Source organism: Budorcas taxicolor, chromosome 10, assembly GCF_023091745.1.
Source record: "Budorcas taxicolor isolate Tak-1 chromosome 10, Takin1.1, whole genome shotgun sequence".
NCBI classification, from domain to species: domain Eukaryota; kingdom Metazoa; phylum Chordata; class Mammalia; order Artiodactyla; family Bovidae; genus Budorcas; species Budorcas taxicolor.
In genome coordinates, this window is record NC_068919.1 from 52,774,510 (window position 1) to 52,896,405 (window position 121,896).

At 37.8% G+C, this 121,896-nt stretch overlaps 1 protein-coding gene across 1 annotated transcript; it reads left to right on the forward strand.

The window, feature by feature from the left end:
* Positions 1 to 31,546: 31,546 nt before the first annotated feature.
* On the forward strand, positions 31,547 to 120,694 carry NEDD4 (NEDD4 E3 ubiquitin protein ligase). Its single transcript, XM_052646346.1, has 25 exons — positions 31,547 to 33,097; positions 70,474 to 70,524; positions 72,118 to 72,179; positions 74,935 to 75,037; positions 79,758 to 79,924; positions 82,151 to 82,268; positions 82,355 to 82,522; positions 87,121 to 87,186; positions 90,234 to 90,353; positions 91,570 to 91,773; positions 93,219 to 93,299; positions 93,526 to 93,580; positions 93,682 to 93,740; positions 94,783 to 94,848; positions 100,267 to 100,496; positions 101,206 to 101,327; positions 109,984 to 110,054; positions 111,553 to 111,648; positions 112,001 to 112,074; positions 112,353 to 112,413; positions 115,998 to 116,057; positions 116,143 to 116,250; positions 116,961 to 117,057; positions 119,830 to 119,902; positions 120,461 to 120,694. The coding sequence occupies exons 1-25, from the start codon at positions 31,547 to 31,549 to the stop codon at positions 120,561 to 120,563; spliced, it is 3,966 nt and encodes a 1,321-aa protein (XP_052502306.1). The 3' UTR covers positions 120,564 to 120,694.
* Positions 120,695 to 121,896: the final 1,202 nt, after the last annotated feature.

The following is a 121,896-nucleotide window of genomic DNA, read 5'->3' on the forward strand; positions in this document are numbered from 1 at the left end:
ATTGCTAACTAAGGGAAATTGAAGATCTAAATCAATGGATAAACATTATTGTGTTCATGGATTGAAGATATATTATTGTTAGAGTTGTATTTCTCTCCAAATTGAATAGATTTGGCTCAATCCTAATAAAAATCCCGGGATTTTTTTTGAGAAACAGATGAACTGATTCCATTGTTATGAAAAGTCAAAGGACCCAGAATAGCCAAAACAATTTTGAAAAAGAACATAGGCCACATAGGTGGAGAATTTGTGCAACATAATTTCAAGATTTTCTATACAGACAATCAAGACAAAGCAGCACTGGCATAAGAGTAGCTATATTGTTCAGTGGACTAGAATAAAGAGTGTAGAAGTACACACACTACCCCCCCCCACACGCATACATATGTGTGTGGTCAGTTGCTTTAAGTGTTAAGGTAATTCAAGAGAAAGGATAATCTTTTAAATGCATGATACTAGAACAACTGGTTATAGGTGTGGAACAAAATGAAGCTCTGTCCATATCACATATAATATAGAAAAATGATAAGAGCTGAAATTAATAAACTTCTAGAATCCCAGGGACGGGGGAGCCTGGTGGGCTGCCGTCTAAGGGGTCTCACAGAGTTGGACATGACTGAAGCGACTTAACAGCGACAGCAGAAGACATAAGAGAAAATATTTGGTCTACTGAGTTACGCAAAGATTTCTTGAATAAGGCTAAAGAAATATGCACCATAAAATTTTGAAAGAAAAATATTGAAACAAGAATTAAAAAGAATTAAACAAGAATTAAAAACTTCTGTTTGAAAGACACAGTTGGAAGTGAAAGTGATAGTCGCTTGGTTCTGTCCAACTGTTTGCGGCCCTATGGACTGTAGCCTGCCAGGTTCCTCTCTCCATGGGATTCTCCCGGCAAGAATACTGGAGAGGGTAGCCATTTCCCTCTCCCGGGGATCTTCCCAACCCAGGATCAAACCTGGGTCTCCTGCATTGCAGGCAGATTCTTTACTGTCTGAACCACTGTGTTTGAAAGACACAATTAAGAAAAGGAAAAGGCAAGCCACCGATTGGAGAAAATGTTTTCAAAGCATATATCTGACAAGCACCTTTAATTCATAGTTTATAAAAACTTCTTATAACTTAGTAATAACATGATAAAATGGCCAATTAAAAATGGGCAAAATTCTTGAACAGATATTATCTGTGAACTATCCAGGTGGAAGTGTCTATCTGGGTTGTGAGATCAGGAATATATATTTATGTTTGCATTTGTGTTTTATATTTATATTTGTGAGTATACAGTTAATTGTGAAAATCATGGGTGAGATTTTGAAGGAAATATGTAGAGAAAACAAAAGGGAGAACCAGAAGGGTCTTGTGTCATGAAAGCTAAATGAGATGAGTTTCAAGGAGAAAATGGTCAGTAATATCAAACATATAGAGAGCCAGCAAAATAAGTGAGTACAAAGTGTCAATTGTTTTAGCAAGATTGGTGACTTTTCATGGAATGGGTCTGAAAGAAAAAGGTGGAAGCCAGATTATAGGGCTTTGAAGACCACTGGCTGTTGGGGAAATGAAGGAAGGGAGGTTGTAGGCTGTCATGGTTATGAACAGGGTCTCTGGAGCCAGGTGCTTGAGTTTCAGTCCTCACTGTTGCGCTTCCTAGCTGTGTCATCTGGGATGAGTTGACTTTTTAAAGTCAACTTAAAGTTGACTCTGTTTAAAACAGATAATAATCATACTGCCTCATAGGTTGTTATAAGGATTCCAAAAGTTAATATATATATAAACCATTTGTAACGGTGCCTGACACAGAGTAATTGCTGCATATGTATTAGTTGTTATTTGTGTCATTATTATCACAGATTTTTCGCTTGGGAACTTTGACTGAGACAGGAAGAAAGTCTAGTTTGCTTTGCTGGAAGCATGAAGGAGAGTCAGGGAGTGGAGGACCGGAGAAGGCAATGGCACCCCACTCCAGTACTCTTGCCTGGAAAATCCCGTGGACAGAGGAGCCTGGTAGGCTGCAGACCATGGGGTCGCTAAGAGTCAGAAATGACTGAGCCACTTCACTTTCACTTTTCACTTTCATGCATTGGAAAAGGAAATGGCAACCCACTCCAGTGTTCTTGCCTGGAGAATCCCAGGGACGGGGGAGCCTGGTGGGCTGCCGTCTATGGGGTCGTGCAGAGTTGGACACGACTGAAGTGGCTTAGCAACTTAGCAACAGCAATGACTGGAAAAACCTAAGTCAAAATAGATGATGCAAGGTTCCAGAGAAGGTGGGAGGTCACTGGACAAGGGTGATTGGGTGAAATACCTGAATCGTTGAAGTTAGGGGTAGGATGGACTCTGATGAACACCAGGATGTTGGGAGTATTGTGATGCCTTTGATTTTTGTCAATTAAAGTAAGAGATAAGGCTGTATGGGGCCTTCCTAGGTGGCGCTAGTAGTAAAGAAGCCACCTGCCAATACGGGAGGCATGAGAGACATGGGTTAAATCCCTGGGTCAGGAAGATCCCCTGAAGGAGGGCATGATGATCCACTCCAGGATTCTTGCCTGGAAAATCCCTTGGACAGAGGAGCCTGGCGGGCTACCGTCCACAGAGTTGCACAGAGTCGGACAGGACTGAAGCAACCTAGCAGCAGCAGTAGCACCAAAGTTGTATGTGGAAATGGGAGGAGGGAGATGGTGGTGGAAAATAGTGGGCACTTGGGATCCCCAAGGGACATGAGAGAAATATGACCATGAAAAAGTAAAATGTCAAGTCTTTTGCTTTGCAAACCTGAATATCACAAGGTTTTCCTTCTCCATGTCTCTTTGTACAAGGGTTACCTAGCACACAATTATTTTGAGCTCAAACACTTTGTCTTTATTTTGTAAGAAGAGTTTATACCTGTGAGATAACTTGAAACTACCTTGAGGTCTTACAAAGCTATCCTTGAAAATCATTGAATTAACCTTCTTAACCCAGAAGAAGAAGGCATGTAATAAAAAAATTAAACAAAGTTTCCAAAAATATTAAGAGGTTGGAAACCATTGAATTGTGATTAAAAGGTTTTCTTTCTAATTCTTTGTCTGTTTCTCTATCATGGCATTTCAGCTTTTTAGCTAGATACTACAATTACTAAAATTACTTACCCCTGCCTAAGGAACCCTTACTTTTAAGTGTAGAAAATAATTGTAGAAATTGTTAACAAGGAAAATTCTGTGGTTTTTATAGTTTGAGAAACCTGAGTTTGGGAATAAATAACAATTAAATTTTTAAAAATTTTAACAGTGATCCTTACGTGCGAGTGACGTTATATGACCCAATGAATGGAATTTTTACAAGTGTGCAAACAAAAACCATCAAAAAGGTTCGTATTCAAAAATTTTTAAGTGTATGTTGTTTTATTTTTGTGTAATGAAATATTGAAAAGTTAGTTATGCTGTGTTTATTGTCTTTTAGACTTTGAATCCAAAATGGAATGAAGAAATATTATTCAGAGTAAGTATGCATTTTATTTCATTATAACAGCAAAGATTTTTTCTCAATAGGTTAGAACGATAAGTTCTCACAATATTCTAAAATGTATCTTACAAGAGTTTATAAAAATTTAAGAGTTAAATTTAGGTGTCCTCATGATGAGATGGCCTTGGAACCATTTATTTTATTATGAAAAACATGCGTAAGGTAATGAGATAAAGGATGATGTAAGCCTGAATTATCTTATTCTAATTTAATTCGGATGGAGAGACAGTCTTATTCCAATTTTGCAGATTTTTATGTTTTCCCTTAAAGATGATACAATATTTGTGTTTCTCTTAGTCATTTATTAAATACACTGATCCAGACAAGAGATGATGAGAGCCTACCAGCAAGTGGATACATTATACATCCTTCATTCACATTCGTGCCTTCTTAATTCCTCACCCCACTTCACTGTCCTATAAGAACAAACTCCAGGCTCCCAAGAGGGCCCTCAAACTGACAGTGACACATGACATAGATGGGAACAGCAATTCAGATAACTGTAGATTGCTCATCAGAAACTGTATTGAAACAGCATAGTTAAGGTTGTAAAGAAAAAAGAATGATCAGCTCAGAATTCTGTATCTAATAAAAATATCCTTCAAGAATGACAGTGTATTAAGGTATTTGAAGCTGAGGAAAAATAAGAGAATTATACTTGGAAAACTACTCTTTTTCTAAAACTAAAGCTAAATACTACTTCTTCTCTGGTAGAATAAGTAGTCAAAAAAATTCAGTAAAGATATAGATGTCTTGAACAACATTATCAAATCAGTTTTACTAAATTGACATTTATCAGTTCAGTTCAGTTCAGTCGCTCAGTCGTGTCTGACTCCTTGCCGACCCCATGAATTGCAGCATGCCAGGCCTCCCTGTCTATCACCAACTCCCGAAGTTCACTCAAACTCATGTCCATCGAGTCGGTGATGCCATCCAGCCATCTCATCCTCTGTCGTCCCCTTCTCCTCCTGCCCCCAATCCCTCCCAGCATCAGAGTCTTTTCCAATGAGTCAACTCTTCGCATGAGGTGGCCAAAGTACTGGAGTTTCAGCTTTAGCATCGTTCCTTTCAAAGAACACCCAGGACTGATCTCCTTTAGAAGCTGAGGAAAAATAAGAGAATTATACTTGGAAAACTAAATATTCTTTTTCTAACACTAAAGCTAAATACTACTTCTGCTCTGATAGAATAAGTAGACAAAAAAATTCAGCAAAGATACAGAAGTCCTGAACAACATGATCAAATCAGTTTTACTTAATTGACATTTATAGACCTACCCAACAACAGCAGAACACATGGTCTTTAAAATTGCACATGGAGTATATACTGAGTAAGCTGGGCCAAACCCCAAACCTCAACAATGTTAAACTAATTAAAATCGTGCCAAGTATGGTCTTTGACTGTAATGGAATTAAAGTAGAAATTAGTAACACAAAAATATCTGAAAAATCCCCAAATATTCGGAAGTTAACACACTTCTAAATAATACAGGAGTCAAATAAGAATTCTCAAAGAGAATTAGAAAACATTTTAGTAGAATGTAATAAAAATACAGCATCAGTACTTCCCTGGCGGTCCAGTGGTTAAGACTCTGCGCTTCCCCTGCAGGGGGTGTAGGTTTGATTCCTGGTGGGGAAACTAAGATCTCACATGCCACATAATGTGGCAAAAAAAAAAACCCAAAACACCAGCATCAAATGGATAAAGGAGATGTGGTATATATATACAAGGAATACTCATGAATACAGTGAATACTCAGCCATAAAAAAGAATGAAATAATGCTGCTTGTAGCAACATAGATGGATGGACCTAGAGATTATCAAGTTGTCATACTAAGTGAAGTAGTCAGAGAGAAAAGACAAACACCATATGATATCACTTCTATATGGCATCTAAAATATGATACAAATGAACTTATTTATGAAACAGAAGCAGACTCAAAGACATAGAAAACAAACTTATGGTTACCCATGGGGAAAGGGGGTGGGGAAGGGATAAATTAGGAGTTTGAGATTATCAGATACAAACAATATATATATAAAACAGATAAATAACAAGGTCCCACTGTGTAGCATGGAGAACTATATTTAGGAGATCCAGCCAGTCCATTCTAAAGGAGATCAGCCCTGGGTGTTCATTGGGAGGACTGATGCTGAAGCTGAAACTCCAGTACTTTGGCCACCTCATGCAAAGAGTTGACTCATTGGAAAAGACTCTGATGTTGGGAGGGGTTGAGGGCAGGAGGAGAAGGGGACGACAGAGGATGAGATGGCTAGATGGTATCACTGACTCGATGGATGTGCGTTTGAGTGAACTTCAGGAGTTGGTGATGGACAGGGAGGCCTGGCATGCTGCAATTCATGGGGTCGGCAAGGAGTCAGACGTGACTGAGTGACTGAACTGAAATGAACTGAATAAATTTTACTGGAAGAGAATATGAAAAAGGATATATATATATATGTTTATATGTGTATGTATAACTGAATCACTTTGTTATACACCAGAAGCTAACACAATACTGTAAATCAACTATTCTTTAGTAAAACAAAAGCAAACAAAACCCCAACAACATCAAAGTTTGTAGGATGTAGCTACAACACTGCTTAGAGAGAAATATATAGCATTAAATTATATTGAAAAAGAAGAAAGGTCTTGAACAGTTAATTTAAGCTTCCACCTGAAGAAACTATAAAGTAGCATCATTATAGAACCAACAGAATTTAAATGGCTAAGTAAGGGATGTTATGAACACTTCTGTGCTTGTAAGCTGATTAACTTAGATGAAATGCACCAATTCATTTAAAGACATACTCTACTAAAATTTTAATAAATAAATTACCTGACAAGTTTTGTTAACTCTTAAAGAAATTACACTTGAAATTAAAAACCATCCAATAAAGAGTAGTTCCACTAGTTGAATTGTACCATAATTCTAAGGAATAAATAATTCCAATTCTATGCAGTGTCTTACTGAAACTAAAAGAGAGACTTTTCCCAATTCATTCCTGAGGCCAGCATTATTCTGATACCAAAACCAGACCAAAGACTTTATAAGAAAATTAAAACTGCAGACCATTCATCCTCATGATCATAACCATTCTATGGTAAGTTTGTTAAATTGGGTCCCTTCCATTCTGAAAGGGCAGTGATTTGTTCTCAAATTACTTACAAAAGTGGGTTTGCCTTTCCTTTCTGCAGAACTTCAGCCATCACAATTATGTGAGTGCTTACGGAATATGTATTTATAGGGATGGAATCTATGCAACATTTCATCCTTTCAAGGGGCCCATTTCACAGAGAAGGAGGTGCAAGAATGAGCCCATGACCATGGGATCCATTAATCACATCATCTACCACACCATCTAGAAGCAGGCACTGGAATGGCCTACTGAAAGCGCAACCCAAGCACCAATATGAAGGCAATACTCTGTAAAGATGGCATGCCAGTTTAATATTTAAGCCAAAAACCTCAATATGAGCTGTATTCACAACAGGAAGTATACACAGTCCAGGAACAAAGGAGTAGAAGTAGGAGTAGCCCCACTTGCCATCATTTCCAAAGACCCACTGGAGGATCCCTGGAACTCTGGGCTTTGCCAGGGTAGAGATCCAGGTCCCCAGAGGGAGCGCACACCTTCTAGGGGACACACCTTCAAGGATCCCATTCAACCATGACCTACGCCTGCTGCCAGGGCACTGTGGACTCCTTGTATCCAGGAACCAGCAGGTGACTGAGGCTATTATGTGGTTTCTTAGGGACCAACGGGAGAATTAAATGAGCTCACTATAGGAATCACCCTATATCCTTTTAAGTATTTAATGGTGGTACAAATCTATGATATTCCCACTAGGTTGCCATATCTTTATTTGTTTTTTTAAACAGCTTTATTAAGATACAATTAACAATCGTATGCAATTCAGTGGTTTTTAGTATGTTCATGGAGTTGTTCAATCATCACCAAAATCTTAAAATATTTTCATCACCTGCAAAATAAACCCCATACCCATTGTTACTCCTCATTTACCCTCAGGATCTGCCCCCTTTCCCAGGCAACTTCCAGTCTACTTTCAGTCTCTTAAAGAGATTTGTCTATTTTGGACATTTTGTTTAAATGGTATTATACAATATGTGGTCCTTTGTATCTGGCTGCTTTCACTAAGTATAATGTTTTCAAGGTTCAACCATGTTATAGCATGTATCAGTACTTAATTTCTTTTTATTGCCAAATAATGTCCCATTATATGGATAACCACACTTTATCCATGCATTGGGTGGGCATCTGAGTTGCTTTCACATTTTAACTGTTACGAATAATGGTGGTATGAACATCTGTATACAGGTTTTTGTGGGGACATCTATTTTCATTTGGGACATATATACCTAGGAGTGGGATTGCTGGGTCAGATAAAGAACTGCCAAAATATTTTCCAAGTGGCTTTACCATTTTTACATTCCTACCAATAGAGTATGAGAGTTCTCGCTTCACATCCTTGACAACACTTACTATCATCTGACTTTTTATCACAGCCTTCCTAGTGGGTGCAAAATGATATTTTATTACAGTTCCCTGATGGTTCATGATATTGTGAATCTTCTCGTGAGCTTATTGGCCAGTTGTATATTTTCTTTGGAGAAGTGTCTAGTCAGGTCTTTGCCTGTTTTATAATTAGTTTATTTATTGTTTTGTTATTGAGTTGTCCTAGTTCTTTTTATTTCTAGATACAAGTCTCTTGTCAGATACATGATGTGCAAAAATTTTCTCCCATTCTGGGAGTTGTCTTTTGAATTTATTGATAGTGTTCTTTGAAGCGCAGAAGGTTTTAATTTTGATGATGTTTGGTTCCTTGTGCTTTTCTTGTCGTATTCAATAAATATTGCTTTAATTTACTGTCTTCACTGGAGAGAGGACAGTTTCAGAGGCTTCCACTTGGCCTTCTCACTATGATAGTTCTTATCCCACAAGCCATAGATGAAATGGGGTAGTGGTAGTGAGTAGACCCAACTTCCAGCACACTTGAAAAACAGGAAAGCAACTTTTGGGGGACCCACAGAACCAGTGAAATCAGTATAAATTGAACATTAGTCAGGACCCCGTTTGTAATCAGGTCCCTTTAAGTCCTGCATTTTTGTTTTTAAATTTTGTTTCTAGCTGTGCTGGGTCTTTATTGTGGCACCTGGGCTCTTCGTTGCAGTGTGCAGGCTTCAGTTTATCTCAAAACATCCATAGAAATTTGGAAGTTAAACAGCATATTTTAAATAAGCCATGATCAAAAAGGAAATTATAAGGAAAATTAGAAATCATTTTAACTGAATGGCAATTAAAACATACCAGGATATGGATGAGATAATTCAGTGCTTCTTCAAATACAAAAGAAAAAGGATATCAAATTGATGATCTAAGTTTCTACCTTAAGCAAAAAATAAAAAGTAGAGGGAAGAAAATAAGAATGGAAATCAATAAAATAGAACATGGACAAAAAGTAGAGAAAACAAATGAAACTAAAGGTAGTTCCTTGAAAAGATGAAGAAAATTGCTACATCACAGTAAGCCCAAACAAGAAAGAAAACTCAAATGACCAGTATCAAGGAGAAAAGGAATCTCAAAATGTGGGTAGAAATAGATAGTATGGATATCTGTTAGAGGAATTAAAATTATACAAATTTTAAATTTAAAACTGTAATTAAACATTTTCCTATTATTTTTTATCATCTTGATTTCCTATTAAAAAGGATATTTGAAAGTCGGTGCTAAACTCTTGAGTTAGAGATATTACCACAAAAATAAGAAAGACGACCATTTGAAAATGCTCACCAGGCTTAGGACTCTATTGCCTTGTACTTGTTTCGTTTACCATAATTTCACTGTTACCAAATGTTCTAGCCAGTATTACTTTATTCTGGGATCAAGCATAGGTCATGCATTTATTTTAATCATAAATTTGCAAATTTATTGTGAGGATAACTAGATAAATTTGTGTGGATCAATGCTAATTCATCACAGCTAGATACAGAACTGAAAACACATGGTGATTTAGCACTTGCTGTACAAAGGACATAATTATGTGTGGTTTTCTATTTTCTTCTTTATCATTTCATTATTTATACATAGCACAAACTGTTTTCTATTGAATGTATTCACAGAGAAATGACTATTGAGATAACATAGTATAGTAAAATCTTGGTTATCTGGCATTCAGCCAAATGGAAATTGTGGCCAGAAGTTGAAGGGAGATTTTATATCTTTTAGAAAACATGAAGTTCAAATAAAGTTTTTTTTGTGGAGAACTCTTGTTGTTTAGTCACTGAGTTGTGTTCCGACTCTTTGTGACCCCATGGACTGACTGTAGCCCGCCGGGGTCCTCTGTCCATGGGATTTCCCAGGCAAGAATACTGGAGTGGGCTGCCATTTCCTTCTCCAGGGAATCTTCCTGACCCAGGGATTGAACCTACATCTCCTACATGGGCAGACTGATTCTTTACTATTGAACCAGAAATGTTACTGGTAAATTAATAGACAGGACAACTCCAAATTGAAGTTAATCTTCAATCACAAAGTATAGTAAAATCTGCACTTACAGTTGCTCACGTGAGACCAGGAGAGGCGAGTTATCGGGAGGGAAAATAGTCTGACACATTAGGGAGCCATATACTCATTATAGGGGCTTCCCAGGTGGCTCAGAGGTTAAAGCATCTACCCACAATGCGGGAGACCTGAGTTCGATCCCTGGGTCGGGAAGATCCCCTGGAGAAGGAAATGGCAACCCACTCCAGGATTCTTGCCTGGAGAATCCCATGGACAGAGGAGCCTGGTGGGCTACAGTCCATGGGGTCGCAAAGAGTCGGACACGACTGAGCAACTTCACTTTCATTCTCACTTTCATACTCATTATATACTCTGTGCATCAGCATAGCATAGGAGCCTCTGAAAAAGGACCACTCCGCTCCCTGTACACCCATGGTGACCAGTTTGTATCTTTGGTATTCACACACATAATGTGTATATGTTCATGCATATATTAGTGTTAGGTTACAGAAGCAACATGTATACCTTAGATATTTTTATAAAAATAAATAAAAATCAGCTGTAATTTAATTTCCATAAAGCCACCACTAATTGTGTGATAGTCTGGTATTTTTTCCTATGTATTTTTATCCATATATTTATCCTGGCAACCAACTCCAGTATTCTTGCCTGGAGAATCCCATGGACAGAGGAGCCTGGCAGGCTATAGTCCATGGGGTTGGCAAGAGTCAGACACAACTGAGCAACTTAATACTCACTCACTCACAGTCCCTACCCTCAACAAGGCTTACCATCTGCTGTGGAGCCCTATGAACTAGTTCCTCAAAAGTATTACTAATGTGCTGAACCTTGTGAAGAGAAAACATGGGTGCTAGTGAGTGAATATCAGGGGATATTAGAGAATTTAGGGGAGTCCCTAAATGTAAAGTATTTAAAGTAGGCCCTTCTGTAGTGTATCATTTAGGATGCTTTCAGCTTCTAGTAACAGACTCACTGTAACAGCTAAAATTGGCTTAAATGATAATTGCATTTATTATTTCTCCTCACAAGAAGCAGGCATAGAAGAGAGGTAGTGACTGCAGCAGCTGAACGGAGTCGTGTGAAGCCCAGCTTCTCTGGGATTCTCTCGGCTTTCTGTCCTTGGTCACAAGAAGCCTGCAGCAGTTCCAAACGACATAGCCTCTGATGATGATGTCCAGAGGTAGACGCTATCAGTCTCCTTTAAAAAGTGAAGAACCCTTTTTCAAAAATTTCCCTGGGAGACTTTCATATCTCTTGGGCCAGAATTATGTTGTGTGTATATTTCTAACTCAGTCATGGATAAAGAGAGTGGAATTTCTGGAAAGCTTAGAGGAATCAGAAGTAAGCTCATAGGAGGTGAGGGGGGGTGGGGAGTAGCTGCTGGTATCCCTGACACACATTGTCATCCAATATTTCAATAAAATCAGAATTCTGTTAGCTAGGAAAAAGGATGGGGTGACCCATTAATAAAGCACTAAGTATAGTATGGGGCTTCCCTGGTGGCTCAGATGATAAAGAATCCACCTGCAGTACAGGAGACCTGGGTTCAATCCCTGGGTTGGGAAGATCCCCTGCATAAGGGAACAGCTACCCACTCCAGTATTCTGGCCTGGAGAATTCCATGGAGTGTATAGTCCATGGGGTCACAAAGAGTCAGACCCGACTGAGCGACTTTCACTTTCATAGTATGGTATAGCCATATAATGAAATCCTCATTGGCTGTTTAAAAAGAGACAGATGTTTATGTATTGATAGAGTGTTAGTTTCAAAATATAGTAAATGAAGGAACAAAGGTGCAGAACATTGTATGTATGATTCACCTGTTTGTGTTAGAACAACTCTCTCATATGCAGGTATTTGAAAAAATACTTCTGGCAGGACCTAAGAAATTGTTCACAGTATTTTCTCTGAGGGTGGGACAAAGATGAAAGATTTATAATTTGCTATACTATGTATCTTTTTTTACTGCTTGAATTCCCCCCTCCATGGCTATGTATCTATAATATGTTTTTATATTTGTTGATAAGAAATAACTGTATAGAGAAACAAAGAAGACACAAAACATGTACATAAAAATGTGAAGATACTTTCTATTTATAAAATGCTAAGCATTTTATATGCCTATAAAAATACTTACCTAGTTGATGTAACTTTTTACAGTTTTTATTTTAAAATCTACTTACCACAGATGTTCACACAAAAACTTGTAGATGAATGCTCATAGCATCAGTATTCATTATAGTAAAAAAGTAGAAACAGCTGGTAGGCCCATCAACAAATGAACGGACAAACAAAATGGACAAATGAATGGGATATATACATACAATGAAATATTATTCAATGATAAAAAGGAACGAGGTAGTGGCAACATAGGTGAACCTCCAGAATATTTAAAGACCACATATTGTAGGAGTCTCCTTATGTTGAATGTCTATAGTAGGCAAATCTGTAGAGACAGAAAATGCATTAGAGGTTGTCTGAGATTGAGGAAGTTGAGGGGAAATTAGGAGTGACTGCCTGGGCTTCCCGGGTGGCTCAGCTGGTAAAGAATCTGCCTGCAGTGTGGGAGACCCTGGGTTTGATCTCTGGGTTGGGAAGATCCCCTGGAGAAGGGAATGGCTACCCATTCCAGTATTCTTGCCAGAAGAATTCCTTGGAGTGTATACTCCATGAGGTTGCAAAGTCGGACATGATTGAGCAATTTTTATTCACTTCACTACGAGTGACTGCTGACAGGCATGGAGTTTCTATTTGAGGTGATGAAAATGTTCCAAAATTGTGAGGGTACTTAGTTGCATACTCTATACTAAAACCCATTGAATTGTACATTTTCAATGGGTCACTTAATGGTATGTGTATTATATCTCAATAAAGCTTTTTTTTAATATACCTGCTTTGTTTTTTTTCCTGCAACCACCAGCATAATTTCCAGGAACATTACTTTAGGTTGTTTATGAATAGCAGAGAATAAATTGACATTTATCAGTACCTTTATCCTTCTTTGAAAATTTGGTTACTACTCTGATGTTTTTTCTTTTTTTTTTTCTTTGCTCTTTTGTCCATTTATAGACTTACATACTTTTCCACAAACATCACAATAGTCTTTATTTTTGTTTTTCCTTATACCTTTCATTTAACTATGACCCTGTAAACTGTTTTTTGTGACCATAGCTTTACTCCTATTTTTAATAGAAATTTAAAAAATAGTCTCATCAAAAAATTCACACATAGCTTAAAAAGAAATAGTATAAAGAAAGGGGCTTATAGTGAAGAGCGAAAAACTCTGGTGCCTCATCCTCAGCCCTCCTATATCTCTCTAAACTGCTCTTAACTGTTTCTGTTTGTCATTCTGGTCGTTATTCCCATTCTGATGAATAGTTCACACATCCCTGTCCCAAACTGACCTCCAGCTGTGACAGATGAGTAGATCGCCAGTTTATGTTTGCTTTCTGTCCATGGTCGCAAGAAGCTTGCCACGATCCCAAACAACATAGCCTCCCATGATGATGTCCAGAGGTAGAAAAGGGAGAATTTCCCCCATCGTGTCTCTTTTAAAAGGTGAAGAACCCTTTTTTGAAACTTTCCCCAGAAGACTTGGCCCCTATGAGAGTCTAGGTTGGAAATGGTTTTTCTTCAGGAAGTTAAAGCCATTGTTTTATCAACATTGAACATGGTATTGCTGTTGAAAGGGCTGATTCTTGTTCCTTTGAGGGTGATTCTTCTCTCTGTGAAAAAAACTGATGATTTATCTTTATCCTGGTGTTTTACAGTTTCACAGTATCATGCCTTGTGTGTGCAGTGTCATCATATTGGGCCTTTGATAAGCATTTCAGTTTAAACACCACTGTTTCCCTTCAGTTCTGAAGCTTTTATGTGAAAAATTTCTCTAATTTTTCCTTCCCTCTGTTTATATGACTGTTTGGAGATTCCAGCTAGTTGGATGCAGGTTCACCTAGATTAATTCTTACCTTTCTCAGTCAAAATTCCTCGTGTAAACTGCAGAACACAGAAAATGATTCGAGTGGCATTTTTCTCACATATTTCGAAGACGACCTTATCCAGTACCTTCCTAGATACATAGGAGAGAAATCAGTAGGTAACATACAGTAAATGTCTTAGGACAGGAGTCAGCAAACTTTTCCATAAAGAGCCATATAGTAAATATTTTAGGTGTCACACAGATAGAAGGCAAAAAGTAAGGCTGCTGTGTAGCCATTTAAAAGGTAACCATTTAGAAATGTTAAAAAAAAAGAAAAGAAAAACTGTTTTATGGGCTGTTAAAAAAAAAAAAAAAGAAGCAGGTGCCTGGCAGGATTTGGTCCATAAGCTGTAGCTTATTCAATCTCTGTTTAGGGCATTAGAACTTAATTTTTTACTGAATCTGTTCAGAGAATCCTCTTTTTATTTTCTCTCATGTTTTCCTTCAGCTTAGCTATCTGTTCTACATTTTGAAAGATTTCTGCAAGTTTACCTTAGATTCAGTTCAGTTCAGTTCAGTCGCTCAGTCGTGTCCGACTCTTTGCGACCCCATAAATCGCAGCACGCCAGGCCTCCCTGTCTATCACCAACTCCTGGAGTTCACTCAGACTCGCGTCCATCGAGTCCATGATGCCATCCAGCCATCTCATCCTCTGTCGTCCCCTTCTTCTCCTGCCTGCAATCCCTCCCAGCATCAAAGTCTTTTCCAATGAGTCAACTCTTCACACGAGGTGGCTAAAGTACTGGAGTTTCAGCTTTAGCATCATTCCTTCCAAAGAAATCCCAGGACTGATCTCCTTCAGAATGGACTGGTTGGATCTCCTTGCAGTCCAAGGGACTCTCAAGAGTCTTCTCCAACACCACAGGTCAAAAGCATCAATTCTTTTAATTCAGCAGTCATTTTTAGTTGCAACACCACTCCATTCCTCTTAATATAGTTTCCTTTTTTGTCTTATAGGTTCAAGACTTCTGTAGATATTTCTAAGGAAACACTTTACAATTTTTAAAGGTGTTTACTTTTGTTTCCTAAGTATTTTTTTTCCCTTGGGGACAGTTTTTATGGTTATACATCTGTGATCTCTGCTAATATAGTTATACTTAACAGTGACACAATGGAAAAATCATCTATTGCTTCTACATATGAAAAGCATGAACATGTAACAATTATATTTTTAGTTATCATTTATACATTACATATTAAAACTGATGGTTGCATTATTGTTGAAGCTCTATCTGAAATCAAAGAGGAACTCTTTCATAATGTGTGTGTGTCTGTGTGTGTTTACCAGAGGTTTAGGTACCATATGAATATTCTCTTATTAGGGCCATTGACCCCTTTGCTTCACCTTTCTGTTCTTCTGTTTTCAGTTTCTTCAGAAGCCCTGCTTCGTTGCTTTCCTCCCCACTTCATCTCTTCCAGGAAAGTGTTGATATTGCTCACCTGCTGGGCCCTTGCATGTGCATATGATCTTTGCTGTTTTGTTTTTATGCTGATAGCTTATGGTGAACAATGTTGGATTCGTGATCTCCGAAGAAGATTTAACAAGACCAGGGACCAAGCTTGATCCCTCAAGCACTTTGGTGTAGCAGAGTTTTATTAAAGTATAAAAAGGGACAGAGAAAGCAAAGATATTACCAGTCCCACTCTCACTATGTATACAGTTTAAGAAAACAGGATTAGTCAGAAGGTTTTCAGGAAGGAGAAATATGTCCTCAAGCAGGATATGTTATTGTTATATAATCCTTACTAAGGAATGTAGATCTTTTTTTTTTTTGGTACAGTTCTTCTGTGTATTCTTGCCACCTCTTCTTAATATCTTCTGCTTCTGTTAGGTCCATACCATTTCTGTCCTTTATCGAGCCCATCTTTGCAGGAAATGTTCCCTTGGTATCTCTAATTTTCTTGAAGAGATCTCTAGTCTTTCTCATTCTGTTGTTTTCCTCTATTTCTTTGCATTGATCCCTAAGGAAGGCTTTCTTATCTCTTCTTGCTATTCTTTGGAACTCTGCATTCAGATGCTTCTATCTTTCCTTTTCTCCTTTGCTTTTCCCTTCTCTTCTTTTCACAGCTATTTGTAAGGCCTCCCCAGACAGCCATTTTGCTTGTTTGCATTTCTTTTCCATGGGGATGGTCTTGATCCCTGTCTCCTGTACAGTGTCACAAACCTCATTCCATAGTTCATCAGGCACTCTATCTATCAGATCTAGGCTCTTAAATCTATTTCTCACTTCCACTGTATAATCATAAGGGATTTGATTTAGGTCATACCTGAATGGTCTAGTGGTTTTCCCTACTTTCTTCAATTTCAGTCTGAATTGGCAATAAGGAGTTCATGAACTGAGCCACAGTCAGCTCCCGCTCTTGTTTTTGCTGACTATATACAGCTTCTCCATCTTTGGCTGCAAAGACTATAATCAATCTGATTTTGGTGTTGACCATCTGGTGATGTCCATGTGTAGAGTCTTCTGTTGTGTTGTTGGAAGAGGGTATTTGCTATGACCAGTGCATTTTCATGGCAAAACTCTGTTACTTTGCCCTGTTTCATTCCGTATTCCAAGGCCAAATTTGCCTGTTACTCCAGGTGTTTCTTGACTTCCTACTTTTGCATTCCAGTCCCCTATAATGAAAAGGACATCTTTTTTGGGTGTTAGTTCTAAAAGGTCTTGTAGGTCTTCATAGAACCGTTCAACTTCAGTTTCTTCAGCGTTACTGGTTGGGGCATAGACTTGGATAACTGTGATATTGAATGGTTTGCCTTGGAAACGAACAGAGATCATTCTGTCGTTTTTGAGAGTGCATCCAAGTACTGCATTTCGGACTCTTCTGTTGACCATGATGGCTACTCCATTTCTTCTAAGGGATTCCATGGAACAACAGACTGGTTCCAAATAGGAAAAGGAGTACGTCAAGGCTGTATATTGTCACCCTGCTTATTTAACTTATATGCAGAGTACATCATGAGAAACACTGGGCTGGAAAAAGCACACGCTGGAATCAAGATTGCTGGGAGAAATATCAATAACCGCAGATATGCAGATGACACCACCCTTATGGCAGAAAGTGAAGAGGAACTCAAAAGCCTCTTGATGAAAGTGAAAGAGGAGAGTGAAAAAGTTGGCTTAAAGCACAACATTCAGAAAACTAAGATCATGGCATCTGGTCCCATCACTTCATGGCAAATAGATGGGGAAACAGTGTCAGACTTTATTTTCTGGGGCTCCAAAATCACTGCAGATGGTGATTGCAGCCATGAAATTAAAAGATGCTTACTCCTTGGATGAAAAATTATGACCAACCTAGATAGCATATTGAAAAGCAGAGGCATTACTTTGCCAACAAAGGTCCATCTAGTCAAGGCTATGGTTTTTCCAGTGGTCATGTATGGATGTGAGAGTTGGACTGTGAAGAAAGCTGAGCGCTGAAGAATTGATGCTTTTGAACTCTGGTGTTGGAGAAGACTCTTGAGAGTCCCTTGGACTGCAAGGAGATCCAACCAGTCCATTCTGAAGGAGATCAGCCGTAGGATTTCTTTGGAGGGAATGATGCTGAAGCTGACACTCCAGTACTTTGGCCACCTCATGTGAAGAGTTGACTCATTGGAAAAGACTCTGATGCTGGGAGGGGTTGGGGGCAGGAGGCGAAGGGGACGACAGAGGATGAGATGGCTGGATGGCATCACTGACTCGATGTATGTGAGTCTGAGTGAACTCTGGGAGTTGGTGATAGACAGGGAGGCCTGGCGTGCTACAATTCATGGGGTCACAAAGAGTTGGACACAATTGAGTGACTGAACTGAACTGAACTGACTGAAGGAATGTAGAAAAAAACGTTTGTCCTTTCTTCCTCCTTGAGAATTCCAGACCCCTGTCTCTGCCTTGAGAGCCCCAGACCCCTTTCTCCTCCTCAGAGACCCTCGACTTCTTAACAGTTTGCTTAGGAATTGACTCTCTCAGTGCCTTTTACAAATTCCTTTGCTATTATGAAAATAGGATCTCAAGAGGGAGAGAATTAATATTTGTGTTTAAGCTGTCCTTCTTGATTTAGAATTCTCACCACACGTTTTAAATTGTATTCTTGCATTTACTGTGTGCTTTTGATATACCCCCCCCCCCCCAAGTAAACAAGTGTTTTATGGTGTTTTTATAATTCAGTAGGCACCTATTCCTAGAGGAAGAAATGGCAACCCATTCCAATATTCTTGGCTGGGAAATCCCATGGACACAGTGTGCTACAGTCCATGAGGTCACCAAGAGTCAGACATGACTTAACTGAACTACAAGAACAGAGAGCTATTACATACTGTTAACTTCAGAAATGGAAGGATGTAGTCAGTTTTCTAATAACTGAAAATGAAGGGGAGTGACTGGGGAGGTAACACTTCAGAGTGGAGTTGACATTTGAGCTGAGGCTTGAACAAGGGGTAAAGTTTGGACCTGTTGACTGGAGAAGATATTGCACATGGAGTGACCTTAGCATGCACAGAAGTACAGATCAGAAAGCTCAGTAAGCAGTAATTAGACTGTTGTGGGATTAGAGCATAGGGTGTTGGTGTATTTGTATGGGCAGGGGACAATTACAGGACACAAGGCTCGAAAGGCAAGCTGGGCTCAGATCATGAAGATCATTCTGTGCCCAGGCATTCGATTGATTTTCTTTAGGCCACTGGCAGTAGCTTTTGAGTACAGCAGTAAAGAAAGCCTAAATTGTCTTTCAGATAAGTCACTCCAGTTACAGTAGGAAAGATAGATTTCAAAGATAAGAGAGTTGAGATAGAGCCTCCTGCTAGGAAGCTATTAATTATAGTCTGAACCAGGACAGCAGAGGCCTGTTCAGGTCACATCTGATATCAGTTGTCTTAGCAGTACTCATTAAACATCTTCATTGTCTACCAGGTATTTTGTTAGGCACTGAGACTTTTTGTTTTTTTCTCTTAAAATGTTTTTCATGGCCTTCTTCCCTGTTCTCACTGGGACCATCAAAGGCAAAGCTCTCAACACTTCATGCCTGAGTTACTACAGCCACAGTCCCCGTGGACTCCAGGGTCTCTCTCTAGTCTTGTTTATTTTGTGTATCACTCACAAAATAATATTTACATGTGATCTTCATCATTTTACTTTTTTCCTTTGAAAACTTAATTTTCTCCCATACCAATCAAGTTTTAGTTCATTTTCTGGATATCAGTGCCTTCAGCTTGGCTCTTCCCTAAATAACCAAATTTTTCTTAAGACTTTCTACCATAAAAATGTTATTAGTTGATTTTTCTAGAGCACACTCATTCTGCCCCCATGCCTTTCTCCCCTGTGATCTCCTTGCTGTGAGTATTCTCTGTATTTTCTTACTCAAATTCTTCCCATCTTTCAAGTTTTAGCTCGTGTCATCTCCCCCAAATATCCTCTACATCTTCCTAGAAAGGATTATTCTCTTACACTGCTTTTCTATCCCCAAAGCATATCTAGCCCTTAATTGTGGCTTCCACCCTCATTGTTCCTGCATGGTCACAGTATGACTGCAGGGGTGCCAGCTGTCCTAACCAAGTTCCACATAGGAAACAGGAGTACAAAGGGCAAAAGCAGCAGCTCTTCTAGCTGAGTCAGCCCCATTTAAAGAGCTTTCCCAGAAGTCCCACCAGTGACTGTTGCTAGACTGGCCTCTTTGGTCACCACTAGGTGCAAGAGAACTTTTTTAGAGAGTCTTACTGACAGTTTCCCCGTCCATCACTAACTCCCAGAGGTCACTCAAACTCACATCCATCAAGTCAGTGATGCCATCCAGCCATCTCATCCTCTGTCGTCCCCTTCTCTTCCTGCCCCCAATCCCTCCCAGCTGCAGAGTCTTTTCCAATGAGTCAACTCTTCACATGAGGTGGCCGAAGTACTGGAGTTTCAGCTTCAGCATCATTCCCTCCAGAGAACACCCAGAGCTGGTCTCCTTTAGAATGGACTGGTTGGATATCCTTGCAGTCCAAGGGACTCTCAAGGGTCTTCTCCAACACCACAGGTCAAAAGCATCAATTCTTCAGCGCTCAGCTTTCTTCACAGTCCAACTCTCACATCCATACGTGACCACTGGAAAAACCATAGCCTTGACTAGATGGACCTCTGTTGGCAAAGTAATGTCTCTGCTTTTGAATATACTATCTAGGTTGATCATAACTTTCCTTCCAAGGAGTAAGTGTCTTTTAATTTCATGGCTGCAATCACCATCTGCAGTGATTTTGGAGCCCCCCAAAATAAAGTCTGACACTGTTTCCCCATCTATTTGCCATGAAGTGATGGGACCAGATGCCATGATCTTTGTTTTCTGAATGTTGAGCTTTAAGCCAACTTTTTCACTCTTCTCTTTCACTTTCATCAAGAGGCTTTTGAGTTCCTCTTCACTTTCTGCCATAAGGGTGGTGTCATCTGCATATCTGAGGTTATTGATATTTCTCTCAACAATCTTGATTCCAGCTTGTGCTTCTTCCAGCCCAGTGTTTCTCATGATGTACTCTGCATATAAGTTAAATAAGCAGGGTGACAATATATAGCCTTGACGTACTCCTTTTCCTATTTGGAACCAGTCTGTTCCATGTCCAGTTCTAACTGTTGCTTCCTGACCTGCATATAGGTTTCTCAAGAGGCAGGTCAGGTGGTCTGGTATTCCCATCTCTTTCAGAATTTTCCAGTTTGTTGTGAACCACATAGTCAAAGGCTTTGGCATAGTCAATAAAGCAGAAGTAGATGTTTTTCTGGAACTCTCTTGCTTTTTTTGATGATCCAGCAGATGTTGGTAATTTGATCTCTGGTTCCTCTGTCTTTTCTAAAACCAGCTTGAACATCTGGAATGGTTCACGTATTGCTGAAGCCTGGCTTGGAGAATTTGAGCATTACTTTACTAGTGTGTGAGATGAGTGCAATAAAATTAATAATAAGTTAAAATCCCATCTGTATTTTTACGTGCTTGCAAATATTTAAATTTTTGAAATTTTATCTTTTATTGTATTTCAGAAAAAAATGGGAAAATAAGAAACCAAATCCACTTTGTTGTTATGGTAAAACTTAGAAAATGGTTGACATGTGATGAGTCTTGGCTTTTGTATTAAGTTTCACGTGTTATTTAAAATACATTGGAAGTAACAAGAATTAGGAAATGGCAATGTTTATAAGCATTTATTTCTTCATGTCTGTGGCTTGATGTTCACTTCTTTAAAAATTAAAAGTAGAGTTGATTTACAGTGTGCTAGTTTCTGGTGTATAGCAAAATGATTCAGTTATACACACAAACACACAGGTATGTGTGTATATATATATTCTTTTTCATTGTAGGTTATTATAAGATACTGAATAGAGTCCCAGTGTTCACTTGTTTTTAAGAAAAGGTTGTTTTTTCCTTACTTAGGTTCATCCTCAGCAACACCGGCTTCTATTTGAAGTGTTTGATGAAAATCGATTGGTAAGTCCTACCATACAAACATAAACTGTGAAGCGAGGGTATACTTGAGTAACAAGCAAAAGTAGGCCAGGAATCTGTGAAGTGAGAGATGCTTTTGAGGTGGTTATGGAAAGACTGGGCAAAGTGGTGAATAGAATTATTTTCCCCCGCCTTTCCTGGTGCTCCTCTCTACTCTTCTTTTCTCCCTGGCACCTCTCCTGATTATCAGTTCTCAACAGATTTCATGCTCTTCCTCAAGGTCTCTCACGGCAGGAGATACAGAAAAGTCAGCCTCTTGGCCTGACCTTTCTGCACACTTTCTGTATGCTGGTACCCTGGTTGATAGTCCCAGGCTCAGGAGCCTTCCCCTCCACACTCCAGTGGAGATCTTTAGGTTGCCTGTATCCAGTTAGGACATCCCATCATCTCCCTTATCTCCACTCTTCTATTGAATACAAAGGAAACCTCTCTAACTCATGAAATTAAGTTCTCTAAAGAATTGCCCGTGTTCAGATACACAAAAAGCAAATATAACCTGTTTTTATTTTTATAAAAGGATAGTTGTGATTCCTAATTTCCTAAAGACTGTCTTGAAGTCCTACCCTCTTCCTAATTTGTCTTGAAACTGTATTTCAAACCTTTTTAGCATTTTACATTTACATTTTAAACCTGTAAGATTTGAATATGGAGGCATAACAACAGTGTTATATAGTCAAAGCTTATCAATTACTAAACAGAAGCACAGCAAGAATTAAAACAGTTTTATTCATTTTGTAGCTAACATAGAAACTAGATTTATTAAAAACTCTAAATTTAGTGTTGGACTATATAACAGTTGGTTTTATAGATGTGATAACTGTACTAGTAACAGAAGATATTGGAGAAGGGAATGGCAACCCTCTCCAGTATTCTTGCCTGGAGAATTCCACGGACAGAGGAACCTGGCAGGGTACACAGTCCATGGGGTCGCAAAGAGTCAGACACAACTGAGCTACTAAGCTCAGCACAGCACAACTGAAGACATTTCAGATGAAATCATTAATTAGTATCATTATAGGCAAAGGTACTTTTTTTGCAGCCAAGGGAGACTTCATCACTAACTTGGCAATCTAATTTTGTAAGGCTCAGTGACAGATGATGATTTGCTTATCATTTGGTTAGTCACAGGGCTTTTTATTTTCTGTTTGTATTTTTGCCTTTTTAAAAATAAAATGGAGAATGTTTTCATTTTTTCCTTCTGTTGCTACAGATCTGTTTTCCTTCTAGATGGGACCAGGTAAAATTTAGTATTGGTGTTTTGTAATCATGAAATAAACATACAAAAATATGTATACTATAATATTTATCTTAAATAATAAGACAAATATCTGTATGTTTATTATTCAACTTAAGAACTTGAACATTACCAAAATCTTCAAAGCATCCTTTAACCCTTCCAATAGCATCTCCTTTTTCTCTCCCACAAGTAGTAACCACTGTCCTGAAAGTTGTGTTTATCATTTCTTTGCTATTTAAAAAATTTTATCATGTATACATGTATCCCTAAAAAACATAGTGGTTTCCGTTTTCATATTTTTGGATTTACTAAAATAGTAGCACTATGAATACTTTCCTCTGTGACATGCTTTTGGCTTAAAATGATATATTTGTGAGGTCAGTCTATAAGAACGTATTTCACAAATGCATAGTTTTCCCTTCATCTGCAAATGCTGTAATACCACAATCTATGTATTTATCCTCCTTAATAGAGAGTGTTGTTTTCAGGTTTGTGGTATTACCAATTGATAAACACTCTTGCTGTGTTTCCTGATACACATGTATGATTGTATCTCTAAGATTCATATTTTGGGCTTGAATTGCTGGTCATGGTATTACTGTGTTATTTTTCCTGTTGTTCGTGATACCAGTGGACTTTCTCCTTGATTCTTGGGCACATCATTGGTGAACTGTTTTATTTAAATTATTTGCATATTGTACACGAGGAGGGATAGCTCATGCTGATGCTTTCCACCCTGCTTATAGCTATCTAGTCTTTTTACCAGTAATCTTAGTATGGTGTGACTCTTTATTGCTGAAACTAGTATTTGTCGTGCTCTGATTAGCATTAACACTCCTTGAGCATTTACTGTGTATAGGGTATATACAGGGTGTCATGATATGTCAAAAGAAAAAAAAGCATTGCTTACGATATTAACAATGGATTATTTCTAAAAGTAAAAAGAAAATAATGCATTTATCAGCATATTATAGATCCCTATACCAAAGAGTCAGAATTCCTTGTAGTCCAACTTGTGTTTTGGTATATTAGCTTATAACTCTAGACAAATTATTTAATCCTTCCGAAGATATTTTCTCATGTTTAAAAAATAGGGATAACAGTATTTGCCCTACCTATCTGATAAATACATTATGAAAATAAAATGAGATAGTAGCTATTAAAGCACTTGAAAAATTTTCATCATTAATATAATGTGTGATTTAGAGTTCATGGACTTGTGCATTTATGGTTGTCTGATACGTGAACTGTGAACTTCCTGATGTTCAAGCTGGTTTTAGAAAAGGCAGAGGAACCAGAGATCAAATTGCCAACATCCGCTGGATCATGGGAAAAGCAAGAGAGTTCCAGAAAAACATCTACTTCTGCTTTATTGACTATGCCAAAGCCTTTGACTGTGTGGATCACAATAACTGTGGAAAATTCTGAGAGAGATAGGAATACCAGACCACCTGACCTGCCTCTTGAGAAATCTATATGCAGGTCAGGAAGCAACAGTTAGAACTGGACATGGAACAACAGACTGGTTCCAAATAGGAAAAGGAGTACGTCAAGGCTGTATATTGTCACCCTGCTTATTTAACTTATATGCAGAGTACATCATGAGAAACGCTGGACTGAAAGAAACACAAGCTGGAATCAAGATCGCCGGGAGAAATATCAATAACTTCAGATAAGCAGATGACACCACCTTTATGGCAGAAAGTGAAGAGGAACTAAAAAGCCTCTTGATGAAAGTGAAAGAGGAGAGTGAAAACGTTGGCTTAAAGCTCAACATTCAGAAAACGAAGATCATGGCATCTGGTCTCATCACTTCATGGGAAATAGATGGGGAAACAGTAGAAACAGTGTCAGACTTAATTTTTTAGGGCTCCAAAATCACTGCAGATGGTGATTGCAGCCATGAAATTAAAAGACACTTACTCCTTGGAAGAAAAGTTATGACCAACCTAGATAGTATATTCAAAAGCAGAGACGTTACTTTGCCGACTAAGGTCCGTCTAGTCAAGGCTATGGTTTTTCCAGTGGTCATGTATGGATGTGAGAGTTGGACTGTGAAGAAGGCTGAGCGCCGAAGAATTGATGCTTTTGACCTGTGGTGTTGGAGAAGACCCTTGAGAGTCCCTTGGACTGCAAGGAGATCCAACCAGTCCATTCTAAAGGAGATCAGCCCTGGGATTTCTTTGGAAGGAATGACGCTAAATCTGAAACTCCAGTACGTTGGCCACCTCATGCAAAGAGTTGACTCATTGGAAAAGACTCTGCAGCTGGGAGGGATTGGGGGCAGGAGGAGAAGGGGACAACAGGGGATGAGATGGCTGGATGGAATCACTGACTCAGTGGACGTGAGTTTGAGTGTACTCTGGGAGTTGGTGATGGACAGGGAGGCCTGGCGTGCTGCGATTCATGGAGTTGTAAAGAGTCGGACGCGACTGAGTGACTGAACTGAACTGAACTGATACCACATTTTGTGTGTTAATTATAGTATGCCATTTTGGGCATAATGGTGTTCAGTACTCTGTTATGCATTAGAAATATTGTTTTTCTTAAGAAGCTCACTTTACTAGCAAAAGGGAACAAGAAGTAATTGAGAGTGGTGCACATCATTGTAATGCTCTGATTTGTTGCTGGTCCTGATGTGTACAGATTACCTGAGATGTATTAGAAGCTATAGCCATTGATGGAATAACAAGCTTGATTGTGTAGCAGTAAATTGACCTGTGCACTGTAAATGTCATTTTACCTTCTCCTGTAGCATTCACAACTAAGTTAGAGACACATCCTTTTCCTAGAAAGATTCTCTTTCGAAATGTATGGCAAAGAGCAAATATACTTTAAGGAGAAAGAATTTCTAGTATTCTGGAAAATGTTTGCAATATAAGTGATATGTTTTCAGCCAATTTTAAGAACCTGGGGATTATAAACTATCATAGTTTGGTAATGGTGTTATTGAGGGTGATGGAATGTTTGAAAATGATGTGCCTTTAAATGAATTCTACATATACCAATACAAAAGTTAGTGCTTCTGTGTCACTCAGATCAGTTCAGTCGCTCAATTGTGTCCGACTCTTTGTGACCCCATGGACTGCAGTACACCATACTTCCCTGTCTATCACCAACTCCCAGAACTTTCTCAAACTCATATCCATCGAGTTGGTGATGCCATCCAACCATCTCATCCTCTGTTGTCCCTTTCTTCTCCTGCCTTCAATCTTTCCAAGCATCAGGGTCTTTTCCAATGAGTCAGTTCTTCGCATCAGGTGGCCAGAGTATTGGAGTTTCAGCTTCAGCATCAGTCCTTCCAGTGAATATTCATGACTGATCTACTTTAGGATGGACTGGTTGGATCTCCTTGCAGTCCAAGGGACTCTCAAGAGTCTTCTCCAACACCACAGTTCAAAAGCATCAATGCTTAAGCACTCAACTTTCTTTACGGTCCAACTCTCACATCCATACATGACTACTGGAAAAACCATAGCTTTGACTTCGTGGACCTTTGTTGGCAAAGTAATCTCTCTGCTTTTTAATATGCTGTCTAGGTTGGTCATAACTTTTCTTCTTCAAGGAGCAAGCTTCTTTTAATTTCATGGCTGCAATCACCATCTGCAGTGATTTTGGAGCCCAGAAAAATAAAGTCTCTCACTCTTTGCATTGTTTCCCCATCTATTTGCCATGATTTTAGATTTTTGAATATTGAATTTCACTCTCCTCTTTCAGTTTTATCAAGAGGCTCTTCAGTTCCTCTTCACTTTGTGCCATAAGAGTGGTGTTATCTGTATATCTGATGTTATTGATATTTCTCCTTGCATCTTGATTCCAGCTTGTACTTCATCCAGCCCAGCATTTCTCATGATGTACTTTGCATATAAGTTAAATAAGCAGGGTGGCAGTATATAGCCTTGATGTACTCCTTTCCCAATTTGGAACCAGTCAGTTGTCCCTTGTCCAGTTCTAACTTGCTGCTTGACCTGCATACAGGTTTCTCAGGAGGCAGGTAAGGTGGTCTTATGTTCCAGTCTCTTTAAGAATTTTCCACAGTTTGTTGTGATCCACACAGTAAAAGGCTTTAGTGTAGTCAATGAAGCAGAAGTAGATGTTTTTCTGGAATTCTCTTGCTTTTTCTGTGATCCGATTTCTGGTTTCTCTGCCTTTTCCAAATTCAGCTTGAACATCTGGAAGTTCTCGGTCACATACTATTGAAGCCTAGCATGGAGAATTTTGAGCATTTCTTTGCTAGTGTGTGAGATGAGTGCAATTGTGTGGTAGTTTGAGCCTTCTTCAGCATTGCCTTTCTTTGGGATTGGAGTGACAGCTGACCTTTTCCAGTCCTGTGGCCACTGCTGAGTTTTCCAAGTTTGCTGGCATATTGAGTGCAGCACATTAACTGCATCATATTTTAGAATTTGAAATAGCTTGACTGGAGTTCCATCACCTCCACTAGCTTTGTTTTTAGTGATGCTTCCTAAAGCCCACTTGACTTCACACTCCAGGATGTCTGGCTCTAGGGGAGTGATCACACCATCATGGTTATCTGGGTCATGAAGATCTTTTTGTATAGTTCTTCCATGTATTCTTGCCACCTTTTCTGCTTGCCATCTTCTGCTTCTGTTAGATCCATACCTTTTCTGTCCTTCATTGTGCCCATTTTTGTATGAAAAGTTCCCTTGGTATCTCTAATTTTCTTGAAGAGATCTCTAGTCCTTTCCATTCTATTATTTTCCTCTATCTCTTTGCATTGATCACTGATGAAGGTTTTCTTATCTCTCCTTGCTATTCTTTGGACCTCTGTGTTCAGATAGGTACATCTTCCTTTTCTCCTTTGCCTTTCACCTCTCTTCTTTTCTCAGCTATTTGACTTCTCCTCAGACAACCATTTTGCCTTTTTTGCATTGGTTTTTCTATTGGATGGTCTTGATCCCTGCCTCCTGTACAGTGTCATGAACCTCTGTCCATAGTTCTTCAGGCACTCTGTCTATCAGATCTAATCCCTTGAATCTGTTTGCCACTTCTACTGTATAATCGTAAGGAATTTGATCTAGGTCATACCTGAATGCTCTAGTGGTTTTCCCTACTGTCTTCAGTTTAAGTCTGAATTTTGCAATAAGGAGTTCACGATCTGAGCCACAGTCAGCTCCCAGTCTTGTTTTTGTCACTGTATAGAGTTTCTCCATCTTCGGCTACTACCCAAAGTGACACGTCTGTGTCACTACCCAAGAGCTGTGTCTGCACACATCCACCCTCTGAAGCCTTAGGAGACTCCTATATTTCGTATTCTAGGTGGACATGCTGTGCATCTCAAATTTAGTGGTTGTGTTAGTCACGATTATCCAGAGAATAAAAACCCATAGGATACACATACATGCACACAGAGAATGAGAGAGGGAGAGATAATGAGGTGGGGGGGATTGATTTATTTTAAGGCATTGGCAAGTCTGAAATCCGTGAGGTGGTACTGGCAGGTTGCAGATTCAAGTAGGAGTAAGGCATCTGAAATCTGTAGGGCAGGGCAGCAAACTGGAAACTCAGGCAGGGTTTCTTGTTACAGTCTTCAGGCAGAATTGCTGCTTCCAGAAATCTGTCTTTTTTCTTAAGTCCTTTAACTGATTGAGGGCCACTACCACCCACTCCAATATTCTTGCCTGGAGAATCCCATGGACAGTGGAGCCTGGGAGACTACAGTCCATGAGGTTGCAAAGAGTTGGATACGACTGAAGTGACTTAGCATGTACACACAACTTATGGAGGGCATTTTGCTGTATTTAATATCTACTGATTTAAATGTCAGTCACATCAAAAAAGTAGCTCCATAGCAACACTTGGATAGGTGTTTGACTCAAAACTTAGCCAAGTCAACATGCGCAATTAAGCGTCACAGGGGTCAGTGACCTTCAGAGTTCTAGTCAATGATTAGTGTAATCCTGAGCCTGTCCATAGGGGTATATAATCACATTTATTTTCTGTGTAGATAATCAAAAACTAAATATCTCAGAATGTGGGGTCCTGAGCTTCTGTCTAATCCTAAAATATGATCTGTTTCATTCTAGAATATAAAATGCTATATGATTTGCATAGATTCCTCCCAAGTGCGGTCTGCTATCACTCTCCAACTCTTCTCCCCTTGAGGTTAGGGTTGATACTCCTCTCTTGGCATCTCTTTGGCCAGGAGGCTACATCTTATCCCAGGTTCTCCAGGTTGCACACTGCTCTATTAGTGGTACAGATCCTGTGCAATCCCAGACCAGAGTTAGTAATGCAAACTGTTTAACCTTTCTAGAATTGAAACGCAGCCTAGAGTACAAGGAAGTGCATTTGATTTTCATACTTTTCCTTGGCTGAAGCCCTCTTTGCAAATGTTTCAAGTATTCTGCCTTCTTGTCCAGCTGCAGTATTTTGATATTTCTTTAGAAGTGGTAACTAGATCTATCCACCATCCATCCAGCCTCATCTCTGGTGTTACTTGGTGCTTACATTGTTCCAGCGTGATCTCAGGGGAATCAGAAGATATGCTTAGTTGCGATCCTGAAAGCTTGAAATGTAGTTAGGGGACATGAAGCTGATATTTATAGTGAAGCTACTGTAGCTTTACTATAAGAGAAAGAGAAAATGCTTATTCAATTAATTATTTTAACACCCAAAAGAGATTTGCTGATAAACTGGAATTTTTAGACTACAGGCATGAGTGGTTGATCTCATTGATTAGCTTATTACAAATAATCCATTTATTGAGTCATCCCTAACTTAATTCTAGAAGGAAAGCTGAAGTTTTTTTGAAGGCATAGTAAAAAGATTAGGACTCTTCCTTCTATAAAGAAAAAAAGATTATAAAGGAATATGTACTGAAGTCTATAAAATCATAATGTAGATTATACCAAACCAAAAGAGCATAACAATTTTAATACTAAGTTTACAACTGTACACATTCTAAAACATAGTAGTATCTCATTCTAGTCAGAAATAGAATCTAGTAAATTCCATATTTCTGCTTTGTCCTGTCTTAATTGATTAAAAATGTTGTTTAGAAAATTATGATTGAGAACAGATATATCCTAAGTTTTCTTTTTTAAACAAAGTGCAAGTATATGTTTTACATATTTGCTTTTACTTAGGAAAAAAAGCTTACTTAGGAAAGTACAACTTGGGTGTAGTACCATGTGGTGTAAACAACTGAACTATTTTACTTTTTACTTTCCTATGAATGAGCCAGTATATATTTATTACTGGAGTTCCAGCTGTAAAATTCAGGTAAGAAGTTTAAATATACCCTAGAGTATTATTTAAAAATAAATGTGTTTCTTTCAAATAGAATACCAACCTTGGTCTATGACATTTAGGGGAGAAATTAAAATATTAAACTTTTATTACCTAGTAAACTGAAAATAAAGTAAAGGTTAAATAAATACAAAGCAGAAAAAAATGTATATATATACAAAATCACAATGTCTAAAAGGACAAACAGTTTACTGTTCTCTCCTGCGGGAGCTTTATCAGCAGTAGTAAGTAATTCCATCTTTAGGTCAGTGCTAGTACTCAAAAATGTAAACAAGTATGTACTTTGTCTATATAAAGAAATATGCCATACGGTTTATACTTCTTTATAGATATCAAACAACTAAATGAATTGTTTCAATGCACCAGTAGGGGCCAGCAAAGAGCTCTTAGAGTTTTTCAGAATAGAGTTGGCATTGAGATATGTTTATTTGATGTGTTAAATCCTTTTTAGACTTCTTTACTTACCACAACACTCTCTTAAGTGAATGAATTGCATAGACAGTGGAATAAAATATCTTGTGTGCTCAAACTATATTGGGGTATAGTTTTTCTGTCTAATCTGCATATATTTTTAATGGAATGTTTGCTTAGGCTATTTCTTGGCAGAGTTTTAATAGTCAAAATATAAATGGAATCATTTAAAGACTGTACTGCTTGGCTGGAAAGGCCTTAAAATTACAGGAGAAAATGCTTGGTGACAGCTTCTCACAAACGTTTTTTTCTCAGACGTATGCTCAATTTTTGCAATGGTATTCCTAGGCAAATTTTGTATTTCGATCCTTCAGCTTTCACTTTTTATAAGTACGTAGTGTTTTGGAAACTAAAATATTTATGTTTGGTTTAATGCTAAACTTTTAATTCACCCCCACAGTTTTGGTGTTTCCAAATATATACAAACATTTGAACTTTCTCCTTTTAAAAATATTAACAGTCTATATTCCTTTCTACATTTACTAAGTTGACTGGATTCCTAGTATGGCCACTATTTGGAAATGCAATCCTTGATTTGATACTCAATTACATGGAGTTTCGTTCCTACCAACTTCCTGTAATTCTATCCCTATGGGTAAAAATATTAGTGGTCAAACTCTGCTGGAGAAAGTATAGGCACCGTGATTCACAGAGTTAAATGTTCATTTAGTAGAGCTGGAGTGAAAAAAATACTGTTTCAACTTGAAATGCTAGAAGATTGTTGTTCTTGTGTTACTCATTCATGCAAATTGGAGAAGGTATAATTGAAACAAGGTTGGCAGTGTTTGAGGCAGTGTGCTGCAGCTGAGCTCAGCTTAAAGGTCGCTGGAAATCAAGTGCTTTGTAAGTGAAGGCATTTTGACTACAAGCGATTCAAGACATTTTGGAAACGTCAGTCTCAGGAATGGGCCGTCTTTTTCTTTCATATGCTATCTGGTCTTTAAGGTTTTACTTAGGATAAAGACTACTACTTCTGAGCTCTTTCAGGCACACAAATGATTTTTTCTTTTGCTGCAGTGCAGCTGCTTCTAGCCTGTCTACCGACAGAGATCTTTGTTATGACTCTCAGCCCTTAACATGTTTGGAAATGAGAACAAATGGCACAAAGCTTACGATTGCACTTTGCAGCCAGAAGAAGCAATACTTATCCTTTGTCAGAAACCTCCGGAGATGATTTGGATAGCAGCATTCACATGTGCTTCACGAGACCAACACGGATTTCAACGGGGAACGTGGTTCAAATGAAGCTGACTCCCAAACAGACTGCATTAGCTCCGTTAATAAAGGAAAACCTTAAGTCTCGGGAAAGATCATCTTTTCCTTCACCTGAAAATGTTCATAAAAAGAGCAGCTGTCTGCAGATATCATTACAACCAACAAGGTACAGTGGATGTCTTCAGTCTGGCAATGTCTTAGCTGATGATGATGATGCTTCATTTACTTGTGTCTTAAAGGATGGCAGTGCTGTGGTTGATAACGAACTGAATGCCACGGATGATGGTAACCTCTTAAGCAGTCCTGCCATTTGCAGTGGTAGTCTTAGTAACTTTTCAGCCAGTGAAAATGGGTCTTACAGCAGCAATGGTAGTGATTATGGGTCCTGCACAAGTATCACCAGTGGAGGTTCATACACCAACAGTATTATCAGTGACAGCAGTGGTTATTCTTTTCCACCAACTGATGATACCTTTTTTGGTGGAAATTTATCTTCTGACAGCGCCTCCAATAGAAGTGTGCCAAACAGGAATACTGCTCCATGTGAAATTTTCTCAAGAAGTACAAGTACAGTTCCCTTTGTCCAGGATGACTTGGATCATGGACTAGAGATTATGAAATTGCCAGTGAGCAGGAACTCGAAAATTCCACTAAAACGTTGTTCATCCTTAGTCATTTTTCCTAGGAGTCCTTCAAATACACCACCAACTTCTCCAACAAGTACAGGTACTCTTCCAAGCAAAGGATCCTATCAGACCTCACACCAGTTTATTATTTCTCCTAGTGAAATTGCCCACAGTGAAGATGGCACTAGTGCTAAGGGATTTCTTTCAACAGCTGTCAATGGACTTCGGTTATCCAAGACAGTCTGTACTCCCGGAGAAGTAAGAGACATACGACCTCTTCACAGGAAGGGCTCATTACAAAAGAAAATCATTATTGCAAATAATAGTCCAAATCAGACTGTCTGTGAACAGCCATCTGAAGAATATTCTTGTGTTTCACTGCATTTTACCCAACAGAAAGCAACTGCATTAGATTGTGAAGCAGCAAATGGTCATTGTAAACCAGAGATGTCAGAAACTGAGCTTAATTCTGATCCAGAGTTTATTAAGCTTATGCATAGGACATCTGCATGTTTACCATCCTCCCAAAATGTAGATTATCAAATAAATATCAGTGGACAGTTGGAAAGACCAAATTTACAGATAAACAAAAACCATGCTCTTTTACAGAGAAGTATTTCATTGGGGGGAACTTATCCAAATGTTTCCTGTTTATCTAGCCTTAAGCACAATTGTTCTAAGGGGGGACCATCTCAATTACTCATAAAGTTTGCATCTGGAAATGAAGGTAAAGTTGATAATTTAACCAGAGACAGCAACAGAGATTTCACAAATGAACTACCTAATTCTTTAAAGCATTCTTATAAGGTAAGTTTCCTTTGGTTTTGGAAAATGTTAGTTTATACTAGAATAGCTCTGTGAAATATTTGGTAAAATTTATTATAACTTGGCTGCTTTATATATTTTCTTGGTCCTTAGCTAGCAAGTACTTTGTAGTCATGAACTTGATATTTGTGAATCTGAAAAGTGCCTAATAGTTTTTTACTCTATTTATTATTTTATCAGCATACAAAATATGCGTTAAAAAAAAAAACCTTTCCACAGTGATTTAAGCCATAAAACATTCTGTAGCATAAGAACAGGCTTTAAATAATAATCTTTTAAATAATATTTTGCCTTAGTATATTTTCCCCTTGAGTGGCATGGTGTTTTAAAGTCTAACTCCGTATTTCATTCTTATTTTCAAAAATGCTCATTTAGTATTTATTTTAAAGCATTATAAATGCTTTAAGCATTAAGCATTTTGAAAAAAAGCCCTTTTAAGCCCTCTTTAAGCGTTATGAAAAAAAGTAAAATATAGAAAGCCACTTAAAGTATTAAACAGTAAAAAGTCTACTTAAATGTGAAACTTTTCTTATAAGTGAACATAGAGAAAATATTTCTTTGAAATACATATATTTATTTGATCATTGATAAAAACTATTATACTGAATGTTCAAAGCAGAGGAAAAATAAATGGTATTTGCATTTGTATATACCCTTAACCACAGGAATTTTGTTCCACCCTGTTTTTCTTTAGCTACCAGTTAAGGGTATCTTCTAAAATGTAACTCATTCTTTCAATAATATTGAACTCTAAATTTTATATTTTTATGGTTTCAATTGCTAGGCGTTTTCTAGTTATCTTATTAATTTGTTAATTTTGCTTTATTATAGTAGTAATTTAACTCCAGTGAATCTTAACCAAAACAGTTTTTTAGTGTAATTTGGCCATTCCAGAGTATTTTAAGTGTTTTGAACTTGAATAGATTTTTTAAATTTCTGTGTTTGGAAGATCTTGCCAGATTTTAGGAAATTTTAAAAAAAGTATTTCTGACTAAACCAATTCTAGATGACAGTACATGATAGTTTGAGGCAAAGAAACTTATCTGCTTATCTGTGTTTATATAACACTATCAAAATTAAAGTGTTTTTTTTAATTTCTGGGCAAATAAAATATTAAATATTTGCTAATTTGTTTTCTCTCTTTTGAAATCTGATGAATATAATAATTCTTATTATCAATGCCCAGATGTTAATATAAGCAACTACTTTACTGAGGATGAAAAAAGTCACATTTCATATTCTGATGTATGTTTTAGAATTATTAATTTTGTTTGCAAAACTTTTAAAACACTAACTGTTAGGAGATTATAATCCATTCAATTGTTTTGTCTCCTAATAAAAGCAATTAAGTGATACTGTGAAAAAACACATTAGTAGTTTGCTAATTGAATTCACATGTACCTTATAAATGTATTTAACATTTAATGAAATAATTAACCCGATACAAATAATTGACCTAGAAATATTTATAAAAATATTCTTTAAAGAATTGATTTTGTGGTAATATTATAGTTTGTTGTTGTTGATACTTTTGAAAAAAATGGTCTTTTTAATGTTTTAAAATTAAATTTGACTGCCTTTTGTGTGGCTAAAATATATACTTTCACTGGTTTTTCTTTAAAATTGAGTAAGCTAACTTAAACATATTTTGTGACAGCTGAATGCCTAGCTTTCTGCAGATTCTATTTTTTGTTATTCAATTATAAAATAGTTGAAGTGTGTAATTTGCTGGAAAGCTCTAAGTTGTTCTTCCTCTTAATGTTTATTAAACAACTTTTTATATAAGAATTGTAAACAACATAGGACCATTAAACAACACATACTAGATCTAAATTGATCTAATTGATTAGTGGTAAATTAAGGGCTTGTTTTAAGAGGAAAATAGTAATGTTGTTTTTTCTAAACATAGCAGTGACAACAATAATGGGGTTTTAGAAATAATCCTGTGTTTATCAATAATTATATATTAATCTAATTATAGTGTTATATTGTAACTCACTTATAAATAAACAGCTCCCAAAATATTTCCCATGACTCCAGTTAGTCTGGGTTAGTATTATGATATGCTGAGTCTGGATTCACATTTAACAAGTTGATATTAGAGTAGCATTTAGTAATGTCAGCTATCTGTACCCAGCAGCCGTGAAATTAAATCACTGCTTTGGTCAGGGACCCTGGTTTCTAAAACATGAAGAGGTCTACGGATTCTTTTCTTCAGTGTTTAGCGTCCAGTCTCTAGCAGAATAGTATCCAGTCTCTAACTCTATAATCAACAGCTCATTAATAGCTAATTAGTTCAATCTAGTGAGAGCTTTTATATGTATCTGCAACTTGGTTCTGTGTGTTGTTTACAATTTAGAATGAAGAAGAGACTTTGTAACCTGCATGATCATGTTTATTTCACTTATTTGCCTTCAAAGGATGCACCAATAACTGGCATATATTTATTGTATGTACTTTTTGAGAGACGATATTACTTTTGTAAAGGCTTTATAATCTGGAAGTAGGCATTTGACATTTTAACATTGTGTGTCTTATCAGCTTGATCAAGAGAGAGATTAAGTAGGTGAAATGGTTTTTATTCAGTTACAAAAATTACCATTAGATTTCTAAAATCTGTGTAATTGTTAGTTTACTCTGTTATTGTTTCACTTTCCCCTATCTATGTTTTAAAAATTTCCTGTGCTGTTAGGATGCTCAGAAATTTCATTGCCCTGTTATTTTAAATACTTTAACATTTGCCCCAGCTTGTTAATGTCTTCCATTCTTCATGTATATGCATATTTTTATCAGAAAGTTTGGCTTTACATTTTTCTTTTTATTGTAAAGGTTTTTGTTTATTTTCTGTTATTTAATCTCGGATAGGTAAATTGCTTAAGCCTGGTATGGTAGAACTTAAAAAAAACTGTCTCAATTATTTCAAAGCCTTTAAAACTAATCTCAAGATTGTCCATTTCAATAATATATTTAGTTGTTCTTCCCAAAATAACTGTTTTAAATATACACTATTTTCAGTGTTCCATTATTTTCTGTCCTCATTTTATTAACTTTAGCAGAATATTTAGAGACATTTGGTTATGTTTATTTTGAACACTTAATCTTTCCTATAAAAATCAATATAGTTTATAAATATTGACTCTAAAACTGTGATGCAACAATGTTAATGACCAGTTTTAGAAACTTGGCAAGAAGTATGTGCTTGTACATGTGCATTTCTTAGAACTGAAGAACTAAAATACTAATTTCAGGGTGGTTCAGGGAGCTAAATTGTTTTCTTCAGAAATATTTTGCATTTCTCTGGAGGTGTTTCTTTAATTCATTCATCTAGCACATGTGTGAGTGCCTTCTGTTTGCCAGGCACGGACTCAAGCTCTGGGAATAAAAAATAATAAAGCACAATGTCTTCCTGGGGGAAATCCCATTCTCCTTAGAGACATATTGGTAGACAAGAAAAACCTCAGACTAAAATGTGATGTGCTGAAATAGAGCTGTATATGGGAAATTGAGAAAGATGCAACAATATTTGTCTGAAGGAGAGGACTGGGTTGGTAGTCAAAGGCTTCACAGGGGAGGTGACATTTGAGCTGAATCCTAATGGGTGAGTTGGAGTTCCCCAGGCAGAGAATCAAGGAGGATATTTAGGGCAGGGATTCTCAATCTCAGCACTTTTTTGTTGTGGAGGGCTGTCCTGTGTCTTGTAGGATGTAAGCAGCATCCCTGGTGTCCATTTACTCAATGCCAGTGGCATCATCTCCCTCAGTTGTCACAATCAAAAAATGTCTCTGGACATGGCCAAATGCCCCCCAGGGGCAAACCTGACTGCTATTGGGACGCATTGCTGTAGGCAGAAGCAAGCACACGTACAAGGCTGGAGGTGTGAAAGAGCCGCACTGTAAGCAGTTCAGTATGACTGGAGTACACAAGAGTCCAGGTTGTGGTCGATGATAACACTGGAAGTGGTGGGAGTTCCATTGCGTGGAGCACCTCATGCTGAAGGAAAGCAGCGTGTCTCCTGCCGATAGACGATAGTTAGGCGATGGAAGTTGTTCTTGAGAGTGTAGTGTGCCTACTTTTGTGTTTTTAGATGATGATTTTTTTATGACACCATGGATTATAAGTGATTTAAACTTTTCTTCACTTGGCCAACCAGGTGAATAGTGATGGCATGAACTAAGGGAATTCAGGAGAAGGGGCCAGATTGGGAGGGCAAAGAAGAAACCATGAATCATTAAGTTTTTGTCCTGAGAAGTTGCCCTGGTAGTACTGCTGTCAAGTAGGGTAGTTGGAGATATGGGCTCTGGCTCAGGAGAGGAGTGAGAGCTGGAAATGTAGCTTGGGAGTTAAGCATCTAGTCAGACTTCGGTAAGGATGGACTGGAAAAAGCATGACAGTGAGATGGGAGGAGTGATAAATCAGAGTTCTGGGGGCTACTAACTTGGGAGAAACAGTGGAGGAGGAGATAAAAAGGAGAGTAAGAGTCACTAGAGGGGCAGAGAGGCCAAAAGAGCTTAGAGGCCTGAAAGAAAAGAGAGTGGAAAATTCAGGGCGGGCAGCACACAGTGCCATGGAATTTATGTATCCACTGAATGTAGGAGGTCTTCATGGCTTTACTAGGAGTAGGCTCAGGAGAATAGTGTGAAAGCCTGGATGAGAAAAGAATGAAAGAGGTAAGGAAGCAAAACAGGCATCGCTTGTTTGCTCAGTGTCACAAAAATAGTCATGAGTTAGTGTAGACAAGGTTTATTTTTAATGGCTACAATGTAGAGGACATGCATGGTGTTAGGCGGATATAATTGCATAAGACAAATTGTCTGTTACAAGAATATTTCAGCCTGTTCTCTAGGAGAAAAAAAGTTCTGTAGCTCCCTGTTATTTCACCTTAGAACAATAGAATAAGTGAGCACAGGCAGAGAAAACTGAAGTGGAGAGTCAGCAATATGAAATGAAGGGAAAAAATTAGGAGTGAAAATGTGAGATGGCCTATGAGTAGGCATAACTCTTGGTGAACAGCATTATTCAAATTTTCTCCTGCCCCTCCCTTCCACCAAGAATAAGACAAAACAAAAATAGAGCTTCTAGGTAGAAAACAAGTCAGGGTTTAAGGCTGCTTCCTAGACACTACTTGGAGAAGAGGCCCTCTGTCTTGCTGTCACCTGCTTCTTCCAGGATATGGAGCCCACTGCAGCTACCTGTTGTGAGGCCAGTCCCTTCTAGATCTTCTCTCCCCTTACAGGGAACAGGATAGATGAGAAGAAGCTAGGATCAGAGCCTTTGTGGGCAGAAGGGTCTTGGCAGAGTCCCTGGGTGTGGCCTGCCAATGTGTTGAGGTCAGGAAGATGGTTAGCAGAACAAATGAGTTCTGAGAAAAGGATCCAATGATCTTGTCAGCATATCCACAAAATACCTGAAATCTTGCTCAAGTGTGTGGCTGGGTATTCTTTGTTGGCCAAATGTGAGACTGGAAGGCTATGCTCAGGTAAAGACCCAACATTGAGAGATACAAGAGCTTTTCAAAATAAGAGGTGAACACATCTGTGCTTGTTCAGTGAGATATTGGGAGGAGGCTCTCAACATAGCAGCAGCTGTTGGAAAGTAATTTTACTTTCACTGAAACTTAAAAAACCTGTATAATATAAGTAGAGCAGCTCTGAGAACTTGGAAGGGCAAGAAACTAGCATGTTTATGTACCTTGTAACCCAATTCATGGGTGGGTCATAATAAAGAACACCTTGACCAAAAGATCCCCTGATGTTTCTAGTGAGGTTCTGGAATATCTAGGGGTGGGGGGAGGATCATGCTTTCTCTTGATTTAGATATATTACATCTAAGATAGAACTGTAACACTTAAAAAATTTTGTTATTACCAAGCAAAAAGAAGTTTATATCAAAAATATTGGTGGTACAAGGGACAGTGTCTTTAAATGCAGTTGTTCATTAAATACAGAAACATTCTTAACTGAATTTTTATCTTTTGTCCTTCTTACCAAAGCTGAGTATAGCATTTTATGATATAGCTAAAATAATATATCTAGGACTGCTTCCTTTTTTCTCTCTTTTCTCTCAAATGTTTGTTGGTAAGCTGCCTTCTAATGCTTTAAGGATTGCAATTAGAGAATAGTTCATGAGGTCATCGTTTGGACTCCCGATTTTCAAATTTTCATGTGTGTGTACATCTCCTAGTAATCTTATTAAAAGGCAGATTATGGTATAGTAGGTCTGAGTGGGGCTTGAGGGTTCTGTATATATAACATGCTTCCCAGGTCATACCAATGCTGTTAAAATTCCTTAAACACACTTTGAGAAGCAAGACTTAAGACCATTAAAAAAAAATGAGAACAATAATACAGTTCATAGTTGAAATATCCAGCGAGTCTGTCTTCCACTTTTGCATAAAGAACAACTGTATGTATACCATGGTCAGGGCTAAGCTGATTTGCAGGACATTTTAAATCCACTTGGACATTTACACTAGTTATTGGTTGAGACCACATAATACAGAAGAGATTGTTTGGACCAAAAGCCATTCAAGAGCTCAGTTTAGGGTACTACTGAGAATGTTTGAATCTTACATTGGTTTATGTAATGAAATGAAATGCCATCTATAATCAGTGCTTACTATGAGCTATCCTTTTCATAGATCTATAAGGAGAAAGTGAAAAAAATCCTTTATGTGTAATTTTGTGATGCTACTTAAATGTATATATTCCTTCTTAAGCATAAATTGATATATGAAAATCTGAGGAACTGATCTTCCATTGGAGCAAGTGAAGAAATCTTATTGGTAGCTGAGTTTTTATGGTCTTCATGGCCTAAATTCAGGAAGCCTATGTGTGTGTCAGTTCAGTTCAGTCGCTCAGTCGTGTCCGCCTCTTTGTGACCCCATGAATCGCAGCACGCCAGGCCTCCCTGTCCATCACCAACTCCCGGAGTTCACTCAGACTCTCGTCCATCGAGTCAGTGATGCCATCCAGCCATCTCATCCTCTGTCGTCCCCTTCTCCTCCTGCCCCCAATCCCTCCCAGCATCACAGTCTTTTCCAGTGAGTCAACTCTTTGCATGAGGTGCCCAAAGTAGTGGAGCTTCAGCTTTAGCATCATTCCTTCCAAAGAAATCCCAGGGCTGATCTCCTTCAGAATGGACTGGTTGGATCTCTTTGCAGTCCAAGGGACTCTCAAGAGTCTTCTCCAACACCACAGTTCAAAAGCATCAATTCTTCGGCGCTCAGCCTTCTTCACAGTCCAACTCTCACATCCATACATGACTACTGGAAAAACCATAGCCTTGACTAGATAGACCTTAGTCGGCAAAGTAATGTCTCTGCTTTTGAATATGCTGTCTAGGTTGGTCATAACTTTTCTTCCAAGGAGTAAGTGTCTTTTAATTTCATGGCTGCAGTCACCATCTGCAGTGATTTTGGAGGCCCCCAAAATAAAGTCTGACACTGTTTCCACTGTTTCCCCATCTACTTCCCATGAAGTGATGGGACCGGATGCCATGATCTTCGTTTTCTGAATGTTGAGCTTTCAGCCAACTTTTTACTCTCCTCTTTCACTTTCATCAAGAGGCTTTTTAGTTCCTCTTCACTTTCTGCCATAAGGGTGGTGTCATCTGCATATCTGAGGTTATTGATATTTCTCCTGGCAATCTTGATTCCAGCTTGTGCTTCTTCCAGACCAGCGTTTCTCATGATGTGCTCTGCATATAAGTTGAATAAGCAGGGTGACAATATACAGCCTTGACGTACTCCTTTTCCTATTTGGAACCAGTCTGTTTTTCCATGTGTGTGTGTTTAGTCACTAAGTCATGTCTGACTGTTTGTGTATCCATGGACTGTAGCCTGCCAGGCTCCTCTGTCCATGGGATTTCACAAGCAAGAATACTGGAGTGGGTTGCCATTTCCTTCTCCATCAGGGAGTATAAAAGACGTTAAACATTTCACGTTAAGCAATGAGAAAAAGGGAGCATAGCAAGAAAAAAGTTGAAGGTAGGGAGATAGGCAGGCAAAGAGGCAGGCAAATATAAATTTTCTAGAATTGGTTGAATCTAGAGAAGGGGTTAGCAAATGAATAATCTTTTCTGGGCTCTCATTTACTAGAATATTGTTCCCTAAATCAGAGACTGCTAGATCCTTAGTACCTAGAACAGTGCATAGCTCAAAATAGACACTCATTAAGTATTCATTAAATTAATGATCGAAGCCAAGGGACCCTTTGTAATGGGGTAGAGATGGCTGTAGAATCTGGTAGATGACTAGAATCTGAGGGTGACCAGGCAACCTCGCACAGATAACCAAACTGGGATATCTGAGGGATGACTGTAATGATGAGTGGGAGCTTCTTGATGCTTCATCCTCTGCTTGAAAGAGTGGCACTCTTAAATGAATACCTTGTCCCTGGGGTGGATGCCAATGGAATGTTATGACCGTGACTCAAGGATTCGTTTCCACAGTGGAGTCTGATTCATAGCCTACATATTCCACTAACTGGTGCCGTAGAACTGTGTGTCTGGGTAGAGGCTCAGATCAAGTTTTCTAAAAAAGAAGATGGAATGGATCAGAAGTTTTAAGAATATTTAAACACAGGCCATTTGACTAGCTTTTAAGTTCATCATTGTTTAATAAAATGACTTCATTTCAGACTTGATGTAACAGCTGATTTCTCACCATTTTTCTTGGGGTTTTAAGTAACTGTTTTAGCTAAGAATGACCTTTACCTTTTGTACCAAGACTAAGACTCCCTCTTAAGGAGTCTCAGAGCTTAATGGAAACTCAAGTTGTCTTCTAAGCAAATGAGTTTAACAAGTATTTATCAGAAATAGAATATGTGCCTGCTGTGAGTGGCAAATATTATTCCTGGCTTTGAAGAGTTTGTGCTTTAAACAAGAAGACAGCATTATCTGTTTAAATAAAGAACCAGAAAACAACATAATATATAATAATGTTCATATGCCTACTTCAGGCAGGTAAACACCTAAACTCTGAGTTATGGGTTTGTCTATATAATTTTTAATTAATTCAAATTTTTATCAAGATGACACAGATGCTTGTTTTAAAACTCAGGTGTTTTCTTACTGAAGATTTCCTTTCTGCCTTTTTCTCTGTATTCCCTCTCCCCAGAATTCCTATTAGCCCAAGTTTGTACATCTTGGATTGATCTTATAATTTGCTTTTCTCTTCTGTTTTCTGTTTCTTTGCCTCCTTATTCTGCTTTCTGGAAGATTTCCCCCAAATGTTCCCTTCTCTTTAATTTTAAAATTTTGGTTGCTTTAGTTCCTAAAGTTCTATCTTGTTTTCTGATGATTCCTTATTTTTATTCTTGCTTTAGAAGTGCAGTCTCTTATTTCTCTGAGAATATTTTACTTAAGGCTTTTTCTTTTGAGTTTTGTTATGGGTCCGACATTGTGTCTGGTTCCTGTGGGTCACTTTGCTGCTGTTGTTTGTTTCTCTTTGTTATTAGATGAAAAATTTCCTCCAGGTGTCTGGTGAACCTTGGCTGTCTGTTCATATTTGAGAGTGAGTCACTATGAAGCTATCTGGATGCTCTGTAATTGGGTGAGGCTTTTCAGATGGTAAGCTTCATTGTCAGGAGTCTTCTAACTGTCAGTAACTGGAGGTCTTGTCTCAGAGGTCACTTTCTCCAGAGAAGAAACTTGAAATGATTGCCCAGTGATGTTTCATAGCTGTGGTGAGTGATAAACTAGGAATGGAGGTGATTTATTTCACAAGTTCTGAAACTAAGTTAATTCAAGGTAAATCATGCCTTTAAAGTGATATTTACTTATCAAATTCTTAAGATACTAATTATAATTTAATTAATACACAGTCCGTAAGGTGCCTGATTTGCATAACTTGTCTGAAATACATTGTGTATATATATTCTAGAAGTGAAGATGCTCCCAGAAAGACCAGATTTAAACATCCTTTATAATAGAATATGTGGTTTCCTTAACACATCTCCCAACCTCTTAAATTCTTGGCAGTATATTTAAATGTAAATGGGGGTGCCTGTCCTCAGAGGAAGAGGATAGAGCTGTTAAAACTGTATTTTGGTACAGACAGAAGGGAGAGGAGAGCAGAGTGCCCCCCTGGTGGAGTAGAACACTGGATGCTCACTGGCTCACTGGCATGACATCACCTCAACTATGATTGTTTTAACTTGGACAAAATTCTGATATATTCCTTTTTTTTTTCCCTTTAAAAAATAGACTTTATTTTAAAAAATTTTTATTTGGGTATAGTTGCATCACCAACTCAAAAGACATGAATTTCAGCAAAGTCCAGGAGATAGTGGGATGGATGAGCCTGGCATGCTACAGCCCATGGGGTTACTAAGTCAGACATGACTTAGCAACTAAACAACAGATAGTTGCTTTATAATATTGTGTTAGCTTCTGCTGTATGGCAAAATGAATCAGCTATATGTATGCTTATGATATGTTCTTTTTTAAACTTTGACCCAATATCTGTGAAAGGTTGAATCAGTCAACATACCGTGTTATGTACCACATTTCAAAAAACTCTTTGTGTTAGTGATTATCTCCATATTACAAATAAGAGAAAAAGAACAGAAAAGTTAAAAATTATTTAGTCAGGATCATAAGTCAAATAAATGTCATATTTGGACCAAAACTCAGCTCCAGTGTTGTATTCTAAAGCCCTTTTCTGCATTTCTAACCAGGAAGACTTCATTCCACACTGCATTAGGGGAAATCTACAAGATAAATAAAACTGCTTGGGGAAGGTTATTCTAGTAAAAATAAAAGGACAAAAAGAGAGTTGTCTAAAGGAAAATTTCCACTTAGGCTGACTACTACCTGATAAATAACTTTTACTCTCTGAAGAACAGATCAAATCCTGTTCAAGTCCAAATCAAGTCCTTTTTTCTTGCCATTGTTGAGTGAAAGTGAGGTTCAGGGATTATTTAAGCATATTTCTAGAGAACCAGTTTATCTTTCAGACTTTTCTTTTTCTTTTCTTCTGAGTTGTGATCCAACACTTATAATTACTTTCTTCTTTCTGATTAATTTTATGATCAAATAATGCATTCTGTGTGTTTCTACCTCCTACAACACTCTGAGTTTTATTTCTCTTCAATAACTATTATATCATAAACTACCTAAATCATAGTAAACCATAGGTCTTTTTTTTTCTCAAATATTTTTAAAGTTTGTATTGTGGAAAATTTCAAACACGCACAAAAGTAGAAAAATAATGCAGTGATCCCCCATGTATGCCCGCAGTGAACTCTTGAGTTTCAGTAGTTACTAACATCTTGTCAATCAGGTAATCCATCTTTCCCCCTCCTTTTAAAATTAATTTTTACTGGAGTATAGTTGATTTACAGTGTTGTGTTAGTTTCTGCTAAGTGAGTCAGTTATACATACATATATATGTACACTCTGTACTATACAGTAGTTTCTTACTAGTTGGGGTCACACAGAGTTGGACACGACTGAAGCGACTTAGCAGCAGCAGCAGTGTGTATATGTCAGTCTCAATCTCGTAATTTATCCCTCTCCCCCCACCCTATAGCCAGGAGATTGTCTTCTACATCTGTGACTCAACTTCTGTGCTGTAAATAGGTTCATTTGTACCATTTCTTTAGATTCCACATATAAGCGATATCATATGGTGTTTGACTTTGTCTGACTCACTTCACTCACTATGACAGTCTCTGGGTCCATCCATGTCACTGCCAATGGCATTATTTTGTTCCTTTTTATGGCTGAGTAATATTCCATTGGTACCATGTCTTCTTTATCCATTTCTCTGTCAATGGACATTTAGGTTGGTTCCATGTCCTCCCCTCCTTTTTTTTTTTTCTTTTTAGTAAATCCCATATACCTTATAATTTTACCCATAAATACTTGGAGTGGATCTGTAATGGAGAAGGACTGTTTAAATATACAAAGTACCATGCAGTCATCATTTTTAACAAAATTAACAGTAGTTCTGGACTGTTTTGACTGGATCTCTTTCTAAATCATCTAGGTCATCTTAGTATTGACATAGCTCTCTCCTTTAACATGTGTCTGTCTAATTCTTCATCTGTGTTATGACATTCATTCACTTTGGGGCTGAGTGAGCCAATTATTAGGCATAGGATTTTCTGTTTCTTTAATCAGATAATTTTTGATAATATGTTTGTTACCAACATGATTGAGGCTGTCTTCAGAACCTAAAAGAAAAGTTAGAATTAGGACTTAGAGCTGATCACCTAACTACACCTTACCTCCACCTTAATTACCACAGAGCTGCCTTGAGAGTTCAAATATCTGGGATATCTACCTTCCTAATTCCCTGGTAGTGTGAAAATGTACTCAATAATGAATTAGCTGTATTAATTCCTCTTAAAGCTTCTCTGCATCTTAATTTCATGTTTAGGGAATGAGAAGGATATGAAACTTGTTTTGAAGATTGGAAATTTTTTATCTGTTTGGCAAATAGTTGGTGCTCAGTAAAAAGTGACTATTATTGTTTGCCTTATATTGTTGTGAGAGTATATGAAGATGTACTTTAAACTATAAGGTAATACAGTGCATAACATAATAGTTATTTTTTATATGTACAATCTGAATCATATATAAATCTAAGAATCCAGGTTAACAGTTAAGTAATAGGAAATTAAAAGATGCTTGCTGCTTGGAAGAAAAGCTATGATCAACCTAGACAGCATATTAAAAAGCAGAGACATTACTTTGCTGACAAAGGTTCATCTAGTCAAAGCTATGGTTTTCCAGTAGTCATGTATGGATGTGAGGGTTAGACTATAAAGAAACCTGAGCACCCAAGAATTGATGCTTTTGAACTGTGGTGGAGAAGACTCTTGAGAGTCCCTTGGAACTGCAAGGAGATCCAACCAGTCCATCCTAAAGGAATTAGTCCTGAATATTTGTTGGAAGGACTGATGCTGAAGCTGAAACTCCAGTACTTTGGCCATCTAATGTGAAGAACTGACTCATCTGAAAAGACCCTGATGCTGGGAAAGATTGAAGACAGGAGGAGAAGGGGACGACAGAGGATGAGATGGTTGGATGGCATCACCAACTTGATGGACATGAGTCTGAGCAAGCTCCGGAAGTTGATGATGTACAGGGAAGCCACGTGTGCTGCAGTCCATGGGGTCACAGAGAGTCGGAAACAACTGCGTGACTGGACTGATTGAACAGAAACACATGAAAAGGACACATTAAAAAGTAGTGTGAAAATACAGACTAGAAATCTGGGGAAGCATTTCTTTCCAAGACTCTAAACCAAATATCAATATATATTTTTCAAATGAACACAGTTTTTCCAAAGCCCTATTAAAAATTAAAGCTCAGATCTTTTCACTTATACTCAGTTTTGACTATGCATATTCTTGGAGACAAAACTATGTCAAGACTTGATATTCAAAAGGAAGAAATAACTCAGCAAATTAATAGAAGAAGAGAATTAAAATCTAGAAAGCCCTCCAAGTGGACCACAAACCACTTTTTATGCAGTAACTGGTAGTGCTAAAGAAAGTGGTCCTATTATTTTTTCCCCCCTCATTGAAAATGCTGATTCATAAGAGACAGCCTTACTTATCTCATGTCATTGACAGAGTCAGCTTCTAGCCCTAAGGTGATAGAGTCCTTCTGTTCAATTTGTAGACTAAACAATTCCAGACTTCTCAAAAGGTGTATTTTAAATAGACTTTATTTTTTTAGAGCTAAGTTTTAGATTCATAGCATTAGTGAGCAGAGGTACAGAGATTTCCTATATTCCCTACCCCGGCCTATGCAGCCTCCTCCATTATCAGTATTCCCCACCAAAGTGGTACATTCATTACAGTCAGTCAATTTTGACATATCACTATCATCCAGAGTCCATAGTTTAATTTAGGGTCCATTCTTGGTGGTGTATATTCTGTAGATTTAGACAATTTTAAAATGTCATGTACCCACGATTATAGTGTCATACAGAGTAGTTTCACTGCCCTAAAAATCCTGTGTTTTGCATCTTTATCCCTCCATCCCCTGTCCCTGGCAACCCATAATCTTTCTGCTGTCCCTATAGTTTTGCTTTTTCCAGAATGTCACATAATTAAAGTCATACAGTATGTAGCCTTTTCAGTTGGGCTTCTTTAACTTAGTGTTAATAATACTCATTTAAGTTTCCTTCATCCTTTTACATAGTTTGATAACTGCATTTTTTTTTTTTTAGTGCTAAATAATATTCTATTGTCTGTATATAACCTGGGTCTCCCTGGTAGTTCAGCTTGTAAAAAATCCCCCTGCAATGCAGGAGACCTCAGTTCAGTTCCTGGGTTGGGAAGATCCGCTGGAGAAGGGATAGGCTCCTCCCTCCAGTATTCTTGGGCTTCCCTGGTGGTTCAGCTGGTATTCCACTGTCTGTATATATCTTAGTTTATTCACCTACTGAGGAACATCTTGGTTGTTGCCAAGTTTTGGCAGTTGTGGATGAACCTGCTATAAATATCTGTGTGCAGGTTTTTGTGCAGACGTAATTTTTCAGCTTCTCTGGAAATATCCCAAGGAGTGTGATTGCTGGATCATATGGCAAGAGTAAGTTTAATTTTTTTAAGAAACTACCCAGATGTCTTCTGAAATGGCTATATTAGTTTTTTTAATATACATTTATTAATTTTAATTGGAAGTTAATTACTTTACAATATTGTATTGGTTTTGCCATACATCAACATGAATTCGCCACAGGTATCCCACCATCAATGAGTAAGAGTTCGTATTGTTCCATATCCTTACCAGCATTTGGTGTTGTCCGTATTCTGGATTTTGGTCATTCTTATATGTATGTAGTGTTTCACTATTGTTTTAATATGCATTTCCCTGATGACATATGATATTATGCTTATATGCCATCTGTATATCTTCTGTAGTGAGGTGTCTGCTAATGTCTTTGGACCATTTCTTAGTCATGTTATTTTCCTGTGGCTGAATTTTCAGCATTCTTTTTATATTTGGATAATAATCCTCTACAAATGTATTCTTTGCAAGCATTTTCTCCCAGTCTGTGGCTTTTCTTTCGTTCTTTCGACAGTGTCTTTCAGAGAGTAGAAGTTTCTAATTTTAAGTCCAGTTTATCTGTTACTATATTTCTTTCATGAATCATGCCTACATTTAAAAGGTCATCACCAAACCCAAGGCCATCTAAATTTTCTCTTATGTTATCTTATAGGATTTGTATAACTTTACATTTAGGTCTGTGAACCATTTTGAGTTAATTTTTATGAGGGGTGTAAGTTCTGTGTCTAGATTCATGTTTTTTGCATGTGAATGTCCCATTGTTTCAGCACCATTTGTTGAAGAGACTATCCTGCTCTTTGCCAAAAACCTACATATTTATGTGGGTCTATTTCTGGGGTTTCTATACTATTCCACTGATCTGTTTGTCTTTCACCAGTGGCACACTAGAATATTATAGTTTTACAGTGAGATACTATCAGTCCTCCAACTTTGTTCTTGTCCCTTAATATTTTGTTGGCTGTTCTGGGTTTTTTGTGTCTCTATATAGTAAGCTTTAGAATCAGTTTTCAATAGCCACAAAGTAACTTGCTGACATTTTGATTGGGATTGCCTTGAATTTATATGATATCTTGACAATATTAAGTCTTCCTATCCATGAACATAGAGTATCTCTCCATCTATTTAGTTCTTCTTTGAATTCATTCAACAGAGTTTTGTAGTTTTCCTCATATAGATCTTGTGTGTATTTTGTTAAGTCATTTCTGAAGTATTTCATTTTGGGGAGTGCTATTGTAAATAGTACTGTGTGTGTGTGTGTTTTTTTTTAATTTCAAATTCTACTTGTTCATTGCTGATATATAGGAAAACAATTGACTTTTCTTTATTAACCTTTTAGTCTGTGACCTTGCTATAATTGCTAATTAGTTCAGAAGTTTTTTGGTCATTTTTTTTAGACTTATTTTCTACAAAGATGCTCATGTCATCCACAAATAAAGACAGTTTTGTTTCTTCTTTTCCAATCTGTATATGTTTTATTTCCTTTTGTTGTCTTATTACATAAACTAGGACTTCAGTACAGTGCTGAAAAGGAGTGGTGAAGGGGCACATCATTTATTTGTTCGTGATCTTAGTGGGAAAGTATCTAGTTTCTCACCAGTTAGTGTGATGTGAGGTGTAGGTTTTTTTGTAGATGTTTCTAATCAAGTTGAGAAAGTTTCCCTCTGTTCCTAGTTTATATCATGAATTTGTGTTGGTTTTTGTTAAATGATTTTCCTGCACCTATTGTTATGATCATGTGATTTTTCTTCTTTAACCTGTTGATATGTTGGATCACATTAACTAATTTTTGAGTATTGAAATCACTTTACAAACTTGAGCTAATACCACTTGGTTGTGGTGTATAATTCTTTTTACACATCGTTGGCTTTAATTTGCTAATATTTTTTTGAGAATTTTTACTGCTATGTTCAGAGATATTGGTCTGTGCTTTTTTTTGTATATAATGTATTCATTGAATTTTGATATCAAGGTAATGCTGGTTTCACAGAATTAGTGATTGATTCACTTGATTTTGTCTTCTGAAAGAGTTTGGTGTAATTATCTTCTGAAAGAACTGTCTGAAAGAACTGAAAGAATTTCTTTTTTAAATGTTTGGTAGAATTCATCAGTGAATTCCTCTGGGCTTGGTGCTTTCTGTTTTGTTAGGTTATTAATTACTGATTTATTTTATAGATAAAGGCCTATTCAGGTCATCTATTAATAGTTGCTTTAAGATATCACAATTTTTTACTAATAGCATTGTTTTCATTTAAATGAGCTTATAATATTTGAAGACATTAAAATAAATATCTTATTTAGTGAAAGTTACATTGTAATTTGGTTTTTATTTTATTTTTTATCTTTAGGAATCAAATAACAACAGTTATCTCTAGTTTTTAAATGTTTTCAACAAAAGGTTACTTTTACAAAAAGGGAACATATCCTTGAAGCCCATTTATCTTGATATTAAAATATTTGGTTGGCAGTTTTCAATAAGGTAAAAGCAAAGTAACTCACCATTGTAATTTCACATTTATCTGGTTACTCTCTTTAGGAAATTCATAAAAACTGAATTTTATACAATTCACATAAGCCATTCAGTTTTGTCCATCTAGTGTCCATCTTATGGCTATTCTTCCCTTTAACTTAAAAAAACTATATATTAATATTTGGCTCTTAGGATTTTTGTTAACTTTCTAAAATTAGTTTGATATTATCTGAATTATCATTTGTAACTTTTATCAACAGGTGATAAAACTGCTCTAATGTATTGGTGGAAACCAATCAGCTCTTTTTGTTCAAAATGTATAATCTGAGTTTTCCCAACCTTCATCAGGCACAGGGTACCAGTGCAGGCAAAATAGCAGTTGCAACCCAAGTTTAAATGACTTACCAGTTTTCTTCTGCCCATGAAAGATGCAAGGCAGCTATGAAGTACTCTTCAGTATGGCTAGAGTTCCCAAGAGATGGTTTCCATGCGTTCCTGAATACTAGTGCTGTCATCATTGCTGCTGTCTTTTCAGGCGTTGTTGCTTTGGGGTACTGCTACATTCTACTGGGATGCAGTTTCTCCTTCTTTTCTTAGGGTGACTTCTTAGGAGCATTCTTAAAAAGCTTAACTCAGCCTTTCCTCAGGTATGATGAGCTAACCTGATAATAATAAAAAGAAAGGAGTCCTGATTCCAAATACAGTATAGTGGAGAAATCAGTCAATTCAGGGAATACTTATGAGTCCCTGATAAAGAACTAAAATCAGTCTTGAAACCAGAAAGTACTGCTTTACTGAAAATTTTTCTAGAATGTCACTGTTCAGTAACTCCATATGGCTAGTGAGATTTAAATTAGTTTAAATTAAATAAAATTTAAAATTCTTAACCTGATTTGCACTAGATACACCAATGCCTACATGTGATTAGTGGCTACTGCATTAGATAGCATAGGTACAGAATATTTCCCTTATTGCAGAAAGTTCTAATGGACAAAGTTCCTCTAGAATATTACATTTCAAGCTACAAGCCATTGACACCTCTGTAACTTTGACAGTGCTCCAGTGTACTGAGGAAGGTGCCTAAAGCTACAGTGCTTGGTAGTTGATATGGGTGAAGGAGTGAAACCACATTCCAATGGCCTTATTTTTCTCTACTAGTACCTGCCTTGCGTTCAAGAAGAAAAATTTGGTTTTAAAGAAATCCACTGAGTTCTTATTTTCTAAAACAATAGTAACTAACCCACATCTTCTTCCCACCACCCCACTTTCACTGATACATTATTTTCTTCAGTAAACATTATATGAGCTTTGAGCTCTTGGAGAAACTTAAAAATCTATTTATAGATCCACTAAAGTACACTTGATCAGATAAATAGGTAATCAAATTGTAAGAATAATCAGTTTCTACTTCTGAATTATGAAAACTTAGAAAGAGTTATTTCAAAAAGTGAATATTATTAGAGAAAATATTTCATCTTATCACTGTATAGATACTGTTGTACCAAGGTTTACTTAAAGAAGAAGAGGAAAAATCTTTGGGGGAATCATTTGATAATTAATTATTTTCTTGTTCTTGAGAGCTGTTTTTGGCCAGTCCCTTCAGGTTTTGTCCAAATGTGTTCATTTTGCTGACAATCAACCTTTGAAAATATTTGCCAGCCACTGTGCATTTTTTGTGCTTAATATTATTTTAATACTATTTGCTGATGATTAGGGAAAATGCGGTTGAAACAGCAGATCACAATCTAAAAGCAGATTTTGCTTTTAAAATGGCTTTTGTTGTGAAACACAAAAGAATAGAAGACATCCTCCCAACTTTCGATAAGCCTATCTTAGCACGGCAGTCAAATGACATATAAATATATGTATATAATGATTTGAATTGTAGAAGAGTTGAAATGATTGTAGCTTCAAGGCTGTTTGCTCATGAATCAAGGGAGTTTGTGGGAGGATCACTTCATTCAAGTAGTCTGCTGCTGCTGCTGCTGCTGCTGCTAAGTCGGTTCAGTCGTGTCTGACTCTATGCGACCCCATAGACGGCAGCCCACCAGGCTCGCCCGTCCCTGGGATTCTCCAGGCAAGAACACTGGAGTGGGTTTCCATTTCCTTCTCCAGTGGATGAAAGTAAAAAGTGAAAGTGCAGTTGCTCAGACCCCATGGACTGCAGCCCACCGGGCTCCTCCATCCATGGGATTTTCCAGGTAAGAGTACTGGAGTGGGTTGCCATTGCCTTCTACAAACTGAAAACTTTGATATATTCTGAATTGTCAGCCGTGTTCTCCAGACTCACTAAGTACTAGCTGTTGTTTAATACACTGAAGAAAAGTATTTAATATGAAGTTAAGGGACTTGTAAATTTCAGATTCAGTTACCTTTAAAGATGATTAAATCAGAATCTGGAGCAGTTAACTTAACAATGAACTAAATAACTTCTTAGCTATGTGTGTGGCATTGTAGGCCCAGTACTATATGGCAAAATTTAGGAATTATTTTTAGCCTTCTTTTTAAACATTATTTAAACATTCTTAGATTATATATAAACTATTAAGTGGGATAGTTTTATCTGAATCTAAGTTTATGTAAGTTGTGAGTTTCACCTTTCATGGATATATTTCAATTTGAGGGTACTGGATTTCGATTCTACTTTTGTGGGACTTGAGTAGTAGAGACGCAAGCCTAATACACTGTCTGACAAACTTTACCAACTATGCAGATTCCAAGAGATATATTCTATAGGCCAAGGATGAGAGTGTAGCTTCCAGCCGGTAGAGGGGGAAAAAGGTCAGAACAGTTTGGGAAGGCTGAGACCAAGTGTAGGGAAAAGTTTGCACCATGTCTTCGTGAGGAAGACAACCTCTCACAAGCAGAAGAAAATATAGTTCAATCCCTGGGGCAGAAAATGATCCAAGAAAATGATCCAAGCCATAGTCAAAGCAATGAGAAACGCGGGCAGGGAATCAATAAACCCTAGAGGCCAAGGATTACCAAGTTATCCCACTGATAGTTAAATTGAAGTCCAGGTTGAAGACGATAGTCAGATTATTGAAAGTGGAATAGGTCATTTAACCTTTTTGATTACTGCTCCAACACTGTTCAGTGTACTGACCCTCTCGAAATGGGCAAGCAGGAATTGAGTCTATTTCCCAGACAGGAGAAAGGAAATCTGATACTTATTTTGATATCATTGTATTTCCTGTCACATTGCTGATTAAGATTCATAATGCTGGAACTATTACTCTTTTCTTCCTGGTAAGTTCTCTCCACATCATAGAGTACTTCTTTGGATCTAAAGAGTTAGTTTTTAACAAAGGAAGAATTAATTGACATAAAAATGATAGAATTTTCTAGTAAGTCTGGCCCATTTCAATTTTTAATGCTAATAATTTATAATTTATCTCTAAGTATTATATACCTATAAAAGCAAGGTACATTGGGATATAACAAAGAATAAAAGTTTTCATTAATCCGTCTCTCATATATATCCATGGAATTCTGTACTTTTCCTTTACAGTTTTCTTTAATTATGTGTGTCAACATGTAGGACTGTACCTCCATGAAATCAAGAACATTTTCCACACTTAGTATGGAGCCTGACCACAGAAGTCAGTCACTAACATTTGCTGACCTCATAAAATTTATGCTCTAGTTAGAGTAGAAGAGAGCTCTAATACAGATGTTAAAAGATAGAAAGTAGAGTAGAATTGGGCTTCCCTGCTGGCTTAGTGGTAAATAATCTGTGTGCCTGTGCAAGAGACGCAGGTTCAATCCCTGGGTTGGGAAGATCCCTTGGAGAAGGAAATGGCAACGTACTCCAGTATTCTTTCCTGGAAAATCCCATGGACAGAGGAGGCAAAGAGTCGTTCACGACTTAGAGAGTAGAATTACAGAGAAGGAAATGAGCAATTTAATCTCTTAAAGAAAAATTTGGGGATTCATATGTACACACTATCATAATTAAAATAGATAATAAACAAGGACCTACTGTGTAGCATAGGGAACTCTGCTCAAAATCTGTAATAACCTAAAATGGGAAAAGAATTTGAAAAAGAATATATATATATATATAAATAACTGAATCACTCTGCTATATGCCTGAAACTAGCACAACACTGTTAATCAACTATAAAAGAAAAAAAAAATTTTAATGGTGTTGAACAGGGCCTCATAAGGAAATAGGGGGTTTTTTATTGGAGTATAAATGCTTCACAGTGTTGTGTTAGTTTCTTCTGTACAACGAAGTGAATCAGCTATACATATACATACATCCCCTCCCTCTTGTACTTCCCTCCCCACTCGGTCCCACTAGATCGTCACAGAACACCAAGCTGAGCTCCCCATACTGTATAGCAGGTTCCATCTCTTTTACACGTGGTAGTTCACATATGCCAACCCCAGTCTCCCATCATCCCACCTTTCCCTCCCCTCTGTGTCCACGTGTCCCTTCTCTATATCTGCGTCTCTATTCCTGCCCTGCAAATAGGCTCATCTGTAACGTATTTTTAATGATAGTTCTTTCTTTCTTTTTTTTTTTTTTTTTACTGTTTTAAATTGTTTAAAGTTTGTTTTTAACTGGAAGATAATTGCTTTACAGTGTTGTGTTGGTTTCTGCCATACATCAGCATGAGTCAGCCATAGGTATGCATATATCCCCTCCCTCTTGAACCTCCTTCCCATCTCCCGCCACATCCCGCCCCTCTAGGTGGTCATAGAGCACCAGTTTGTTCTCCCTGTGTCATTCAGCAAATTCCTACTGGCTATCTATTTTCCATATGGTAATTTATGTTTCGATGCTGCTCTCTGTATTTATCCCACCCTCTTCTTTCCCTGTTGTGTCCACAAGTCTGTTCTCTGTGTCTGCTACTCTGTGTGTAAGAGCTTCCCTGCCAGTAGGCTCATCAGTACCATTTTTCTAGATTCCACATATGTGTGTTAATATATTATATTTGTTTTTCTCTTTCTGACTTACTTCAGTTTGTAAAACAGGCTCTTGATTCATCCACCTCATTAGACTCCAGTTAGACTCAGATTTGTTCATTTTTATGAGTAAGTAATAGTCCTTTCTATGTATATACCACATCTTCTTTCTCCATTCATCTGTTGATGGACATTTAGGATGCTTCCATGACCTATTGTAAACAGTGCTGCAGTGAACATTAGGGTACATGTGTCTTTTTGAATTATGGTTGGTTTTCTCAGGCAATATAACCTGTAGTGAGATTCCTGGGTCATATGATAGTTCTATTTTTAGTGTTTGAAGGAAGCTCCATACTGTTCTCCATAGTGACTATATCAGTTTACATTCCTAGCAACAGTACAAGAGGGTTCCCTTTTCACCACACTCTTTCCAGCATCTATTGTTTGTAGATTTTCTTGATGGCAGCCATTCTGACTGGTGTGAGGTGATACTTCATTATAGTTTTGATTTGCATTTCAGGAGATTGGGTTTATATACTCAGGGGGAAAAAGAAATTGTCCAGGAAGTTGAAGGGAGTTTGAGGGCAAAATACTGGATTTGTTCAGCACAAGCATGAAAACTCAATTGGGAGTCTTATATTAATAGATAAGACTGTAAGGTATATTAGAAAAACAAAAATAGAAGACCTAAGTCTGTCTGGAATCCCTATCCAGATGAGTGCTTGTGGCCAACCTCAGCACAGGGATGGCGCTGAATGTTTTGTTTTTTTATATTTAAATATTTTATTTTTAACATTTACTTTTGATTTTTAAATATTTTAACATTTTTAAATGTTCCTCACCAGTTTGTAAGATACCTTTGTAAAACCCATCCCATTGACTAATACATTTGTATAATGCCACATGCTATTCCACATTCTTGGAATGTCACAATGTATACTAGTAAAGTTCCTAAAGTCCTACAGGAAATTAACTTTAGAATTTTGTTTAGCCAAATGTTCCCCAATCATGTGACCACCTCTGAAGTCTTTTAGTATCCAGCAGATATTTATTCCTCAGAACACCCTTGAAAATGATGCTTCTATGATACAAAGCCTTCCAAGATTTTGAAAAGAGCATTGCCATCATTAGAAAATATGTTTTTATTTGTACATTTTAAGCCGAAAAGAAATGCAGCTATATAGATCCCTGACTCCTTGTGCTTCTTTTAGAGGATTTCTGTTCTGTGTTATCTCTAAGTGCTGTTTACATTGTGTGTTACCTTAAAATTACCAAGTCCATTTGGATGTAGGCAGGATAAAAACAGATAAATTTAAATGCCCAGCTCATTCATTTTCAGCTATTATCAATCACTGTTCACTTGTCCTGGTTTTCAGGACAAAATCCAGAAATTGAATTGAATAGAGATGTGGTTCTCTAGGTGTAACTAAAAGGTCTTGTAGGGCTTCATAGAACTGTTCAGCTTCAGCTTCTTCAGTGTTACTGGTTGGGGCATAGGCTTGGATCACCGTGATATCGAATGGTTTGCCTTGGAAATGAACAGAGATCACTCTGTCGTTTTTGAGATTGGATCCAAGTACTCTATTTCAGACTCTTTTGTTGACCGTGATTCCTGCCCACAGTAGTAGATATAATGGTCATCTGAGTTAAAATCAGCCTTTCCAGTCCATTTTAGTTCACTGATTCTTAGAATGTCAGTGTTCACTCTTGTCATCTCCTGTTTGACTACTTCCAATTTGCCTTGATTCGTGGACCTAATATTCCAGGTTCCTATGCAGTATTGCTCTTTACAGCATCAGACCTTGTTTCTATCACCAGTACATCCACAGCTGCGTATTGTTTTTACTTTGGCTCCATCCCTTCATTTTTCTGGAGTTATTTCTCCACTGATCTCTTGTAGCATATTGGGCACCACTGACCTGGGGAGTTCCTCTTTCAGTATCCTATCATTTTGCCTTTTCATACTGTTCATGGGGTTGCCAAGGCAAGAATACTGAAGTGGTTTGCCATTCCCTTGTCCAGTGGACCACAATCTGTCAGACCTTTTAAAACTAAAACCCGAAAAAGATGTCCTTTTCATTATAGGGGATTGGAATGCAAAAGTAGGAAGTCAAGAAACACCTGGAGTAACAGGCAAATTTGGCCTTGGAATGCAGAATGAAGCAGGGCAAAGACTAATAGAGTTTTGCCAAGAGAATACACTGGTCATAGCAAACATCCTCTTCCAATAACTCAAGAGAAGACTCTATACATGGACATCACCAGATGGTCAACAATGAAGTCAAATTGATTATACTCTTTGAAGCCAAAGAGAGAAGCTCTATACAATCAGTAAAAACAAGACAGGGAGCTGACTGTGGCTCAGATCATGAACTCCTTATTGCCAAATTCAGACTCAAATTGAAGAAAGTAGGGAAAACCACTAGACCATTCAGATATGACCTAAATCAAATCCCTTATGATTATACAGTGGAAGTGAGAAATAGATTTAAGAGACTAGATCTAATAGACAGAGTGCCTGATGAACTATGGATGGTGGTTTGTGACATTGTACAGGAGACAGGGATCAAGACCATCCCCATGGAAAAGAAATGCAAACAAGCAAAATGGCTGTCTGGGGAGGCCTTACAAATAGCTGTGAAAAAAAGAGAAGCAAAAAGCAAAGGAGAAAAGAAAAGATATAAGTATCTGAATGCAGAGTCCCAAGGAATAGTAAGGAGAGATAAGAGGGCCTTCTTCAGCGATCAATGCAAAGAAATACAGGAAAGCAACAGAATGGGAAAGACTAGAGATCTCTTCAGGAAATTAGAGATACCAAGGGAACATTTCATGCAAAGATTGGCTCGATAAAGAACAGAAATGGTATGGACCTAACAGAAGCAGAAGATATTATGAAGAGGTGGCAAGAATACACAGAAAAACTGTACAAAAAGATCTTCAAGACCAAGATAATCATGATGGTGTGATCACTTACTGAGAGCCAGACATCCTGGAATGTGAAGTCAAGTGGGCCTTAGAAAGCATCACTACGAACAAAGCTAGTGGAGGTGATGGAATTCCAGCTGAGCTATTTCAAATCCTGAAAGATGATGCTGTGAAAGTGCTGCACTCAATATGCCAGCAAATTTGGAAAACTCAGCAGTGGCCACAGGACTGGAAAAGGTCAGTTTTCATTCCAATCCCAAAGAAAGGCAATGCCAAAGAATGCTCAAACTACCGCACAATTGCACTCATCTCACACGATAGCAAAGTAATGCTCAAATTTTTCCAAGCCAGGCTTCAGCAATATGTGAACCGTGAACTTCCAGATGTTCAAGCTGGTTTTAGAAAAGGCAGAGAAACCAGAGATCAAATTGCCAACATCCGTTGGATCATCAAAAAGCAAGAGCGTTCCAGAAAAACATCTAGTTCTGCTTTATTGACTATGCCAAAGCCTTTGACTGTGTGGATCACAATAAACTGTGGAAAATTCTGAAAGAGATGGGAATACCAGACCACCTGACCAGCCTCTTGAGAAACCTGTATGCAGGTCAGGAAGCAACAGTTAGAACTGGACATGGAACAACAGACTGGTTCCAAATAGGAAAAGGAGTACGTCAAGTCTGTATATTGTCACCCTGCTTATTTAACTTATATACAGAGTACATCATGAGAAACGCTGGGCTGGAAGAAGCACAAGCTGGAATCAAGATTGCCGGGAGAAATATCAATAACTGCAGATATGCAGATGACACCAGCCTTATGGCAGAAAGTGAAGAGGAACTCAAAAGCCTCTTGATGAAAGTGAAAGAGGAGAGTGAAAGAGTTGGCTTAAAGCTCAACATTCAGAAAATGAAGATCATGGCATTCTGGTCCCACCACTTCATGGGAAATAGATGGGGAAACAGTGGAAACAGTGTCAGACTTTATTTTGGGGGGGGCTCCAAAATCACTGCAGATGGTGATTGCAGCCATGAAATTAAAAGACACTTACTCCTTGGAAGAAAAGTTATGACCAACCTAGACAGCATATTCAAAAGCAGAGACATTACTTTGCCAACAGAAGTCCATCTAGTCAAGGCTATGGTTTGTCCAGTAGTCATGTGTGGATTTGAGAGTTGGACTGTGAAGAAATCTGAGTGCCAAAGAATTGATGCTTTCTGACTGTGGTGTTGGAGAAGACTCTTGAGAGTCCCTTGGACTGCAAGGAGATCCAACCAGTCCATCCTAGAGAAGACCAGTCCCGGGTGTTTTTTGGAAGGACTGATGCTGAGGCTGAAACTCCAGTACTTTGGCCACCTCATGCGAAGAGTTGACTCATTGGAAAAGAGTTTGATGCTGGAAGGAATTGGGGGCAGGAGGAGAAGGGGATGACAGAGGATGAGATGGCTGGATGGCATCACCAACTTGACGGACATGAGTTTGAGTGAACTCCGTGATTTGGTAATGGACAGGGAGGCCTGGCGTGCTGCAGTTCATGGGGTCGCAAAGAGTCAGACATGACTCAGTGACTGAACTGAACTGAGGTATGACTACTGGATTGGCTGTCTTAGTATAACTTAAGAGGGAGGGGGCAATGATCTGTCTTTAAGAAGCCCACCAGAGAGGGAGAGGGTGGGATGAATTGGGAGAATGAAATTGAAACATGTATAATATCATATAAGAAACGAATCGCCAGTCCAGGTTCGATGCAGGATACAGGATGCTTGGGGCTGATGCACTGGGATGACCCAGAGGGATGGTACGGGGAGGGAGGTGGGAGGGGGGGGTTCAGGATGGGGAACACGTGTACACCTGTGGTGGATTCATGTTGATGTATGGCAAAACCAATACCGTATTGTAATTAGCCTCCAATTAAAATAAATAAATTTAAATTAAAAAGAAAAAAAAAAGCCCTCCAGGTGATTCTGACACTCTGAGCTTTGAAAACGTCTTGAATGGACTAAATCAACCCGAAGCTTTGGAAAGTGTTAGGTTGAAAGCAGAAGCATCTTGGCTGCTTTCTCAACTGTCACAGCTTCATTGATCCATTTTAAAAGGATGATGTTAGTTCATCTTCTAGAACTTAGTTTTAAATTAAATATCTTAGATTTTACGCAACTCTTTGGTTTCTTAGATTTATAGTCAATATATCTTTCTCAACATTGACAGCAGTTTGCTAGTTTCTCATTTAAACTACAGGTACAGTTCTCTAGGATATTAGCTTCTATCGTCTCAAATGTTTGCCTTTTTTCTTTCCCTGGTGGCTTGGCAGACATTCCTAGAAAGAAAAGAAGTAGTATCATAATTTATTGAAGCTCAAAAGAATGAATCTCTGTGTCTATTTTTAATCAAGAATGAATATTTTTCTCTCTGAAAGGAAGATCCTTATCCTTTTTATGAGTTGTCTAGCTGTGGGTATTCCCTCATTGACTTATAACTTCATATATTTTGCCCTCTTATTTTCCTTTGTTTAGAAATGCAGTTTGGAAACAATGGGAAAAATCGATGAGCCCTTCATCTTTTTTGAAGGAGGGGAAGTTGTAATAAATGCAAAACCTTCTTCACTCCTTTAGTAGTTTCCTGGTTTAGGGACATACTACAATGTAAATTGCTATAAAAGTAGGTTAGATATACTAAAATTTAATTTTGAAAATTATTATAAAATCCTGTTTATGCTTGATATGTAGTACAACCTGATAACAGTTTACTCTTGCTTTAGATTCCTTCTCTTCTATACCATGTGTTGTTTATTTAATTTTTATTTTATAATTAATTTTTTTAGTTGCTCTTCAACATTGTATTCATTTCTGCTGCATAGAAAAGTGAATCAGCTACACATATGCACGTATCCTCCTTTTTTTAATTTTAATTTTCTTCCCATTTAGGTCACCACAGAGCACCAAGTAGAGTTCTGTGAGCTATACAATACTGTATTTTTTTAATGGTTTTTGTTTGAAAAGCCTCACAGTAAATTACAAACTACATTTCAAAGGATGTAAAGATAGAGGAACAGGTCAAGTTAAATCTTCAGCTTTCACAAGTCTGTGATGATTCTAGAGTCCTCCAAAGAAACTGAAATTCAGAGCAGGAAAATTCAAAGTGAAACTGATATAGACAGTGGCTTTCCCGGACTCCCTTCCTACCCCCATCTATTAGGTTAAAATCCCTTTTAAAATGTGAGAGTTGCTAAAGGCTGTAGGATGCAAGTACTGAAATTGTCAAGCAGTATGAAGCTATTATCAAAGAACAAGTACAGTTTGTGTCTTACAGTTAAATCTGCCAGACAGGCTGGCTAGCCAGAGAAAGTCACGAGTTTGGTGTGGTGAGTGTTTGCTTTAAGCAAAGACATCCAGTCTCCACAGCACTGTGATTTTATAGCATAGATCAGATTATACTGTTTGTTTAGCTAACACCATTTTCCCCTCAACATACTAAAAACGATTAAATCAGTAAATCTTGAACTTCCAGAAAGATGTGTAAAATAAGCAGATCATAATATAAAGTGAGTCAGTATGTAAGAGGGAAGGTAGAAAAACTGTAAGAAGTGAAGGAAACAGCAGTTTTACTTACTAAGATTTGTATGTATTAGAAAATAGTTAAGTTGAATTTAGCATGATTTTCATAATCCTTGTTTAATTATAATATTTAGGATGTGGTATACATTCATGTTGTATGAATTTTGAGAGTAAGGATATTCATTAAAAATAATAGTTTTATAAAATTTTAAAAGTAGGAAATATATGGTTTCTTGTTTTTTTTTTTTAAATACTGTAAATGAGTCCATTCATAAAAGTTCTGCTTATTTTTCTCAGAGATTCACATGTGCTAATATCCTCTAAGTCAAAATATTGACTTTTCATGTGTTCAAATCAAGAAAACATTTATCCTCTTAAGATAAACAGTAGAATGAGAGTTTAAATTTTATCTTATACAAAGAGGTTTTTAGATAATTTCACTTTTAGTATCTCAGGTTCAGAGTTTTAAATTCTACTCTTTTCTTTTGTGATCTCTGAAATAATTCTTGATCTGTTGACTTAATTTAAATAATATAATCAATCATGGCTTGAGCATTTTATAGATAGGAATTTGTTTCTTTTTCACTGCCTGCCCCAGTAAATTTTTTTTTAGGCTATTAGTGATCTCTGCAGAAGAATCATGACATTTTCACATAGAGAATTTGAAAGCTGTTGTGTGAAGACAGTAGTTATTGAGCAAGATATTCATTTAAATGCAAACTATCTTAAATCTTTCATCTTGATCTTATCTTTGAAAACTTACACGTGCTTTTCAGCTTACTCAGGACACTGCTTCCTTCTGTAACATCCAGTCAGTCACTGAGATCTGCTTCCATTTCAGATTAGTTCCGGTTAGTTTAGCGTAGTATTTATTATTACACAAAATAAAAATTATCTTGGGCATATCTGAAAAATTATAAATACAACCTTATTTGTTGAAACATTGCTTGTGTGTGTATGCTCAGTTGTGTCCAACTCTTTGGGACTCCACCAGGCTCCACTGTTCATGGAATTTTCCAGCCAAGAATCTGGGAGTGGGTTGCCATTTCCTATTCTAGGGGATCTTCCTGATCAGGGGATCTTCCTGCCCCAGGGATTGAACCCACATCTCTTGTATCTCTTGCAATGGCAGTTGGATTCTTTACCATTGTGCCACCTGGGAAGCCCTGGGCAAAAGACAGAAACAACCTAAATATCTGAACTAGCTAAATAAATTTCAATATTCCATACATTGGCATATACTATATCCCCATAGGTAAAATATCTCATTGTGGACCAAGATTGGACAAGACATTAGAGGTATTGAAGAGTAAAAAATTAAGATACATAAGAGTGTATCAGAGATCACTCTGAATGGTTTCAGACACACCAAACACAAAAAATAACAGCTATTTTCTCTGGGTGGACAGAGTGTAGAGTTAGATGGGTGGAGGCTAGGAAGTTTTTTCTTTTAATTTTGTACCCTATGTGTGTGTGTGTTGTTTTAGAATGAACTTGAAAAATCATCTTTATTATAAATTGCTGATAATAGACTTGCTGATAGCTAAGTCTGAAAACTGAAACTATGTTATATTTAATGACCAGGTGTAAAGTTCATTTTTAGTGATTAAAATGTATGATTGAAATGAAAAGTTGGATATTACAGCAGAAAACTTTGGCTCTGTTGCTTGGCTCTGATTATAAGGAAGTGATTCTTCCTTTAATATTTTGCTCTGTACAGTAGATTTACTCTGGGAAGTTATCTGTAACTCAGATTTAGTAGAAACATTTTTTAAAGCCAAGTATTCTTCAAAGCTATGACACTTTAACATACCTGTTTTTTAAATTCTGACTTTTTTTATAACGTTGGGTTCTTGTAAAGCAGAGCATTCAGCCGCTATGCAGGTTTATCAAAGTTAATAAGTTTGTCTTGATAAACTTAGAGCCATGTATATAGTTCTAATTGAAATTTTTCAAAAATAGCAATTTGGATTTTTATCTTTTAATGTTACAAAAATTGTTTTAAGAGATTAAAATTTGTATCTTTAGATATTGGAAAAAGTGTTTTTTGCTGACTAAACTGTACCCTAGATGGTTGTTTAAAATCACCCGCTGTTCTAAATTCTTTCTCAGATTTTCAGGCATTCTTCAGTGACTTCTGTTTTACCAAATGCAAATTTGCTTTATGAAGTGAGCTGTATGCAGTTCAATATAAGAAATAATTCTTACAAAGAAGTGCTTGAGTATTCAGTTTGGAACAATTGGTTGGCTAGGGAAACATTAATGAACATCACAGACTGACTTGCCTTCATAGGAATGAATTTTAAACTATTGCTTTTTCTTTGTAAATGGAAAAAGAACCTCTAATTGTCCTATATTTATAGTAACCATATGTCCCAGACTTTCCAGGATAGTTCCAAGTTTTGTATTCTCCATCGCCTCAGACCATGCACATTGATTTTTAGTTTGGAAAATGTGTTCATTCTTCCAGGGTTAGAAATATGGTTCTTTGGGATCATTTCATTTTAAGTAGATGTTAGGAAGCTCATTTTAGATCACCTCTTTTAAAGAAGGAAGATTTGTTGCAAGAACTTTCTAAAATGCATTTTTATATATGAGAAATACTTGAGACAGGGAACGGTTCAGGATGTGGAATTTTTTGCTCTATGCTCTTATGCACACAGTGCAATCAATGAAAAAAGGAATATGGGATAAGATGTTTTCTTTCTGTCCCACAGTGACCAGGCGCTGCCTCTGTAATGGAGACTGAATCTCTAGGAAAGATTTATAATAAGAAAGAGGTTTTAAGAACTAAGGAGCACAATAAACACATGAAACTGTGCTCAGCATCATTGATCATCAAGGAAAGGCAAACAAACCTTAATGAGATATCACTTCACACCTATTAAGAGGGCTATATCAAAAAGATAGATAATAATAAGTATTGGCAAGGATATAGAGCAATTAAAACCCTCCTACAGTACTGATGGGAATGCAGAAGGTGCAACCACTTTGGAAAGTCTGGCAGTCCCTCAGAGGATTAAAGAGTTACCATATTACTCAGAAACTCTACTCCTAAGAATATACCCAAGAAAAATGAGATCATGTGTCAGTACTAAAACTTGTACTAGAATATTCATAGCAGTCTGATTTATAATTGCCAAAAAATGGGAATAGTCCAAATTTAATCAACAGATAAACAATATGATATATCCATATAATGTAATATTTAGCAGTAAAAAAGGAATAAGTGCTGATACTTGCTACAACATGAATGAACCTTGAAAACATTTCTTGTAAGTTAAAGAAGCCAGTCATAAAGAACCTCATATATAGGACTTCATTTATGTGAAATGTCCAGAATAGGTAAAGCCATAGAGACATAAAGTAGATTGGTGGTTGCCTGGGGCTAAAGAAAGAGGAGAGAAATGGGGAGTGACTGCTGATAGATATGGATTTTCTTTTGGGGGTGATGAAAATGTTCTAAAATTGATTGCAAACCTTAAGTGGTTGAATTGTATAGGATGTGAATTGTATCTCAGTAAAGCCATTGTTTTTTAAAGTGGGGTGTCTTTTGCTCATTGGTTGAGACATTCTGTTTTATAGCAGTGGTTCTCAACCAGGGACAGTTTTGCTACCCAAAGGACATTTGGCAATGCCAGGAGATATTTTTGGTCATCACAACTGATGGAGGAGTGCTACTGGCATCTAATTGGTAGAGACCTCGTGATGTCGTGAAATCGCTCAGTCGTGTCCGACTCTTTGTGACCCCATGGACTGTAGCCCACCAGGCTCTTCCATCCATGGAATTTTCTAGGCAAGAATACTGGAGTGGGTTGCCATTTCAGGATGCTGCTAAACATCCTTCAGCGCATGGAACAGATCCCACAGCAACAAAAAGTTTATCTGGCTTATATTGTCAATAGTGCCGAAGTTAAGAAACCCTGTTCTCTATGTGTGTTACATTAGTGATAAGGGACCACATCAATGTTTTTGAAGCACTAAAAGATCATGAATCATCAAACAGATAGATGCTCACTGATTTCAGTTTACTGTGGACAGGGCTATTCAGTAAGACTAAATCTACCAAAAATGTTTTGTCTCTTTACCTGGGTAAGCCTAAACCTAAGTTAATTAGATAATTCAGTTAACCAAAATGTTTTATCCGTCAGTTATCCTGATTGAGATTTAACTGTATTTTGTTGTGTTTTACTTTGTTATTCATAGCTTCTTAAAGATCAAATTTATGGGATATGACATCTGCTTGCCATAAAAAACAACAAAAAGAAATATACCACAGCATAGCCTTGAGGGTGTCATTAAAGGCAATTTGTCCATTTCAAAATTATCATCAGTTCATGTTCAAGAATAGGAATATGCCCCTAAACTAAGCTAATTTGCTAGGCTTTCTTCTCCAGTCACGCTCCTTTAATGGCATGTATCTATTTGAAATGTTCAAAGACGGGTCCATTGTAAAGGGAGCAGAGGTTTCATTGTAATATCTAGCATTTCAAATATAATGGCTAACATTTATTGAATTCTTCAGTTCAGTTCAGTTCAGTCACTCAGTCATGTCCGACTCTTTGCAACCTCATGAATTGCAGCACGCCAGGCCTCCCTGGCGTGAATTCACTCAAACTCACGTCCATCGAGTTGGTGATGCCATCCAGCCATCTCATCCTCTGTTGTCCCCTTCTCCTCCTGCCCCCAATCCCTCCCAGCATCAGAGTCTTTTCCAATGAGTCAACTTTTCGCATGAGGTGTCCAAAGTACTGGAGTTTCAGCTTTAGCATCATTCCTTCAAGAACACCCAGGACTGATCTCCTTTAGAATGAACTGGTTGGATCTCCTTGCAGTCCAAGGGACTCTCAAGAGTCTTTTCCAACACCACAGTTCGAAAGCATCAATTCTTCAGCACTCAACTTTCTTCAGTCCAACTCTTACTGCATACTATGTATTATGCAAAGTATTTTGTGTATATTAAATAATTTAATTCTCATTAAACCCTGTTAGAGATTCTTTTTTCTTCTCTCCTGTCTTGAATCCTCTGCATCTTTCCTTACCATGTTGTACTCCCTTATTTTGGCAAAATATATCTTCCATTACCTTAGAACACCAGTGTCTTTATTCTGCTTTCATTATTGGAAAAGATATTTTGGCTGGGTATAGAATTCTGTGCAAGATACTTTTTTTTTTTTCTCTCAGAATTTTGAAAGCATTATTTCTTGTCTTTCAGTTTGGAGTATGATCTGTTTTGTATCTCTCAAAGCTCTTGAAATTTCTTTATCTCAGGTGCTTTGAAATGTCACAGTGATGTGCCTTGCTGTGGGTCTTTTCTTTAACTGTTTTCCTTAATACTCAGTGAGGCCTTCCACTGTCAAATTTCATTTTCTTGCGTATAAGGAAAGTTTCTTAAAATGCCTCTTTGATTATCCATTCCCTGTGTTTTTTTTCTTTCTGGAATGCCTGCTACTTAGAAGTTGACTTTTAGAATTTATCCTGTGATTTCCTTACTTGGGGAATTCTGTAGTCTTTTTCTTTGGTGTTTTAGTTCTGCTTTCTGAGAAATTTCTTTAACTCTATCTTAAACATTTAATTTCAGGTAATGTTTAATTCCCAAGAGTTTTTTCTTGTTTTTTTTTTTTTTGTTTTAATTGCTTCTTTTTTTTCTCATAACTTTGTATCCTATTTGCTAGATGTTTGACTCTTATCTCCAGGAACATTAATTAGTTTTTCTCAAGTATTTCTCCTGCAGTCTGACTTAATTGTTATTCATTTGACTCCCTTCTTGCTCCTTGTTTTTTGGATTAGGTCTCTCTCTTTTTTTTTCTTGCAATAAACTTTCCTCAAATAGTTAATCATCTTTAACTGTCCATAATGTGTAAGATGCAGGGTTTTTTCCTGCTGATATGATGCATTGAGAAGTGCACCAACAGCATTTTTATAGTATTCTTACCAAAAAATGCATAACCTAAATTCAGCCATGAAGAAACAATACACAGACCCAAATGGATGGATATCCTAGAATTAGCCAGTACTCTTTTAAAATGTCAAGATTATGAAAAACAAAGAGACTGAGGTACTTTCCAGATTAAGAAACTAAGGAGACATGGCAATTAAATGTATGATCCTAGATTGAACCCTGGACCAAGATTAGTAAGATAGTTTGTGAAATTTGAGTAAGATCTGTAGATTAGTTAATGTTATTCCTGGTTTTTTTATGAAACTCAATAGCAAAAAGCAAACAATCCAATTTAAAAATGGACAAAGGATATAAATAGATGTTTTTCCAAAGAAGACATACAGATGGCCAACAGACACCTGAAAAGATGTTCATTATAACTGATAAGGAAAATGCAAATCAAAAGTATAATGAGATATATAATCTCACACATGTCATAATGCCTATTTTCAGAAAGACAGTAACAAGTGCTACCAACGATGCAGAGATAAGGAACCCTTATGCACTGTTGGTAGGAATGTAAATTGGTATAGCTACTATGAAACACAGTATGGAGATTTCTAAAAAAATTGAAACTAGAACTGCCATATGATTTAGCCATTCCATTTTGGGGTATTTATCCAAAGGAGGAAAAATACTAACTTGAAAAGATACATGCACTCTCATATTCAAAAATACACACACACACACACACACACACACACACACACACACACACACACACACCATGGAATATTATTCAGCCATAAAAACAGAATTAAATATTGCCATTTGCAGCACCATGGATGGACCTCAAGGGCATTATGCAAAGTGAAATAACTCAGAGAAAGACAGATAATGTATGCTCTCACCTATGTGTGGAATATAAAAACAAAACAAGCAAAAACCAAGCTTATGCAGAACAGATTGATGGTTGTCAGAGGCAGGGGATGAGGAGTGGGGTAAATCGGTGAAGGGAGTCAAAAGATACAGACTCACAGTTTTAAAATAAATAAGTCTTGAGGACTTACTGTACAGCATGGTAACTATAGCTAATAATACTGTATCACATATTTTAAACTTGCTGAGAGTAAATCTTAAAAGTTCTCATCATAAGAAAAAAAGTCTGTTTAATTATGCTTGGTGACCAATGTTAACTAATTTTGTAATGTTGATTATTTTGCAATATGTACAAATATTGAATCATTAAATTGTACATCTGAAACTCATATAACATTGCATGTCAATTATTCCTCAATTTAAAAAAATTAAGTATGTAGATGGATACATGCAAGAAAGTCTCAGAGCAGTTACTTAACGGTTAATCCTAGTTCCCCTGGGGAACTAAGATTGGAAGGGGAGGCACTAGGGTCAGAGGGTCAAGGTTTCCATAAGCCTGTGTGTGTGCTAAGTCACTTCAGTTGTGTCCAACTCTTTGCAACCCTATTGACTATAACCTGACCCATCTCCTGTGTCCAAGGGAATTCTCCAGGCAAGAGTACTGAGTGGGTTGCCATGCCCTCCTCCAAGAGCTCTTCCCAGCCCAGGGATCAAATCTGCATTTCTTCTGGCTCCTGCATTGCCAGACTGGTTCTTAACCACCAGTGCCATTCATGAATTGATTAAGATTATGAGTGACAGATATTTACAGTCTGTTTTATATATATAGGGTTTTTTTTTTTACAATTAAAAAAGCTTAAGAATAAAAGATTGAATAAACAGAAGTGTTAATATTTCCTCTAAAAAGGGTTTGCCTAGTTTTGATCATTGTGCTAGGGTTATGTGAGATGTTAATATTTGGGGAAGCTGGTGACTTCATTCTAAAAATATTTTCTGCCTTATCTTCTTTCTCTGTCTCTCTCTTTTTCTCTTCTCTTTCCCTTCCCCCCTTCTCCTTTCTACAACTTCACTGCCATATATATTACACTGCTTGGTATTTTACCACAAGTCCTCTTTTTTTATATTATATAAATTCTATTGATGTATCTTCAGGTTAACAGAACTTTTCTCTAGTCATTTTCAATCATATGTTAAGCCAATCCACTGATCTTCAATTCCTATATTCTATTTATTAGTTATATATGTATTTCAAGCTATACATTTAACTCACTTTTATAATTTCCATTTCATTTTATATTTTTCATTTCTTTTATAGATTCCCCATATATTTGTTTATTATGACCTTATTTTCCATTTTATGTCCTTGAACATCTCTGTAATAGTTACTTTAATTTTCCTTTTTGCCACTTCCAAGACCTGGATTATCTTGTCGTCCATTTCTATTAATTACCTTTTACTTCTGAGTCCTATTTTTCTATTTCTTAGTATGCTTAGTGACTTTTATTGTATATAGGACTGTGTAAGTGGCACATGATGAAGACATTGAGTTTGATCATCTTTCCCTGAAAAGTTGATTTTTGTTGTAGCAGGTTGGTAACTGAATTCTAAATGCTAGCTTCCCTAGGAAAACATCAACTATGAAATCTATGCTGAGTCCTTTCAGCCTTTAGGAATTTGGGTAGTTTATACATGGATCTGGAGGGACACTTATGGCTTCTTCCTTTAGGGAGTTGTCCCCCTCACTTTCCAGTTAGACTGTTGACTTTAAAATAAGTTTTCAGACTCCTCAAATGAGTAAGATTTTGGATTTCTCTTTGAGTTCCAGTCATTCAGATGAATTGTGGAGTACTGCCAGGTGAAAAGCCATATAAACAGGAATACTACCTAGTACAGTTCATTCTTTCAAGGACTGACTCCTTTCTAGTTTCCGCTTGCTTTTGGTCATTCTGTGTTGCTTTCAAATAGTTGTTTAATATATTTTCAGAGTATATAGTTATTATCTTCAGAAGGCTCAATGTAATTTAGTCTATTCTGCCATTACCAGAAGTTGTACCATATCACCTTTAATTTTCCATTGATTTTTTCGTAAATATTTCATAGGGTTAACCACAAAAAAACTTCTATATATTTTTATGAATGATGACAATAGCTATCAAAGTTTTCCAGAAAGATCAAGCATATTACTAATGTTATTTTTTTCTTTTTTCTTTGGTAGACAAGAGATGATTTCCTAGGTCAAGTGGATGTTCCTCTTTATCCATTACCGGTTGGTATAGATGTGCATGATTTTACTTTCTAATGTTTATTCTTTTTATTTTAATAAATTCTTAACATATACACAATATAGTAAATGTAAATATTTGATTTGTAAAGTGTATACTGCTGTTAATTCTTGAGCCTCTTATTTTCTGAAAACATCTCAATTTTCCATTTTAATTTTAAGATTCCCTTATATGAAACCCAGTAAGAAATAGAGATGGGAGGGGAATTTGGGGGAGATTGAAAATACTATATGTACGGCTGGGTCACTTTGCTGTGCACCTGAAAGTATCACAACATTGTTAATTGGATATATTCCAATACAAAATAAGAATTTTAATTTTTAAAAAAAAAGGCCTAAGTGAACTTAGAAGGTATGACAAGAGCCTGAATTTTTTTTAAGAAAGAAATAGAGAGCCCCTGAAGTTGGTTGACATCATGAAAGCATTGTTTGAGGAAGATCAGTTTGAAAATATTTTACTGAAAACTAGACTGGGGAAAGCTTAGTTTCACAGAAAGAAACTGATCAATTACAACAACATGGGCATGAAACTGAATCTGGACCAACCATAGAGCAACAGAAGAAAACAGATTCAGGAGATATTTCATTGCATGATATTATTGGACCAGGAGTTCAAGTTGAAAAAAATGAGATAAGGGTGGTATCTCAAGCAAAAAGAGTAGGAGGAAAGCCTTTTTTTTTTTTTTAAGATATGGTAAGTTTATTTTTGGCCATATTGCAATCAGTAAAAAACAAGAAAAATGAAACTTAAAGCAGGCAACCGAAGAGGTATAAAAATAAATTGTGTAGGGAAAAAAGTCTGGAAGGATTGAGAGTTATCACTGCTGAGGTAACTGCAGAATCTCTGAGAAGGATGGGCTGTCCAAATGAGAGGGATGAAAGCGCTGAAGCCCAAACACTGAAAGTTCATCGGTGTGCTTCTGTCAGAGGAGAAAGAAGACAGACCAAGAGAATACAGAAAAGAACCAAGTGAAATGATGTTATGAGAATTTAAGCGTTTCTAGATGTAATGGGTAGTTTAACAATGTCAAATGCAGCAGAGAAGTAAAGAATAATAAAAACAAAGGGCTGTTGAACTTGGTAAGAAAGAGAAGTACTAATTCTTGATCAATCTTTTCAGATGTTTATTGTCTCTCTACAGTCTTTAGACATTGCAAACTTTTAATAATGAATTTAATCCAGTCTTATTTTCCAAGCTGCTTACTTTTTTTGTTCTCCTAGAATTGCCTCTGTGGTCTAACCACGCCAACATTTTATTGAATACATACTCCATATTCTTTTGGGGCTCAAACACACTAACCATTCTCTAGTGTTTTTCTGCTTTTATCCTCCTTTTGGCTTCACAAACACCTGCTCAGATAGTTTTATACTGACTGGTGCTGCCAGGAGCAATTCCTACAGTGCAGGAAAGTGAAAGTACTGTCAAATCACCAATTGTAACCATTTAATAAGCTAAATCTACTTTTTTTCTGACTTCTAACTTCAGTTATGCCTTAAGTCATAGTTTATGAATATTCTTGAAAAGTATAAATTTTTGTTGTTATAGATATATCTTGAAAACCCACTGTTTTATTCTAGACAGAAAATCCAAGAATGGAGAGACCATATACCTTTAAGGATTTTGTTCTTCATCCAAGAAGGTCAGTAAATATAAAATAATAGCTTATGAAGGTTTTTTAAAAAATCATTATACTTTACAGTAGCCCCTTTGGAAAATCAGTTTAAACCTTTGTAAATAAGCTACTTTTAAATATTAGTTTTTTAAAGCTTTATAGCTGTTTCTGATTAAAAAGTAATTTCTGGTGATCTAGTGGTTAGGACTTCGCCTACCAATGCAGAGGGTGCAGGTTTGACCCCTGATCAGGGAGCTAAGATCTCACATGCCTCACAGCCTAAAAACCAAAACATAAAACAGAAATAATATTATAACAAATTCAATAAGGGCTTTAAAAATGGTCCACATCAAAAAATCAAAAACAGTTATATATGCACAGTACAAAAATTCTAAAAAGATAGAAAAGTGATCATACCCCTTCTCCCTAATATTTATCAGACTAGAAGAATGAAATATGTCATTACTTTATATGTATTTTATATCTTATACTGTGTGTAATTTTGTCATACTGTGTTCTGAAAAATTGCAAACATCAATTTATCTAAAAAAAAATACCTAGGGAGTTCTCTGGTGGTCCAGAGGTTAGAACGCCATACTTTCACTGTCATAGCCTTGGTTCAGTCCCTGTAGGGGAACTAAGATCCCCTAAGCTGCATGGCACAGCCAAAAAAAAGAATCCAACTTGATACAAAAATATTTTCAAGGAAGTATAGCTACATTTTGCACACTTTCATTTTTAAAAAATTTCAGAAAACTCAAATATTTAGAGAAAATAACATGAGCAAAGACTGTAATTTAAAACCCAAATAGCATGTTCATAATTCCATTTTCCTAAACTGAATTACTTGATTTTTGTCAAAAACTTTTAAGTTTAAGCTTTAAGTAAAACCCCTTTTGATCTTCTGTACCACATAATCTAGTAAAATCTAGTTAAGACATGTATGGGAATTTACTGACAAAAAGGTCAAACTAAAGCTGAGGAAGGACATCTGTGCAAAACTATTTGTTTTCTCTTTAAAACTAGAAAATGCGATTGAACTTAGTAAAATTTTTGATTAAAAAATTTTAATATTCATTGTAATATAAATTTAAATAAAGGGAACAGTGGTCTTTGTGTTCATATTTACTGTCTATAAGAGAAGTCACATTTAATTTCTGTAGAAGTCGCGCACTGTGAGTCTCTTTTCTTGCTTTAATTTTGAACTGATTGTGACATCTGTATACCAAGAATAACGAAATAGTTCTTCTCTTATTTGGTTGCCCTAGTAACCTGCTTTTCAATTTGTTGAATGCTTTCTGGTGTCTTTATCTTTAAAACACTATAACAGTTTACATCTTCTGTCTGCAGTGGGTATTGCTGCAAGTGCAGAAAGAGTTTTATCCAACTACATTCTTAGATGATTTTTGAACATCAATAAATTTAAACCCACAGGCTTATTATCTAGTTGGAAAAATATAATAAAACCTATCATTGTAGAGAAACTCTCCTATAACATATTACCTGAGTAAATTTTCTGTATCTATCTTTTATAAGAAGTCATAGAGTGTTCATACCCCCTTAACTATGGAGGCACAAGTCACATTAGTGGTCTGGAAATAAGCATCGGGGACTTACTGACCAGTCAGGGAAGGACACTTTCCAAATCCATGAGAACTGTGTAGAGAAGAACAACTAAAAAAATTAAGAGAGGCATAGGGGAGTGCCTCTTGAAGACAGGAGGAAAGATTAGGACCCTTATGTTTTATTATATAAGTGTCTTTTTGGATAAAAAATTATCCAAAAAACCAATATAGAAAACTATGACAAGCAAGGATTTCCTAAGTAAACAGGATGCTGTTATAGAATTGGTGGGGGCAATAGACAGAGTTAGGTCTCAAGTTAGAATCTTAAGAAAGACAGGTTTAAAAAAAAAAATTGAATGGGGGGACTTCTCTGGTGGTCCAGTGGTTCAGACTCCGTGCTCCCAGTGCAGAGAGCATGGGTTTGATCCCTGGTCAGGGAACTAAGATCCCACATACTGTGGGTGTGGCAAAAATAAATTTAAAAATTTTTTTAATTAAATATTACTACTCTGGGCAGCAACCCTTAACTTAGACAACTCATTTTTCTAAGAGGTGGTATGAGATACAGTATGAAAGTAGATTAGATAAATTAATATATGACAGATTCAAACAGCTGTCAAAGACATTAGGTTTCAGATAGTTATCGGACCTTGCTCTCTACTTTTCTGTTATCTTATACAACAAGGCTAGATTATTATCCCTAAAGCACATCTGTGAGGATGCCTTTTCCTATCCTCCAAATTCTATGCAAAATAAAATCTAAAAGTTCTACTTCACTTAGACCTCATCAGCTAGACCATTCCCACCTCCTTTATATACCCTGTAATTCAGCCAATCTCAGCTACTTCCATTTCCTTAACTGTACCCCCAGTTTCCCATCTGTTTCCTTATTTTTGCCCTCTTCTCTACTCTTATGCCTTTCCCTGACTGCCATAGGTCAAAATCCTCCCCAGTCTTCTAGCCCAACTCACATAACAGCTTCTCTTTCAAGATCTCTCTGATCTTTCAGTTAAACTTCCATAGTTCCTTATTTATCTCATAACAATTATTTATTTATGGATGTTTCTTTTTCTCCACCATCTAGTCCTTTTGCTTCTGCATTGAAGCTTGTCTTGAATCTCTCCTAGTAAGCTAGTAGATGTTCAATGAACTCTTATTGAATGAACGGTTTTCTTCCTAGTGTTACAGTTGTATGAATTATTATTTTCTTTCTACAGTCACAAATCAAGAGTTAAAGGTTATCTGAGATTAAAAATGACTTACTTACCTAAAACCAGTGGCTCAGAAGACGATAACACAGAACAGGCTGAGGAATTAGAGGTGAGATTTTATAAATATTTGGTTAAACTACGAAGAAAAATATTCAATTTCTTATTTTCCTATACTCTAAAGAAAAAATAACTACTTAATAAAGTTAAATGTGTACAATAAAAATTACTTCCCTAGACATTTGTTTATTTTACCCCATAATTTGTTAAACATTTCTTTCCTCTAAGGATATTTCTGTGAAATGAATGGCCATTACTGATGGCATTCTTAAAGCTTAAGGAATAGAGATTACAATGTTCATAAATGAAAGCATTTGTTGTAATTAAGTCATTAACTGTTTCTAGTTTTTCAGAGTTTTCTAAAACCATGTCATGTGCCCTCTCTATTAAAGTAAGAACACAATTTATTGTTTGAAAGTTACATATATGGAAAATTTGAAGATGCTAATTAGGAACTCCTTTATGAAATGTAATTCCTGTTACTTTTCCTGTCACGGTTGGGGTGGGTGTGGGAGGGCTCATAGAAAACGAGACTAAGAGAGAGAGAGAAAATTCAAGTGATCTAATAAAAAGCCACATTTATTGGGGGCCAAAGAAGTTAACCATCTTCATGGGTGACAGGATAAGAGGAAGTCCAGTCAAGGATTTGGGCAGAGCCACCTGCATTTGGGGTAAGTGAAGAAGAGGCAGAGAACATGTATTTGGAATAGAATTGGACAGGGACTTGGAGCCTGCAGTCCTAGTCGCAAGCTCTGCCACTTGTGAGCTGAGTGACCATGTGAGTCTCAACCCTCTCTGGACTTCAGGTTCTTTCTTGCAGAATGACAGGGTGGACTGCTACCCTCTAGGGTTTCTTCCGGCACAAAAAATTCGTGATCTGAAAAGGGAACAAAAACATTTGCCTCCTGAGGTTCCCACTTAACAAGCGTTATCATCAGAAGATGGCAGCTTATTCTAACTACACTGACTGAAAGCACCCTTTGTTGTGGCATGAGTTTGCTTTGGAGGGGTTATATGTGTACTTCTTCCTCAGTAGTCATGCTTTTTTGATTAAGGGTCTGCTAAAGTTTCCAGAAGGACTGTCAGGATGAGGGACCCTTCCCCAGGGCTGGGCTCTGCATCACACACCCAAACATCTTGAGAAAGTTTGATAACAAGCAGTGCTTTTGCAACAAAGATTCCTGGGAATATTTATATATGCACTAATGAGATTTTACTTTGTAGGGGAATCTGTAGCAACAAAAAGAAAGAACTTTTTTCTTTAAATAGGTAGCCTTATTACTCTGGTGACCAAGGAAACTTAACATCCTCTCTCATGTCTAATGCCCTTATTTGATACCTTTTTTTTCTTTGTAGTTTTTCTGTGATGTGTCATATAATAATCTTTTTTTTTTCTTAGTTTAGAAATTTATTGAGTAGAATTTTCTCTCTAACTGGCATTTTAGTGCACAGGGAAACCTGAATAATGGAATTCTGTTTGAAATGAAGGATGTCTGCTATAAAGAAAGAAAATTCTTTATTTAGTAACTTAAAAAAATTTTAACAGCATTTCATTATTTGGTAACCTGCTCCAAGTTTTGCCCACACGCGTGTATCACAGGTACCTTATTCACAGTTCAGTTTCTGTGGGTAGAGCTGCTTCACTTCATTTTGTGGTCTCATGTCTCAAGTTTGAATTCCCTCAGAATCCACCTTATAATTTCAGTAGATGTAAGCATGTAGGAGTTTATTTATGAAAGGCCTTAGGAATTCAAACACATGAATCTGTGCTTATTTATCTTCTGTGTAGCTAATGACCAGAGAAGTCTTGTCTTTGACATCTGGTTTGTGACTGAATATATAAAATCCTACCATTTAAAGAAAACAGTTGTAATTTTCAAAAGAGGCTCACTCTTAGGCAGTATATACCCTAGTAGGATAAAGTTTGGTAAAGTGTGACTGTAGTACATAATTATGTAATATTTTTTTTGTACCCCTGTAACTTTAGGTTTAGCTCTATGTATTTTATGTGGTTACTACTACTATGTTTGCTGTACCTCTGAATGCTTTCTTTTTGACCATCTTTGACTGTTAAATTGTGGGCAGTTGCACGTTAGCTTTGAGATTAGTAATTAAGTAACATACATTGATCCTTAGAAAATTATTTTGTGAAGAATATTAGCTGATACATGTTTAATAAGGAGGCATTCTATACTGAAAATGAAAACCCATTCTTTCTAAATAATGTTCATATTTAGAAATGGGTAAACAAATGGCTAACTATACTTCTCCCCTGAACTGAAACAGGTTTTTAAAAAATAAGCCCTTAATTAAATTAGTTTTTTTCCCCTCCAGAAGTTTACTTGAGGAACATAAATTCAATAAAAAGAACTTTAATAGAGAAATCTTTTAAGAAGATTCTAAAGAAATATTTTTGGTACCATTTTCCAAGCTCTGAATATTTTTATAATCCTCTACAGCAGTAGTGAGGACCTTTTTATTAATAAATTTTATTAATCTGCAGAAAAATAATCAGTGACCATATTTTTTAAAATTGGTCCTTTTTTTCCAAGAGAGTGAAATGTAAAAATTCAACTCACATGCTTTTAAAATTGAGACCAGAGAAATAAAATGTGATTTGATATGTACAGACTGATTTTTAGATGCATAGATCTTCTGTCATAATCATTTAAAGGAAAGGAAGCGAGAGAGAGAAGGAAAGTAAACATCAATGGAGAGAAAAAGTAGAGGGAAGGGAGAGAGAATGGAGTTCCTAGCAATAAAAAGAAACAAAATTAGCAAGATGTCAGTTCCTATAGAAGAGATAAAAAGGAAAAAAAAATAAAGAAGGAGAAAGAGAAGGAATCTGTTTTGCCTCCCATCCATATCTCTTTTCCTGGAATAATTTTGTCTGTATTCCTCTCTCCTGTGCCTCACCTTCCATTCCACCTCAGTCTATAACCCTCTCCTTGGAACTAGCCAAAGATCAACCCTCCTGCAGCCTCATCCTGTTTTGTCTGCTGCCAGAAAATGATCGTTTTCTTCCCGAGGTCTCCCTGACCCTTCCTGTTCAGACCCCACTTTCCAAAAGAGAATTCTCTTATATCTTCTAAACCATCAACTGGCTGGCACAGCAGTCCTCCAGTGCTAGATCCCCAATGTCGAGGTAGAAGAAAAAGACTCTCTCTATATTAAGGAGATTATTTTTTACCTATTATTATGGTACAAAATGTACCAAATATGTTCCCCAGTTTGTCTCTCTTTACTTTTATTTAGTAGTTTTTGCCATGTACAAATTTGGGGGATTATAATCAAATCACTCAGCCTCTTTTAGGCCATCTGGGTTTGATGTCATACTTAATGGTTTTTTTTACTCTTAGAATATACTTTTTTAATATCCTAGATTTGTTCTAATATGTTTTGGTTTTACTTTGTAACATTTTAAATATTGCTCAATCTGTAACATTCTGGTTATAAGGTATGAGGTAGCAGTGCAAATAATTTTTCCTTTTTTTTTTTCTAAGTAATTTGCTTATCTTCCTACAGATTTGAAATGCCTGTATCATATACTGAATTCTATAAATTGGATTCTCTTTCTTAGCTTTCCAATTCTATTAATTAATTGTGGTTTATGGTATGTTTTATCTGAGAAAGTTTATTTTCACTCTTCTTTTTTGAAATTGTGCTGATTATTTTTGCTTGTTTTTGTTCCTATTTAAACTTGAAAATGGCTTTGTCATGTTATTTTTAAAAATCCATGATGTAGTCTTATTTAAATCTTGACAACTTTATAAATTAACTTGAGGAGACTTGATGTCTTTGTGAGATTAAATCTCCCTAGCCAAGATCACATTGTCTTTTGATTCACTCAGGTCTTCTCTTGTGTACCTTTTAGGAGAATTTTGAAGTTTTCATTGCTAGTTTATTTATACTTCCTAACCATATCGGTGTTTAGCAGAACCTTTTACTGACTGCCTTCTCTGTTTTGAGGTTTCTTGTATAAAATCATGTCATTAACCCTTACTACTTTTTTCAAATAGTTCCTTACTCTAACTACCCTAGCTAAGGTTTTTTGTATGTTTGCCGCTTGCTAGTCTCAGAGGAAATTTCCAGTGCCTTCCTAGCATATAAACAAAACAAAACTTTCTTTCTTAGGCTGTTTTATGACTTGACCAAAATGCCATTCCATGGTCCAGAGGAGAAAGAGAGAAGTCAGACCAGAGAATCATAATGTCTTTTCAATCACCATTTCTAAATCATTTGCCCTTCCCTATCACGCCTCTACGTGTTTGACCTTCATACAGCAATTTTTTTCAGGTTTCAGAGAGTTATTTACTTCCACCATTAACAAGGAGCTTTCTCTCTGAGAGAGACAATGCTCAATAAGACACGAACCCTGTTTATAATTTAGAGAATAGTGTAAGGTTGAACTATGCTTCTCCATTTCTTAGTGTCTTCCAATGCTGTTTATTTTAAAGTTTTCCAAGTCCTTTTTCTCCTATTAGACAAGTTTTAAATTTTTTCAAAAAAAATTAAATTTTTTCAAGCAAGATCTAAGTGTTATCATTTTGAAAAAAAAAAAAAAAACTTCATTATCATCAGATATTCCTGGTAGGTGTTAAGAGTTGACAGTGTGCTCATTCTGTCTGCATAGTTTCTGAAACTGGGTATGCTCAATTTCTTAAAATTTCCTCTAGCATAATTTATGGGCTTTCCAGGTGGTGCTAGTGGCATTAATTTATAAGGTTAAAAAAATTAAGCATAAACTTAATTGTCACCATTCTGTTTTTCAGCCTGGCTGGGTAGTTTTGGACCAACCAGATGCTGCTTGCCATTTGCAGCAGCAACAGGAACCTTCTCCTCTACCTCCAGGGTGGGAAGAGAGACAGGATATCCTTGGAAGGACCTACTATGTAAACCATGAATCTAGAAGAACACAGTGGAAAAGACCAACCCTTCAGTACGTGCTGGTGACTTTTGTGTTTGTAATCTGAATACATTTTGACCACTGATTTCCATTTTGAAGTCATGACTCAAATGGATTCATAATAGTATGGGAATCCAAAGACTGTAAGAATACTAGGATTTTTTTTTATGGTGCAGGGCATAAAAAGTGCTATCTTAGGTGTTTGTTTCTTAAAATGATTTGATAGTATTAAAAAGTATTTGAATTACATATATCACCCTTCTGATTGCTTCTTTAATTTTAATTAATTGTCAGTTATTTCTGTTTTAAATCATTATATAGCCACAAAAAGAACATTTTTCATTCTAGACTGATTTAGAAAATCTTGGAGATTTTTTAGTTACTAAAATATAATGAGAAGTTGATTTCTACAGCGCAGTTTTTAAAATAGAAGTTATTTATAAAATATAAAGGACTCAATAATAAGTTCTTTTGTTAAACACCCATTTGCCAGTCTGGTCAATGTGTACGTAATTTCTGATGTATCCAAATCAAGGACAGAATGGCCTTTCAGGTATTCTGATTTATGTCTCCTCAGTGATATTTTTGTTTTATTATCATCAGACTGGTATTTATAAATGGGGCTTTCCATGTGGCATTAGTGGTAAAGAATCTGCCTGCCAGTGAAGGAAATGCAAGAGATGTGGGTTCAGTCCCTGGGTCCGGAAGATCCCCTGGACTAGGAAATGGCAACCTGCTCCATTATTTTTGCTATGGAAAATACCATGGACAGAGGACCCTGGTGGGCTATGGTCCACGGGGTCACAAGGAGTCAGACACACTGAGCAGCTGAACACACACACATGGTTCAAGCACTGTTGTTTTTTTCCCTTAATTTTGGCTGCATTGGGTCTTCACTGCTGCACACACAGGCTTCTCTTTTTCCAGCGTGAGGGCTATAGAACACATGGGCTCAGTAGTTGTGGCGCTCAGGCTTCTCTAGTTGCAGCATGTGGCCTCTCTATTTGTGACACACTGGCTTAGTTGCCCACGGCTTGTGGAATCTTAGTTCCCTGACCAAGGATTGAACCTATGTTCCCTACAATTGGAAGGTGAATTCTTAACCACTGGACAACCAGGGAAATCCCCAAGCACTTTTGTAGATGTTTTCTGTTCTCAAATACTTCCAAAGCAAGTTGATGATCCAGGTGCTTTGTGTCACAGAGGCATTGATCCCTGTAGAATAGCATACAGATTACAAGACTGAATGCATGATAAAATTCTGAAACATCTTGTTGTATATCTCTGTATTGTGGCAAGCCTAACTTGAGCAGAATCACATTTCTTTCACTGTGGTTGAGGTCGCTTTCAGCCAGTAAAAATCATTTATTTAGGGGGAAAAATGTATGAGGCATTCCCTTAGGACCACTATGTTTTCTCCAGCAACTGTACAGCAAGAATTGGTCTTCTGAATATCCTGGGCTTATATGGTATTAGATAAATTAACAGTAATCTTGTTATTAAATACTTACACAAAATTCTTGATCTTATGGTCTGGCTGTATTAAACATGACTAGCTAGAGTAGTATAACTAGTGAATGACTGCGGAAAGGATATGCAGTCTGATTTACCATGCCTTTCCTAAATTCAGACGCTCCTTTACTACTGTCCTTTCCCAGGACAGGCCCATTACTGTATATGATCAAAAACAGATACCATTTAATCTATAATCTAATAAGTTTTTAATTATAGTATCCTTATACTATCTTTCCTTCTGCCTTCTGCATTCATTCATGGGAAACTAGAGGGTTGACCTTTGGCTTAAGATCAGTTCTGGAAAATGTTACTTTCTAATTCATGAAGATATATATGCAACTCTTAAAAAGCTTCTGTTTTATGAACTTTCTAGTGCTACTTCAGATTTTACTCTTGTAATAACATGGTGAAATAATAATGTAATAAAATTACTTATGCAACACTCAGGTGTTCATTCATTCAACAAATATTTTTGAGTGCCCATACACATGAGACATTTTCCTAGGTACAGTGATGAATGAAAATATTGTGCACGTTACACATTTTCACAAAAACTTTTAACTCCATAAGGTACTCTGAAGGTACTGTTGTGCCTACAACTTAATTTGAGCGTGTTGAAGTAGCCTTTGGGCCCAAACTATAAATTCTGATCTAATATGGATACTTTCTAAATGAACCTAGAATTTTTAGCTATCATTTAACTCTCTTCAGGCACGGGTGATGGCTTTTACATTTCTAATGCAGGGACAACCTAACAGATGCTGAGAATGGTAACATTCAACTGCAAGCCCAGCGTGCATTTACCACCAGAAGGCAAATATCTGAGGAAACAGAAAGTGTTGACAACCGAGAATCTTCTGAGGTAGAAATCATTTTCTCATTCTTGTTGGTAGACATATGTTATAGCAATTGATTCAAGTATGTAGCTTAAGCTTCTGTTCATTTTAGAACTGGGAAATTATAAGAGAAGATGAAGCCACCATGTACGGCCATCAAGCCTTCCCTTCATCTCCACCATCAAATAACTTGGATGTCCAGACTCATCTTGCAGAAGAATTGAATGCCAGACTCACTGTTGGTGGAAATTCAGCCACTGGCCAGCCAGTATCCAACTCAGTAAGATGCTTCTTAGATTTTGGTGGTGCTTCAGGATTTTATATTTTTATATATAAGTATTATATATGTATTTTATATATAAATATATGTGGACTTTCCTAGTGGTGCAGTGGTCAGGAATCCACCTGCCAGTGCAGGAAGTGTGGATTTGATCCCTGGGTCAGGAAGATCCCCTGGAGAAGGAAATGGCAACCTGGGAATATTCTTGCCTGGGAAATCCTATGGACAGAGGAGCCTGGTGGGCTACAGTTCATGGGGTTGCAAGAACCAGACATGACATAGCAACTGAGTACTCACACACACACACACAAACATACATTATTCCATTCAATATCTAACCTTTACATAAAAGGTTGTCTTTTTTCTCCATTTTTGTTGGGATATAATTGACATAATACATTGTGTTAGTTTAAGGTGTACCACATAATGATTTAATCTATATACTGCAAAATTGTAAGTTTAGTTAATATATAATACCTCGCAGTTTTTTTCTTGTGATGACAAAATATCATCTTAAACTGCACATAATAATGTGTAAGGGACTTTTGTACTTTACAGTATGGCCATTTTGAAATTTCCTCACTAACAGTATGGAGCAGAGTTGTGGAAAATCCAAATGGTCATTGGAGTCTAAATATTCATTACATAAATCAATGCCCTCAGCCACAGACTATCAGGAACACACTTGTAATTGAACAAGTTGAGTTTATTATTCATTTCAGCAAGGGGAATACAAACCATGAACATCTTGGTAATAGTATGTTATGAAAGACTTAAAGGATTTCAACTTGTGTTAGGTGATTTTCAGGAGGGTTTAAGGAAGCAGGACCTCATATTGGATGCTATCAGGAAGCAGGGATAATTCTGTGATGTGGTATCTTAAATCTTATCTGTAGCAAGGCTAAAGCTATGATTAGCAAAAGCAGCAGTCACTTGTATCTGCCAGGATAGGGAGATATTTGGTATCTTGTGGCTTGGACAGTGTTCATGTTTTGCTGTGTTTAGGCATGATTACAAAGTAGTCTTGGTTTTGTCTTGAATTGTGCTGATGAGTGCCAGGCCAAGTCCTGGGTGCTGGGGTTACTCTTCTCCTTTTCAGGGATACCACACATGTCACTAACACATATGTGAAAAAGAGCTGATATACTTTGATTAACAAGGAGATAGATGACCTTCTCACTCCAGAAGCCACTATAAACTTGCTATCTCTGGGGTCCAAAAGCCAGTATTCCAACATACACTCTCCTGATGGGACCCTTGAGGCTAACTCTCCCATCTGTATCAAAGGAGACATTTCGATGGAAGACAAGGAGGTGTCCAAGGATATTGTGGTCATTTCCTTTTGGAATTCTGCACTTTCCTTCCATTAGTAAATATGGAGGGCTGACTACATATTGGTTATACGCTGGTTAAAATATCTCTAGAATACAGTTCACCTGTCTGTTTAAGTATTGCCCATGGCTGCTTTCACAGTAAATTAACAGAGACAAGAAAGTCAACAAAAACTACTTACTATCTGGACTTCTGTTTTAGCACCTTTCTCATGATGCTTCAGTGTAGACAGTTTTATGTAAATGCCTATGTGAATATCCAAGAGCAGATAGGCCTGCCTGCTCCCTTCCCCTCCTTTCTTCCATCCATCTATCTTCCATTCATGTCGTTTCGTGTTTCTGTTTGAGGAGTGGGAAAGATCAAAGACTTAAAGAATAAGCTATATTGATTTTCTGGTGACATCCTATTCTCTTTCCTCCTGTTATTTTTATTTTTTTAATTACTAAAGTAATAGGTGGCATCTATACAATGGCATACTATACAGTCACTGAAAAGAATGAAGTGTCTTTGAATACATATGTTTTATGGAACAAAGAAATATTGCTCAGTGGAAAACTGAGGTACTGAGCTGTATGTTTGATGTGTTACCATTTATAAAATTATTTACATGATGGAATAAATATGTGTATCATATTTCTTGAAAACTAAACTAGGTAACCTTGCTCAGCTCTGAAGAGAGACACAGGGTGAGCAGAGCATATATCTTTTGTACCTTTCAAATTTCTTACCATGTGCATATTAATTCAAAAAAGTTAATCTATTATTTTTAAAGTATTGTATGGTCATGGTTAAAAATGAAATGGTACTGAGGTGTATAAAATAAAAATCAAGTTTTCCGTCTTACCTCTGACATATGCTCCATCAGTTGCCATTAATGGTTTGGCATATATTGTTTTTTAAATTTATTTTATTGAGATATAGTTGATTCACAATGCTGTATTAATTTCTGGTGTACAGCACAGTGATTCAGTTATATATATACACACATTCTTTTTCATATTCTTTTCCATTATGGTTTATCACAGGATATTGGATATAGTTACCTGTACTATACAGTAGCACCTTCTTGTTTATCCATTCTACGTTTAATAGTTTGCATCTGCTAATCCCAAACTCCCTGTCCATCCCTCCCCCATTCTCCTCACCCTTGGCAACCACAAGTCTGTTCTCTGTTTATGACTCTGTTTCTGTTTTGTCAATAAGTTCATTTGTGTTGTATTTTAAATTCCATGTGTAAGCGATATCACATGGTCTTTTTCTCTTTGATAATCTCTAGGTCTGTCCATGTTGCTGCAAATGGCATTATTTCATTCTTTTTTATGGTTGAGTAATATTTCATCATGTGTGTGTACAGACACACACACATACACACACACACACACACCATATCTTTTTTTTTGTTTTTTATTTATTTCTAATTGAAGGGTAATTGCTTTACAATATTGTGTTGATTTCTGCCATATATCAACATGAATCAGTCATAGGTATACATATGTCCCCTTCCTCTTGAAATTCTCTCCCACCTCCCATTTCATCCCCTCCCCAGTTGTCACAGAATACCAGTTTGAGCTCCCTGAATCATACAGCAAAATCCCACTGGCTGTCTGTTAGATATATGATAGTGTATGTTTCCATGCCACTCTCTCCATTTGTCCCACCCTCTCCTTCCCCCTGCTCCTCATGTCCACAAGTCTGTTCTCTGTGTGTGCTTCTCTGTGGTGCCTTGCAAATAGGTTCATCAGTACCATTTTTCTAGATTTCCATGTATACATGTTAATAGTCAATATTTGTATTTCTCTTTCTGACTTACTTCACTCTGTATAGTAGGCTCTAGGTTCATCCACCTTATTAGAACTGTCTCAAATGCATTCCTTTTATGGCTGAATACTACTTCATTACATATATGTACCGCAGCTTCTTTATCCATTCATCTGTCAGACATCTAGGTTGCTTCCACATCCTACCATTGTCAGTGGTGCTGCAGTGAGCAGTGGGGTACATGTATCTTTTTCAGTTAATAGTTTTCTCAGGGTATAAGTGGTTTGGCATATATAGTCTTAAACATTTTCTGTGTGCATAAAGATGCATGCACACATATTTGTATATCAGTTTTTTGGCCTGAGATCATCTTGCACACACTTTTTGGTAACTTTTTTATGTACTGTATCATAGACATTGGACCATTTCAGTTAATATAGAGGTGCTCTTTTTATAACCACTACCAACAAAATAATCAAACATCATTCCCTTGTGCAAGTAACTTTAAGCTGTTTCTCCAGTTTTCTTTGATGGTCTTCAGATTGTTTACAGTTCTTTGTTCTTGTAAACAATCCTACAGTGGCTCCTCTGAATTAAGTTCTACATATATTATAAATGTTAATGTCATTAAGTAACAAAACTAAAATATTTCAGAAAGTGACAACAGCATGCATAAATAAGCACAGGAAAGAAAAAATACTGGATTTCTAGGAAACAAGTAATCTTGAATGTCCAGAGGGTGGCTTGTGAGGTAAGAGGGCTGGAGTCAGCCCTGGAAGCTCACTGGAGCTCTTCTGGAAGCTCACTCACATTGTGTTCTGTACTGTAGATTTTACCCTACTGACAGAAGAAGTCGTTGAAGGGCTCTGAGTGAGAGAATGGTGATGAAATCTGTGCTGCAGAACGCTCTCTGGCTGCAACTCGTGGTATGGAGAGCAGATTTAACCAAAAAAGACTTGCAGCAGTCAAATCTGTTAGGATATTGCCACAGTAATAGTCAAAGTGACAAGTGATGAAAAGTTGAAAAAAATTTTTTAAAGTGCAAGGGAAATGCATTTGAGAGCTTGCAAAGAAATAGAATGAGTAGGATCTGGTGACTGACCTGGCCGTAAGGGACAGGAGGGGAGGACTCAGGGGACTGACTGCTGTCTGCATCGGGGCAGCAGCTGCTGGCCTCTTAGGCTGCCCACTGAAGACAAGGAATACCTGAGAGGGAATGGATTTGAATGGGTGTGGACAGGGAAAAACTGAGTCCAGTTTTGAACACAATAAAGCGCTCTTTGTTAGACATTTAAGAAAAGGTGTCCAAGAGATGGTCTAGGACTCAGGGGGAGAATTGTGAGCTGGAATTTGGAAGGTGTTTGGTCTTAGCAAGGCTGAGAGAATCTCCATGTGGGTGGAGTGGGTGTTCATTTTTCTTCCCCATCACACCCACCCCACTACCTTATCCGCCATTCAGAGACAAAGCAGAGACCTAAAGTTATCATTGTTCTTTTTTTATATATAAGAATCATTCCAGCAGAAGAGGCAGCTTGCAAGCCTATACTTTTGAGGAACAGCCTACACTTCCTGTGGTAAGTTTTAGCCCCTCTCCTCAAGTCTCAATAAAAATATAAGACTCAGCAACGTTTTTTTCTTTTTGGAACACTGAATGTGAACGTTTGCTCCAGCATAGTATCTGGGCTCTGGGGGATGAGGTTAGGGGAGGGGAATGGGGTAGGTAGTCCCTTTAAGGACAAAACACAGAGAACTGTCTCTCTCATAGTGAGAAAGCCAAGTCCCCATGTGCCGGTGGCTGTGGGTGGCATTCAGGCTTGGCAGGTGAAGTGCTGTGCAGGCTGGATGTATTGCATACTGATCAGGACTGTGGTATCCAGGGGCCTCTGCTCTGTGCCCAGCCTATGTGTCTTGTAGCTGTTTCGGCCCCAGACATGAAGCTACATCAACAGCTGGTCATATGGGCGGGTGTGCACACGTGTCGGCAGGCTCAGCAGCCAGGATGGAGTTTGTAAGCCTCAGTCTTGTTTTCCAGGCTGCCAAACCATCCACTGCCTCTTCAGTAGCATCTCTAGCCATGACCTTGACTAGAGCTTAGACTTCATAGCTTCAGGATTTTTAGTCTCCCAGCCTCCATCCTCTTTCTGACTCAACTCTCACCTGGGTTTGAACCCTGGGTTGGGACGATCCCCTGGAGAAGGGAACAGCTACCCACTCCAGTATTCTTGCCTAGAGGATCCCATGGACAGAGGAGCCTGGTGGGCTGCAGTCCATGGGGTCACAAAGAGTTAGATACTACTGAGCGACTTTCACTGCTTTGAGTTTGTCTCTTCCTTATATGGTCCCCACTTATTTTTTAAACCAAATGTAAATGTCCAGGCTCCTGGCCCCTTGAGCTTCCTCTATCCCTTAGCCACCTATGGACTACCCCACCACCACCACCTTCACTCCTGCCTGGGCTCTTTCTTCCAAATTGTGTTCCTATGAATTCTCTCCCTTTTTGGGTGTGTGCGTGCTCCACTTCCCCACTTGGCACGGCCACCTCACTTTTTTTCTACCAACAGTTTGTGATTTTTGAATGGCAGCCTATATGTTAATTTTGAAAAGTGGGTTTTTTTTTTCACTTTTATGGGGGTTCCAGCAAAGGAATTCACAGGCTCAAAAGGCCTTGAATTGGCTGATCCATCTAAAAAGGTGGCCCTGCACCCAGAGAGGAACATGGGCACTGTGCGGAGGAAGGAGGTAGGGGCACCCACCTGTGCATTTGGCCCAGTCTGTATCAACCTTCAACACGAAGGTGGATGTCACAGGAAGACTGCCCTCCCTAGCCTTCCTCTCACTTAGTGCCCCGTGTCTAGCCGTCTCCACTCACCTTGTTGTTCAGTTGCTCAGTCGCGTCCAACTCTTTGCAACCCCATGGACTGCAGCATGTCAGACTTCCCTGTCCTTCACCATCTCCAGAGTTTGCTCAGACTCATGTCTGTTGAGTTGATGATGCCATCCCATAATGCCATGATATGTCATCCTCTGTCCACTCACCTGGAGCCACTTAAACTGAGATCCCTAGGCATCTCTCCCACTGCATTTCGCATTGTCCTCTATGCAGTGAAACTGGTGAATTTCTGATTCACTGACAGGCACTCATCCAAGAAACACTTTTAAGTGTACCAAATGAGCTACAGAATCTAGAGATGATTTACATTTTATGTACTGGAAAACCTGTTTCCATGCCTTTTCCTTCTTAATACATTGATTAGAGATTTCTTTCCTTTCACAAAGCTTTCTTAAGGTATAATTTACATACCATAACATCCATCCATTTTTAAGTACACAAATGAGTTTTAGTAAATTTATACAGTTGTGCAGACACTACCACGGTCAATTTGAGAATACTTCCATCACCACAAAAAGTGTTCTTAATCCTAATATCTACTCTTAGCCCCAGGTGACTACTCGTCTGCTTTCTGTTGCTAGTTTTGCCTTTTCTAGGAATTTCGTTTAAGTGGAATCATACAGTATGCCATCTTATGCATCTGGCCTCTTTCACTTACTACAATGTTTTTGAGATTTATCCGTGTTGCTACATGTTTCAGGAGCTCATGATAGTCCATCACTGTAGATGTGTCTACACCATCCCATTTATCTACTCACTAGCTGTTAGACATTTGTAACACCGGGCAACTTTGAATTCCATTATTTTATAGACTCAGAGCTCATTACAGCTCTCAGCAACGTACATCTACCTCTGTGTATCTACAGAACAGTGTATCTAGTGAACAGACTAGTGGTCATAGTTTTTATATTAAGACACATTAGGGAACCAGGCCAAACGTTGAAGAGTCTAATCTAGCTCAAAAGACAAAAGGAAGGTCAGACCTGGACTGTTTTCAGTAAACCTGGAAAACTAGACCTCTTTTGTTCATTAGCAATAAACTACAGTAATCAGCACTTCCCCAGCCTTCACAGAAAGAAAGTAGGGGTAACTTTTGACTTGGCACATATGGGTGATAATTTCTATGGTTTGACTACCTGTGTTCAAATCTCAGCTCCATAATAGCAATGTTATCTGTTAGGAAATTACTTCCATTTTCTAAAACTACAGTTTTCTCGTAAGTAAAATGGGCCAGTAATCTTAATTATCTTATCAAGATTTGTGTGGCGGTGAAATGGCATGGTCTGTGTGAGAGCAGTAAGTGGTTGTTACCACTCGCGTGTTGTTATCACACTCATCATTATTGTCTGCTCTGTTGGTTTTTTTTTTTAAGTGAAATGCTGTGCACTTTTAAGTATGGTTTAAAACATGATTCGTTTTAAAGAGGGTTATCAGTGAAAAAGGAGATATGGTCCTTTAAAAATGATTCTTTCTGGGAGCTTTCTTGATGGTCCAGTGGCTAAGATTCCATGCTTGCAATGCAGGGGAACTGGGTTCAGTCCTGATTAGGCAACTGGAGCCCACATGCTGCAGCTAAAAGATCCTGCATGCAGCAACCAAGATCCTGTGTGATACAGCTAAGGCCCAACACAGCCAAATAAATAAATATTTGTAAAAATAGTAATGATAAAATACAATAAATAAGAAGGATTCTTTCTTATTAATATTTAATTCTGTTATTCTTCACTGTAGCTTTTGCCTACTTCATCTGGATTACCACCAGGTTGGGAAGAAAAACAAGATGAAAGAGGAAGATCATACTATGTGGATCACAATTGCAGAACTACTACCTGGATAAAGCCCACTGTACAGGTACCCTGCAGTCTGTTCATTATGGTGTTTTCTTAGGTAACTTAAACCATCATATTTCTATGGGCGCTGTTATAATATACCACTTAGTAGTAGATGCTGGATACTTCTAATTATTTTCTGATATTGGTGCTCTCTGTCATTTCCTGCAGATCTCTAATAGATGTGAGTCATTACTGGTTATTAGGTAAAATAAGTCCATTTGGGACTAGGAGGACAAAGTAAATGATCTGGTTTACTGGGTAATTTTGTAATGTGAATGGTTAAGATCATTATTTTGCTAAAAATAATCTTGGTGATTAGCATCTATCAAAGAACTTTGTCATAATGACACTGCGTCCTTGGCAACAGTTTGCCTTTTGTATTAATAATATTTCTTTGTAAGTAAGCATTTAGCAAAATGTCACAATTTCTCTTGAGAAATTTTTTAAAACTGAAAAGTACAGAGAATAATATAGTAAGTATCCATTTTCTTAAAACACTTAATTTACCACCAGTAACAGCTCACCGTATTTGGTTCTAGATTTTTTGTTTTTTAAAATACAATACAGAGGAAAAGATTTTATCTTTTAATCAAGCACTTGACCCTGCTACCCAGAGGGAAATACCACTGTGAGCTTGTTGGGAATTCTTCCTGCCTATTTTATGTACTTAGTAGAGAGCTAAACAATGCAAAATATTATTTATGTCCATGTGTCAAATTTAACAAAGATATTATGTAATTATAAATATTTTTTGCTCACTATTGTTTTAAAATCCTATCATGTTGGTTTATATATAGATCTAGTGGGTTTTTTTTTTTAGCTGCCTTTTATTTTATCACAAGAATATATTACATTTCAGTTATCCATTTCTGTAGTGGCTGTTTGCCATTTATCTTGTCTACCACCATTTGAACCCATTTTTTGTGTGGGAAATTCCCACTCTATGTGAGTCTTTGGGGTGAGCAAAAAACAACCTTCTCTAGTTGTCAGTGCGGCTTCCCTGCAACTAGGGTTAACAGACTGTTAACCGCATCTTACTGCTCGAGAATTAGCTGAGAAATTTTAAATTGTTTTAAAAACAGACTTTGACAAAGCACTTTATTGGAGAAATGAGCCTCCAGTCTTTAGGCCTGTTTATAAGTGTGTGCGCTGTTTGCAGATTCAGTTACCTTTTTAACCACAGCTATTTGTATATTCTCTGTAAACATTACTACATAATTGAATTAATGTGCTAGGCCACAGTGGAGACCAGTCAGCTGCCGTCAAGCCAGGGTTCTTCTGCAGGCCCTCAGCCACAGGCCCCCGCGAGTGACGCAGCACAACAGGTGACCCAGCCATCTGAAATGGAGCAAGGATTCCTCCCCAAAGGCTGGGAGGTCCGGCACGCACCAAACGGGAGGCCTTTCTTCATTGACCACAACACCAAAACCACCACCTGGGTAACTTCAGTGGCTTCCAGTTTAAATTTGTAATAACAGTAATAATCACTTACGTGTAGTTCTTGATAATCTTTATAAGTATACGTTAATACGGGCTTCCCTGGTGGTTTGGATGGTAAAGAACCTGCTTGGAGTGCGGTAGAGACCCGGGTTTGATCCCTGGGTCCGGAAGATCTCCTGGAGAAGGGAATGGCTGGCTACCCAATCCATTCCTAGTCCTTATTTAAAAATATGTTGAATTCTTAAGAGTATTATTTATATTCAGTATATTTATACCTATTTTTTAATATCGGGGGGATTGTTAAGGCTATACATTTACTTCCTGTTTGCAGTGGGCTTTTGTTTTGTTTTTTGGCCATGCCACATGGCTTGTGGGATCTTAGCTCCCCAAGCAGAGATTGAACCCATTCCACTCTTCAGTGAAGGTATGGAGTCCTAACTACCAGGGAAGTCTTGTGTTTCTTGTGTTTGCAGTTTTTAGCTCCCTAGCCATAAATGCCCAGGAAGATATTTAGTCATAATCTTTCCCTTTATATGAGGCCTCTAGTTCCAAAGTACTTTAGAATCCATACCTCATAATATTCAGAAAGCCTTATGAGCTAGGTAGAATAAGTATTTTTATTTTAAGATAAGGCTTAAAGTTGTTGAGTAGTTGGTTCACCACTAATAGAAAAACTACTGAAAATTATCAGTAAATGCAGAGATTTTGATTAATAAATTATTTAAAAGTTACCAATATGCCTAAATTAAAATTATATAATACATTACTTAATAAAACAATATTGAAATGATAATATTTAAATAAATCCAAATAAATTAAATTTTGTTCTTTCTTTCAATAATTTGAGTTGGCTTTAATAACCTTTTTGAGCTTACCTTCTTATCTCTTAAAATTAATAAATTAATATATAATAAATTAACAGCTTAGCATCTGTCTGGGTACCAAAAAGCATGTTCAAGGCCTCAGAAATAACACATGCTGCAGCTTTATGTCCACTCTTACACCAGTTTTTATTTAGAGAAGAGCCCTGTGTAGTGACATAATCCTTAAAGAGTGGGCAAATACTCTAAATGGTTTTTGTGAAAGAGCAAGTAAGTTAATATGGATCCTTCTCAAGATCTAATTGAATTTTTTTTAATTAAAAAAGAAAAAAAATTTTTTTGACCTGCCGCAAGGTATGTAGAATTTTAGTTTCCCAGTCAGGAATCGAACCCATGCCCCCTGCGGTGGAAGCGTGGAGTCTTAACCACTGGGTTGCCAGGGTCCCTTAGAACTGAATATTGTAGCCTATGAAGGAGAGATTTTAGATGAGAACCTATTATTTCATTGAGTAAGCAAATGAAAGTGAATCCATTGATATTAGAAAACATAGTAACAGATTGACTTTCATGATTTTAAAGTTTGTGTGTATATATTGTTTTCTTTATTTACTCTACCAAAAAAGGAAGATCCAAGACTGAAAATTCCAGCTCATCTGAGAGGAAAGACATCACTTGATTCTTCCAGTGACCTGGGGCCTTTACCTGTAAGTTTGTAGAACTGTTACCCATCTAACTTGACTGTCTCAAACGTTTATATTTCGGAATGAAATAGTTCTTTCACAACTATAATTAATATTATTGTTGAAGTGTTGATGTCTTCTACCAAGAATGGAATATACAAATTAAATCAACCATATAACCAAAACCATTTTTCTGCCCATACACTGAAAACCTGTTCCTAATATAAATGAAATATGTTCTTCATTATAGCCAGGATGGGAAGAAAGAACTCACACTGATGGAAGAATCTTTTACATAAATCACAGTATGTACAGTGTGATTTTTTTTTTCCCATTACATTATATTTTGTAATATCGAATCTTTTGCATGAGAATAAAGAACCTCTTTTTTTCTCTCTCTCTTCAGATAGTAAAAAAACACAATGGGAAGACCCTCGTTTGCAGCATGTAGCAATAACTGGACCAGTAAGTCTCTTTGTATCAGCATCCTCTGATGGTGTTGTCCTCTTAGTTGTGTCTTCAAGGACAGATGATGAAGGGTATAGCTCTAAATAAAGGTGTTGAGAGGAAAGCACATTTGCAAATCTCTCCTCTCCCCACCACCCATACACTCGGTCTCAGTTATTTGAAAACGGCATTTAAAGTAGTTACCTTTACTCTACACAACCACCTTGGGATGCCAGTGAGCAAGAAAGTTAACTCAGTGAAGCTAACTCAGTGAGGCTGCTGTGCTCAGACTAGTACTTGAAATAATCTGAAAAAAGAATGCTGGAATCCTCAGCAAAGCAGATAGGAACCAAGAGTGTATCTGATGAGAAAGCCGACAGTGCCTTGTCAAATCAGGGTCATGTCTTGAACTTTTTGGTTGAAATCATTGTAAATACTGGTATATAAGACATTCATATTTAAAGTACAAGTATTACTATGTATGAATGTTTATACTACTCTTGAATCAGATTAATGATAGGAAAATAATTTTCCTCTTTTATATAGCTTCTTTTTCAGGTTATAATTGTTTTCTAATTCACAAAAATAAGTAAAATTGAAGATACAATTCTTTTAGATTACTCTTGTGACTCCATGTTTAGTCTTTTAAAGTAATGGATAAAAAAGGCAACTCCTCAGAGTTCAAGGAAAAAGTACATTTTTCAAATTGTTCCTTTAATGGAGAAATCACTTTGAAAGTCTCTTTAGAAATGGAAATTTTCATTTCTAATATTTCTTTACTTGGAAGACATTTCTGTTTCTGGCCTATTGCATTTCAAGAATACTGCATGATGAAAATTACAGCCATAAGAATTGCTGGATACAATTTTATCTTAAACAGAGAAATTAAAATTTTTTAAGTTTTATATTTCTTTTTCTTTGAATTAAACTTTTCTTTCCAAATATTCTCTTTTAATGCCTTTAACTTATGTTCATAAAATACCCAGAGGGGAGTTTTTTAAATTGTTCCAGAATAAAACAACTTAAACCTTCTTTATTTTTCCAAAATTTTTAACTCAAGGCCGTGCCCTACTCCAGGGATTACAAAAGAAAGTATGAGTTCTTCCGAAGAAAGTTGAAGAAGCAGGTTAGTGATACTTATAATGAGTTCTTAGGAATGTTTGTCATATGGGCTGAAAGCATGGGAAGTACATTTGAAAAAGTAATAGAGAATTTATTATATATGAACAATTTTGGATAGCTTCTTTTAGGGAAAGGATGCTTATTTTTTGAGTAGCTGTAATATATGATTAGAATCTAGTTATTTTATGTCTGTATTTTTCAATATACCTTGCAATAGAGAAAATAGTTTTAAAAATTTGCTTTTGAAGAGCTCTAACTTGAGTTCCCCCTGGGTTTGTGGGGTTTGGGTTTTGTAGAAACTGAGCAGGAGTAACTCAGGAGATTATCCTGTGGCCTAGACTTTGCTTGTATAGGAGGACTCTCTGGATTCTGCTTCTGCTTGGACTCTTGTTTTCCATTGTTAGTCATTCATTCTTTACAACTTCATTATAATATATCTCTGCATAATTTGAATGTACAGCTGTAATTGGAGCAGTCCTCTTGTTGTTTATCTCCTTTTGCTTATCAGATATATTCACAACACTTTTTCCATCACCACAAATTCAGTGTGTTTGGAACTAAATCTGCCCATCTATTTCATTTCTATTGGTTATGACAGTTTTTTTAAGTAATTGCTTTTTTAAAATTGAAAGAGCCTTTAAGTTCCATAATGCTTTACAGTTTTCAGAGGTTTCATACACATCACTTCACTTCAGTCACTCAGTCGTGTCCGACTCTTTGCGACTCCATGTATCGCAGCACGCCAGGCCTCCCTGTCCATCACCAACTCCCGGAGTTCACTCAGATTCACATCCATCGAGTCAGTGATGCCATCCAGCCATCTCATCCTCTGTCGTCCCCTTCTCCTGCCCACAATCCCTCCCAGCATCAAAGTGTTTTCCAGTGGGTCAACGCTTCTCATGAGGTGGCCAAAGTATTGGAGTTTCAGCCTCAGCATCAGTCCTTCCAAAGAAATCCCAGGGCTGATCTCCTTCAGAATGACTGGTTGGATCTCCCTGCAGTCTAAGGGACTCTGAAGAGTCTTCTCCAACACCACAGTTCAAAAGCATCAATTCTTTGGCGCTCAGCCTTCTTCACAGTCCAACTCTCACATCCATACATGACCAAGGGAAAAACCATAGCCTTGACTAGACGGACCTTAGTCGGCAAAGTAATGTCTCTGTCTTTGAATATGCTATCTAGGTTGGTCATAACTTTTCTTCCAAGGAGTAAGCGTCTTTTAATTTCATGGCTGCAGTCACCATCTGCAGTGATTTTGGAGCCCCCCAAAATAAAGTCTGACACTGTTTTCACTGTTTCCCCATCTATTTCCCATGAAGTGATGGGACCGGATGCCATGATCTTTGTTTTCTGAATGTTGAGCTTTCAGCCAACTTTTTCACTCTCCTCTTTCACTTTCATCAAGAGGCTTTTGAGTTCCTCTTCACTTTCTGCCATAAGGGTGGTGTCATCTGCATATCTGAGGTTATTGATATTTCTCCCAGCAGTCTTGATTCCAGCTTGTGCTTCTTCCAGCCCAGCGTTTCTCATGATGTACTCTGCATAGAAGTTAAATAAGCAGGGTGACAATATACACATGGTTTTATATAATTCCATAATAACCCCTTTTTCCCCCACCTCTGTATTGCCCCTCCCCCTGCCCATAACCACTAGTTGTTCTCTCTCTCTCTCTCTCTCTCTCTCTTTGGCTGCGCTGGGTCTTTGTTGCAGGGGCTTTGCTCTGGTTGTGGCGAGCAGGGGCTTCTTTCTCTTCACGGCAGTGCTAGGGCTTCTCATTTTGGTGGCCTCTCTTGTGGTGGCACTGGGGCTCTTAGGGCACATGGTCTCAGCAGTTGCGGTTCCTGGGCTCTAGAGCACACGTTCAGTAGTTGCCGCGCACAGGATCAGTTGCCCGTGGCATGTGGGATCTTCCAGAACCAGGGATCAAACCCATGTCTCCTCCATTGGCAGGTGGAATCTTTATTACTGAGCCCCCAAGGAAGCCCTGTTCTCTGTATCTGAGAGAGGGATGACCGTTTTTTAACACCTTTCTGATTTGCTCAGGCTTCTCCCCTTGCCTGCAGTTTAGGAGTACTGCCACTAGGTGGCTACGTTGGGTTACACTTCCTTGCCTTCCAAGCTGGAAGCCTGGTTTTCCAAAGATTCAAGATAGTTTCTGCTGCCACAAATTTTTCTCATCCAAAACAGGACAAAAATGAACTACCGTACTTATTTAGTGCAAATATGCCTTAATAAAATCTTAAAATATCTTCAGTGTTTTAAACGCATCTTCAATAATAACCTTGTTTTAAAATTGCTCTGGAAATTTGTTTTCTACTTCTTAACATTCTTTGGCATTCTAAGTCTGTTTTGAATTATTTATATGGTAAATATCTTCACTCTTAATGACAAGACACTGGTGGAATAGAAGTGTTAGCTTCTCTGTTTGCCAGTCTGAACACTTATAAACACGTTACAGTGTCTAATGGTTGATATTCTCTAAGCAGTAGGTCACAGAACACAAAACCATAATGAAAGTAGTAATTTTTATTGAGTTCTGACCACATACTAGGCATTTTCCTTAAGTTACATGTATGATCCTTGTGTAATCTCTGTAATAACTCTATAATGGAGGGACTATTATTATCCATTACTACTATAATGAAGGACTATTATTATCACATCTTAGAGTTGAGGAAGCTGAGGCCCAGAAAAACTAGGCAGTGTGATCCAGTTCCATGGTTATTAGCAGCAAAGCCAGATACAAACCAAGTGGTGCAATGCCAGAGTCCATCCTCCTAACTCACATGACATACCAGATTGGGGATTAAGAGAAGAAATTACCCAGAATGCAAGAAAGGTATATAAGAAGGTGAAATTATGAAAGAAAAGATAAGAGACATGAAGCTGTTCCAGAAGAAGAGCCCGAGGAAGAGGCCGAGAATCTGAATCCTCAGTTTTAACAAAACGTCCCAAGCAGGATTTAAGAAATAAGACACCTGTCTGGACACATCACATCACAGCAAAAGAGCAGAACATCAAGGAGGAGATAAAAATGTGTGAAGCAGTGCTCCAGAGCCTTGAGGTGCCTTTATCGTTTCCCTCCACCTCATCCTTAACATGTCATTAGTTTGGATTAAGGGTGGCTAATCATTATTGAGATCACTGTGTGCCAGGCACTGTGTCAGCACATGCAATGCGTTGTCCCAGTTATTCCTGAAACAGCTCCCTAAGGGTAAATACTTTTATCGTCCCTATTTTATAGATGAGGTAATTAAGTCTTAGAAAAGATGTGCAAGCTGAAGCCAGGACTTGAACACAGGGTCACCTGACTCCAGAATCCATGCATGATCCACCACTCAGCTCAGATGTGGAAACTGCTCCTGTGGCCTCCCTTCTGTTGCTGTCGCTCACTCAGAGGGCCCATTCATTTTCTGTCACTCAGGCTGTTTCAGGGGTCTTTCACTGACCGGTGTGTCTTTTGTCTCCCCTCATGTGTGCTTGGTTGCTTAGTCATTTCCAACTCTTTGAGAACCCATGGACTGTAGCCTTCCAGGCTCCTCTGTCCATGGGATTTTCCAGGCAAGAATACTGGAGTTGGTTGCCATTTCCTCCTCCAGGGGATCTTCCCAACCCAGGGATCGAACCCCAAGGTCCTGTGTCTCCTGCATTGCAGGCAGAGTCTTTACCCGCTGAGCCATTGGGAAAGCTCCATTGAAATACCTTTTAGATCTGATGGTGTCAGCCTCTGAGGATGTAGCTAGCAGTCTGATCCTGTGACTTCCTGCTCAGCAGCTCTTCCTAGGCAGCCTTCACACTGTCTACACTGTTCTACCCTGTGGCCTCAGAGTGCTTCTGCAACTCCTTCTGCTCGAGTCCCTCTCTTCTTCCCCTCCCCCTTCTGTGCCATCCAGCTCTCAGATGGCTGGGACCCTTCTCCCTGCTTGCTGTTCCTCAGCCCTTCTCTCCCTTCCCGCCCCAGACAGGACTTTCTCTCAAAGCCTCCTTGGTTGTCTCACTTGTAATTAATAGCTCATTTTTTTGTTTTTTGTTTTTGCCTACAAAACTTTGCTTCTGTTTCTGTTGTTAGCAATGTTTCTACACTTTTAAATCTCAGAATTAGTAACATTTACATTTGTTTCTCACACACACACCACATTGTAAACTCCCTGTGAAGAAGTGACCACATTTTATGCCATGTTTTCATTCCCTTTTCCTCCCATCTCTGGCCCCTTTGCAGTACCTACCTATAGCATGGACCTGGCCCAGAGTGGGCCTTGAGTAAGTGCTTGTTGAGTCACTTACCTGCACTAGTGGCTTGCCCACTGTCTAAAATCATAAAATTGCTTTTGTCCAGTCTTACCAGTTTTTTAAATTGCACAAGCAGCAGAGGAAATTGTTTATGGTTTACTTCCTCTGCTGCTCACACAGGGAGGAAGTATACCATACTTCACTTGCAGCCCTCAGCCTCAGTAGTTGTGGCACATGGGTTTAATTCTCCACAAAACTTATGTTATACTTATATTGCTTATATAACCTGCTTATATCATTATGTTTCTAAGGGCTTTCCCACTTTTCCTAAGTATTTTGTGAGTGAAATTGATTTAGAGTTAATCCTCTTTCCTTTTCTTGATTCTACAGAATGTTGATGGCATGTTTTCTTTTCATGGTTTCCACTGGAACACTGCACACAGAGTACTCAAAAATAAAATATTCAGATATATTTCTATATAATTTACAGTAAGGTCTGCCTAAAAGCATAGTTATCTACATTTGTCATATAAGCAAATTATGTACAAAAGATAAATGAGGCAATGTAGCTCATTCATTAAGAACAGAGGAAAAAAAAAAAAAGAACAGAGGCTCAGAAGCTAAGACTTTCTTAACTTGTATCTTTAGTTTCTTCATCCATAAAATGAAGACAATAATAGTAGGCTCTTTATAGTGTTGTTATGAGGAGTAAATGAGTTAACCCATTAAAATTCTGGGAACAGTGTTGGCACAGTCTGTAAAAGTTAGCACCTGTTAATGAGTGAAGTAGACAGGCTCCAGAGAGGAAATATGGAGGGCAGGGGAGAACCCTAAGCTGACAGGCAAACAAGTATTGATAGCAGGCAGTGACTTGACTGAGTGTCAGTCACAGAATATTTTTCTTGGATCTTAAGGTGGAAATGACTGCTCATGAAATGCCTTCATATGAGTGTTACTGTCACCATCAATAGCTGCTTCTTCAGTGAAAATGAGAAGTCTTTGTTATTACGTGACTAGAGAAAATGCATGAGTTCTTTAATACTGTTGAGGGAATACAAGACAATATACCTAGGCCTGTTATCCCTGAAAAAGGATCTTGGGCGCAGGAATAGAATACAGTGAATTTTATAACGTTCATGACAGAAATGTGTGTTGAATTGATTTAAACAGTCTGTCTTTTCTGGATTTTCAGAATGACATTCCAAACAAATTTGAAATGAAACTTCGCCGTGCAACTGTTCTTGAGGACTCTTACAGGAGGATTATGGGGGTCAAGAGAGCAGACTTCCTCAAGGCTAGACTGTGGATTGAGTTTGATGGTGAAAAGGGACTAGATTATGGAGGAGTTGCCAGAGAATGGTTCTTTCTGATTTCAAAGGAAATGTTTAACCCTTATTATGGGTTGTTTGAATATTCTGCTACGTAAGTACCTTTACAATGACTGTACAGAAAAAAAAAAAATCACTGTTTTGAAAATAACAGAATAATGTGATGGGAGGGAAATGTAAGTCACAATGTGCCAGAAAAGGGGAGAGGGTAACTAATGTTGTTTCAGAAATAACTTTTAAAAGTTACAGTGAAATATACATAACATGAAATTTACCATTCTGAACATGTTACGTGCATTCATTGTTGTGCAACCATCACCACCATGTACCTCCAGAACTTTTTCATCATCCCACACTGAAACTGTATCCTTTAAGCGTGATCTCCCCCATTCCCTGGCATTAACCATTCCACTTTCTGTTTCTATGAACTGGACTATTCTCAGTACCTTGTATAAGTAGAATCATACAGTATTTGACTTAACTGACTTAACTTCATTAGCATAGTGTTCTCAAAGTTTATCCATGTAGTAGTATGTGGTACAATTTCCTTCCTTTTGAAGGCTAATATCCCATTATGTGTCTATACCACATTTATTTATCCATTTAACTTTCAAAAACATTTGGATTGTTTCCACCTTTTGAACAAAATGACTATTTTTAAAACCATTAAATCCAGGGGTCTAATATGGTTGTAATAGAGTTGAACAACTGTAAAAAGAGGGAGACATTTTACAATTAATTGTCATATTAAATTTTTTATATGAAATATAGAAGAGAGCCTTTAAATGTGGTTGTCTTTACAGGGATAATTATACCCTACAGATAAATCCCAATTCTGGACTGTGTAATGAAGATCACCTTTCTTATTTCAAGTTTATTGGTCGGGTAGCTGGGATGGCAGTGTATCATGGCAAACTGTTGGATGGTTAGTATTTTTTTTAATTGGAGGTTAATTGCTTTACATGTTGTGTTGGTTTCCACAATACATCAATGTGAATCAGCCGTGTGTGTGTGTGTGTGTGTGTGTATCTCTCCTCCCTCATGAGTCTCCCTTCCACCCAACCCCCCACCCCACCCCCCTCACTTGCCACAGAGCTGAGCTGAACTCCCTGTGTTATGCAGCAGCTTCCCACTAGCTATCTTATTTTGCACATGGTAGTGTATATGTTTTTTTTCTTTTTCTTTTTATTACATGTGTTCCCCATCCTGACTCTCCCTCCCCATCCCATCCCTCAGGGTCATCCCAGTGCACCAGCCCTGAGCACCCTGTTTCATGCATCGAACCTGGACTGCCAATCTATTTCACATAGGATAATATACATGTTTTGATGCTATTCTCTCAAATCATCCCACCCTCACCTTCTCCCACAGAGTTTAATGTCTGTTCTTTACATCTCTGTCTCTTTTGCTGTCTTGCATATAGGGTCATCATTACTGTCTTTCTAAATTCCATATATATGCGTTAATATACTGTATTGGTGTTTTTCTTTTTGACTTACTTCACTCTGTATAATAGGCTCCAGTTTCATCCACCTCATTAGAACTGACTCAAATGCATTCTTTTTAATAGCTGAGTAATATTCCATTGTATATATGTACCACAGCTTTCTTATTCATTTGTCTGCCAATGGACATCTAGGTTGCTTCCATGTCCTGGCTATTGTAAACAGTGCTGCGATGAACATTGGGGTACACATGTCTCTTTCAATTCTGATTTCCTCAGTGTGTATGCCCAGCAGTGGGATTGCTGGGTCTTATGGCAGTTCTATTTCCAGTTTTTTAAGGACTCTCCACACTGTTCTCCATAGTGGCTATACTAGTTTGCATTCCCACCAACAGTGTAAGAGGGTTCCTTTTTTCTCTGCACCCTCTTCAGCATATATTGTTTGTAGACTTTTGGATAGCAGCCATTCTGACTGGCGTGAGATGATACCCCATTGTGGTTTTGATGTGCATTTCTCTGATAATGAGTGATGTTGAGCATCTTTTCATGTGTTTGTTAGCCATCTGTATGTCTTCTCTGGAGAAATGTCTGTTTAGTTCTTTGGCCCATTATTTGATTGGATCGCCTATTTTTCTGGAATTGAACTGCAGGAGTTGCTTGTATATTTTTGAGATTAATTCTTTGTCAGGTGCTTTGTTTGCTATTATTTTCTCCCATTCTGAAGAATGTCTTTTCACTTTGCTTATAGTTTTTGTTGTGCAAAAGCTTTTAAGTTTAACTAGGTCCCATTTGTTTATTTTTGCTTTTATTTCCATTGCTCTGGGAGGTGGGTCATAGAGGATCCTGCTATGATTTACGTCAGAGAGTGTTTTGCTAGTGTTTTCCTCTAGGAGTTTTATAGTTTCTGGTCTTACATTTAGATCTTTAATCCATTTTGAGTTTATTTTTGTGTATGGTGTTAGAAAGTGTTCTAGTTTCATTCTTTTACAAGTGGTTGACCAGTTTTCCCAGCACCACTTGTTAAAGAGATTGTCTTTTCTTCATGTATATTCTTGCCTCCTTTGTCAAAGATAAGGTGTCCATAGGTGCGTGGATTTATCTCTGGGCTTTCTACTTTGTTCCATTGATCTATGTTTCTGTCTTTGTGCCAGTACCATACTGTCCTGATGACTGTTGCATTTTAGTATAGCCTGAAGTCAGGCAGCTTGATTCCTCCAGTTCCATTCTTCTTTCTCAAGATTGCTTTGCCTATTCGAGGTTTTTTGTATTTCCATACAAATTGTGAAATTATTTGTTCTAGTTCTCTGAAAAGTACTGTTGGTAGCTTGAGAGGGAGTGCATTGAATCTACAGATTGCTTTGGGTAGTATACTCATTTTCACTATATTGATTCTTCCAATCCATAAACATGGTATATTTCTCCATCTATTTGTGTCATCTTTGATTTCTTTCATTGGTGTTTTATAGTTTTCTATATATAGGTCTTTTGTTTCTTTAGGTAGATTTATTCCTAAGTATTTTATTTTTTTCATTGCAATGGTGAATGGAATTGTTTCCTTAATTTCTGTTTTCTCATTGTTAGTGTATAGGAATGCAAGGCATTTCTGTGTGTTAATTTTATATCCTGCAACTTTACTATATTCATTGATTGGCTCTAGTACTTTTCTGGTGGAGTCTTTAGGGTTTTCTATGTAGCAACTGCAACAGTGAGAGTTTTACTTCTTGTTTTGCAATCTGGATTCCTTTTGTTTCTTTTTCTTCCCTGACTGCTATGGGTAAAACTTCCAAAACTATGTTGAATAGTAGTGGTGAGAGTGGGCATCCTTGTCTTGTTCCTGACTTTAGGGGAAAGGCTTTCAGTTTTTCACCATTGAGGATAATGTTTGCTGTGGGTTTATCATATATGGCTTTTATTATGTTGAGGTATGTTCTTTCTATGCCTGCTTTCTGGAGGGTTTTAATCATAAATGGATGTTGAATTTTGTCAAAGGCTTTCTCTGCATCTCTTTAGAAAATCATATGGTTTTTATCTTTCAATTTGTTAATGTGATGTATCACATTGATTGATTTGCAAATATTGAAGAATCCTTGCATCCCAGGGGTAAAGCTCACTTGGTCATGAAGTATGATCTTTTTAATATGTTGAATTCTGTTTGCTAGAATTTTGTTAAGGAGTTTTGCATCTTTGTTCATCAGTGATATTGGCCTGTAGTTTTCTTTTTTTGTGGCATCTTTGTCTGGTTTAGGTATTAGGGTGATGGTGGCCTCATAGAATGAGTTTGGAAGTTTACCTTCCTCTGCAATTTTCTGGAAGAGTTTAAGTAGGATAGGTGTTAGCTCTTCTCTAAATTTTTGGCAGAATTTAGCTGTGAAGCCATCTGGTCCTGGGCTTTTGTCTGCTGGAAGATTTCTGATTACAGTTTTGATTTCTGTGCTTGTGATGGGTCTGTTAAGATTTTCTATTTCTTCCTGGTTCAGTTTTGAAAAGTTATACTTATCTAAGAATTTGTCCATTTCTTCTAAATTGTCCTATTTATTGGCTTATAGTTGCTGATAGTAGTCTCTTATGATCCTTTGTATTTCTGCATTGTCTGTTGTGATTTCTCTGATTCCATTTCTAATTTTGTTGATTTGATTCTTCTCCCTTTTTTTCTTGATGAGTCTGGCTAATGGTTTGTCTATTTTATTTATCCTCTCAAAGAACCAGCTTCTAGCTTTGTTGATTTTGGCTATGGTCTCTTTTGTTTCTTTTTCATTTATTTCTGCCCTAATTTTTATGATTTCTTTCCTTCTACTAACCCTGGGGTGCTTAATTTCTTCTTTTTCTAGTTGCTTTAGGTGTAGAGTTAGATTATTTATTTGATTTCTCTCCTGTTTCTTGAGGTATCTTTTATTGCTATGAACCTTCACCTTAGCACTGCTTTTACTGAATCCCATAGGTTTGGGGTTGTTGTGTTTTCATTTTCATTTGTTTCTATGCAAATTTTGATTTTTTTTTTCTTCTGTGATTTGTTGGTTATTCAGCAGTGTGTTATTTAGCCTCCATATGTTTGTATTTTTAATAGTTTTTTCCCTGTAGTTGACATCTAATCTTACCACATTGTGGTCAGAAAAGATGCTTGAGATTATTTCAATTTTTTTTGAATTTACCAAGGTTAGATTTATGGCCCAGGATATGATCTATCCTGGAGAAGGTTCCATGTGCACTTGAGAAAAAGGTGAAATTCATTGTTTTAGGGTGAAATGTTCTAGAGATATCAATTAGGTCTAACTGGTCCATTGTATCATTTAAACTGTGTTTCCTTGCTAATTTTCTGTTTAGCTGATCTATCTACAGGTGTGAGTGGGTTATTAAAGTCTCCCACTATTATGGTGTTACTGTTAATTTCCCCTTTCATACTTGTTAGCATGTGCCTTACATATTGTGATGCTCCTATGTTGGGTGCATATGTATTTATAATTGTTATATCTTCTTCTTGGATTGATCCTTTGATCATTTATGTAGTGTTCTTCTTTGTCTCTTTTCACGCCCTTTATTTCAAAGTCTATTTTATCTGATATGAGTATTGCTACTCCTGCTTTCTTTTGGTCTCTATTTTCATGAAATATCTTTTTCCAGCCCTTCCCTTTCAGTCTATATGTGTCCCTAGGTTTGAGGTGGGTCTCTTGTAGACAGCATATAGAGGGGTCTTGTTTTTGTATCCATTCAGCCAGTCTTTGTCTTTTGATTGGGGCATTCAACCCATTTACATTTAAGGTAATTATTGAGAAGTATGGTCCTGTTGCCATTTACTTTGTTGTTTGGGGTTTGAATTTATAAACCTTTTCTGTGTTTCCTGTCTAGAGAAGTCCTTTAGCATTTGTTGAAGAGCTGGTTTGGTGGTCCTGAATTCTCTCAGCTTTTTCTTGTCTGTAAAGCTTTTGATTTCTCCTTCATACTTGAATGAGATCCTTGCTGGCTACAGTAATCTGGGCTGTAGGTTTTCTCTTTCAGCACTTTAAGTATGTCCTGCCATTCCCTTCTGGCTTGAAGAGTTTCTATTGAAGATCAGCTGTTATCCTTTTGGGGATCCCCTTGTGAGTTATTTGTTGTTTTTCCCTTGCTGCTTTAAATATTTGTTCTTTGTGTTTGATCTTCATTAATTTGATTGATATGTGTCTTGGGGTGTTTTGCCTTGGGTTTATCCTATTTTGGACTCTCTGGGTTTTTTGGACTTGGGTGGCTATTTCCTTCCCCATTTTAGGGAAGGTTTCAATTATTATCTCCTCAAGTATTGTCTTATGGCCTTTCTTTTTGTCTCTCTCTTCTGAGACTCCTATGATTCGAATGTTGGGGCATTTAACATTGTCCCAGAGGTCTCTGAGGTTGTCCTCATTTCTTTTACTTCTTTTTTCCTCTCCGCTTCATGTATTTCCACCATTCTATCTTCCACCTCACTTGTCCTATTTTCTGCCTCAGTTGTTCTACTATTGGTTCCCTCCAGAGTGCTTTTGATCTCAGTTATTGCATTATTCCTTATTGATCGACTCTTCTTTATTTCTTCTAGATCCTTGTTAAACTTTTCTAGCATCTTCTCAGTCCTTGTCTCCAGACTATTTATCTGTAACTCCATTTTGTTTTCAAGATTTTGGATCATTTTTACTATCATTATTCTGAATTCTTTTTCAGGTAGACTCCCTATCTCCTCCTCTTTGGTTTGGTTTGGTGGGCTTTTATTATGTTCCTTTACCTGCTGAATAGTTCTCTGCCTTTTCATCTTGTTTAGTTTGTTGTGTTTGGGGTGGCCTTTCTGTTTGTTGGAGGTTTGTGGTTCCTCTTTATTGTGGAGGTTCCTCCCTGTGGGTGGGGTTGGATGAGTGGGTTGTCAAGGTTTCCTGGTTAGGGAAGCTTGCATCAGTGTTCTGGTGGGTGGAGCTGGATCTCTTCTCTCTGGAGTTCAATGAAATGTCCAGTAGTGAGTTTTGAGGTGTCTATAGGTTTGGTGTGACTTTTGGCCACCTGTATTTTTGTGCTCAGGGTTATGTTCTTGTGTTGTTGGAGAATTAGCTTGGTATGTCTTGCTCTGAAACTTTTGGCTCTTGGGTGGAGCTTGGTTTCAGTGTAGGTATGGAGGCTTTTGGATGAACTCTTGTCGATTAATATTCCCTGGAGTCAGGAGTTTTCTGGTGTTCTCAAGTTTTGGGTTTAAGCCTCCTGCCTCTGGCTTTCAGTCTTATTCTTACATTAGCCTCAAGACTTCTCCATCCATATAGCACCAATGATAAAACATCTAGGTTAATGATGAAAAGATTCTCCATAGTGGGGGAAACCCATAGAGGTTCACAAAGTTACATAGAGAAGAGAAGAGGGAGGAAGGAGATAGAGGTGACCAGGAGGAGAAGAGGGGATATCAAAAGGGGAGAGAGCAGTCTAGCCAGTAATCAATTCCCTATTTGCTCTCCACAGTCTGGAACACTCAAGAGAGTTTCACAGAGTTCCATAGAGAAGAGAAGAGGGAGGAAGGAGATAGAGGTGGCCAGGAGGAGAGGCAGGGAGTCAAAAGGAGAGAGACCTATCTAGCCTGTGATCAGTTCCCTAAGTTGTTCTCCACAGCCCAGAATACCCAAAGAGATTCACAGAATTAAGTAGAGAAGAGAAGGGGGAGGGAGGAGATAGAGGTGCCCTGTGGGAGAACAAGAAGTGTCAAAAGGGGAGAGAGCAATCAAGCCAGTAATCACACTCCTGAGTAAAAATGGGTACTGACGATTGGATTCTTAAAGGTACAGAATTGATAACAAATATCGAAAAGCAAAGATTAAAAATCTAGAGTAGAGATTAGACTCTCAAAAATACAGTATTAAAAAAAAAACCAAAATTGCAAAAGTTATAAAAAATATATATATATGAAATGTGCTTTAAAAATAGGGTCTTTTTTTGCAAGATGATAGTAGGTTTTAAAAATGAAAATTAAAGGAATAATAAGGAACTTAAAAATTAAAAAACTAAAAAATGGTAATAATAAAATATATCTAGGAATTTCTCTGGAGCTGTTGAGGGCAGTGTGGGGTCAGTTCAGTTTCAGATAGTTCCTTGTTCCAGCTTATACTTCTTCCCAGGGTCTATGCTGCTGCTGCTGCTAAGTCACTTCAGTCGTCTCCGACTCTGTGCGACCCCATAGACGGCAGCCCACCAGGCTTCCCTGTCCCTGGGATTTTCCAGGCAAGAACACTGGAGTGGGTTGCCATTTCCTTCTCCAGTGCATGAAAGTGAAAAATGAAAGTGAAGTCACTCAGTCATGTCCAACTCTTTGTGACCCCATGGACTGCAGCCTACCAGGGTCCTCTGTCCATGGGATTTTCCAGCCAAGAGTGCTGGAATGGGTTGCCATTGCCTTCTCCCTCAGGGTCTATAGGTCCCTTCCAATGTAGCCAATGCTAACTACAGGGTTTTAATCTGTTGCGCCTGTCACTTCCAAAGTGGTTCCCTCTTCTTTGTTTATTTTGGCTTCCTCTGTTTGCAGGTCTCTTCAGTATGTAACTTCTGCCCTGATACAAGGGGGCGAAAATGGTCATTTATTTAGGCTTACTCGTTCAGTTGTGCTGCGGGGAGGGAGGAACACTGCAAACAAATATCACTGGCATGTGTGGGGAGTGCTCGCAGTGTCTGGGCCACACTGGGTTTGCCCCCACTCATAGCATGTGTGCTTTCCTGGTCTACACTGCTCAGGCTCCAGGTTGCTCCACAGGGGAACTGTCTAAGGTGGCCCTAGGTTGCGTGCACTTTCCAGGTCTAAACCGCTCATGTTCAGGTTCTCGGGTACTCCACAAAGGCACAGACTCAGTTGGGACTGTGTTTTGTGCCCTTCCCAGGTCCGAGCAGCTCAGGTAACCAGGTGCTTGGCGAGTGCGCACTCCCCAGGTGGGGCAATGCGTCTTATCACCTCTCCCATTCCAGATGCTCAGTTTCCTTGGTGCGCAGTGGGAGCACCGTCTCAGGTGTGCCATGTGTCTCCTCTGGGGATCTGATCTCTGGCTGCGACCCTCCTGGCGGATGTCAACTGTCCAGGATCCCAGGAAGACTTGGTTAGCAACTGGAAGCCTACTTGCAGTTTGGTATAGGATGCATCCTTGGGGCCGAGTTTGCCCCTTGCCTTCTGGCCCTGGCTGCCGCCTGCCTGCCTCTCTGCCTCCGGTGAAGGATGGGCTGGTCTGCTGTTGGCTAGCTCTCCTGTGATATTTGCTCTTTGTTCTGTGAGCGGACCCTGCAGTGCCTTAGGTTAGAGCTTTTTGCAGGAAAGTTCTCTCTCTCTCTTTCCTCTTTTTTTCTTCCCCTCTCTCTGGCTATCCCACAGTTTGGGTTGCTATCTCACGTTAGCTCCCTCAGATTGCCCTCAGGGCATTCAGGCCCGGTCCTTACCCTAAGCAATGCCACCTGCGCCTCCCTGTTCAGCCCCCGCTTGCTGGTGGCGGACGCCAGCGTCTGGGCTACTTCTCCGCTGGGAGTTGCAGTTAGGCGTGTAATCTATGGGTTTTATTTATTTATTTTTCCCTCCCAGATATGTTGCTCTCTGAGATCCCAAAACTCCCCACAGACCTGCCAGTGAGAGGGTTTCCTGGTGTTTGGAAACTACTCTTTTGTGACTCGCTCCCCCGACGGGTCTCCATCCCTAACTCTTTTGTCTCTTTTTATCTTTTGTCCTACCTCCTTTCAAAGACAATGGGCTGCCTTTCTGGGTGCCTGGTGTCCTCTGCCAGCATCCAGAAGTTGTTTTGTGGTATTTGCTCAGCGTTCAAATGATCTTTGGATGAATCTGTGGGCGAGAAAGTGGTCTCCCTGTCCTGTTCCTCTGCCATCTTAGTACGGCCCCCTGGTAGTATATATGTTTTAATGCTACTCTTTCAATTCATCCCACCCTCTCCTTCCCTCACTGTGTCTGCACGTGTTCTCTATGTCTGTGTCTCTATTCCTGCCTTGCAAATAGGTTCACCAGTACCATTTTTATAGATTCCATTTATATGCATTAATATATAATAATTATTTTTCTCTTTCTGATTTACTTTACTCAGATCGTTAATATTAAGCATGAAACTTTTTGGTATGTAATTATCGGATTTCTTTTGCTTGGTAATCATTTTAAATATATTTGATTTTTTGCAAGGTTTTTTCATCCGCCCATTTTATAAGATGATGCTGCACAAGCCAATAACACTTCATGATATGGAGTCAGTGGTATGTCTTTTTCACTTATCATATAAAGTATAATTTAACAGGCAACGGAGTATTTTAAAGACTTACTTTTTAATGATAAAATCAACAGATGTTCTGAATATAAATGAACATTTCCCCCAACATTTTATTTTGAGAATTTACTAACATAGAATAGAGTTGAAAAAGTTTTACAATGGATATGTGTATATCTACCACCCAGATTCCACAATTGGCTTTTTTTTTTTCCACAATTGGCTTTTTATCCATACTTACTTCATGACATACTTTTCCACATCTCCATCAATCCATCTTATTTCTTTGATGCATTTCAAAGAAAGTTTCAGGTATGAGTAAATTTCTCCCTAAATACTTCAGCATGCTATATACAATAATTTGATGTGTCTCTTGTATCAGTATTTGAATTGTGATCATTTGTGATAAATGACATGTTTTCAAACTGGCAGTCCAAAGCAAACTTTTGAAATTAGGCTACTACAGAGAAACAGAAACCCAAGAATTAAATCCTTGGCTATACCCTTATAACCCATGCTGAATAGCATCATACAACATGTAGAACACAAGGATTCCAAGGCCTCTGCCATGGTACCAAGTCCCTTTCTTGTGACGTATTATCAGTATGAACATCATGTCCATGCATGCTTAGTTGCTTCAGTCATGTCTGACTCTTTGCGACCCTATGAACTATAGCCCTCCAGGCTTCTCTGTCCATGGGGTTCTTCAGGCAAAAATACTGGAGTGGGCTGCTATCCCCTCCTTCAGGGGATCTTCCCAACCTAGGATTGAACCTGCATCTCTTATGTCTTCTGCACTGGCAGGTGGGTTCTTTACCATTAGCAATGTGGGAAGCCCATGAACAGTATATTTCTTTATAAATCATAACACTGCATAGTTACTGGAGTTAGAAAATTAAGGTTCTGTATTTAATTTGAGATTTTTCTTCAATTTAGGGCCAAATATAAATAGCAGTCTCCTCAGAGTTACTTAAGCATTTCAAACACAGTCTCATTGGCCATATGGACTGGTGCTGAGAGCCCCTGAATATCATGGAAGTTAGGATCTATCTATCTCAGAACTGATCCTTTAACTGGATAATAAAAATCTGTACCTCCACTGCTTCCAAACAGAAGTAGACTTCTAAATTTTTAAGCAGCACCGTGCTATTGATAAATGCTTTTTTTTTGGCCACACCCTGTGGCATGCTGGATCTTACTTCGTCAACCAGGAATGGAATTTGCACCCCCCCTGCAGTGGCGGTATGGCATCCTAACCACTGGACTGCCAGGGAAGTCCCAATATCTGTATTTATACTCATGTACTTACTATTCATCTCTTTTTGTAATGTGTGTGTGTGTGTGTGTGTGTGTGTGTGTGTGTAAAAGAGATCCATCTGACCTTTTCATCTTTTGTCCAGTTATTCAGACCTTCGGCTACTTTCTTTGCAGATTCAGATATCTTCTTTCTGTACAGAAATTTTAAATATGCAATTTATCCCATCTAGGATAGTGAATATTACAATTCATTAAGATGGATTCTTGAAAATGATCCAACAGAATTGGACCTCAGGTTTGTCATAGATGAAGAACTTTTTGGACAGGTTTGTAAATTTTGATTTATTTAAATTGTACACAAATTGTGAAGCTTTAGAACTTAAGTTTAATAACAAGCAAAATTTTATAAATTTAGACATTAAATAATGCATATACTCAACACATTTCTGCATTCTATTTTAAAATTTATTTTCCCATAACAAAAGCTGTCTCTCAGAAAGAATTTCTGCTTCTTTGACTTTTGACTCATTCCATATGTATTTTAGTAAAACCAGTATTTCAAGTTTCCTTAGCTTTTGAGTGGATTTAATTTAAAACACCAGGCTTCTTATATAACTGTAATATGTATACTTTATTTTTTCACTAAAATAACATACAAGGTATCATTCTTAATTTCAGACACATCAACATGAGTTGAAAAGTGGTGGATCAGAAATAGTTGTCACCAATAAGAACAAAAAGGAATATATTTAGTGAGTATTTTGTTATACTTTACTATTTTTAGTAAATACTTCATTGGAAATAATTTTGTACTTCTTCCTGTGAAGATTCTTTGTTATCTTCTTTTTCTTTCTCTAGAGTCAGAGTCTCAATATTCTTTTCTGTAACAATTCTATAGTTTTACTTACTCATTCAGTTCTTGCCTTGGACTTAAGCTAGTATTTAATTTTTGTTTCTAACCAGAATACGTGTACCTTAACAGCTTTTCTTATTCCCTGTGAAAAAGATAAAAATGTTTTATTTCTTCTAGTCTTGTAATACAATGGCGATTTGTAAACCGAATCCAGAAGCAAATGGCTGCTTTTAAAGAGGTATTCATTTTCTTTTGTTTCCTATCCTATAGTTTCAAAGCACGGTCCATATCATATCAGAGAAAAAAGGGGCCTTATTGTATCAGAGAAAAAAGTAGTATGTGATTTGCTTTTTAAAGCCATTTTGAATTATGTGTTCATACTGAAGTAAAGTGTTACTCACTCAGTTGTGTCCAACTCTGCAACTCCATGAACTGTAGCCCACCAGGCTCCTCTGTTCATGAAATTCTCCAGGCAAGAATATTGGAGTGGGTTGCCATTTCCTTCTCCAGGGGATCTTCCCCACCCAGGGATCAAACCCAGGTCTCCTGCATTGACAGATTCTTTACTCTCTGAGCCACCAAGGAAGCCCATGTTTTCATACTGAAGTAAAGTGAAAGTCACTCAGGCGTGTCTGACTCTTTGCAACCCCATGTACTATACACTCCATGGAATTCTTAATGCCCGAATACTGGAGTGGGTAGCCATTCCCTTCTCCAGGAGATTTTCCCAACTCAGTGATCAAACCCAGGTCTCCCACATTGCAGGTGGACTCTTTACCAGCTGAGCCACCAGGGAAGCCCAAGAATACTGGAGTGGGTAGTCTATCCCTTCTCCAGGGGATCTTCCTGACCCAGAAATTGAACTGGGATCTCCTGCATTGCAGGTGGATTCTTTACCAGCTGAGCTACCAGGGAAGCCCTTGTTTTCATACTAATAGAGTATTAAATGAATAGATGTTGAGTTAAAAAGCAATCATTCAAGAACTCCATGCAATAAATAGTCCTCCATAGCATGGATCCCCCCTCACCTTTTATAGTCCCCTCCCCTCACCTTAAGTAAACATAGGTGAACAAAGGTGCAAGAGCCCTAGAGGGATGTGGAATATATCAGCAGACCCCAATCTTTTTGGCCCCAGGGACCGATTTCATGGAACACAATTTTTCTGTGGATTTTCGGGTCAGGTGGAGGGATAGTTCAGCAGTAATGTAAGTCATGGGGAATAGCAGATGACGCTTCACTGGCTCACCCAGCTCCACCTCCTGCTGTGTGGCCCAGTTCCGCAGACCAGCACTTATTCATGCCCTAAGGGTTGGGAACTCCTGAAAAGTGAAAGTGTTAGTCACTCATCATGTCCAACTCTTCTCAACTCCATGAACTGTAGCCAGCCAGGCTTCTCTGTGTGTGGAATTCTCCTTGCAGGAATACTGGAGTGGGTAACCATTCCCTTCTCCAGGGGATCTTCCCAACCCAAGGATTGAACCCAGCTCTCCTGCATTGCTGGCAGATTCTTTACTATCTGGGCCACTAGGGAAGACCCTGGGAACCCCTGGAACATGCCATTTATGTCTTTTCCTAAATGGGATCATGCCATACATGTTGGTTTGTGACTCCCTTTCTTCTTTTGTCAAATACTTGTTAGAGGTGTTTCACATATCAAGATATATAGTGACCTTTCTTTGTAGCTGTATTTTATTCATAATGTAAATTCATAAGTCACTAAAAATTCCAAATTGATGAGCATTTCGGCTGTTGCCGGAGCACTCATTTCCTAAGCTAATTAAAAGACTTCTGTTAAATATCACACACTTTTTCATTTATTCAATACTGAGCACTGACCATGTGTCTGGTGCTATGCAAGGCAAAAGGACGTAGGTCCTATTGTCGAGGAGCAGAGAATCTAAGGGTGAAATGGACCAGGGAAGCCCACAGTACTAGGTGAGTAGAGAAGAGAGCTAGAAACCAGAGCAGGGAGAGGTGGGGGCAGGGGCATGGGATGGGTAGAGGGATTGGCCAGCCACAGAGAAGAAGGAAATACAGTTCCAAGCAGAGGGAGCAACACATGTAAAGTCTAGTAATAAGACAAACTGGGCACACATTAGAGAAAATACAAGCAGTTGTACTGGATGAGAGGATGCAAGTGTTAATTGCCCAGTCGTGTTTGACTCTTTGTAACCCCATGGACTGTAGCCCACCAAGCTCCTCTGACCATGGAATTCATCAGGCAAGAATACTGGAGTGGGTAGCCATTCCCTTCTCTGGGGGATCTTCCCAACCAAGGGATCCAACCTGGGTCACCTACTTTGCAGGCAGATTCTTTACCATCTGAGCCAATGGGGATGTAAGAAGCGAACTAAGTCTGGAGAGATGGGAGGAACCAGATGATGAGGGGCCTATTTGTTTGGTGTTTTCTCTGAAGTCCAGTGAGGAAGAAAGGTGGCATTAAAGGCTGCTAACAATAAAATACCAAGATTCAGTGTATATTTTGCTCAGATCTTTCTGGAAGTGGTATGAATGAATAGTAAGCTAGAGGAGGGCAAGACAAGCAGCAGAGGCTAGTCGAGCAAGTGCTGGAATCACCCCAGGGGAAATGATCAGGACAGCGGGAACAGAGCAATACATGATAGCTCAGGGTGATTTAAAGGATGGAGATCTGGGGACTGTCTGCTTTCTGTGGAGCTGTGGACTAAACAAGATGGAAAATTCAAAAGAATGTTAAGAATGGTGAAAGTGGATAGCCACACATGGGGATGTGGGAACACCAACATTTAAGGAATGGACAGGAGGAAAGGAGACATCAGAGAAAATCAGCAAAGGCAGAGACATAAGAGGAAAACCATTAACAGCAGACAGAGTTTCAAGAACAAAGGTATTGTCAACAATATCCTAGTATAGAGAAGTCAGATAAGACAGGGAACTAGAAAGTATTCATTGGATGTAGCCACAAAGTTGTCTTTGACTTTCTCCAGGACAGTTTCAGGGAAGCACTGGTGAAGAGGTCAGATTGCAGTGGTTGAGGGATAAATAAGGGGGAGCAAGTGGATTTGGTAATGTGTAGTAACACTGTCCAGAACATGGATATGAAGAGAAGAAAGGGGGGTTTGCTTTCTTATTTTGTTTTGAAAGTAGATATGGCTTGAATAAATTCAGATGCATCAAGAGTGAGTTAATAGGGACTTCCCTGATGGTCTAGTGGTTAAGACTTTGCCTTCCAATGCAGGAGGTGCAGGTTCCATCCCTGGTTGGGGAACTAAGATCCCACAAGCCTCGTGTCCAAAAAACCAAAACATAAAAGCACTGTTGTAACAAATTCAATAAAGACTTGAAAAATAATCCACATCCCCCAAAAAATCTTAAAAAAAAAAACCAAACCACGAGCTAGTAAAGGTTTGGTGAAGACATCCTTGGGGAAACAAATGAAGCACAGAGAGGAAGTGGTCCCTCTCTCCACTGCAATGGGGACAAGACCCTCATGGATGTTGGTGCTAAGTGGGGGTGCAGAATGTTGAAGGGAATTCCATCCGGCAGAACTGCTTTTATTTTCTCTCTCAAATAGAAATTATCTGCTGTAAAGGGCAACACGGAGAAGAAGGAAGCTTGAAAGGTGTGAGGTGGTTTGAAAATAGCCACTTTGAGGAATCAATGGGAGAACAGACATGTGTACTTTCTTGCTGACATTGAAATGTCAATTAAATAGCCCATGAACCATGTAGGGGTAGGAATCTGTGTGGGTATGGGATTTCTCCAGTCCCACCCAAAAACTGAAATATGGAATTGTCCATTGACCCCACTAACTAGGGTTTTAAATACATTCTTTCTTCTAGGGATTTTTTGAACTGATACCACAGGATCTCATCAAAATTTTTGATGAAAATGAACTAGAGGTAAGAAATATTGCTTTTATCTTAAAACAGGACTTTTGTATCCCTGATTTTTCTGGTCTACAGTTTGACATTTCTTCTTATGTAGCTTCTGATGTGTGGCTTGGGAGATGTGGATGTGAATGACTGGAGAGAACACACAAAGTACAAAAATGGCTACAGCATAAATCATCAAGTCATCCAGTGGTTTTGGAAGGTAATAGGCGGCTTCCATTTTCTTATGTTACTTTTTGATAGATTTAATCATATTTACCTATACTAGTGGATCACATATAGATAAGACAAAAAATATATTTTCGCTCAGTTAAGGAATATGTTATTCAATTAAGTTCTTGGTGAAAATGAAAAATATGTTTTTAAATTTTACTTTTAAACCAAATGAACTTTTTGGCCAACCCAGTATATAGCCCCACAAAAATTATTTTTTATTTTGTACTATATACATTTACCTCCATACATACTTATTTGTAGATAAGTAAAATGTAGTAAGTGGCAGTGTTAGCTGAGAGAGATAGGCTCTTGGTTCCTTACTAAAGAAGGGATTCTTCAAGGGAACTTGTAAGCTGCAGTGTATTCTCTGGGACTCCTACTTGGCTCCTTGGAATGTGATAGACAAATGGGTATGCCAGTAAATACAATTTTTAAAAAGCCACATAGTCACATCCAAGAGGAAACTTTGTCACTTTGTTAGGCTATAACCCCATTCTAAACAGTTACCATGAAGCCTTGGAAATGGAGTCTCAAGAACTTTGTAAACCACCATAAACACAACTTGAAGTAAAGGAAACATGCAAATTTCATAAGTGATGATTCAGGCTCTAACTAAACTCTGGTAACATTTTTCAGGGTAGTTTTGTTAACATTTTTTCCAGTGATGTTCCTAAATGCTGCTTTTATTTTATGCAGGCTGTTTTAATAATGGATTCAGAAAAAAGAATACGATTACTTCAGTTTGTCACTGGCACATCACGTGTGCCTATGAATGGATTTGCTGAACTATATGGTATGGATTTTCCATAGATCATTTAAAAATGGAGCTGATGCCAGTTGTCTTTTTCATGACTGACTAGTCTTCAGTCTTCTTTCATGTATACAAATGTTTAATTAATTAAAAAGAATTCATAGTTTTAAATGATTACAGTTAGATACACTGCAGAAGATCAAAATATATGTACACCTTCTATTTAGTTGTTGTTCAGTTGCTAAATCATGTCCAACTCTTTGCAAGCCCGTGAACTGCAGCATGCCAGGCTTGCCTGTCCTTCACTGTCTCCCGGAGTTTGCTCAAATTCATGTCCATTGAGTCAGTGATGCTATCTAACCTTCTCATCCTCTGCTGCCCTCTTCCCCTTTTGCCTTCAGTCTTTCCCAGCATCAGGATCTTTTCCAGCCAGTCAGCTCTTCACATTAGATGGCCAAAGTACTGGAGCTTTAGCATCAAAGTACTTCAGCTTTAGCAGAAGTCCTTCCAATGAATATGCAGGGTTTATTTCCTTTCGGATTTACTGGTTTGATCCCCTTGCAGTCCAAGGGACTCTCAGTAAGATAGCAAAAGAGATAACTGAACGCAGGAAATGATTCAAGTTACTTTCCATTCTTGGATTTTAAATTTGATTCCCACTCTGCATTCTGTTACAGAAAAAACATTGCCGTGGTGTGATGGTTTAAGATAGACAGCATATAAAGTTCCACAGGGTGTTAATAAGTGTACAACAAAATACAGAGTATATCATAGTGAAATACATTTGAGGGAAAGAATGGAATAAACGCAGTTAAATATTCTGTTTATTGGAATGGCATGTACTTGCTTTAAAAGATATCAAGAAAAACAACTCCTTCAGAGGAGGTATAGCCAAGATCAGAGCCCTTCTATCCCTTCCTTGGCCTATGTGGATTCCTTGTTAAGCTTAACTGAACATCTGTTTGTAGAACCTGTCAGGCAGCTGCCTCTTCTCTCCCAAGGAGAAGGATGAGACTGTAGAGTTGCCACGCAACAACATGCTCATTCCCCACCTGACTGGATTTGTCTTTCCAGTGGTTTCCCCTGACTCACATTCCATTCTCTCTTCCAGCTCTTTATCCAGTCAGTAGAGAAAATCAAAGCAGGGCAAGCACCCCCTCCATCTCTAGCTCCACTGTCCTCCTATATGCAGCCCAGAACTATAGTCACCCACTGATGGCATGCATTTTTTGGAATTTGGGGGAGATATTTCACATACTGGCTTCCCTGGTGGCTCAGATGGCAAAGAATCTGCCTATGATGTAGGAGATCCAGCTTTGACCTCTGGTTCAGGAAGATCCTCCAGAGAAGGGAATGGCTATCCACTCCAGTATATTTGCCTGGGAAATTCCATGGACAGAGGGACCTGGCTGGCTACAGTCCATGGGGTCGCAAAGAGTCAGACACGACTAAGCAACTAACACACTATCTCATACACAGGTCCAGAGTTATTAGTGTTAGACTATGAATTCAAATTCTTATGGATTTACAAAAGAAGTAGAAGTTGCTTCAGAATGTTAATATTACAATACAGTATTATCCAGCCAATAAAAAATATGTTACGGGGACTTCCCTGGCAGTTCACACTTCCACAGCAGGGGTTTGACCCTTTCGACTCGGGTTTGAGCCCTATTTGTGGAACTGGCATCCCATATGAAGTGTGGCTTAGCCCCCAGAGAAAGAAGAATTATGTTACATTTATATTGGTTGACTTAATAGGGAGTTTTTCAAATGGAGTGTTCAGGTGAGAGAATCAAGAGACAGGAAAATATATGATTCCATGTTGTGGAAAATACAATGACAAAAGTACTAAACTGTAGATATAATTGTGATGGGTGATGTGTGAACAGCAGTGCTTTTTGAGAAAACAGATGTATGGAAAATAGTATTTTTAGTACTGCTTCTGACAGTTATACTCTCACACACATATTTGGATATGAGTCTGAGACATAGAGAAAAGTAAGGAAGGTGACTCATCAGGTTGTTAGCATTGATGACCTGGGAGGTTGGAGGACGTTGAGAATTGCGAAAGAAATAATTGAATAAAACTCCAAATGAAGAAAAAGTTTCTAAGAATATTCATAATAAGAGAAAAATGTAGCATGTATAAATGATCCCATGCACATAAAATTCTATGCATATGCAGAAAAAGATTAATGATAGGATGTTTACTTAGATTTAACAGTGAAATTTCAGGTGATCTTTACATCTTTCATTATATAATCTTACTGCAAAAAAAGCAATAGAGAAAAATAATCAGAAAAAAATTAAAGCTGTTTTCAGTGGGACTCAAAAAAATGCCCATTTTCTTTGTACTGGGAGGAGAAGGGGACGACAGAGGATGAGATGGCTGGATGGCATCACTGACTCGATGGATGTGAGCCTGAGTGAACTCCGGGAGTTGGTGATGGACAGGGAGGCCTGGCGTGCTGCGATTCATGGGGTCGCAAAAAGTTGGACACGACTGAGCGACTGAACTGACTGATGATAGAGGTGGTATATGAAAATGCACGACTGGGGAACAGCAAAAGTCCCATTAGACATGCCCCCCAGGTCAGAGTGGTACCTTGACCACAGACAAACTGATAGGAGTCCTCATTTCGTGGCTGGATAGTAAAGTCATCAGCCCAAGATAGCATTATTTCTTTCGAATTTAAAGAAACTAGATGAATGATCTGTGTGTTTTAAGTTCTGCATTAGCAAAAGTGAGCTGTGAGATGTTCAGGAGCTCCTATAAAGGCTAAATGAAACCAAAGTAACTTCTCTTCCTTGTAGGCTCAAACGGACCACAGTCATTTACAGTTGAGCAGTGGGGCACACCTGAGAAGCTGCCAAGAGCTCATACCTGGTAAGCAGTTTCTTTGACCCTAGAGAACCAAGTCCTCAGAGAGAGAACGTCCTCTCTCAGTCTAGACACAGAAGGTCTAGTTCCCTCTGTGGTGTGTTGGTAGCAGATAAGGAGGTGGGGGATGGGAGGGAGAGGATGGAGAGACAGTAAGACTAACTCAGGAACAGGTGTTTCTTTACCAGTCAGTCTTGGGCTTTAAGTCCGGGTAGCTGAACACTGGAGAGACACATCTGAACTGTTGATGATATGTTGCCTCCATCACATGAATGATAAGCCATTCTACAAAGGGCTAGAACTTTTCCTCTTGAAGGTTCAAATGACAGGAACCCAAACATTTGGAGGTCAGGGTGGAGGTGAGAGGTCACCACCAAGAAGTCATGAAGAGAATCCACACCTTGAGTCCAATCCTAGACCTTCCTTCTCCCTGAGGAGAAAAGGTCTTTTCCTGCTGTTGGAACATTCTGTCACAAATAGCTGCACTGTGAATAGTTTGCCCTGGGAACTTGCTTTGTCACTTTGTCACTGTCCGTCATAACCAGCCTCTCTCTGTTCTTTCAGCTTTAATCGCCTGGACTTGCCACCCTATGAATCATTTGAAGAATTATGGGATAAACTTCAGATGGCCATTGAGAACACTCAGGGTTTTGATGGCGTTGATTAGATTTTAAGTAACCATTTATGGTGTTTTACTGCCACTTTTTTTTTTAAAGCAAAATCTTGACTTAAAATTTTCCAGGGAACTACTAATCCTTGGCCATTGATGCTTCTCAGATCGTGGAGAAAGTCGTGTCAACGAATTAGAAGAGCTAGTACGACAACTCTTCCATTATTTTATTCATTTTAGTAATGTGTTGCATTGACATAGTTGTTTCGTTCTATTTTGAGTTCACACCCAAGGATTTAAGTCCTGTGTGCCTGAAAACGTGAGATTTATCCTTGGATTTACCTCTTTTACAGTATTTGCCAGGCAGTTCTTTCTTAAACTACTGAAATGATAACTGTGAATACCTGTGATAAGTGACATGTGTGAAAAGTGTGATTTTTTTGAGAAGGAGAACTGAAATTTGGGGTAAAAAACTTCAATACTGAGTACACGACAATATATTCAATGCTGCCTGCAGCTAGTTATTATTTTTTAGACCTGCCTACCGCATGGGCAGTAGCAGGTTTTTGGAAGAATCTTGCAAAGTGTGTTACCTATATTTTCAGTCAACTGATTCACTTACAAAAAGCTGTCTACTTCTTCATTTTAAAAGTATTTGGCTTTTGTTAGTATGCGGTTTTACTAAACAAGGTAGTTCATAGGACATGTGAAGCAAATTCAGATTTGTGAAGGTTGAAAGGTATCAGTGCCTCCCTCTTGCCTGTATATCCTATGGCTCATTGATAGAGCCATTACTCTTTACTGTTTTCATTTAGTTAAAAGAATTCCTTCTTCAAACTAAAGCTTGACAAAGCAGTATTCCTAAATATGCCTTGAAGAACTAAGTTAAGTGTATAATACTTGCCTTCACTAGTCATTCTTTACACTTGCACAATTATGTAGTCCTTACATGTTTACAGGGTTTATTATGTTTACAGATTAAGCTAATTTCTGTAGTTGCATTTTTATATTTTTAGTATTTCACTTTAGTCAAACCAAATAATTTGTTAAAAATTACCAAAGAATAGTTACAGTGCATCATTTGTATTAAATTTATTACCATGTTTCTTATGCTTTTTAAAAAACTGTTTACTATGAAAATATTTTGCTATAAATCCAAAACTCTAGGCAAAATGCTAGAGATAGACTTCTACTTTAGCTAAATAGAAGTACATAAAAATCCTGTGCGTGCATTCAACAAAGGTTTACTGAATGCCTGTGATATGCATAGCTCTGTCTAGGCCAAAGGGTGAGAGTTGTCAGCTTCAAAGAAATCCATCCCCATCCTCAAGGAACTTAGAGATGTGTAAAGGAATTTTGAAACAATCAAAAGTCAGGGTGAGCAGAATAA

Excerpts from the sequence above, each read along its gene's own strand:
- NEDD4 (XM_052646346.1), top strand. The coding sequence starts at position 31,547 with ATGGCACAAAGCTTACGATTGCACTTTGCAGCCAGAAGAAGCAATACT. Across the intron at positions 93,300-93,525 it reads GTGACCTGGGGCCTTTACCT|CCAGGATGGGAAGAAAGAAC; the intron begins GTAAGTTTGTAG and ends TCTTCATTATAG. Across the intron at positions 116,058-116,142 it reads TTGATGAAAATGAACTAGAG|CTTCTGATGTGTGGCTTGGG; the intron begins GTAAGAAATATT and ends CTTCTTATGTAG.